Source organism: Tachypleus tridentatus, chromosome 13, assembly GCF_004210375.1.
Source record: "Tachypleus tridentatus isolate NWPU-2018 chromosome 13, ASM421037v1, whole genome shotgun sequence".
Lineage (NCBI taxonomy): Eukaryota > Metazoa > Arthropoda > Merostomata > Xiphosura > Limulidae > Tachypleus > Tachypleus tridentatus.
In genome coordinates this window covers 151,133,284-151,277,462 of record NC_134837.1, presented here as the reverse complement: position 1 = coordinate 151,277,462, position 144,179 = coordinate 151,133,284, and the positions used below count along the sequence as shown (strand labels likewise).

Here is a 144,179-nt window from a genome sequence, read left to right as displayed (position 1 = left end):
CAGGTATGGAAACCCGGTTTCTAGTATTGTAAGTCCAAGACATACCGCTGTGCCACTGGGAGGAGGGTTAATTCACATGAAAGTGGTAAAGGATAAAATTATTCATGCGTTTCATTATTAGGTATGAACTGTCAAATTCTAAAATAAGTGTTACAAATTATAATTTTTAACTGTTGGTTTATAATGATTTTTGCGTCTAATTTGACGAATAAACACTTCTTATGTTTCTCAGGTAAATTTAAGAAACCTGTTATATAAAATAAATATGTTTACACACATTTTCCATAACAAAATTATTCTCGGAATTTCTTAATCTTCTAATTAATTAAAAATTGTAATGCATTTGATTGTTCACCAACATTTTGATAAAATAATTCTGCTGTTACTTAGTATTCTATGTAACTAGTCGTTACTTCTGGCGAGTGCCACAAACATATATCATAATTTTGTATATTATAATGAAAAATGTCTCAGTAAATGTTAATAATTTCTGTTGCTTAGAAAGTTCTCAGCAGCGTATTTTATTCCTCTTGTAAATACAGTAAGGAAAGTAATAATTATGCTTCTCTTACACTCACACATTTTCTATATTGTTGTGTGAAATTACAAATTTGAAAAAAAAAATAATATGTAACATTAAAAATACATCGTGAAATATACTTGTTTTTAATTTTTTTAAGAACTCATCTACTTTAAACGTATTATAAATCGTGTTAGTATTTCAATATGTGAAAAAATATTATTGACAATAACATTGTTAATTGTGCATTACTCAATGATAGAATTAGTTCAGCAGTAGCTTGAAGGCTTTTAACACTGAAATTTAGGATTAGATCCTCATGATGGACAAGAGGCAGATAGTACACTGTGGGTCTTTGCGTTCAAACAAACAAATAAATACAGCATTTAGATAAGTGTGAAAAATGTCTGAAATATATTCCAGCCACATTTAACGTTTTGAGTTTTTTTAATCTTTCGGGATGAAACATAAGGGCTTACGTTATTTAACGAACAAACATCAACATAAGAGTTGGAAAATGGGCTAATGAAGATACAAGATGCATCATCACCCACATGCTTCCAAGGTTTTAGGAGTTCGTGAATAATATTCCCGCTCCACGTGAAAGAGTGTTTAGAAATTAACAAAACACTTCATAATAACACTTCATAATTATAATAAATAATAAAAAAACGACGTTTTATTTTCCTTAAAACTTTATTAAAGTTTCCACTTTATAACAACACTCCACAGGTACTACTTCATCTTTAAAAGTTACTTACAAGACGCTTACAAGCCATACTTCATGATGACAGCTTCAATGCATAAAAACATGTGATGTCTTAAATTGGCGAAGTAGCCAATAACTCGTCTCACGAAACATGATACTATTAGTTAAGATACGGGTTTTGCGATTTAATCGAACATTCCATTTTCTATATCACAAATAAATGAATAGACTAGAATTATTTTACAATTTAGCTTAGAGCGAATAAAAGGATGTTTGAAACAGTCGACTAGTTAAAAGTAGAACATGCAGGATGTTACAGGATTCGTGGACGTGTTAGTCTATACACGGATTATACACTTTAAACTTTGGAATTAGGTTAACCAAGTAAATGTAATGAGACATTGAATAGTTCTTGCTAACTCATTTTGTTTGTTTACTGTGTATTAAAATGAGAAAGAAACCCGGAAAAATTATAATGACTCAATATATTTACTAAAGTAAATGAGATTAGACGAAGTTGTTCAGTAAATAAAATAAGGATTTGTTTGTTTGTAATTAAGCACAAAGCTACACAATGATATATCTGAGGTATCCCCATCAGGGATATCGAATCGCGGTTTCTAGGGTTTGTAAATCCGAAGATATATCGTTGTGCCACTGAGGGGCATAAAATAAGGAAGTGATTATAAACTACGCAGATATCAAACGATTGAAAAAACATTTAAGATTATTCGTAATAATCCAATTATTTATCCGCTTTAATTGCAATTTGAAAAAAGAATTTTCTTCATTAAACTAAAAACTAACGAAGATGTGTGTGTGTGTGTGTTTTCTGGTAGCAAAGTCACATAGGGCTACCTGCCGAGCCCACCGAAGGGAATTGAACCTCTGATTTTAGTGTTGTAAATCCAGAGATGTACCGCTGTACTAGCGGGAAACCCTAGCGAAACTAAACTCAAGTAAAGAAAGTTGTGAAAGGATAAGGTATTTTATATTTTCTACCTGAACAGCATCTAAAATGTATAATAGAAAAACGATTCTAAGCAGCCATCTCTAAGTTAGAAGTGCTGACTAAGGTGAGGGAAACTAGTGAGTACCATCCGCCAACTACGCAGCTGTTATTAATCATATAACAGGAACGACATCAGAAGTATGAAACCTCCACTGTTGAAAATTCTAAGCGTGTTTATTTTCATATCGCACTGAGAACCTCGGACCTTTTATTTTTAATAAAATACATTACATGACATTGAATATACAGTATCTGGCGGGTTCTTGAATTAATAAAGTGAAACCATAAAAATAAGAATAAAGATATTTGTACATTTCCATTGATTTTGATAGTACATAATATTTTCTTGAATATTTTAATAGTAGTTCTTTGAGTAATTCAAGTTCTCACAAAGTATTACATTGTAATTCCACCGTGAAATATTTTAAAGCGTAAAAACAGTGAATTTTAGTAACACCATTCCTAACGTACGTGACTTGATATATTTTATTTGACGAAGAAGTGCTTGAAGAGAGTGAAAAATTTCGTCTGAAATTATAAAGTACACACAAATGAGTGTAATATACACTAATAAAGGTTATAAGTGCTAATTATTGATGTTTGTAAATTGTTTCATTGGTTTTTGTTGTATTGATGAAGTCACCTGTAACATACTGAAATAATCGACTGAATAGTCCCCCTTCCTTTTGGTACAGAGTTTTGTGCAGTATCTTTGAATTACGACATAATATGTTAAAATTCAAATGCCTCTCCTTTCAGTTTTTTTACAATGCATTACACTAAAGGATACATTTTTCCAGAACTTTCACTACAGTTTTTTTAAACAATAATACAGTTTCTATGAAAGCAATCCTCTGGGATGATTTGTTGCAAAATATTGCTTTCACTAACGCTTTTCATGTAACAACTACTGGAAGCTTTTCTTGCAGTATTTTTCTAGTTGGAACAATCGAAACGTTTTGTGAGGTATAGTTCTATGTTATTATATTAAACTAAGCTGATGTCATGTGAAAATATTGAGTGCTATTTATGTTCGAAATGATTTGGACAAATCTAGAAATGTGTGCGTGGTAAAAGGAAAATTTTTAGAGTGTATGAAAGAACACTCAACTCAATCTTGTAGTACTAAAATGATAATTTGCAAATTTTGGTTAACGTATCAGCTTTCTGCTGCCCATGTAGAGTATGATTTATTTGGGTACGAGTTTTAATAAAAATGGAAGAAGAAACAAATGAAGCAGTTGTAATCAGACGTTATATATTTCTAAGAAGCAATATTAATTAATTTGTTCCTTTCAATTTTTTGTTGAACATTTAAAAGCACTTCTCATTAAGCTTCTGTTTCTTAACTATACTACTAAACGCATATTTTTAGCTTTTCAAATGAACCTTATCGTGAAAGCCTAGATGTAAATGTGCAAAACAAAAGAGATCACTTAGGATATTTCAGTGTAATTAAAGTCAGTTCTATAGACGAGCCCCAGTATGGCCAGGTGATTAAGGCACTTGACTCATAATCTGAGGGTCGCGGACTCGAATTCCCGTCACACCAAACATGCTCGCCCTTTCAGCAGTGGGGACGATATAATGTGTGGCCAATCTCACTATTTGTTGGTAAAAGAGTAGCCCAAGGGTTGGCGGTGGGTGGTGATGGCTAGCTGCCTTCCCTCTAGTCTACTAAGTTAAGGATGGCTAGCGCAAATAGCTCTCATGTAGCTATGCGCAAAATTAAAAAACAAACAAACAATTTATAGACGAAATACTCCTGAAATACATTAGTTACGAAAAATGACTTATATGACCTCAATTTTCTTTAAATGAGGTTAGTTTCTATAATTAGGAAGGTTAATCTCACTGATACAGAACGTTGACTTCAAGTTGGGATGACACTGTAATAAACCTTCTGCCTCACCTGGTTCAAACCTTAAATAATAATAGGAGGGAAGGGCGAAACAAACTTATTTTTTGCAATTCATTTTCCAATAACAACACTGAATAGTAGATAGTTGAAGAATAAAATTGGGGCAATGTGGACTATAAAACCTTCTTTAAGAAGTAGTCCCTTAGAGATTCACATTGACTTGAAAAAGAGATGTATACACAGGTAAGTCCTTATTCCCATCGTGTTTTTGTCATTCAGAGTTAGTCAGTTATGTACAACATTACAATATGAATAAATTGTTAGTGAGAGACTAAATATTTGTTTATTTTTAAAACTAAATGAATAAACCATATTCTGGAGTAGTTTTAGATGTTTTTATGATATGTAATAAGAATAGTGTTCTAGATTCTGTGCGACAGTAATACATTTTTTGTTTATCGCCGAGCGTACTCATTCAGATTGATTTGGTCATGTTCAGTTACTCGAAACTACAATTTCTACCACATAAAGATTGTTTGAAAGATAGAGTGGTCAGTCTTAGGCTATACGTTTCGATTAACTCTTCACGAACCTTCAGTGTACAAGAAACTCGGTTTCTAAGTACACGTTTATGCAAGTGAAAGACACAAAAGTCCATTGGTTTGGCTTGTTTTAAACTTCACGCAAAGCTACTTTATGCGTCCCTAAATGAGCAATGAAAGACTAGAGGCAGCTAGTCATCACCACCCATTCTTAACTCTTTGCTATCTTTTACCTACGAATAGTGAGATTGATCGTCGAATTACAACGTCCCCGCGGTGGATACGGCTAGCATGTTTGTTGGGATGAAGACAAAGGCTAATGGAAGTCTACAAAGGGATTTATGGATATCGGTTAAATAGGATAGAAGTTATTCCAGTTTCTTCAGCTATCCTATTCTGATGACAACTATATAGAGGTTAGGTTGGAAGCTTGTGGGTTTCCGGCTTGTGACGATCTTTCGTCAACCTCAAACCTTTGCTAATAACATTTTTAACAACTCCAAGATACGTGATCAGCTTCATTTCTATAGCACTATGGTCGTTTGATCGTTTCTTGCTCATAGTCTTTACGTTCGAAAATTTTGTTCCGGGTCGACTTGAAGTGTGGTTTCGGAACCAGTTGCAGTCTTAAACGTTTTGCTGTGCTATTCTTTCTGCTGCCATGAAGGGCATTAAAAAACTCGAAATGTTTTGCTATTGACTTTACATCTTTTAACAATTCAGTTTTCATTCTATTTTAACTTTCATGCTAACATTACATTGTCGAATGATCGTAAATTCACCGTGGATCAAATACGCGCTAAACATGTCTTGCATCTGCTTGCGACACGTCATTGTGTAAGCATTTTCAATATCTCTTTATAAAGAATGATTAACCTACGCTGAGGAACGTAAGTTTTTTAAAATAAAATCGATTACTGATCAAATATGAGAATTAAAATTTTTTGTGGATAATGTTTTTATCTAACTAAGGAAGTCCCGTGTTCCGTATATAAATATGTATTATTGAATTTTCCTAGATTGTCGTTTTGTCACTCTTAGTCCTTGAGATTGGTGTGAGTTGCGGTCAAGAATATCGTTCTATACAGCCCTTTTATGATGGAGACCGATATTATCCAGGACCTACTTTTCAACCTTTCAAAATTATCCGTGTACCAATCTCAGAAGAAGTGGAAGACGAAAAGGTCCTGCAACCAAATGAGGTGAGTGTACTCTATAATATTGTCAGTAACATTGTAGATGGCATAGTAATATACTTTTTTAAAGATTAAAATATTAACAATAACACTATGTAAAAAAAAAAATTCTTTTTCTCGTTCCTGGGCAGAAAATATTATTTCCCAATTGCTTATGCCTAAAGTAAATGGAAAAGACCTATTTTTCTCTTCAAACTTTGCTTTGTGACCTGGGAGCGTGTAACGAAAACATGATGGGAGACTATATTTGGGGGCTGATACGTGAAAGTGATTTACATTACAGTCGTAAATCTCGAAAAACTACTCACTTCTAAACATTTTTGTTCATTTTTGTACAACTTTAGTATAAATACATGTAAATCGTGATTCAAATGTTCTTTTATTCAGACCTTATGTAAATGAAAATGTGCAAATTTGCCCATTTTTACACAGAAAATAGGTTAATTTCTAAAGTTCATTATTCAGGTCACAAAAGCAAAGTTTGAATGGAATAATGGCCATTTTCTATACTTTTACAACATAAGCAATTAAGAAATAACACATATATTCAGGAACAAAATTTGTGTTACATAGTGTAATTTCCACGAACTTCAAAATCGTTTTAATCATATTTTTGAATCGAATTTTTACCTATTTCTTACACCCATCATTTTGATTTTGTTTTACATTAGTTGCTCTTGTCTATCCCATAGCTTCTTTTCAAACAGCCGACACGTATATGTTTAAACATCTATAATGTTAGAAGCATTTCATTTCAGCGTCTCCAACCTACAACATGTTTCCAATTGGAAAGTTGTATTGCTTTGCTTCAGATTCTAACATTAACTTCATGCCGATCACTTGTAACTAATGAGGAAATTTCAAAAATCTGTATTTATCAGTTTTTAAATAACAAATTAAATTCTTATACTAATGTATAACCAATCGGTTTCCTTCCGATGATAAATAGTGTTTATGCAGATTAAAGAAATTTTATTGAAAAGATAAAGCGACTACTGAAATAACATTAATGTTCTAACTAATAAAATTTATCTTGTATTGTTTTCACAAATACGCTTGTTAAAGAGATTATTAGATAATTTTAATGTATACGAAAACCTTCATAAACTCAGGCGAACGTTTTGATGCAAATATTTAAGCCTAGCCCAGAACATATTAATGTCAGTTTAAAATTCCTGAATTCAGCCCATGACCTCTCTAGGTTCACGTTGCACCTGCACTGTGATGTTATAATGTGAGTAGATTTGTAAAGCACACGTTTTGCCTTTTAAAAAATATGATACTTTTTTTGGTTTTGACTTCGTGATATGTTGCAATATATTCAGTGATTCATTTTTTCAATGCTTCATCTCCATTTAGATCTGTTGAATCAGGTTTCCCGCTAGTACAGCGGTAACTCTACGGATTTACAATGCTAAACTCAGGGGTTTGATTCCCTTCGGTGGGCTCAGCAGATAGCCTGATATGGCTTTGCTATAAAAAAAAAAACACACCTTTGAATCAGAGTCGCACCTATCTTTTTGGTATAAAACTGAATTTAAAAACGAAAATTCTAAAACACTGTATGATTAATAATATTTTATGTTAAACCATAGGAGAGGCATCGGTTTTACGGTTACATACCAAAGAACAACGATGAAGAATATCATGCGAATAGTGGCTATATTAACCAGCCGACAATTCTTCAGAAAAAATACTTTTATGGGTATAAACCAACTACAACCACAACAGAAGCTCCAGAAATGACAGATCCATCCAAAACTCACAGTTATGTTACATACAAACTACATCCAGGTTACATTTCCAATCCATCTACAACTACCACAGAGACTCCAGAAACGGAAGACGAATATACTTTCTATGAGCAACAACAGGTTTATAGGTACAAGCCAACTACGACCACTACAGAAGCTCCAGAAGTGACAGATACACCCATAAACCACGACTACAATTTAAACAAACAATACCCAAGCTTCATTTACAAACCTACTACAATTACTACTCAGGCTCCCAAAATGAAAGTTTCATCAAAAGGCTACGATTATGGTTATTATAAACAGTACCCAGGTTACAATCACCAAACAATTACAACTACTGTTTATGATCCAGAAGTAAGAAACCGATCAGAACGCTACGGTTATGATTTATATAAACAAATCCAAGGTTACGTTTTCAAACCAACTACAACTACTACAGAGGTTCCAGAAGTGAGAGAATCACCCCAAAAAGTTAATTATAGTTCATCTAGACAATATTCAGATTATATTTACAAACAACTACCAACTACTACAGAGGTTCCCAAAGTGAAAGATTTATTAAGAGGTTACAGTTATGGTTACTATAAGCGGTACCCAGATTATATTTACAAACAAACCACAACTACTACAGAGACTCCAGAAGTAAAAGACTCATCAGAAGGCTATGATGTATATAAACAACATCCAGGTTACATTTTTAAACCAACAACTATAGCTACAGAGGCTTCCAAAAAAGATGCCCGAAACAGTTATGGTTACTATAAGCAGTACCAAGGTTATATTTACAAACAAACCACAACTACTACAGAGACTCCAGAAATAACAGACTTATCAGAAGACTACAATCTAAATAAACAACATCCGGATTACATTTTCAAGCAAACTACAACTACAGAGGCTTCAAAAGAAGATCCATCAAAAGGTTTCGGCTACGGTTACTATAAACAGTACCCAGGTTATATTTACAAACCTACTACAAAGGCTCCTAAAGAAGACCCATCAAAAGGTTTCGGTTACGGTTACTATAAACAGTACCCAGGTTATATTTACAAACCAACCACAACTAGTACAGAGGTTCCTAAAGAAGATCCATCAAATGGTTTCGGTTACGGTTACTATAAACAGTACCCAGGTTATTTTTACAAATCAACCGCAACTACTACAGAAGCTCCAAGAATAAAAGAACTATCAAGAAGTTACGGTTATGGTTTCTATAAGCAACGCTAAGGATGCTATAAACAAAAGTTAATTAAGATACCAGGAATTAATAACTCATTCTATTACTTCTGTAAGTAACCTCTGATTTATACTGTAAGTAACCTTTAATTTAGACATGCATATCAGCACGGAAGCACGAAAAATAGAATATTTGGCTTATTATAACTATAAATTATCCTATTTGAAACTAAAAATGTTAACTGCTACCAAATCACAAAAAATTAAGCACTGAGCTCATTACACTCTTTTTCACACCAAGAAAAGCAAACACAACGACTAAAGCAGGAACATAGGCGATCATCATTACAAGAACAATGTCATAGTATTGCTATATATCCATAGAGTTAAAAAAGCTTACACATATAATGTTATAAATAGTATGTAAGTATTTTTTGTTCATATCTTGTTTTTAGATAACTTTAAAAGGTACCAATATTTATGGAAATTCATGAGTTACTAATAACTCGTGAGTTTACAATAAACGTTTCCACATTCACTTGTGGACATCATTTTACACGTTACTTTTTGCTTAGGACAATGTTTTTCACACAAAATTATACGTTTAAGATAATTGTTTCCATGCTAATTGTAATTCTCATAGTTACATAGCATTGTGTATTAGCTAACGATTTTATAAATCCATATGCTTATATTTAAACAGGAATTCTCATTATCAATATGATTAGACTAATCGTATGTCAATTAATCATTGATAAAGTGATTTACAACATACAGCCGATTTTAAAGAAAACCCTTTAAGTTTCCGTTGTTATATATATTGAAAACAATGTATAGTTTACGATTTTCTTTGCTTGCTTTATTTCGAATTTTGCGCAAAGCTACACGAAGGTTATCCGCGCATGGTTTACGAACTTTGAATATTTTTCCTTACTTTTTCACATCAACAATAGAGGTCGCGCTTGACATAAACACACAAGTTCAACATTTTCCCCAAATAAAAGAAAATCTGAAGAAGTTGGGTTGAGTGATATAATGTCCCAACTGGGATAGTGAAATATTAGTAATGTAAGTAAAAACTGCATGCATGTGAGTAAATAAAAATAATTATGCTCGTTTATGAAAATACTTTTAAATAAAAGCACAAAACTATTATTAATTGACTGGAAGTTCATTTATTTCCATAACAATATAATTTCTTGATGAGTGCTATTCTATACAGTCTGCTATGACATCCGTTTTGGATCCTGATTACTTGTAAAAATCTAAAGCAATAGTTCCTTTCAATATATACAAATATATAATATTAATTCTTGACAGTCAAGTAACATAAAACAAAACAAAATCGAAAGGAAGAACTTGTTAAAACAGCAAATCCAAAGCATTGACTAATAGTATATTCTAAAAAGCAAAATAAACCTAAAGAGAAATAAAAAAAAAGCTGCACAAATTACAAGAATCCCAGAGCACAGACTACGATGTGGGATATAAAATGTATCCTATGTTTTGGAAGTGACTGCGGAAGTTGGACCCACAATGCGGTGTGGAAATAATGTATATCAGTCTTAATCGCCGTGCATCAGTCTCTTATGGAGAAATTAATAAAAATTAATCGTAATTAAATAACAAAATAATCAAAATAAATAAAAATTAGGCTAGCGAAATGGGGGTGCTCAATCCTATGACGTTCCACATCTATATCACCCTTCACTGCCTGCTGACTGTAGGAAGGTGACTGCTCTGTAAAGAAAAAAAGTAACAAAAAGAAAGAGAAAAAATTAAAAAAGGAAAAAAGGTGAGTTAAATAACATGAACGTGTAGTACATTATCATTATTATTACATTTTTCTAACCACTTGGTCTTACACTAAATATACTTGTAGTAAAAGAAACAATAAACAAACATAATTAGTCAGCTAAAAGGCTTATGGATTATAATATTGGTTTATATCACACAATTTCAACAAGAGAAAATAAAAAAAGATGAAAGTTAAAACTAAAAGTAAGAATTATTTTCTATATCCCAGGTTTCATGGCAAGCAACAGCTACGAATAGAGAGACATAAACAGGTATTTCACCAACAGAAGTAACAGCGTAGGACTAGATCAAGTGAAATTCACTGACAACATAACTTTGATTACAAAAATTGGCAAATAATAAAGTGTTAAAACTACAGTTGATTATTTAGCTATGCTGCCACGTTATGTATTTTTTAAAAGCAACAACAAAATATGATTGAAATTTAATAAATAGATACAGTAGAAAAAACGTATAGATTGTGGTTTTTAGTTCTATTGCTTGTTGTTATTTTGCTTGAATAAATAAGGGGCAAAGCTGTGATGAAAATGACAAAAGTAGAATGTTGAAAAACAAATACCCCCGTGAAATATAACATAGTAGATGAAAGCTGAAGTCAGTGTTATGAAAAGGAAGAACTAAAAACCATATTTTAGTATGCAGTAGCATCTAATCATTTTAATGAATAATTCACTGGTCAACAAAGTTTTTGTTGCATTTATATCAAACACTTGGTATTACATAATTTCTTGCCCTGATTTCAGATCTGAAGTTAGTTTTTTCCTCAGTGCTCTACTTTTTTTGCAATCAAGGTATTTGAAAATCTCAAAATTTCGTCATCATCACATTGACGTCGTAGTCTATCATGAAAAATGTGTGATAAAATATGTTATAAAACTCTTTAATATAGCTTGGTAATAAAAAAGAAAATGCAAGATAGTATAAATGTATTCAAGTTATTTATATAAATTCAATTTTATATCAAGTTATAATTCAATTTATTTATATAAAACTGATTCGTGGATAAGACATTTGCTACTATGAGGAGGCAAAGCTCAATTGCAGTCTACTCAGGCATGAATTTCCGCTTGTAGCTCTTGCGTTTGTGGACTGTCTCAGGGCATTCTCGTTTAATGCTCCAGCAGTAATCTGTCATCATATGTTTGCCCCATCTCCCTTGGTAACGCTCTTCCATGGTCTTGAGGTCCTGATGGAACCGCTCGCCTTGCTCGTCACTTACAGCTCCTGGGTTCTCAGGGAATCTATCAAGATGACTGTACAGGTAATGGAGTTTGACACTCATGTTACATCCAAGATCGCGAAAAGCTGACAACATATTCCTACAAGGGTTTCATAGTTGTCAGCTTTTTTATTACCGAGAAAGTTTGCCATCACCGCCACAAATGAAAGCCATGCAGTCCTTTCCTTGTCGTTCATCTTTCTGGCAAATTCTTGATCACGCACAAGTGCACGAATCTGTGGTCCATCAAAAACACCTGCCTTGATCTTCTCGAAGGACAAACCAGGGAGCACAGAAAATATGTGTTGGAAGCATTCACCGTCAGTATTCAACGCCTTCATAAACTGTTTCATCAAGCCCAACTTGATATGGAGAGGAGGAAATATGATCTTTCTCGACTGACAATTGGATCGTTGACAATATTTGGCATACCTGCCTTCAGAGTCTCACGTATGAGCCACTCCTTCTGGTTCCAGTGCTTTTCTCGAGCTCGGCTGTCCCACATGCAAAGATAGCAGGGGTACTTTGTAAATCCTCTTTGTTGACCTAGGAGGAAATTAACCATTTTGAGGTCCACACAAATTGTCCAGTTGTGCTCGTGGTATTTTAGTAGGTCAATCACAGTCGTAATGTCATTATATTCCTCTCGTAAATACACAGAGTGTCCAATTGGAACAGCTGCATAGACATTGCCATTATGAAGTAGAACGCACTTCAAACTTTGCTTATAACAATCTAGAAATAATCGCCAGTCATTTGGATGGTATACTGGCATCCCTAATTCTTGGAGAAGACCTGAGATATTATGACAATAAACAAACATATTCTCCTCTCTAAAAAATGGCAGAAAATCCTGCTCCCGATCTCGGAAGTATGACACTTTAGTTGTATGGCTCAGCTGATTCTTTTCTTGCATCCTGGAAGCTAACACTTCAGCTGCATTTTTGGAGAGACCCAAATCACGCACAAGGTCATTCAACTCTGGCTGGCTAAACTGTTGAGGAGTTAATGACTGTGGGGTCTCATACGAAGGATCGCCAGATTCTGAAAGTATTTCTTGAGTTTCATCAGCAGTCTCTTGCTCTTGGTCACTACCCACATCTTCAGATGGAAGAAATCCTTTAAAAACTGGGATTGGGAGCTCATCAGAGTGCAGAGTAGGTCGGATTGCTGAGGGGATACTAGGATATGAGATTTTGTGTCTGCTTTTCTTGCCAATGCCCTTTGTATTGACCAGACTAAAAATAGCAGTCAGTTGTGTAGTCCATCGGTTCTCGCCAGGTCATGGGAATTCCGAAAGGTAAACCCTTACGTTTCCCTTTTGTCCAGTCACGTAGCATTTCCTTGCAGTTATGACACACAATATGTAGGGCCCATTTTTTGTCTTGGTCACCAAGAGCAAGTCCAAAGTACGCTTTATATGCACGCCTCACAAACGATATTATATTACGCCTTTGAAGAATAAGCGTGAAGCATCCACAAATATAACAGAAAGCGTCCGGCTTGTTCTCACATTGACGTCTCATTGTAGCCGTGATCAGATCTGAAACAAAATCAAAACAATTTTAATATCTCTGTTGATAACATAAACGTGTAAGTAATTAATTTGACCACAGAATCTAAACAATTTTAATATCTCTGTTGATAACATAAACGTGTGAGTAATTAACACGTTTCCTGCGATGAGACCCACCGGTGTCTCACTATTGTCTTACCTTTAACTAAGTTGCAGGCTAGAGACAAGTGTAACGACAACCTCACGTTATCATAGCTCATGCAGCACTGAAGCTGTCAGATGTACAAGAACATCGCAGCAGTTGCCGGTTTACCAATATAGGCATCGCAGGAAACGTGTTAATTTGACCACAAACGGCTAGAATGAAAAACTTAAAATTGCATTAAAACTAGAGCATGTAGAGCTGAACCGTATTCATATTTGAATTTAGCAGGTCACAAAGGGTAAGAATGAGTAAAAAAAGCTTATGTAACTGAGATTTCGAAAAAATTTGTTCATTATAATCAACAAATGCATGAAATTTGGTAATTCTAAGAACTCTTGAGTAAAACCAAAGAATAATATATCAATCACTTTATATCTGACATCACTACCGACAAGATCTTTGACACAAAATCAAAGAATAATAAGGTGAACTTGGATATGATAGTACTGCGTATCTGTGAATACATATATATATATATATATATATATATAATAAGGTCAACTGGGATATGATAGCACTATGTATGTGTGTATATATATAATAAGGTGAACTGAGATGTGACAGTACTATGAGTGTGAACGTACATATATATATATGAGCACCCACATTTCGCTCTTCTATTTTGTAATCTAATTGTCTCTTTCTTATGTGAGACTAGTGAATTGGAGGTTAAGACTGATAGGCGGTGTATTCCCACCGCAATGTGGGCCCTTTTCAACAGTCACTACCAAAACCTAGAATACACTTCATAATCCCACTCTAGGACCTTTTCAAAAAGTGCAGAGTATTTTGTTTAGTCTTTAAATGTTAATTTGTTTTGTTTTTGTTTAAAAAATTATGGCTATAATATAAATAATCAGAGGTTGGGATTTGATGTTTCTAACGCAATTCTTACTTATGATTTTCTTTACTTATTTAACTTCATTTAAATGTATTTATTTAATTTCACTAAAATTATACAATAATAAGGTTAAGTGGGATATGATAGTACCATGTATGTATATATTTAATAATAAGGAGAAATGCAATATGATAGTACTACGTATCTGTGTATATATATATATAATTAATTTTTCTGAATAATTACGAGCCAGATTTGGCAGTCAAAGATAATTATTATTAATATTTTGTAAGTAATTTAAGATAATTCTTTATTTGAGTAACTAACTCACGCAGAAGTGTAAAAAATCCCATTTCGATGTACCAGAAATCAATTCAATTAAAAATGAAAGTATCAAACTGGGCTTATAATGATACATGAATACGTTAAAATACAAATGAGTCAAAGAAATAAAATGAATGTTGGTTAACAGTTAACCTTTATAATATTTAACATTTTAAAGCATTAAAATGAAGTAAGAATATGCCAAAACTTCAGTCAACTAAATAACAAACTGGTGATCTTAAATTTATATCTGGATACACGTAACATTGTTAGTTTCAAAACAACGTGTTCCGTATAGGAAAACGATTGAACAAAAACGGGTATTAATATTGTGAATAGTTTTAGAGTGGAATCTCTTCTTTTAAGCAATTAAAACTGGTACGCTTCAACCATTTATACCACTGCCTGAAGATGGTTCCTATGAGCTTAAACGTCACAATTTTAATTGCTTAAATGAAATGTTTCCATGTAAAGTTGTCCATGGTATTAAGTTCAATCACCCAGTAGATACATATCTCTTAACCCTCAAAACGATTTTTTTATATGTGTATATATATATATCGCTGTTCTGGGTTCTCTTTCGCAAATAAACACGACACTGATGCAAATCTCTATTATTAATATTATTTCAAGTTGGCCTGGCATAGTTAAGGGGTTAAGGCGTTCGACTCGTAATCTGACGGTCGCGAGTCCGAATCCCCATTACACCGAACATGTCCGTCCTTTCAGCTGTGGAGGCGTTATAATGAGAATATCAATCCCATTATTGGTTTGTAAAAGAGTAGCCCAAGAGTTGGCGGTGGGTGATGATGACTAGCTGCCTTCTCTCAAGTCTTACAGTACCAAATTAGGGATGGCTAGCGCAGATAGTCCTCGTGTAGCATTGCGCGAAATTCAAAAATAAACAAAAAAATATTTTGAGATTCATCGGCTGAAAAATTTTTTAAAAAATTCCGATTTTCAAAATAAAAGTGCTTTGTATTGGTAAAAATGGAAGTATTTACCAAGGGAAGAACTGGTACTGAAGAGCGAAGAAGGTGGTGGTAACTGAAATTTTCGTCTTCCATTAATAAATGATAGCATTATGTCTTGGTAATATTACGTTTAAAATGAATAAATATTTGAATTTTAACCGCAATAGACACACTTACAAAATAAAATACTTGTACAAAGCGTCTTATCCTTTCAATTTATTCAACATACTTTTAAACAATACACAAAAACATACATTGAATACATACAATTCATAGAACAAAAGCGCGATATTTAATAACTTAAATACACACATTACGTTTATTAAGCGTGCATTTTTCTTTTTGGTTTTAGCTATTTCATAATTTTTCATTTTAATTGTCGAAGTGGCGTTTTATGTCTTCATTATTATATTCAACACTGAGTCTATCTGTACCAATGACGTTTACGAATGAGTTTTAAACCGAATCTTTTAATCTGGGATCGTATGAACGTTTTAAACATTTAAAGAAATGTTACGTATGTTACTCAGATTAGTTTTTGTTTGAAATACCAACAACGAAATTGTTGCTAATTAACGGCTTTAGACAGCTTAACAAATTGTAAAGTGTTTTAATAACCATTAATGGGCGTAAGACAGACCATAGTGGGCGGGAGCAGCGACAACGGCCTTAGCGTAATGGGGAGCAGCGACAACGGCCTTAGCGTAATGGGGAGCAGCAACAACGGCCTTTGCGACGGGATGGGTATAAGCTGGAGCAGGAACAGGATCAGCGGTTATCTGGACATCAGCGGGGTTCTGGTTAGCGGTTCCGGGCTCGTTGGTCTTAATCCATGCGTGGAAGCCAGTTTCGTCAGCAACGTATTCGACGGTACGACTAATACCATAAGCATCAGTGTAGCCATAAGAGCCACGCTTGCTGCCGTACTCATCACCAGATTCTTGTTGCCAGAGGGCGCCATCATAGTCATTCTTAGCTTCGTAGCCAAAGTTGTAAGGTTCAGGTTTAGCCTGCAATGAAAAGTCAAAATGTATTAAATAATAACATAAGTATTAATTTAATTAATCACACTATTTCATTTTTTTATAAATGAGATGTTAAAGCCAAAATTAGCATAGAGTTATTATTATTACTACAATATCAATTTAATGTATGACCATGAATAAAAAAGCGGAAATTTTTCCTCTTGAAATAAAAACAAACAATATGCATTATTCAAATACGATATATTTTCCAGCTTAAAAAAAAAAAAAGCATACGTAGATATCAGTGTAGGCTGGGGCAGGATGGGCATAAGCTACCTTTACAGGATGGTAGACATCTTGGTAAGATGGGTCAGCATTGCCATATCCTGCTGGGAAGACACCAGCTCTAACAACAGCAACCAAGCACAAGAGCGCTACCTAAATAAGTAAAAATAAAATAAAATATTTAAAATAATCTTTCGTTTCCACTTGTGAAAGGAAGTTTATAATAAGTTATATCCTTTATGTGTTTTCTGCCTTAATCAAATATAAAACTGTTATTCATTTTTAAACTTTCTCACACACACACACACATATATATATATCCAAAAGACGTTTTATTTTTCGAATTCTTGATTAACTCTTGAAGAAAATATGCTTTGTTCTCGTTCTTATTCTGTATATCAGCTGATAGTGATGATGAAGTCGTGTCGACGAAAAACTGGTTGATACTAAATATCTAAAAATAAAATAAATTAAAAACTAATCTTTTATTTTTTTTTAGTGTAAAATATCTTAAGGACATTTTGGCACTAATTTATTTAGAACACTTAATAGTGTCAATTCTCCAGTACACAGATGATCAAAACAAAAACAATGAATTAGTTCACACAAGACTGTTGCACAGAACTCCTACCTTAAACAGCATTGCTTTATGTATTGACGGTTCTATCTCGGTTAGATCACGTATTGTTTGATGACGACCATGGAAATACTGAGCTTATATACAATTTTCTGTCCTCAATTGTTGTGTTGAAATAGCCAATAAAATGTGGGCCAGTTCATGTATACAATGCATTGATAATAGCGCACATTGAGCGAAGCTTATTAGTCCTGGTTTTAGTCTGCCCCGAAGGAAAGGCAGCCTCCCTAATTTTGAACACATACCAAACCCACCAGCGTTTTTTGCGGATAGACTTAAACACTATCGTTTTCCAGATCGCTACGTCATTGTCGTCAAGCAGACGAATTGTTATATTTGATTGAATATCCAAAAGAATGTAAAGCCACGTGATCTGACTATGCGTCTCCCCTCACCCTTCCACCCCCGTTTCACCCTATTTCACTTGTTGTTTTTTTGGGTCCCACATATCACCGTTATCGAATTAATCACTAATTCAGATGTTGAGCTAAGGTACTACAGTGATATCAAGATATGTGTTTCACCTAGAGCTTTTAGTCAATTTAACAGTTTTAGGGAGTTCTATTGAACCAGTAAAGTGATTTAGTTAAGTTTATAAGGTTGAATGCTGGTTTATTGGTGGTAATATGAAATAAGAGATTTTCTATTATTTTAATACTCTTGAATGCAGTATTTTCCCTATGTAATAGATAACGCAGACATGAGATGCAACGAAGACTTAGATTTCAAGCTTTACAGTTTGCCAAGGGACATACATTTGTATTTATAGATAATTATAATATAAGTTAAATGCAAAATTGAGAATTAAAAAAAAAATCCTTCCAATAGGGACCATAAATAAAAGTAACGGAATCAGACTGGAAATACTATAGACGTTATTTATTCAAACTACAAGCCCCTATTTTGACTCCATGTTGTTACCAAGAATTACATTTGGTGGAATCAAAATAAGGATTTATAGTTTGAATGAACGCTATCTACAGTATTTCCAGCCTTGTTTCCTCACTTTATGACAATAACTATTTGCAAGTTTTTAAATTTCTAATTTTTTATTTATCTTGTTAGCTGACGTTTTAATGCTCAACTTGGGGAAGGAATTACTTGATATGGTAGGTAACTTTTAATACTGAATGATAATAAGCACATCTAGTAGCAAGTTGATACGGTTCATGATGATTTACTGTAGCTTTTGACTATTTGATCACATTAGTTCAGATGTAAGATGTTAAACTACATCTGGAGAATTTAACGGAGATTTTTTTGCGAACATAGCGATTTCTGTGTAACTAAATTCTTTATATAACATGCATAGTAATGGTAAATAAATACCTAACCTACGACATAACCTCCATTAAGTTTGCTTGTTTGTTTGTTTTGGAATTTCGCACAAAGCTACTCGAGGGCTATCTGTGGTAGCCGTCCCTAATTTAGTAGTGTAAGACTAGAGAGAAGGCAGCTAGTCATCACCACCCACCGCCAACTCTTGGGCTACTCTTTTACTAACGAATAATGGGATTGACCGTCACATTATAACGCCCCCACGGCTGAAAGGGCGAGCATGTTTGGCGCGACCGGGATGCGAACCCGCGACCCTCAGATTACGAGTCGCACGCCCCCATTAAGAGCATATAAAATTTCCCAGTAGAAAGGCAACCTTCTCAAATTAAACACATACATGTGAAAAATCGCTTTAAATAAACCTTCGTGTCTTTTAAAGTAATTATTTTACGAGTGTCTGTAATAAAATTTAATATTAGGTGTATTGATGTTTTACGTCAGAATACATGTTTTCTTATTAGCATCAGGATTCCATCTGCAATAACTTGTTTATTTATAATGTATTCAGTTAAATGGTTATCATTTATATTCTGATTCATCAAGAGAAACTATATTCTCAAAGATCACTGTGAGACTGAGCATCTTACATTATTTTAATTTCAAAATAAATTTCTCTAGGTTGAGCTGTGATAAGAAAACACATAAACTCAAATTAGTTAAGAAAACCCGCAATATTATCAGTTGAGAACTAGAGTTTCGAATATAGTATATTCTCATGAGCATCGCTGGGCCTATAACAGAGATTATCGCTCAATGGAACTTCGTACGACTTAGGCGTGGGAAACAGTTTATTGTAGGTTTTAGATTACTCACACGTTAATTTTGTGGGAGTCTTTGAGAGCATTAAGCTTCGTAGTCAAAATAATCATTGAAGCTTTATTCTCATCTTAGTGTGAAGAACTACGATGCGAAAAAAGTAAAGATTATACAGCTCGGCCTAGCTTAACTTATAATATTGATATTGCTAAAACAAATATCATTGTACAGCTCAGTCTAGCTTAATTGATAATATTGATATTACTAAAACAAATATCATTGTACAGCTCAGTCTAGCTTAATTGATAATATTGATATTACTAAAACAAATACCATTGTACAGCTCAGTTTAGCTTAACTTATGACATTGATATTACTAAGACAAATAACATTGTACAGCTCAGTCCAGCTTAACTGATAATGTTGACATTGTAAAAAAAAAAAAAAAACATCGTATAGCTCGGTCATACTGAAGTGATAAAATTGAAATTACTAAAACAAATAACATCGCAAAGCTCGGCCCTGCTTAAATGATAATATTGATATTAAACACCATACAGCTTGGCCCTGTTTAAGTGATAATATTGATATTACTAAAACAAATAACACCGTACAACTCGGCCCTACTTAAGTGATAATATTGATATTGATAAAACAGATCAGAGAGTTGAATTCAGACTGAATTAGATGATAATGTTGACATTGCTCTAAATTACAGTTTTTCAGTTGCTTTTGCTTTGCTGCTGAGAAATGAGTAACACGAAACTGCAGTTCTTTAAAGATGATATTCACTGACTAAACTAAAAAGATATTTGCTATCCTATGAAGATGTGGTGTGCGCGTTTTAATAATGTTGCATCTGTAGAGTGAAGAATTAAAGTTTATACTTTTCTATAATACATATCTTTGATTTTCCCCACATAAATTAAAAAGCTAGAGTAGTAAGTTTCAGAGACAATTTTTATATTACTACTACACCTGGCCCGGCATGTTCAGTTGGTTTAGGCACTCAACTCGTAATATGAGGTTGCCGGGTTTGAATTCCCGTCACACCAAACATGCTCGCTCTTTCAGACATGTGGGCATTATAATGTGACAGTCAATTCCACTATTCGTTGGTGAAGGAATAGCCCAAGAGTTGGAGGTGGGCGGTGATGACTAGTTGCCTGTCTTATACTGCTAAATTAGGGACGGCTAGCGCAGATATCCCTCGTGTAGCTTTGCGCGAACTTCAAAACAAACCAAACTAGTACACCTATGATCTTACTGATCTTAAAATAGAATATAAAAAAAAAATATTTTGAGAACTAATCATATAAATTAACCTGAACTGGTAACATTAATATTAAGGTCTAAAAAGACACGATAAGTAATATGAAAGGCCTTGTCATCACAAGCAATACAATTATCACATATTTATGAAATATTTTTAGAACGAAAGCATTTTTGTTCTTTCTGAAAGCTATTTGATTCTCATAGTCTATATTTGAAACTACTTCAAGATTTGGTTTAAAATGTTAAGTTTACACTTCGCTTCGTTAACTTGATTAAATGCAAGGAATGCCACATAATGATTTGAAAGCAAGAAGCGCTGCGCGTCGATATTAGTCACTCAGCTAAAAATGTTGAAAAACGCGTTTACGACACGGGTAACCAAGTTGTGGTAACTAGTAAAATTATTGTCGAGTTTTTTTTTTTTTTTTTAGTCTGGGAGAATTTTTATTTTCAGTTCTAGCAAGCGGGTAACGAATGACTTGTGAGAGGATCGTGTTCTGTCACGTATGACTTCATAGTGTTTACCGTATGAGAGACGCACTTAAAGAGGCGTTACGAAAATAATAATAATAATTTTTTTGTTTACAGTGTCACTCAACCGAAAAGGATGAGTTTCGGCAAAGATACTTCCACTGTCTAAAGCTACCCTAAGAAATGCGTAATATATATATTTCTTATACCACCATAAGCCTTAGCATTAGTATAGGTGAAAACAGGTTTTCTAAAAAAAATAACTAAAATTAGACTGACTTAGCACTGATCCCCACAAACGTGACCTAAAACTGTTCTTGGCCTGCACAACACTAATTACCGAAATGATGCTGAAAATCAGTTGTGACTGCTTACAACTGTTATTAATATTATGCTCTAATATTCATTATATTTTATGAGTTTTAGGGAAGTCGCGTGATATTAATCCAAGTTTTTAAACGGCAAAATATATGTAAGTAACATAATAATAACGAGTTAGAAATTTAAGTTAATATTACAAAGAAAAGGAGTAATTAAAGAGCAAAATATAACTTGAATTCTGTAGATAATCTGAAGGTTAAACCGAAACCTCTTTAGGAGCAGTAGGTATATATGCTTGTTTATTTCAAAGTGTCGAAAAGAAACAACAGTTATGTAAGGCGGCTAACATCTTCCTTGTTATCTGTAATCAACCGTAAAAACGTAAAAATAAAAAATTGGTACTGTTTGCTTTCACGCGAATAATAGTGTTAAAAACTACACGAGGGCTATCTGCTCTAGCCGTCCCTAATTTAGTAGTGTAAGACTAGAGGGAAGGCAGCTAGTCATCACCACTTACCGCCAACTCTTGGGCTACTCTTTTACCAACGAATAGTGGTATTGACCATAACATTATAACGCCCCCACGGTTGAAAGGGCGAGCATGTTTGATGCAACGAGGATTCGAGCCTCCGACCCTCAAATTAGAAATCGAGCGGCTTAACCGCCTGGCCATGCTTAGCCGTAGTGTTAAATTAAGATTAGCATTGTTATGTTCAAGTCATAATTATCTACCCAAGGCGCAAACTTAGCTGTGTCTGTTTTCACTTAAAGAACATGACTTCACAATGGGGTATCTGTGTTGTAGCACTGCAGGTTTCGAACTCCCAACTTGAGCGTTATCAGCCCTCAGTTTTACCGTCTTACAGTGTGTATTAATTAGCTTGAAACTATATTACTTTAAAATAGAAACGTTAATATTTATGCTCCGTTAATATCTTGTGTTACAATCAGGGCAACTATAAACATAAGGTGAGGCAGTGGAATGAGTCGCTGCTAAAAATCGTTTCTCGTTGAACTTGAAGAAAAAAAAAAAGACTTCGGCCAAAGTGTAGGTCACACCCAACTAAAAGTTATTTGAAAGCTGAACAGAAAGAAATAGTCCGCTTATAATTTGTAAAGATAAATGGAAAAGTTTTATTTTAATCACAACGCTTCTATTCAAAATTCAGTTTTGTCTCCTACATTTATTTTAACTACTCCTAAATCCTAGTTTTGCGCGAAATTCAAAGTAAACCAAACCAAAACGTAAACTCACATTTTTAAATTACTTTTACAGCCAATCTGATATTTAACACTGTACTTTGAAGCCTAATATTGTTTTTTCCTCACTAATCACACATTTAAGGTTGAAAAATAGAAAACAGCTAACAGAAAGTAAACAAAGAATTCATACGTTACTCACATTATCTGATAAGGACAATAAAAATAATTTACATTTATGAAGTATCGCACATGGAAGGTAATGCAACAGTATATCTGCCATATAATAAGTAACAACAACTTAGAAATTTTATTTATGATCAGGGTTTTATATAGTTTTAAAGTTTCAGGGTACATTAACTTCTAAAGTGGATATTAAGAAAAAAAAATCTTTGTGTGTTTGTATCAATTACGCATTTAACACTGACGTCATTAAAAACACGAGAACTAAATAGTTTTTTGTACGTTAGCAATCAAATTGGAGACGTTGAAGGGACACTTGAAATGTTAAAATATTAGTTTCTATAGCATATTATTATGAAAGGCAGATGCTGGTTCCTTGACCTTTACACGTTGTCTTTTTACATGGCTATCTCGATCATCATCACAGAGTTGTTGGAATATACCATTTTATTTGAAGAACGTTGGAGTGTTTTATCCAGATTTTTAAAAATACTAAGTACTTCTGCAAACAGCGTCAATATATATATCTCGTCCTAAATTAAATTCCACAATACTTTATGTTTTGATACAAGCACATTAAGTAATATACACGGTAGCGTTTTACTTCTTGGTTTAATATACCATCCGAAGACACTAACTTCATAAAATTAATAGCTCATTTAATGTAATAGTTTCTATCATTTGAAAGTGTTCAGTGATTAAGAATATCAACTTGTTGTGTTATGATATATTTTCGTTGCTTTTAGACGAAGAGGAAAAAAATATTAATAAGAATGGCGTGGCGATTGAAAACTGTCAGGTTTTACCATTCTTTAACCAGAAAATAATCTCTTTATTTAAATATATTCATGAATTATTATTCTTTGTCTATGTAGGTTTTCTACATTTAAATAAGTTTCTTCTGACTAGGATCTGTGAGTCATGAACTTGCATTAGTCTGTACTCGAGGTGAAGTTACACATCATGTTGTTCATTTCCGATACAGAGCTTATGGTCGTTTCGTTTCTTCCATGCTCCATAGGTATAGATCAAAAGTAAAAAGGTGGCGAGGAGCTTTGTACGAGTTAATATAAGGTGTGAATTAATCTTCCCTTGAATGTGATTAGTGAGAATTATTATTAAGGTAAAGAATCTAGGAGTGCGAAACACAACACTAGGATTTCAGCTTAACTTGAAAGTGTAACATTTAGACACAATCTTGCAATCTATATCTGATGAAAACTGGTTCTTTCTCACCTACAGCAGATATAGTTAGTTTTATTCATAATTTAAAATCAAGACAAATAAAAGGATAAACCTGTTTAATGTAAGAAATAAAGACTGTTAGTTTGTGCATTTCAAACTTCCTGTTGTATTTTGTTTAGCTTGTTTTTTCGAAAATCTTTACGAACTTCTTTTATTTCGAACCGAGTATTTACCTAGTGGTTTCAATTTTACTTGGAAATGTGGCAAAGATATTGTTTGAATAAACAAGGCGAAGAGTCTTTCAAACAACAACAACAAAGGAGAAATCCAATACTTTGTTTTGCTCACAAAAAAACATCTTATTAAGCTTCATCACATGAGATTTCAGACTCAGGACATCGATTGAAAGACATCAGAAGAATTGGAGATTGGGGTATTACAAGACAAGTTAGATGACTGTGTGGTAAACCACATTTTGGAGAAACAAAAGTTTATATCATAGTAAGCCAAGACTATTGTTTTAGCTCTTGCGGAACTCACCAAAAAACCATGTAAGTAGTATAGAAATACAAACTTGAAGGAGATGCAGACATTTAAATGCAATTAAATACACATTTGTTATTAGATACAGGATAAGTTTAGATTAATTCTACTTACATGGTTCTGGTTATAAATTCTGATAGTATATTGAAGTTTATTGAAACAATGATAGCAACAAAAAGGGTTGCTGTGCTTCTACTCTCTCAAAACAGATAATACGAATGATATATGATTGGATCAACGTACCAGTTTATTTGATACTTGCGTTTTTCAATATTAGGAAAACTCTTCAAATGAGTTAATAATGTAAAATAAGTCTTAAAATGTATCGATTCATAAGAAACAGATTTGAAAGAATAGAAGAAAATATTGTTTAATGCGTACTGAATAAATACTGACTAAATATATATTATTAGAAGAAAACCAGGTGTTTTATTTACATGTTATTTAACAAGAGAAAGTCTGTTTTAAAGGGCAGTGCTCGCATATATATATATTATATGTATCTAATTTTTTAACCTGACGAAGTTGTATAACATAGCGTAATCCGATTCATGTTAACATTTTATTGGTTTACGAAGCTTCATTCCTATTGTTTAGTCCCTTCCTCAATAAGAAAGGAAGAAAATTCTTTGGCGGCCTTCAAGCTTCCTTGACAAGGAACAGTAATTAGGTTATAAATATATTACATCATCGTTAGATTACACCAGTAATTTACTTTTTAGTTACAGCTGTATTTTTGTTGTATTTTTATTAATTACATTTGTCTGTCAAGGCTGAAAGGATCACGGTTTACTCTGATTTTGTTTCTCTACCTTTTTAGGTGTGGCATGGTACGACATTTAGTCACCCCCCGAGGAAAAAGAAATAAGAGGAGGGGCCGTTAGACTTAGCGACCTGATCTAATATATGCAATACGCCTATATAGATTTAGTTTACTAGTTTGTGGAGCCAACATAACCAGGATACATAATTTAATATAAATCAGTAAGATTGAATAAAATACGTAATTGGTGTTTATAAGTATTCAAAATATTTTACTTGGTAACCAAAACTAAATGAGCATGATCTCAGACAAACTCTTTATCTGAACGAGGTTTAAGTAATTATAATAAACTATTTTTGTAGTGTTTGTACATTATTATTCAAAACGTCGTATGCAATTAAGTCTTGTACTAAAAATTCCAATATAATATATAGTATGAAACGTGACACAAAAGAAAAGATAAATATTTCCTCAATAAAATGCATAACACATTCCATATGCTACGAAAATGTAAGGACCTTACTAAATACATATTTTAAGATATCAAATAATACGTAGCTTGTAAAGAAAATAACTGATAATACTTTAAGTGTTCCTAACATTGTTGAATGAGTGAAAGTGAACATTCTTACATGTGGCTTCATTGTTCTGTTACAGAAAATGAGTCAAATTGGGGTTTCATATAAGTAATTACTTTATGAATCTGAAGGCTTGTGGTTCTTGGTTGTTGTTACAGAAAACACGTTCCGCTCTTTTGGATTCTGGATTATTATTGGAATGATCGTCAAACTCCATTATTTGGTCAGACAAGAGTAGACTCAAAGTCGGCGTTTACTGCTGTTGACTAGTTACTTTTTCTATATTTGATTAGTTAAAAATTAGGGACAACAATGAGCAGATAGTATAGTGTACCAAATATTCTAAAACAAATAAACAAATCGTCTGAGTGAAAATATCTCTGCGCGGATTAGTTTGTTAATCCACTTTTTTTACCCTTAAAAACCTTTTCATTTTTAGCTTCTAACTGTTTAGAAGTTTCATGTTTATATACTTGTTATGTAGTCATTCAGTTTGTTTACATTCGTTTTATTTAGACTTTCTCTCAAATAAACACTGTTATGTATTACAGTTTATCCTGGAAGAATCTCGGATTTATTATGTTATGTATTAAGATTTAAAATAGTCAGAAATTGCAATCTGAATTTAGAAATTATTTAAATGTCGATATGTATCCAATTTATGATATTTGCAAGCAAGATTGATATACAGAAGTGTCTTTCTTAACTCGAATATATTTTAATATGCGAACAACAATACATATCATAATAATGGTTATTACAAATAATGATTTACATACAAAAGTTGTACAAACTTACAAACAATATTGAGTCTTCTATCTGGTCTGGAACTGAATATTTTTTCGACGGTTCACGATTAGCGAATTAGTTTCGAGATGATATCAATACAATTCACTTAACAGGTAGAAAGCTAACTCTCTATCTTTGACTGGTCTCATGCCGTTTACAAACTGACTTTTCACCAATGAAAATATTTAATGTCCTCGTAGAAATACTTATGTCCAAAGTTAATTCTCTGAAGTTAAACGGTTTGTAATATTTGAAATTTTTAAACGTTCCCAGTCATGTATGTGTAGTTTCCCGATTAATAGGCGTTAATCACAGTTATAGTTTCCGAGGTTAAAAGTATACTACCTGTAGGAAACAACCAATATAAAACTGTCTTTTGGTGTGTCGATTTATAAATTTTAGGCGAGGTTTTTGAAATTTAAGTCGGCGCTAATACTTGAAGATACGCTAGTGCTTTTGTAAAACATATATTGCTGATTCTTAAGCTCGAGAATCTTCTACAAATTTAGGAAATAGGCAGGAATTTCGCAATAAACTTTACATATTTAACAGTATAGGTTACATGAATTTCTAAATATATATTTAACTAAAACAAACATCGATATTAAAACAAATATATATATCAGTAAATCCGTTACAATACGCAGACTGCTTAAGTAATAAATTTGCTTTAAGTTATATTGGTCATTATTATTTTATCTAAGGCATAAAAATATGAGAGTGATAATACTAGGAACATGTTTTGATGTCGTAGATTAAAGTGCTTTTGGGAAGGACGTAGGTCATTTCATAAATGTGTTTGGAAAATTATATAGCTAAAATGTTTATGGGAAACACTTTAGTATGAAGATAATTGTTGGAATTTATTATTTACTTGTACAGTTTCTTTTTGGGTTTTCCTGAAGTACATTCGAATATTAAAACTAGTTTTAATAGCAGTGCTTTTCAGCAACAGAAATTTGATTTTTAAGAACATTTTCTTTCCAAAACTATTAAACATCAAGGGTTAGATTATCTAACTAGCATATTAACGAAAGCAGTATTTCAGTCACGTATAATGTTTAAAATACATAAAAACATGTAAAAGACAAAGAAATTGATATTTGAATCAAACATTTCGCTTTTTACAGTTAATATTGTGTCAGTTACTGATACTGATCACGAGTGTCTTCTGGCTATTTTTGAACAAAATGAACCTGTTGAAACTGTTTGAACGTTCTTAATTCACATAAGAAAGTCAATTAAATAAGGTATTTGAGTATTTTTTTAAAAGACTGGATTATTAAAACAGAAAGCAACTAATCTCAAGAGAAATTGTTAATACTCGATACATGTATCGTGCAATGAACCACGAATGTACATTGATCTTATCTAGAGGTTTTAGTTATGAAGCTACTAATACAAAATTTCAAAATAAGTTTTTTTTATTTAATCACAAAGAAACAAAATTATAATAATCAACTACACCAGGATTTGAAATCCCAATATACACATCTTTAATCCTCCATACCAGGAATTGGAATCATAGTTTACACATGTTATTGTTTCTCAGCATGCACAATTATCTACTTGAATGTTTTAAAAATGGAAAACTTTTAATTTAGTGATTGAAATACTCTGTTATATTATTATATTTTTGTTACTAAATAAAAAACAACAACATTAACTCACTTACGGATTGATAGTGTCAGCCAATCCGTCCCAAATAATCTTCATTTATTAGTTATAATTATTTCTTAAATTTAATAACATGAACTAATACTAATGTGATGTAGTCCTTTTCATTTTTATTCAAATATTTTTATTGTTTTATGAAAGAACCGGGATTGCTTTTAAAAGTATTAGCTATTTTGTTGTGCTTATCTATATATATTTTTTAGGAAATATATTCTCAAATAAAAATAGTGTCTTCAGTCAAAGCATACTGAAGATTTTTTTTATTTATTTATTTTAGGTTTAGAACTGATGCAACTTCACATGTATGAATCACCGTGTGAGTAATGCTGTGAAGAACAGAAGACATTAAATCAATATAAAAAAGCGTGGTTTTAGTAGGTCAAGTGAGCTCTTGAAAATAAAAACAGAAATGAGATGCTTAAACTTATCTCAGAACACAAAAATATACATATAACTGTGACCATAGGTGTAATAAGTCTTCACAAAAGTCGAATTAGCATTCCAATCATTTTTTGGTATTTTGAAAGAGACATGCATTTTTGATTATAGACGGCCTATTTTGAAAAGGTGGGCTAGGTTAGTGTACTCTGTTCCACTAGGTTAGCAATAATTGAAAGTCATAAAGACCACTGTAAATCTTTAACTGCTTCTCATAACGTCAGGAGATTGGAGCACTTTGGAACTCAAAGTGGTGCTGGGCACATTACTGTTGTTCTAATAATATTACTTAGTAGCGTTTTTTATACACCCAGAAGGAATGTAATGAGTTTGTAGAAGTATAGATAAGCGGACCGTGAGGTTTCTTGTATCAGGGAATAGGCTAATGCCAGTAAACAAAAGACCACTGCATGAATAAGTTACAAGATGTACGTTTCCAGTATTGGTTACCGTTCCATTTATTGAACGATCATCTATTCTCAGATTCAGAAGTATATAACTTTTAGTATCACGTACTACGTACATCAGCTGGTGATTTACTCAAATAAAAACGAAAGTTGAAATTTCTTTTCGACGTTCGTATCTAATAACTAGTTTTGGTAACTATTATCGGATAGTGTGTATTAGGGTTAGTAATCTTTCATAGGCTCTACTAGAGATGTTAATATGCAAAAAGATCTTAAAGCTCTTGAATAAACGTTTTTTGGCTCAAAAAAAGAGTTACCAAAATTCATCCCATTACTTGAAGACATCAGTTTTATTTAGGAAAGGAATGCACATGAATCAACAATAAAATTGTAAATTTGTTAGCATGTATAAGTACAGTCTGGAGGACTGAAATCATAATATTAAAACTGAAAGCATGTTTACAAAAACGGTTTATTCAAGCTCGCTGTTACATGTTGTATGTGCTCTTTTCGGTTGTCAGTTTGTATGTAACCCTTGAAAATGGCATTAGCCAAAACGTTGAATTTGAATAAAATCTTTTTTTTTTTTTGGAATGTAAGTAGTCGTTTTAAATAAAACATACTTTGTTTGTGTTATTTTGTGTATGTGTAGTGAACTGTATAGTGATCACAATAGATCAAATCATTCCTACTCTTACTGTTGTTTTGTTGTCGAATATCTTTGTACTTGGTACAACATACATAATTTGGTATGAGCTTCCCTAATCGTTAACTATTCTCTTAGTTAACTCTAACAAACATACGTAATTAGAAAGTTAATAGTCTTTCACTTGCAGACAAACCACACGTCGAGAAATTAAAAGACTTACAGACACAATCAAATACAATTAATTAAACAATCGTTTAGCTGACAAAAACAAATGTGTGTGAAAAAGTAAACAAGGTTTTTGTTTGTTGTGTAATTATGAGCAGAGAAGCCATGTAATGTTTCATTTAGTACATGTGCCCAGGACCACAGCTAAACAACTTGAGGGTGGGGATTACTAGTCCAGTTGTTTTCCACCTCTCCCACGTTTGATGGTATCCGTACCTGTAACATTGTCTTTAAAATTTAAGTAAAAAAAACGATATTTTTTATATATAACACTTTAGACTTTAGGTCTACCTGCCGAAAATACTAGTGTTTTATTTTTTATGTGTAAAACTGACCTCTATCATTCCCACGTGTGTTCTACTACATATCATGGTTGAATAGTTCATGGCTTAAGCTGCAACCATACTTACTTTAAGAAATTAAATTATTTTTAACTGATGTATGCAACCATTTATGGAAGAAACAATCTGTTCTATTTATTACTGAAAATAAGAGCGAAGCCCAGTGTTTTAGTTCTATTTTACAAGTGTGGGTAAACAAACTGTATTTGAGGTTACAGATACAATAGCAAGTTATGAATTTACACAATAATTTCGCACATTCAATCATACGTGTATAAGTTATAAAGCCTTTTAGAGTATACACGCGAATAAGTCAAAGATTTGTTTAGTTACAGATACAAATGTTCTTGAGCAACTAAAACAGAAGTTTGTAGTATAAATACATTCACCTGTTTAGATATATCAAAGAGTTACACAATAACTTGTTTAATAAATTCAATCGTATGTTAAAAAAAGGTTAAATGGAATTTAATTTTAGATATACGTTTATATGTCAAATCGCTGTTTGTCAAGTTTATTGCGTTGATCTAAGAACCTAATCCTGATAAGAGTCTTTGTTCTAAATCTTTAACCGTAATTCACTCAGCCTCAATAATATTAACAATAAAACTTGGTTTCTAGGACTGCACTTTATTTAAAGTAGTTTCACTGTCATCGGTTGCTATTACATATTGCTGTTAGATACGGAACTAGTTCTGACACACATTTCCAGCCTTTCACTATGTATTACAAGGTAGATGTACCTTAAATGAGATGTTTGGTAGTTCAGGGTGGACTTTCAAGGGGCAGTTCTCACCAAACCGGTTTGAATTTTATTTCTTGCTTTTTTTCAACATTAAACTTTCTCTGCTACTTCAGATGAATGGTAAATAAGTGCAAAAAATAGTCGTACAAATTATATGCGATAACCAACAAAAGAAGAGAGAGAAAGGAATAGCGGGGTATTCAGATAATTTTAGGATTTGTATTGGTTTTCATGTGTTCCAATTGAAGCAAACATGAATTTCACATAATTTTTAGTTACTGTTGTTTTTATGGTGGGCAGCATCCAGGCTAAGTATAGAGTACTGAAGATGCAGACTATTTCGATCCTCTTTAATACAATTATACGACACTAGTGTACAAAACGTACACTGACGCAGAATGAATTTCAGCAGGGAAGATGAATTTATACTACACTTCGGTTGTTGTTTGTTTGTAACATTATGACAACGTAAAGCTATTTACGATTTCCTTATTAAGAATAACAAAGGACTAACTCAAAAATTATACCAGGATGTTTAACTCACATTTTTTGTAGAATGATTTCGAGTTATAAAAAATTAATGATTAAACTTTAGTTCAGTAAACGTTTAATAAAGAGGTTCTTGTTCTCTGCTGTGATATCGGTAAGTCTAAGGATTTACAATACAAAAATCAGGGGTTCGATTCCTTTTAGTGAACACAGCAGATAATTCAATGTGGCTTTGCTGTAAGGAAAATAAGTGAAGAAACTGAAGTCGTTTTTACCAGTTTGGTAGACAGACCAAATCTTTAAATATCGATAAGATTGACGTTTGATCGACTGGTATCATGCCCAGAAAAGATAGTTTTTATTACCTTAATTTGTTAATCTTGCTTGAAGCCTTACAGATCATTTAGGCACGTAAACGCCGATAGAAATTACAGAATAATTTAACTTCAAAAGCAATAATATAAAACTAATGTAATAAAAGAATAACCTACCTTTCAAGTTTAGGTTAATGATGTAAGCGATAAGCGTTATAATAGTGTAAACTGAAAAACAAAACAAAAGTATCATAGTAATATATCTACCTATATAAGCTAATAAAAGTAAGAAAAATTGTAATTTTAAGCTAATGATATACGTTATAGAATTTTTGATACTGTAGTTTATTATCTCTCGCAAAATGTGAAATTTTGTACTTTGGACACACTGACTCTAAGTTATATTATACTTCAAGATCTCGTCTGCCTATATTAGGCCTAATGGTGAAAATACTTTAGTGTGAACAGCGTTAAATGCTAATTTACAAAAATGAATGAATAAAGACCTATTTATTGGAGAATAATTTTATTAGTCATGCGTGTGTTTGTGTTTTCTTATAGCAACGCCACATCGAGCTATCTGCTGAGTCCATTGAGGGGAATCAAACCCCTGATTTATTAGTCATGAAGTGTGTTATAGAAAAATTAACAATATTAATCATTGAATTGGATGAGTGGACAACAAAAACTGAATTTCACAAAAGGCTTAGAATTGGGCGTAAAGGCTTGAATAAGGAGTATGTGCTTTTAATCAATGTTTATTTATCTATACTAAACTAACAAACAACAACTTTAGTAAAATGTTTAGAAGGTTCATTGGTTAATTAAATCTAAAAAAAAAAATATCTCCTGATACTTGTTTATTATAGATTCACTGAAATAGAATTTTTATTAAATTGCATAATTCTAGTCTGAATATGGTCAGCTGGTAAAAGAAAAACTTGAGTTTAAGACACTACTTTAATATATATATTTTCGTCAACCACATGTATTAAGCTTTTATATTCACGTACTAATAATCACTAGTAGCTTGTGTTGTTGTAAACCTATTTGCACTGTATATCACGGGTAAAGAAATTCTGCAAATCCTGAAATAAAGTTGTAAAGTTATAGTGCATCATAAAACAGTAGTTTTATTTTACAAAAATAACTAATTTTAAATTACTTTTATTCAAAGTTCACTTTAAATATTTTGCAATTTTCTCATTGTATTTACATCTTTGTTTTCTAGCAATAGGCGTATATCGTTCTATATGATCTACATTATAAAGGAGGGTGGGATACAACATGCGCTCATTAGGCCTAAAAAGTTGTGTTTTACTTTCACGGTTCTACTCCTATCAAGGTACCTAATATATAGTGGTCAGGTTAATTGTGCCACACCTGTTAAGTTTTTTCTAACGCATGAGACGCAACGTCACGCTCTCACCTTTTTGGTTCTCATAATTTTTTATAAGGTAAGAAACCTCGAAAGCAACAACGTACGGAATTGTGATATGATTTTCATTATGTTTCATCTTAACATATCGCATACTAATAATAAAGAAGAATTAAGTAGACGACAAAGATGTTTGTGGACCTCCTTCCTGCCTTCCCTCAAGGCAGCTCATTTGTTCTATATTTGAGTATTTTAACCAACATAACGCACATTCACAGTATGGTAGTGAACATCACATATTGGAGGGATGATTATTCCGAATATCAGAAACTTTATTCATTTATGTGTGGCAAATATCAGACACCTTTTTCATTTTTCTGTGACGAATGTCAGACATCATAACATTGTGTGTGAGGGTTATCAGATTTTAAATAGTCCATTGTCGAAATTAGAGGTACTTATTACCAGCTGTCTGTGCTATGACCCACAATGGTATCGAAATCTTTTTGCTAACGTTGTAAGTTCATAAACATACAGCTGGGCCACTGGTGGACAAGATAGGTTGTAATTAGAGCTCTCATTACTGTAGGTTTTCCAAAAATGTCTGAGCTCAAAAAACATTTTGAAATTCGTATATAGCATAAATTATATATACTGGCTTGTGTTGAAATATAAAGACACGATGTTAACTGAATATTTATGTTGAGATGGGTGAATGTTCATTACATTGTTACACTGATAGCTGTATGTTTATTATACTGTTAAATGAATGTTTATTATACAGATGGGTAAGGGTTTATTATACTGTCAGGTGAATATTTATTATTTTGTTAGTTGAATCAACATTATGTTGTAAAATGGATGTTCAATGCTGAATGCGCTGTCGGTTCATAGAGAACAGTCTTATGCTCCTCTACGTAAAAACGTTTCTCTCACCCATACGAGCCATTTTTACATATATAATCTTATGTTGTATGTAGGCCTAGCTGTAACAACGACTCTTGAATTTCAAGGAAATTCCCAGTAAACTGTAGAACACAAAAAGTTAATGTTGTAGTACTTAATTATTTACAAGTACCATTTCAAATAACCCAGTAAAGTAATTTTGGATATTTGCCTTTATTGTTGTTCTTTCTCGTTTGTAAAAATGATTGATGAAATTAGTTTAGATTTCGTTTGAGTTTCTGATACTTCCGTACTTGGTGTATTTTTAAGCCAAAAGAAAACGTATGACGCAAAGGAAATAGCTGTTCTTTTTCATTTGCTAAAGCGTATTATAAAGAATGAGAATTATCGTGTCTTATTCATCTTAATTTATTGATGTTTTTATGAAACGTGTAAAATAAAGATTACAACTGTGATATTGCTTAAATTTTGTGTGAAGGTACATTACCACCTGCCGTCGTTGTTTCAGTCTTTTGTATCTTAAAAAAAATATTTAATTCTTCAAAGGTGTGTAAAGTCTCCTGAAACGTTTCTGACACTTTTGAAGTCATGTTGATGATTATAGTAATTGTATCGTAAGGTCAAAAGGTAGAAGTATAGTTCAAATTAGATGAGAATATTCTAAAGATCTACACAATCTAATTAGATATTGCATTACGTATGAGCAAATTAAATCACTCCTATTGTTTAAACACCATCATAATTAAGTAACTTGAGAGAAAAATACTTAGTGATCCAGGAAAGATTTTTATCATATTGACGTAAGTTGATTAAAATTGACTGCGTTCACCAGACTAGTTTAAGATAAAAAAAATAAATTTATAAAAAAAGGCCTTTATAATAGCAATTTAAATAACTAATTTAGTACATTCCATTTATGATGAGAAAACAGCGAATTATAATTCTATAAGTTCAGTATCTACCACGCAACAATGTACTATGTACTATGATGTGTGGGACCACATTAAAATCCATTCCGGTTCACCTTAAATACAATAAAATATGAATTCATATTTCAGTACTGTTATAGCTCCATTGTGATATGACGATATGTTAGTCATGTTTTTGTTTGTTTGTTTTAGTAAATAATATGCATTATTGTGATATGACGATATGTTAATCATGTTTTTGTTTGTTTGTTTTAGTAAATTCTATGCATTATTGGCGCTAATTAATAAAATAATGTCACCCACAAGTTTAAGTAAACAGCTTTTTCTAATGTTTGAAATTTTCGAAATTTAATCTACACAATCATATTAGCTTTACATGTTTGAAGTGATGTTCCATTTCCTGAGGAAGTGCTCATTAGTTATGTTTCATAAAGCACAAGCTTGGAGATATGTTCTAATCTCCTATGAAATTGTAACAACATTTAGTAACATTTGTATTTTTCTTCGGCTAAAGTAAGTTTTCAAACGATAATTACTGAAGATGTAACACCTACTTGTCACGAATAAATAAACAGTTAAAAGAAATACATAGTGTTAGGACCTATGACGAAAGAAATGAGTTCTATATATAATGGTATATTCGTCATTTATTACGAATGTATATGGTTTATGTCAACATGGATTGCACTCCGGCGCTGCAAAACAATTCTGTGGATAAGTTAGTAACCATGCAGTACGATAAAAGCCACTATTCAATGTGACTTAAGTGTGAGAATAAAACGCAGAATATAGTTGTTGACTTAAATAAAGTTATTTGCCATATTTTAAGATCTCTAGTTGAAAATTATTCGAATAAATATTTCCTATAAAACTTCCAAGAAACGAAATGAGGCAGAGGTTTTGGTACTGCGTTTATCACTAGGCACTACCTACATTATCCTATTATGAAGTTTATAATGCAATATTTTGGTTAACACAAGATAGAGTTTAGCTTTCCGTCAACCCTTGTACGGAAAGGTGTACATTCTGTAAATAATAAGTTTCCGTTCATCATATCCAAGCAATTAAAAATAATCTGACAAAGCCTTAGCTGTCATTTAAATGACAAATAATTAAGAGTGATATATCAGAACAGGGAATTTTCATATACATTTATATTATTCAATAGAAAAAAACGGGTGAGTTGAATTTTATTAACTGTGGAATTTGTGATCTAAATTTAAGAGCCAATTTTATTAAATTGTTAATTACGTTTAAGAAAGTTAAAGTTGCGTAAGCACAGGAACTATTTAACTTTCTTTAAATTGTAAATTTAAAGTGGCCATTTATGGCCAGGTGGTTAAGGTGCTCGACTCGTAATTCGAGTGTTATGGGTTCGAATCCTTGTCACACCAAACACGCTCGTCCTTTCAGCCGTTGGGGTGTTATAAAGTTATGGTCAATCCCACTATTTGTTGGTAAAAGATTAACCCAAGAGTTGGTGGCCAGTGGTGATGACTAGATGCCGTCCTTACGCTGCTAAATTAGGGACGGCTAACGCAGATAGCCTTCGTGTTGCTTTGCGAAATTCAAAAACAAACATTTAAATTGTTTATATGTAAAAATACAAGTCTATTATTTTTATCCATGACCTCATTTATGCATATACTTTATCTTAGTTAAACAAACTAGCCTACTTTTTTTCTCTCCACACTTTTTCTTCTGGCGAATAATTTTACTCAAAGAATCTAACACACATGCAACATTGTTTGTAATCAAATTATTTGTTTGTTTGTTTTTGGAATTTTGTGCAAAGCTACATAAGAGGCTATTGGCGCTAGCCATCCCAAATTTAGCAGTGTAAGACTAGAGAAAAGGCAGCTAGTTATCAACACCCGCCACCAACGTTTGGGATACTCTTTTACCAACGAATAATGTGATATACCATAAAATTGTGTAACACTCTCACGGCTGAAAGGGCGACCCGCATATTACGATTAGAGCATCCTAACCACTTAGCTATGCCAGCTCTGCTTGTAATGAAATTAATGTTATGTTAATGTCAGTGTAATCTAAATGAAGTTTTAGATGTATATGTTTTATGTAATGTAAAAGAGCAATAGGTTAAATAAACCATTTGAAACTAAAATACTCATATGAAATTTTTAGTTCTTTTGTACAGTGCTTCTTTGTTTAAGGCTAGGTTTGTGTAGGTTGGAATAACACATTTGTTTTAATGTGTATCATCATTTTAATTTCAAATAAATACTTACATGACACTACATTAGAAAATAAATGAGAAAAATATATAGACTGAGTAATAGCAGGATTGGCCTGGCATGGCCAACGCGTAAGGCGTGCGAATCGTAATCCGCGGGTTCGCGTCCGCGTCGCGCCAAACATACTCGCTCTCCCAGTCGTGGGGGCGTTATAATGTGACAATCAATCCCACTATTCGTTGGTACAAGAGTAGCCCAAGAGTTGGCGGTGGGTGGTGATGACTAGCTGCCTTCCCTCTAGTCTTACACTGCTAAATTAGGGACGGCTCGGTGCAGTGGGCTAACAACCTACTCACTTAAATACTTTTTGAAGAATCCGCAAGCGATTGCGGCCCTATGTTCCTCGATGGAATCTAATGGTGTTAACTAACTAATAGCAGGATTATTTACAAAAAATAAAGTGTTATTTGTGTATGTTTCAGTGTTCATTTCTAAACAAAATGAGTATTTTTGAAATAAATTTACCATAGAAAAGCGCGTATTTTATGATTTCACTTTGATCATCAATAGCCTTGAAACGACATCTGAGAATTCTATAATTTTGAGAAACATGGGGCTAAAATGGGAGTGGTTTATAATGTGAGAAGTTTGTTGAATATAGATGTTGAGTTGAAATATTAGGTTGTTACTCACTTTACTGGTTCGATTCCCCTCGGTGGGCTGAGCAGATAGCCCGATGTGGCTTTGTTATAAGAAAAACACACACACACACTTTACTGACGCTTAAAACACTAACTCACGTGTGCTAAAACTGTACAAATGCTAGTGTGAATGTTTTAAATTTAAAATAGTCGGTTGTTGTGTTAAGGTAAATAGATATTAAAAACAGACGTGTTACTTTGTGTATACAACGAAGCAACTTTATATAGTGATGAATACTTTTACTTTGAAAACATGGACAATTATTAAATTTTTACGTTAATAGTTGCTTCTGGCAAACATTTCTTTTCAATACGAAAACGTGTATAGCTTATTAATACATTAATCAAAATTGCCTGCTGTAGAAACCCAGTACTTACTATTGTGATGGTAATAAAGTAATATCACTCACGTTTGTGTGCGAGTCAGAATGTATTTTTATCATTGAATACAGCAGTTTATTAATCTAGAAGAACAGAAATTTCGTACTTTGATGACTAAAACAAAGTTGATTCTCACGTCAAGAAGAAAGTTGGTTTGTTTATTTTTTTATTTTTGCGTAAAGCTACACGAGGGCTATCTGCTCTAACCAACCTTAATTTAGAAGTGTAAGAGTAGAGGGAAGGCCGCTTATCATCACCACTCACTGCCAACTCTTGGGCTACTCTTTTACCAACGAATAATGGGACTGATCGTAACATTATAACGCCCCCACGCCTAAAAGTATTACGATTCAAACGCTCTAATCAGAATATTAAGTGAATGTGTACGTTATTACTTAAATGAGCATTTTTTCAACCACATAACCATAAGATCTGATATTTATTTTAAATTTAATTTAAAGCGCTTTAGGAATTTATCTAATATGTCTAAACACTAAAAAAACAGTTAAAATAACCACATACTTAAGTCAAAACATGAGGTTAAATTATTTTTTTATTGTATGAATGTCTTCTGGTTGGATAATGGCAAGTTTACGGACCTACAACGCTAAAATATGTGATTATATTCCCAGTTGTGCACAAGGAAAGTAGCTCAATATGGCTTTGCTTTAAAGAACAGAAAAGCAATTGTTTGATAATACCGTATTGGGAGCAATAGTTCGTAAGTTCATATGATAAGCCCTCTGCTGGGACAACGGTGAGTCTTCGGATTTACAATACTAAAATCAGGAGTTCGATTTCCCTCGGTGGACGCAGAAGATAGCCAGATGTGGCTTTGCTATAAGAAAACACACACACACATATAATAAACCACATTATAACTATCAACTTTTCGTGACTCTTTACATCACACGACATTGATGCAAAACAATTATTTAGATACAGAACACCACAAAATAAACTCAAATTATTTATTTACAACAGGACTGCGACATGAATGATTAAATTCAAAAGTGTAGAGATTGAAATTTCCATTGAAACACTTTGTTTTGCTTCCAGCAACTCTAACAGGCTCGAAATTCTCTCAGTTGTAATTTACACTTATTGGTTCACCGCGTGACATATTTCACCATATTATAGTTATATAACTATATAGTTATAGTTCTTATTTTTTTGCCACCTGCTGTTAAAAACTATAGCAAATTCTCATGCAAATGAAGACATGATTTCAAAATGTATTGTTAATATCATCTTCACTATGTTAATAAGTAGTAAATATGTTATCACTAAAAATTATTTATCAAAATCAGATTGTTTGCCGTTTATTCTAAAAAAATCAGAATGGTTAAGTTGAAAACATAAGGTTTTGAACGATGTGAAACCTGCTGGTGTACCGTTTGTCCAGCTGATTTTTAACACCCAGTCTGCAAATCGATAAAACAGAATTCGCTTTTGAGAATAGGCGGGAATTTTGTAACGCATATCTAACATCATAAGTTATATGGATTTCTAAATACATATTAAACCGGAACAAACATAGGTATTGAAATAAATATACAATAGTAAATATCTTAGAAGTTTTGGTTACTTTTTGTTTTAACGCAAAAGTTACACTATTGGTTATTTACGCTCTGTTCATCACGAGAAATCGAACCGGAATTTCATCGTTGTATGTCCATCAACTTACCGATGACTCGCTGTATAATAACGTATAAAGTAGAAGAATTGATATTTATTTTACATTCACAGTTTGTAGCTAATAAGTTTCTTGTAAGTCCGTAAATAAATTAGAGATTCTTGTAAACGCTGTAAATATTAAGATCAGATCATCCCTACTGGGAAAGTTGATTATTGTATCTTTAAATTCACATGTGCTTACCTATATGAAATCTCTAAATGTGTTGTCTAAACTCCTTTACTGTTTTGTTAATAAATAACTAGAATTATAATTATTATTTTTAGATTCTCACTTTCTGTAGAGACTAATTTTAGGCTGATGTACGGAAGGTCTAATGTTCATGTCTGCAATATTCCATTTACACGCCCCCCATTTTTAGCTGTGAGTTCGTTATAGAAGTGACATTCAAGCTCACTACTTGGTTATGAGAAGCCGCGTAAGCTATAGGTGCTGCTGACTGGCTGCTCTCCATCTGCTCAGCAGATCAAAATTAAGGACAGTCATACTTGAACTTCGGAGCTTATGGTTATTCAAGTTGAATATTTTTTGTAAAGTGTTGTTTGAATTATTGGTATTTTCTCATTTATTCCTCAATTTTGATACGTAATGGAATAGCACCTGCGTCCTCGAATTAGAACAAAGCTCAAAGTTTTCAGGAATTGTTCATTCATATATTCTTGGAAATTTTAAGAGTTTTTGTGCCAGAATTCAATCTTGCAGCTCCTTCAAGTGCCTCCCGCTAGTACAGCGGTATGTCTCCGGATTGACAACGGCAAAAGCAGGGGTTCGATCCCCTCGGTGGGCTCAGCAGATAGCCTGATGTGGCTTTGCTCTAAGAAAATACACACAGCTCCTTCAAGCTCTTACCTTGTACTTAATCTCCATAGAATGATAGTTATCTTAGGGTACGATTACAAATGAAATATTTATGTTTGTTTCTTCAAATGCAAGGCTGCTAGAAGAGCTATTTCCGCTTTTCCCACTCTAGGAATCGGACTTGGAAATTTAGCATTATAAGTTCTGAAATTTCCTTTTTGGTCTGGTATAGCGTAGTGATTATGGCGTTTTACTCGCAGTCTCCAAATTGCAAGATCGAATCCACGTCACTAATTATGCTCATTCTTTAAGCCTTGGGGTGTTATAATGTACATTCAATCTCACTGTTTGTTAGTAAAAGCGTAAGTTAAGCGCTGGTAGTACTAGTGTTGACTAACTGCCTTGCCTCTAGTCTAGAACTGTTGAATTAGAGAGAGCCTCCTAATAGCCTTACAAGAAATTCAAAACAATCCAAACCGAGCTTACTGCTGAGCCGTTATTGTAGTATATACTGTGTATTATAAGGGTATTTGTGGAATTACATATAATATGGGCTACATAATCGAAATATATTGGAATATATGGGACTATAAATAGCGAAACCTGAGTCAATGTGAATAATGAACGTAGCACATAAATGGACATGATCCTAATAGGGGTATTGAGTCGATACCTTGACTTTATGTGAAATCAACGCCCTGTTTTATGTAACGTTCAACATTTAAACAGTGAAACCTAAGTATCAATGCAGGAGGGAGAAAGAGATCAAAGTTGCACTTGACTTTCCTAGATCCACACGGATCTAAATCCCGACGCAGAATACGACGCTGAGTCACTAGGGGCCCCAAGACGAAGATTCACATAGAAATAACAATTAAAAGATGTTTAAATACCTTTCAAGCCAAAACATTAACAAATAGAAATTTAGTTTTCTGAAAATCTCATAAAACAAAACTAATTTACAGGTTGAAGATCAGCTTTGCATGACTTATTCTACCTCTAAAAGACAATGTAAACTATTTAGAAATTCATTGGGTAATTATTTATTTAAACTCTTACACACTTTCATTCTGTAATTGACACATAACTCCTTGGATCTAAACGATATATACAGCTGGGTGTGGTCTAGTGGTTTGCATGATGACAGGGCTAGGGTGTGACAGATGATGCGCCCGCTTAACACCCTTCAGAATTTAAGATTTGTGCTCGTTATTCTAGTGACAGAAAGTTCATATTTTCGGTTCGAAGATCTAAACAAATCTGTTGTGGTAGTGGATGCTGGTCGGTAATTCCAGATTAGGAATAACTATATTTGAACCTTACATTTTTCAGAATAATTAGTGAATTAATTTTAATAAGTTTCTTAATTTTCGGATATTCTTAAAGCTATATGAAGGCTATCTTCGTTAACAGTTCCTAATTTGAAACTTTTGGGATTTGACCTTTAATTTCATAACGCACCCATTATTCCAAAATGAAAAGCGCAATTTCACGACGACAGAACACGAACCACTGAGGCTTGGATTCTGAAATTGGTACGCTAACCAATAAGTCACGCCCGGACCGTTTAATAACTATATACATCGAAATCCTATGTCTACGAAGTATAATATAGCAATTCTATACTTTGTTGAACCTGTGTTATTCTATATTTCCGAATCAATTCAGTTTAATAAATGGGGTTGATAATGATGAAACGCCAGTGCTGCTATCTTATGAATATAAGTCTTAAGTTAATAATATATATGTATATATATTTTCTAACTTTTCTTTTATCATACACGCAATCTTGTTTTTTTCATTTATTCAGTATTTAGCAACATAAATAAATTTCGTTATGCCAGTAAAATTATTGTTTGGCTGATGATACCGTTAGCCATGATGATTTTCTTAACCTAGAAATACTCCATTTAACATAACACAAAACAATTTGAAATGTATCATGTTTTAAAGGTTTTCTTCTTACAGTAGTTTGTTAAGTGCTCGATGACACCCAAAACAAAAAACAAAAAGTACGAAGCAGTATTATAAATATATTTGCATAATTTATGTACCTTTTACAAAATTCTAATCCAGATTTATCACATTTGTTATTCATAAACTTGAAAATATCAATGTTAATAATTATAAAAGTTATAAATTTTAAATGAGTCAGAAAGAAACGTTTTTGGAGATAAAAAAATTGTTTTATCGAAAGGTGATTATACTGGTTTCAACTTTAGTAGTAATATACTACTAAAGCGCTTGTGTAAAACATTGACTGATCTTATTGACAGACTGTAAACCATCATAAGAGAAGCTGGTTAACGATATTAGTCCAAATATTTTTTACTTAAAGACTCCGCATATCAGTTATTATTTTGTTAATGGAAAAGCAATATTATATATATGTATCTTCGAATGATAAAATAGGTTTTTAAGGACAATTACTTGATCCGTTCAACAATCAGGTTCTTTCGTGGTACATGATGTGCAAGTTCTAATGCAACAGCCGTCTGCTAATACAGCGGTGTGTCTCCGGATTTACAAGGCTAAAATCAGGAGTTCGATTCCCCTCGACGGGCTCAGCAGATAGCCCAATGTGGCTTTGCTATAAAAAAACACACACACTCTAATACAGCTACTTTATAAATTTTGTGTGGTCACACCTTATTCTATTATATTATTTCATTACATTGGATGTAAGTCAATTATTTTAGATGATGGAAATTCGGATTATTTTGCTGTGTAGAACTTTCTGTCTTTCATTCTTATTTATTTCTGGATCCTGCCATTCAAAGAGAACTACAGACTTTGTAGATTTAGTATTATACTTCATATGACGTAATAGTCCACAATAACTTTTGCGTTTTTAATGCGAGAATTCGGGGTCTGATACTTGCGGTAAACGCATAACCCTTCTTGTAGGTTTGCACTAAAACCGGAAAAGTTATTTTAAATAGTAATAGAAAATTTTGACAAACAGTCTAACAAGATAAATATAAAGAACAAACTCTTTCATGTGTATAAACTGTCATTAGGTATTTATGCTAATCGCTATAGCATTTCAGCCAGGCATGGTCAGATGGTTAGGGCGCTCGACATGTAATCTGAAGGTCGCCGGTTCGAATCTCCATCACTTCAAACATGTTAGCCCTTCAGGCCGTGAGGGCGTTATAAGTTAACGGTAAACCCCACTATTCGTTAGCAAAAGAGTAGCCCCATAGTTGGCGGTGGGTGGCGATGACTAGCTGCCTTCCCTGTAGTCTTACATACTAAATTAGGGACGGCTACTGCAGATAGCTCTCGTGTAGCTTTGCGCAAAAATTAAAAACTGTACAATTTCAAACTTTGTAAAATAACTAATTAAAATATATTTATTAATATGTTGAAATACATTGACATTATAATAACTTGAATCAAAATTTTCTGAAGTTATTTTTTTTTAGTATCGTTAGAATTCGTATTTTATTTATCTTAATATTATGTTTCCAATTGAACTGCATCTCTGTTTCTTGATGAAAGATAGTCAGATTTAAGCAGTTTGACATTTTCTATCTTTCCTCAGTAAATTGGTAAACTATTTAAAAAATGAAACTTTCAAATAATGACTGCATAAAGGACAGCTATTACTGTAATATAAATATTAAATTTCCAATTCATAAAACTAAATGCATACAAAAGTATCTTGAAATTCACAAGGCGCACATGAACTATTCGGATTTCTGCACGTGCGTAATAAAGAGGAAAATAACGCACGTGCTCCTCACATTTAAATATTACAGAAGAAACCATAGGGATTGTGATAAATATCTAGCCAACATATATACCTTAATAAAACAAGATTTTATACCTGATAGCATAACTTATCGTATTCATCTTTCATTTGGTTTGATTTGAACTTCGTGCAAAGCAACACGAGAGCTATCTACGCTATCCGTCCCTAATTTGTCAGTGTAAGACTGTAGGAAAGGCAGCTAGTCATCACCATTCACCGCCAACTTTAGGGATACTCTTTTATCAACGAATAGTGGGATGGACCATCACATTATAATGTCCCCATGGCTGAAAAAGCGAGCATGTTTGGTGTGACGGGGATTCAATCCCGATATCCTTGGATTACGAATCGAGTGTCTTAACCACTTGGCCACGACAGGCCTCCAGCTTTTGAGTGTCCATGTGATCCAGAAGACCCAATTTCAAATAAGTAAATCTTTTTTATAATTCACAAAAATTTTTAAATCTGAATACTCCATTACGTACTTACCTAATAGCTGTATTCTAGCCCTTGCCTACAAAGTTTCAAGCTTTAAGTTATACTTTGACTGATAAATAATATTTAGTGATGTGCTCTAGTATTATTGAGAGTAATAAGTATGGTGACCTTCGCTTTTTTTTCAGTTGATTTTAAGAGATGAAAAGCAACATTTACTGCAACATAGTAATAACAGTATACAATATTCTATTGTACTAACATTTTAGATGATAATTATTTATATTTGCACACAAAATTTCTGAATTAGTGAAACTGTAATCTATATACGTCTCAGGATGAAATAAAACTTTTTAGCGTATTAAAGAAAGTCTTCAAACCACATTATATTTGTCCCTCATAATTAATTAATATTATTAAAAATATGTTTTAGTGTAATAAAGAAAAGTTTCAGACAAATTATATTTGTCCTACACAGGTTATTAATATTATTTAAATACGTTTTGAGTGTAACAGAGAAAGTTTTCAGATAAATTTGTATTTTTTCTTCACAGTTTTATTAATATTATTGTTTTTTTATGTTTTTAAAGGTCTTAAATTATACAAAAGCGGAACAAGCACCTGGTTTCTTTTAGTAGTCTTTTTGTGGATAAAAAAATTCTGTCCCCTTTTTTTTCTGTTGGTCTCCTAGAATAAGTACCCTGTGGTCAAATGCAGCTCTAAATAGTTTGTTCACATACACTACAGTAGCGACAAGCTGCTGTTTATACTTAGTTTTTAGCTCCAACAATCTAAAGTAATTTTTTTTCTTTGCTGATGTATGCTTCAAAAGACTACGCTGATATAGCCCTACACGGAATTATTTCTGGACAAGTAATATATATGATTTTATTAAGAATTTTTCACAATATCTTTCTGATAAACAACACCACATAATTTCAAATTAATCTGATGAAATTAATGAAAGAAGAGTTTTGATTTTAAAATCAAGAACGAACTAGGTTAAAGCATTATTTAAATAAATGAAGTATTTATATCACTCTGCATTTAATCAATCACGCCCAGAGATAATGTTTAACTACTGTTTTTTAATGTCTTAAATTTGTGGAGAAACAGTCGCAGTTGTGTATTAACAAGATGCATAAAATGTTGTTTGTGGTAGCTCTCAGTTGTCCATAATAATCTGATAAGGCATAAAAAAAACTATTTGAACCTTACATTACCTGTAATAATTTATATATATATATATACTTAATGTTATAGTGTTTGTGTTTTACAATTAAAATGTCTTGGTTTGGTTTGTTTTGAATTTCGCGCAAAGCTACACAAGGGCTAACTGTGCTAGTCGTCCCTAATTTAGCAGCGTAAGGCTAGAGAGAAGGCAGCTAGTCATCACCACCCACCGCCAACTCTTGGGCTACTCTTTTACCAACGAATAATGGGATTGATCTTAACATTATAACGCCCCTCACGGCCGAAAGAGCGAACATGTTTAGTGCGATGGGAATTCGAACCCCGACCCTCGGATAACGAGTCGAGTTCCTTATCCACTTGGCCATGCCGGGCCTTTAAACATGTCTACCATGCATTATTGTAAGAAAGCTACTCCGGTGTATCTATTTATTGTTTATATGAACTGAAGACATAAAATGATTTCACATACGAAAAAATATTAAATTAGCTTCTAGTTTTTGTCTGACATCAAGAAATTCTGTAGTCGACATGTGTTTTGATGCCTTTCTTTCTCGTAAGTGAAACACGTACAGGATACTTTTAACAAAATGATATCTAGTCTAGGAATACGCGAAATGTACAATGAATAAATATTTCTTTTTTCAGAAAATGTTTTTAGTCCCCAGTTTTAGTCCTTAATCAATCAAAACTTGCCTAATAGAACTAAAACACAGCAGAAATGATTGTTGATTAATATAAGAAGCTAATACCATACTACACTTATTTTTAGTGACAAAACCAAACAAATTAAGGTTTGAAATTTCCGATATTATCAAGAAAGTAGCCTCCCGCTAGTACAGTGGTAAGTCTAGGATTTACAACGCTAAAATCAGGGATTCGATTTCCTTTGGTGCGCTCAGCAGACAGCCCGTTGTGGCTTTGCTGTAAGGAAACACACACACACACATACGCATTAAGAGAAAAGTGATAAGGAATAAACACAGAAGATTTAGAGTTTCCTCACGCTATATCAAGTGACAACCAATACATATTAAAAGTAAATGTGTACGTCAAAGAGAATTACGTTTGTTAGAAGTGCGCCTACCGGACAAAACAGGTAAAAACTAGGAGAACCTAAGGCATGCTCACCCAGAACATTTTTAGAACTAGAGTGACGATTTCATTCCATTTTAACGCATAGGCGTTTTGTTGTAAATTAGAGGTAAAAAATCCCCAAGCAAAATGATTGCGCAAAAAAGTAGACGAATGATTGATTTACATATATTATTTTTTAGCCGCGGCAAATCATCTCTAACTATTTTTTAAAACATTCTTCCATCTTTTGACCGATTTGAGATTTAATTACAGTCGCGGCTATTTGAAATTCTGTCTTATTTACTTCAATCTCCTTATCTTATGTATGGGATTCTGTATTTCTACTTATTAAGCATATTTTAGAACCTTTATCTGTTTATAATGAGCCATTACTTTGTACCAAAGGCTTGGTTCAAACTAGCCATAGAATTCGAAATAGTAGGTTTGTTCTGATGACCATGATGAAAGGACGTTGAAGTTCCTTTGCCTCAAAGATTGTTTAGGGTTCCATGAACTATCTATTACGGTGGCAGCACCTATATCAAGTTCGCATACGTAGCAGAGGTTTGTTTGTTTGTTTTTGAATTTCGCGGAAAGTTACTCCAGGGCTATCTGCGCTAGCCGTCTCTAATTTAGCAGTGTACGACTAGAGGGAAGACAGCAAGTCATCACCACCCACCGCCACATTATAACGCTCCCACGGCTGAAAGGGTGAGCATGTTTAGTGCGACGGGAATGCGAACCCGAGACCCTCAGATTACGAGTCGCACGCCTTAACTCACCTGGCCATGCCGGGCCACGTAGCAGAAGACTAGTGTTGTCAGATTGTTGGGTCTGGTTTGCGCTTAATCTAAAAATTATGGTGCCGTACATTTGTATATATTAGTTTATATATATTTTAATGAAAATGAATACCTTTTAATGAAGTTAATTAAGCAAAATCACAAGGAAGGACTTGTCACAAACAGACTTATTGAAGGTTTTCACAGGAGAAAAACCAATGACTACGAATTCAAGCATAATGATTAATGCCCATTTTTATTTCAACTTCGCTTATGAGAGTTAAACGAACGTTATCTTCCATTCTTCAGGTCTAAGAAGTATACCTGTTGCTGGTGAGACTTTTGGTGTCATACTGTAATTGTTCTGAATAATATTTCACTGGGTGGTCGAATGAAGAATAACCAGCGTATGATGGTTACTTATTAAACACTTGGATTTCGGGCTAGAAATTATGTGATATTCATCGATATTATAATTTTACCCAAATCTTTTAAATCAGTAGTTGTCTGTTATTTTTAACTACCCTCGTATGGCTTTAGAAATAATTTATTGGATCACATTTTCCTAATTATTTTATGTTAATGATCGTTCCTGCTATGATGAACTTAACCACGTCCCGTGTCTTGATGGTTTCAGCTTATAATATAGTTTAGTATTAAAAATATTCGTTTTGATGCTATATTGTTATGGCAGTCCTATTCTTTCTAAATTATTTGAGTAATTTAAGTAGAATCTGTATTAAACCGATAGTAAATGTTAAATCCCTCTGCTTGGGTTGTCAACATATCCACTCTTTGTGAAAATGAACCACATTCAAAATGGGAAACTATTTATAATTATATAGAGACATACAAACTCTACATTGGCACACACACACACACACACACATAGATATATATATATACATACATATGATTTAAATTGTTACTTTTTTTTCAAAATCTACACGTTTATCTCACAAAAAAGTTTTTTATCATCAAATCAAATTTTTAAATATTTCTATTATACCTCTCTAGGTATAATATAGGAGCTAGTGTTATTTGCAGGTATATTTTAGCAATCGAATTAAACATTTTTCAAGGAATATAAAAAATTCCCAGTAATCGTCCAGCTTTAACTTCATATAAATCTTCATTAGTATAACATAGTATGATACAGTCGTATTGTTCCCCATAAGAAACATTAACAGTTAAGTATTTTACAAAAGAAAAGGATGTAATGCAGCTTATTATTTATATTATTACCATTTTACTATGACATTTTGTACTTAGTATTCTGTAATGAATTAAGTGTTGATTACTTACGTTTTATATTTTACGTATTTACAGTGGTGCATTGCAGTTATCTTGATTTTTTTTTCTAACTCGCTTGCTTACAGCAATGATGACAAAATGATCCGACAAGCGTTAAAATTAAAATTAAATTTTAGTTTCTTATCCGGCCTCGAGATATTTTGTGTCTTCTGTTAAGAGTTCCTCTGTAAAAATGACATTGGTAGCATAATAGTCTAAGTGTAAAATGTATGATAGTTCATTTATCATTCTCATTTTCGTGATGACGTATCTCATTATACTCTTTCCTCATCAAGTATGAATTAGTACAAACGTGAGTTTCAATTCAGTAAAGAGTTTTTTTAATTTTTTATTTTTTATCTTCTGTTTAATTGTAGCTATAAATACACTACAGCAATGAAAGTTTCAAAGATACAGTTTGGTAAGTTACTTTTAATAACACATGATTATCGAATCAATCCGACATGAATTGTCAGAATTATTATAAGTGTTTTATGCGGTACTAGTTGTCCATGTTACAGGCTGATATCGTTAGCAAAACATTCTCCACCCCCCAGTGGCACAGAGGTTTATCTGCGACTTACAACTCTAGAAACCTGGTTTCGGTACCTGTGGTGAAAAGACCACAGATAATCCATTGTGTGGCCTTGTGTTTAATTATAAACAAACGAAAAATAGCACTGAATTTTAAGTACTAAACGAATAAATAACATGTATCTATCAGCATTCCTTACATAAAAATACATGAAACAAAATAACATATTTTTCTTCTGTTTTACACACACTCGGAAAAATAAATTATATTCTTTTCTTTATTAATTCGTGTAGATATAACTATAGTGTAACGCTATACAATATGCTATCTGTTCTCTGTCCAACTTGGATAACTGAACCCTCTATTCTAGTATTGTAAATACGTAAACTTTCCGCTGACTCACTGGTGGGGGGAGTATTTTAATTATGGAAACATATCAAGTAATATTCGCTTATAAACAAATGTTAATTATTAACAGCTCTCTTTGAAAATTTTAAACTGAAGAAAAAGCTAGAAGAAAACGAAAAAAAATCATCATAGAAGAAACGTATTGTTAATAAAAGCGCTTCTTTATAAGATGTTCTCGTTTAAAAGGACGGAAAAACTATTGTAACTTGGTAAAGCTATGTATCGAATTACACGATTATATTTTCCTATTTTTTTTGCGAACAATTCTTTGAGTTTTTCAGCTGATTTTACGACTAAGTTTTCAGAGTAACATTTCAAATACACACATACACATATACAAATGTGACAAAAACCTATTGGATCTCGAAACTAAAAGCTTGCATATTTATTATGAGCACTAGGTATAATATTTGTATGACAAGAAAATGTACACGAACAACAAATAAAAATTTGGCTTTCTTGGAACTTTTATCTTCTCTCTCGTAAAATCGCCTCCCGCTAGTACACCGGTATGTCTCCGGATTTATAACGCTAAAACCAGGGGTTCGATTCCCCTCGGTGAGCTGAGCAGATAGCCCGATGTGGCTTTGCTATAAGAAAAACACACACTCTCGTAAAATCTCTCAACAACATCAGTTTGTTTTTGGAAATTCGCGCAAAGCTACACGAGGAATATTTGCACTAATTGTCTCTAATTTAGCAATGCAAGAGTAGAAGGAAAGCACCGCGAACTCTTGGGTTACTCTTTTATCAGCGAATAGTGGAATTGACAGTAGCTTATAATACATCCACGGCTGAAAGAGCGAGCAAGTTTGTTGTGACGGAGATCCAAAATCCCGACCCTCAGATTGCGAGTTGAAGGTCTCAACCACCTGGCAATGTCGGGAACATCTGAGGGAAGTATCATAATCAATAGCTACCGGTAGGGGTATTTTCGGGTTCTCTTGGTAGCGGCCAGAGATTAACAGAGTTTTATTACGGTATACATATACTATGTTGTTTTCCAGATATTTTGAAATATATATATAAGACTACATACATGATTTTGTTATGTACATGTATCGGCTTTCAATTCCTATATATTTACTGTCAATAATTGTACTCCAGATCTTGTTTAGTACTTTTAACTCACTTAATCATTAAACGTATGTATTAAAAATTTCATAATTATCAAGTTTGTTTTATAAATATATGTATATATATATGTATCTTATTCATTTTTTCTGTCTACAATGATACAGAACCAACTATTTAATTAATCACAAAAACAGAAACGTTCGGTTTATTTCTGCAACCGTAATGAGGTTAACAAGGTCCATTCATTTCTGTTACATATCTTGGTTGATCCAAGAGCGTTATTGACAATACTGCTAATGAATAACGGGAGCACAATGGTCCATCATTATGTTTTATAAAACATTTGAAACGAAAATAATGGTGAGTTAAAACAAATGCGACTCGAACCTGCCGACATTGTTGCGAAATGGAAATAAAGAACTAGCGAGGAAGAACTGGGAATTGAACTATAGTATAATTAACTTGAGGTGTAGTCAGGACAAAAACAAGTTTTTGGTTTAATAATTTTACGGTAAGTTATAGGAAATTTCGTCAACTGTAATTTTGCTCTGGAAAAGTTATATTATTCTTATTTTTTAAATAAATCAGAATTATATATATATTTAAACTTTCCGTACTTAATAAATTAAAAACAACTTTCTAGTGTTAAACTATAAGTTTGTGCGGAAGTTGGCTATTGAATAAACCCTTCCCTTAAAGCTTTGACGACATTAAACACTTGAGTGTCGAAAGAATAGAATTTTTTTATTCACTCTAGAATTATGATAAGTCGTGAAACTTTGGCAAAGGAGAATATACTAGAATTGAACATCGATTTTCCAATACTATGGTTGTCATTAACAGTAGATTTACTTCTTATACGTCCAATTTTAATATTACATGTCAAAAACAACATATTCTCCTAGCAGTCGTTCGTTAATCATTACACTAGAAAGCAGAACAAGATACTGGATTGTGTAGATAAAGAAGAAACTATACCCTTGGATAAGGCTAACAATATTTACCGGACGCTTTACTCATGCAGAAAATTGAATATGAGTTAAATCTCTATCTTTTCTCTTAGAAATGTTCTAAGAGGCTTGCTCCTAATAATTTAAGGCATTATACTGGAAGTTATTTTTGTAACATTGATGTTTTGGCCTCTTACGTAGGCACCATAAAAAGGAGTATGTTGGATACTTCTCCAGCAGAGCTAATAATCTGAATTCGGAACTGGTAATAAGGTTTTAAGTCATAAAATCAAAACCCAAATTCATAAATCAAAATATAGATTATCAATATTCCTTTTTTCTGTTGGGTTTTTCGCTTTCCGAAATACAAACCAGTTTGTTTATAGAACCTCACTTTTAATTTGTGACAAATTAATTATACTCTTCAGGTTATGCCATCAAAACTAAGTTCATTATGCTTTAGGTTAAGTTTTTCTTTTCACCACATAAAATGTAACTCCAAAAACAGTTTTGGTAAAACACAGTAGATAAAACATAATTTCTCTCATTTAAATTTGAGGAGGGATTTGTTTGTTTGTTTGTTTTGGAATTTCGCACAAAGCTACTCGAGGGCTATCTGTGCTAGCCGTCCCTAATTTAGCAGTGTAAGACTAGAGGGAAGGCAGCTAGTCATCACCACCCACCGCCAACTCTTGGGCTACTCTTTTACCAACGAAAAGTGGGATTGACCGTTACATTATAACGCCCCCACGGCTGGGAGGGCGAGCATGTTTGGCGCGACTCGGGCGCGAACCCGCGACCCTCAGATTACGAAGCGCACGCCTTAACGCGCTAGGCCATGCCAGGCCCTTGAGGAGGGGAGAAGCGTAACAAAGAATCTTCCGTGAGTAATGTGACACATGTAAGTCATTGCGTGTAAGAGATTTCCACCTTTCTTCTATGTTATGAATGTTTGTAGCTTTATTATTCACTGAAAAATTATAAGCATTCACAGCCATGCATGAATGAATACTGCAGCGCTAGCCTCTATTAAAAGCTCGTTGATGAAAAATATTTTTCACTTTCAAAACTTTTGAGTTCCAAAATTTCTAGTCAGTTTTCTGGTCTTGAGTTACGTTCGTTAACTACGAAGGGTTTTCTCTAATTCTTTATGAAAAAATTTCCAACCGTTCCTAATAATCGTAACCACAGTGATTGATTTATTTTGAATTTCGCGCAAAGCTATACGATAGCTATCTGCACTAGCCGTCTCTAATTTAGCAATGTAAGACTAGAGGGAAGACAGGTAGTCATCAACACCCACCGTCAACTCTTTGGCTACTCTTTTACCAATGAATAGTAAGATTGACCGTCACATTACAAATCCCTCACGGCTGAAAGAATGAACATGTTTTGTGTGACGGGAATTTGATGCCGCGACCCTCGGATTCGAGATCGAGTGCCTTAACCACCTGGCCATGCCAGGCCAGCTACAATGGAAACACTTTTATATGGAAAACATCAGTATAAGTTACTTTTTATAAAAGAGGACAAATTTTTAACAAAAATAGTTCAAAGCAGCATGAGTTGTAAATTATTTTGTTATTATGTTTCAAAACCGTCACTTCAAACGACATTTGTAAATAATATATACTTATTGTTTAACCACTATCAATTGTTCTGTCTCTCTTTTAATGTTCAGTAACATTTAGTTTATAAACAATTTTTCTTTCATGGCTGTCACACAGGTTTGTGGTTTGATTTTAATGCGTAGCTACATGATGGGCTACCTGCGCCGAATCGGCCATGAGTATAAAACCCCGAAATTTAGCGTTTTAAATTATTATGGTTACTGCTTCTTATGAAATAAAATTTACATAATTGGGAAACAATTCAATATTTTTTCGGATATCTGAAATTTGAATAGTATTTATTGGAAAAAAGCCCGATTTATTTCCGTGCTAATAATTAAAAAAAACTTCTTCTTAACTCTTTCTAGAGATATTTATAATTCCAATAATTTTTTTATCCACAGTGTGTGAGAAAACAGGAATCAGTTATTCAAATGTACAGTTTGCCATTGTTCTCTTTGTTAAATTGAGTTTTCAACTAATCGCTTTTACAACACATCATTACAACAACAGGGAATAAAAGGTACTTTACAATCTAGATGTTTACCGAATGAACACAGCTTGTCAGATAGTGTCTTTCTGTCAGTTATAGCATTTACGATTCACGCAAGTTTTGTTTAAGTTCACGCATTAGTGTTTTAAATGCAAGTGCTTTGCAAATTCGGCCACATTCTGAGTAACTACAGAGTTTATGTAGTCCTACCTAACAAAATATTTAATTAAAATAAATATTTTACTGTAGGTGTACCATGTCGTTTAGGTTACAGCTATAATTCAAATAAATAGAAATTTTGAACACACAAACATATATATATATATATATATATACCCACTTCTTTGTGACCACCGAACATCTATAAATAAAAAAGATCGTTTTATATAAAATTTCAAATGCGAAACTTAGTCAACAAGCAGTAAAATAATATAAAACCAACTTTCCACTGGGTCTTTACATTTCTGAGTTACGTTGCTTTATACATTACAACAAATAACAAAGTCATGATGATTCGAGCAATTAGCAAACCGGGTCTCTAAGTCACAAAGGAAATTACAAGGACCACCTGAACCAAATAACATCCAGTGCTTTATCACCATGGTAATTTTCAATTACAAACAAGATATCTAAATAGAACATTATTAGCTGTTAATGATACACGAGCTGAGCTTGGAGTTCTGACGTGTTTGAAAATGGACGTATTTTTCATCTAGATGTTGAAAGGTAACAGCATCTACAGTCTCATATGTGAACCGATTATTACAGCCTCGAAACTTGAGAAAAGCATCAGTATTCCACCCATGGGACAGATATTTGATTGCTACAGGTTCTAACTCCAGTGTAGAGAAGTTAATGGCTTTGTCGCTTATTCCATGAGGGACAGTCATCGATATCTTTCGAATTCTTGTGGGAAACTTTATAATAGTGGTCTTCTGTTGACCTCTCCCAAGTTAGCACTTTGGCTATTGAGATATCTTCGTCTATAAATCAGGCTTTTTTCTGGCTGGTTTTTTCATCAACTCTATCACATGATAGAGCCAGTCTCATGATAAAAACTTATAATCCGAAAGTCTTCTGTCGACTTGTTTTTTTTTTTTTTTCAGTTCTACCTACTTATAAAAAGCTAAATTTTGATCGGACTACAAAGGAACAGAATCACCAGTATTTACTAAAAATCTGAAACATCACTAAATGTGATGAATTTTGAACACTACAGTCACCAGGTTTTTAAATTATTTCGAGTATATTATGTAGTACTACTGCATAAAAATTGTACGTTTGTATCTACACGTATAGCCACAAATTGTTGAAACTAATCTACAGAGCCCTTTCAGTTTAGTAGTTAAAGTATGAATTTAATTCAGTGAAATCAATTGAAAAATATTTCGCCAAAAATACTTAACATAAAATGTGTCCTGAAATAAATGCTGACCTGAAGATAGATTTGGTTGGTTTGGAATTTCACGCAAAACTACCACCCACCGCCAACTATTTTACCAACAAATAGTGAAATTGACCGTCACATTATAACGCCCCCACGGTTGAAAGGGCGAGTAGGTTTGTTGGTACAGGGATATGAAATCAATGCTACAAATATCCCGAGGTGTAACCGTTGAGATATCATTGGTCTGGTAGATGGTTTCATAAGATATCTTTTACTTTTTTGCCTGATAAGTTGATCGTTCCATATGTACATGTTCTTTTACGACATTTTACTAAGATAACATTCACTATTGTAAATAAATCATTTTCTCTGCACAACATTAAATTGAGTTATTGAAGATATTAAATCATTACAAGGGAAGTAACAATTCTACTTCAAGTCACGAAATACTTCTACTATAGCATGAGTCATTTCAGACATTATGAACATCGTTTGTGTTATAATTGTTTTCAGGACCCAATGCTATTTCACATCGTGTGTTTTGTAAATTAGTTCATTTGTTAACTCATTCCAAATAGGTCCGGCATGGCCAAGCATGTTAAGGCGTGCGATTCGTAATCTGAGGGTCGCGGATTCGTATCCCGGTCGCGCCAAACATGTTCGCCCTTTCAGCCGTGGGGGCGTTATATTGTGATGGTCAATTTCACTATTTGTTGGCAAAAGAGTTGGCAGTGGGTGGTAATTTTGCGTGAAATTCCAAACAAACCAAACCTGACTTCTTACGTGAAAACTGACAGTCTCTTAGGAGGTAACAGAGATGTTACCGACAGTCTTCTGACTACATGCTATTTTCTTTCGAATCAACACCACAAGTTGCTTTGTTTTCCAACAGTCTTCTCTCTGAATGAGGATAAAGACCTTCCATAGTTGTTGCTTTCGCGTTATGAGTGTAAGAAAGTCAACATTCCACCAGTGTAGTTCTGCAGAATTTCATAAAAGTACTTTTTTTCGAACTCGTCAATTTCCTTGTTTCGTTTAGCTTTACCCCTGGGCCCGGCATGGCCAAGCACGTTAAGGCGTGCGACTCGTAATCTGAGGGCCGCGGGTTCGCATCCCTATCGCGCCAAACATGCTCACCCTTTCAGCCGTGGGGGCATTATAATTGTACGGTCAATCCCACTATTCGTTGGGAAAAGAGTAGCCCAAGAGTTCGCGGTGGGTGGTGATGACTAGCTGCCTTTCCTCTAGTCTTACACTGCTAAATTAGGGACGGCTAGCACAGATAGCTCTCGAGTAGCTTTGTGCGAAATTCCAAAACAAACAAACCTTCCAAATATTTGTAGCTATAAAAACAAACTTTGGCAAGCAAACTTGAGATGGCGAAGAAGGTTCTTAGTTATACGGTTTAATTCCCTCTCAAAAAACTTACAAAGTCCCCTAAAAATCACACAGGAATGAGAGAGGAAATGGTTCTGTTTCGCTAAGCCTGAATCTGGTATCGGAATTTCTGTTCCTAGCACCTATCGGAATCCGGAGGGCGTTATATTTGAATCTTTATTCAATTCACACTCATTTTATTCATTTATCTTATTTTAATCTAAATTATTTCAAATTATATTGTAAACATTAATTATTTTCTTAGAAACTGGAAATTTAAATGCGATAGAAACTTAATATTAGAAGACAATATAATGTTGTCTTTCAATATTTTACTTTTATTATAATCGAATTCTAAAATACTTCAATATTACTAGTGTTTAATTTGTTTGTTTTTTGAATTTCGCACAAAGCTACTAGAGGGCTATCTGTGCTAGCCGTCCCTAATTTAGTAGTGTAAGACTAGCTATAAATCACCACTCACCGCCAACTCTTGCGCTACTCTTTTACCAACGAATAGTGGGATTGACCGTCACATTATAACACCCCCACGGCTGAAAGGGCGAGCATGTTTGGCGCGAAGGGAATGCGAACCCGCGACCCTCAGATTACGATTCGCACGCCTTAGCACGCTTGGCCATGCCGGGCCGAGTGTTTAATTCATAATAAAACATACGAGCTTCAGTTTATGACACTTTCTCACTAACATAAATTTCAATTTATTTATAAGTTGTGGTATTTTTTTTTTTCATATTTTGCACAATTAATTAGGCTCGGCATGGCACTCGACTCGTAATTCGAGGTTATCGGGTTCGAATCCCCGTCACGCCAAACATGCTTGCCCTCTCAGCCGTGGGAGCGTTATAATGTGAAGATCATTCCCACTATTCGTTGGTAAAAGAATAGTCCAAGAATTAGCATTTGGTTGTGATGACCAGCTGCCTTCCCTCTAGTCTTACACTGCTGAATTAGGGACAGTTAGTCAGATAGCCCTCGTGTAGTGGCCTGGCATGGCCAAGCGCGTAAGGCGTGCGATTCGTAATCCGAGGGTCGCGAGTTCGCGCCCGCGTCATGCTAAACATGCTCGCCCTCCCAGCCGTGGGGGTGTATAATGTGACGGTCAATCCCACTATTCGTTGGTAAAAGAGTAGCCCAAGAGTTGGCGGTGGGTGGTGATGACTAGCTGCCTTCCCTCTAGTCTTACACTGCTAAATTAGGGACGGCTAGCACAGATAGCCCTCGAGTAGCTTTGTGCGAAATTCCAAAAACAAACCCTCGTGTAGCTTTGCGCGAAATTCAAAACAAATCTAATTAATTATTAGTGCATTAAAATTTCGATTTGACCGATAATATAAATACATTGTTATCAATAAATATATATATCAAATGCTTGGACCGACAATTCGAAGAATATATCTGCTTGTATTTCGTAGTCTGTCGTGGTCTAGTGATTGGTGTAGCTTCCAAGTTTTTACCGTGATATTGCTCTGATTTCCAACTGCGGACGCGTTGTAAAACTTATAGTAAATCCTACCATTTGAGTTGAAGAACCAGACAATATTTTTGTGGCAGCGGGTGCTGCTGTCCTACCGCTTTTCCTTTACTCACTATATCCAAATTACTGACGACTATACTAGAATTATAAAGGTGTTAAGATGGCTGTTTAGCTCACGTTCGTTTTAGGTAATTTTCAGCGTTAAATTTTCAATTCCTAGTGGTATTTTCAAATTTTCTTGGTGTTATTCCCAGTTGTTAAAAGAGAGAGATTAAGCATTTAAACTCTTATAAAATAGTACACGCCGTTTTTGAAAGTAATTTACATAAAACAACACAACTAAAATTTAAATATATTATTTTTATTTCACAAACAGAAATTCCGAAAAAAGAAAAGCGAATGACTATTGTCATGAATGGCTATTGTTGTTTGAAGATAGAAAGTCTTTGGTAGAGGGTTATTTAATTTCCGTCATGTTGACTTGAAACTTATTTACGTAGACAAGTCAAAGTCATCTTCGCTATAATACTCTCGACTGTTTTCATAGGTATGTGTCTTATTGATGAATATACTATATTCTAAATAATGTTTTAAAACTAACAAGCTACTGCCAACTAAGTGAATCTCAGTTTAATTATTATACTCTAAGATCAACAGGGGGCTTTTCTATATGACGTAAAATTAATGTTCTACCTTTCTTTTTACGTGCTCATTTTGCCATGTATTTTTATAAATGCTCTAAAGATTCTACTACTAGCTATGCAGTTAGATTTAATAATTATAATACTTTATTTGTTAAGAGTAAACAACACTGGAAGTTTCTTTCAATTTACTGTTAAATGGATTAAGTCACAATCGTTTATACGGTATATTTCTTTGCTCATACAGCATTGTTATATATTTTCCTTTCTATAAAATTAGGTACATATTTGAAATTAATACTGTCCTTCGATAAATAAAATTCTAAACATGAAATATTTTTAATGTTCGATTTTTATTGTTTTAAACAATAGCCAATTTATGAAAAAGCATCATAAAACAATTTATTGAAAAATAGCTTAATTAAATCTAGCCTATATCACTGTATCATCATAGTACAAGTTTTCCTGGGATCATTACTTATCGAATTAATTCCTGTATAACTACTTGGAAGGGGGACTAGGCTACCCAGTTTACAATGTAGTGTTAAAGTAAGTAACGCTTAAAAGTTTATTACCCCTTTATTACTAGAAGTACTTCAAAGTAATAAAAAGACGTACATTAACAAAGGCATACATGAAAACAGGCAAAATTAAAGTCAGACTAAATTATTATAATAATTTTCATGAAAAATAATTTAATGAGCTATACCAAATGCATACAAACTCACAACAGTTTACTAATATTTCTGTTAAACAGAGAAAGAGTACGGAAGGAATAATTTTTCGTCCTCGTGTAACATTTTTCTTTCACAATGTATTACATGGATATCGTATAAAAAAACCACAACCGGTACAACTGTAATGAAAAAAAAACACCATACATATTGCAAAGAACATGGAAATGTCTAAATATTTTTTTAAAATCACTTTGAGAGAATAGGTATTAAGTTGATGAGGAAAATTCTTAATAACAAAGACTTCCTTGTGGTTCCTGTCAGTTTGTATATTTAGCTGTGAGTGAAGAATCGTGTTTTGAAATCGGTTCTCGCTTCCAGCTTCTGATGTATGAAATAAGTCATAACCGTTTTTTTCCTTACCTAAGAAGGGTTTACATGAGAGAGAGCCTATCAATGTATCTAGATATCATAAACTTCAAACCAGCAAAACAAAATATTTCAAAAGCGTTGGAGATATAAGGGTGTACAACAGCTAAAGATCGTGAACTGAAGCTGATAGCGTTTTAAAACGAACTTAAGCGGTAGCTCTTGCTTTTTAGACTAGCGAATATCTTTCCAAGTCCCATAGTAATTCGATGAAATAAAGATGGGTTTGGATCTCTACGTTTTTTTAAGATTTGTGTTACTCTGAAGTAGCGTCAAGCCCAATATCAGGTTGCCATGATGACATGTTCAACCATGTTCTCATTGAAAAAACAACAACAAACAAGGGCAAGTTATATTTACCAGGTATATGTCTTAAAGCTGAAAAAGGAAGCTGCAGTACAGATCATAGATAGGCCTAATGTTAAAGTCCAAGACGTCACATAAGCTTTCTCTTCTCCATTAGTTGGATCTAATGAAATAAATCAATAGATTCAATTACAAAGTAAACCAACTTCAAAGGATATGAGTAAATTGTAAAAAACAGTATAAAAAGTTTTTGGTTTTAAAATTCGGTAAGTAATAACGAAAAAAGACAAATAAACGTAAAATATCAGAATATTTATTAGTTAAAGTTCTTATTAGCTTTCTGTGGTAGAAATATACTACACATCAAATGGGAAATGTTCTAAAGATTTCCTTTGACGATAAATATATTATTAAATTTTTGACTTGGCTCCAAATATATGAATGATATAAGCTCAAGCAAAAATCACAATGTAAAAAATTCGATTAGATCATCTCACGTTTTGCTTTAATTTGAAACGAACTGTGAAATACAAATTTGTAAATGGGCGTGTTTGTGTTTTTTTATTTGAGTGTGTGTTTTTCTTATAGCAAAGCCACATTGGACTATCTGCTGAGACCACCAAGGGGAATCGAACCCCTGATTTTAACGTTGTAAATCCGTAGACTTACATTTTTATTTGAAGTAAAAATCGGAACTTTACTGAGCTTTTTATCAGTAAAATCATATTTCTACTTTGTAAATCTTTTGCGGTTTTCATTTGTCAGTTGATAATTTCTTCCTTGGTATACATTGTATATTATATACTAATTGCTGACAGTTAACAATGGAATTGGGAATGAAAAGTAATTTAAATAATGTATTAATGCGTTTTCACATTTATTGATTTAGTCACTATACGTTGCTACTATTACTAGTTAGTGATGCTTTTTCTAGTATACATTTAATGTCACATAAATACGTACAAAAATCATTTGAAAAACGTTTTATAAAACCATGTCGTGATGCAGGGTTGATCTAAAATAGGAAAACAAACCTTAATGCACTACAATGATATTCAATCAAACTAGCTATATCCCACCAAACATGATGAATCCTGAAACAACAGTTAAATTTTTGGATAAACTTTAAGAGATATAATGTTTTCCTAGTTTTTGTTGTTTTTAGCAAAGTTACGACAGAAAGTGTTCGTACCCCTGGGTCCCAAGTGGTTTTCCGTTCATAACTTAAAAAGCATCACGATTAGGCTAATAGAAGTGTGATATCTTATAAATATTATACTAACACACATCTACATAAATTTTTGTGTAATCTAAACGACAAATAAACTGTTTATAAGCAAATAACCAAAAATAGGAGGAGCAGAAAGTGTTCGTACATTTCAGAACGTGTGAAAAACTAATATTCCCGTAAAAGTATTGTTTAGTTTGGTGAATAAACTACATTATACTATTCTAGAACTAGACACTGGGTTCATAATTATTGGAATTTAGCCAGCAAAAAATGTACTTCTGGCAATTTAGCGCTGTCTCCATCATTATCTGCTTGGTCATCATGGCAAACAGGAAACAACTGTCCAGTGATTTTAGAAAAACCGAATTATTGTAAAATACAAGTCTCGTGTGTCTTTTTCCGGTATTGCTACACAACCTAATATGCCGAAATCTACTGTTTAAAGCATAATTGCCAAGTTTAAGCTTACAGGATCAACTGCTAACCTCTCTCGTTCCGGACGCCTCACCAAAATTCCAGAGAGAACCAAGAGAAAGGTTCTCAGAGAAGTTAGTAGGAACCTTCGTTTAACATGTAATGATATACAAAAACTGGTAAGGAAAACTGGGGTTGAAGTAAGCACATCTACAGTTACGAACATATCACGCTCTTCTTGGTTCAAAGCATGCCGTCCTTGTAAAATTCCATATTTAAAGCCTGTTCATTTAGAAGCATGGTTGAGATATGCAAAAAAGCATGTAGATAAACCCTTCACCTATTGGACGATTCTAAAATCAAGCTTTTCGGCCACTATGATGTTCGCAATATTTTTCGTAAGAAGAGGGAATGAAATCTTTCAAAGAACACCCTCCCTACAGTTAAACAAGAAAGTTACTCGATCATGCTATGGGGTTCCTTCAGCTCTTCTGGTGTAGGCAGCCTTCACCGCGTCAACAAAATCATGAATAAAGAAGAGTACGTTGATATATTAAGCACATATATCAAGAATGATGCTCGGAACTTGCGGCTTGGGCGTCATTGAATCTTCCAGCACGACAATGACCCTAAACACACATCGAAATATGTGCAATCCTGGTTGCAGAGGAACCATATAAGCGTTCTGGTGTGGTCATCGCAGTCACCCGATCTCAACCCAATTGAAAACCTTTGGCATGAATTGAAGACCAGGGTTCATCAGCGTCATCCGAAAAACTTGCAAGAGTCGGACGCCTTATGTAAAGAAAAATGGAAGAAAATACCAATCGAGTACTGTCAAATGATCATGGAGAGCTATGAAAAGAGATTGCGCCAAGTAATTCACCTGAAAAGCTACACAACTGACCATTAAAGTAGACGCACGAACACTTTCTGCCCCTACTATGTTTGATTATTTGTTTATAAACAGTTTATTTGTCGTTGAATTTAAATAAAAAATTATGTAGATGTGTGTTAGTATAATATTTATAATATACTTTACTTTCATTATCTTAATAGTGATACTTTTTAAGCTATGAGGAAAAAACTACTCACGACGCAGGGGTACGAACACTTTCTGTCGTAACTGTACATTTTCTGGCATGGCGTTTGGCAAGAATTACTTTGTGATCTGTGTGTCCAAACTTGATATTGCATGTATATCTAATTTCTAGAGCAAGAAATGCACAGATCCCCATGATTTTAGCAAAACTGTAACACTCTACTAAAAAATAGGCTACTTAATGTTTATCAAAATTTTAAATTGATATAATAAAGAATCTACCAAGTGATCAAGTACTTGTTTAATGTTTTTTAAACATGCGGTAATAACTATTATAACCTTTTTATTTTGTTAACTCTGTATTTTGAAACGATCATAAGTTTAATAACGTTTATAATAAACGTCATGTACTTAATGTTGATAAAAAATACTTAACCGCTAATGAGATTTAATAGTTTTTATTCTTAGCAAAGTGATATGCCAGTTTCTTTGGGGCACTGTAACGTCTATTGGTTATTAATAAATCTCAGAAAGAAGAGTCTCCTAACATTACTTAAAATTATGGGCAATTTCCTGTGCATTGTGATGAAGTACGATCTCATAAAATATTATTTTAAACTACTTTTCATGGTAAGCCTTAGAAAAAGTAGAAGGAAATTGAATCATTTGACAAATACACTTATTCAAATTCAGTGTAATGATATTAGCTTTGCTCAGAATGAAACAAGTCGAAATTTCATAACGTTCACGCCAATGAATAGTAAAGACCAAATTGATCCAGTGAATCAGTTTAACCGTTTCATTAAGACACCAGTGCTGCCATTAGAATAATTACCATCCTAAAGTATAATACGTCTGTAAAAATGCTAAATTTAATAAAGTACTCCACAATGTTTTAAGGAGTATTAAATAAGCGATTCGCTAAACCGAAATATGCTACAAAACAACTATGCGTACAAAGTTTAAAATAAAACATCACAGACTGAAAAAAAAATTAACAGGTTTGGTATTGTAATGAACTAAGGCTTAATAAAATATTATTCATCATAAATCTTTTATCAGATTACTACAGAAATACAAAAAAGTTGTTAAAATTATTTATAGAAACAATTTTGTAAAATTTCATTGAACTTAAAATGCCATTCATAAGTATTTATACGTTATTGACTAAAGGGTTAGAGATCACCAAGATATGGCCCAAAATGTGGGAAAAGCAAAATTAGATTCCTGTTTGAACTAAGGTTAAGAAATTTATCTATTTCTATAAATAGTAAAATGTTTTACGAGATGGTTTATCATGTTTGTTATCCACTTTAGACATAATATCATATGAAAGCTGCTTACAACATAGCACTTCGTTTTCATGTATTATTGAAGAATAATCAAAAACAAATACACACTGGATTATAATTTCAAATCACTGATAAACATTTCCGACAAATATACAAATAGTTTATCACAAATAAATTTGGAGAATTAGCTACAAATTTCTAAACAAAACTATTTTTATCCATACTATAAGTTTTAATTAATCTACATTAATATTATTTTAAAAATCAACTAATATTATTAAATCACTTTAAGTAAACATATCGATTTCTATAAAATTTCTTCAGAATTATCAGAAAGTCATCAATTTATTTTTAAATTACTACTTGAAGATGTTAATGGATGTACAATGATCTCTTGATGACGAGAAACCCACTTGAAATAAAAATGTACCTCAAAACGGCTGGTATGGGTATTAACACTTTTATTGATAAGGAGAGAGCAACGTTTCGACATTCCTAAAGATGACGTAGGAAGGTCGAAACGTTGTTCTCTCCTTATCAATAAAAGTGTCAATTCCCATACCAGCCGTTCCGAGATACATTTGTACAATGATCTATATTTAACTTATTTCACACCAGAGTATACTTGTGGTCATATGAACATCTTTCAAAATGCTTTTATCTCCTATGTGTTGCTTATATTAAGTTCAACTAAGCTGGAAAGTTCTCAGCTCGTTACCCTCTCACGTGTATGAATAAATATTTTGACGTCACAATAATAAGTTAATTTTGAATGAGTTGCTAAACATGAAAGACAGCATCAGTTTACTGTTTATAGCATTTATTATCCAAAGGTAGATATTTTATTGATTACTGTTAGATAATACCTGCTTCTAAGTTCCCAACGTCATGAAGACCAGATGTTTGTTGATACCCTCCAATAAATATTTCCTTACTGCTCGTGTCAATCACCTTAGCAACGGTACCAGTGCACCTGAGTTTAAGGCCATCACCATGTAAATGTTTCTGTGTGAGTAAAAACCTCAGGCCTAATTGAGAAAACACACTGTTATCTTCCTGAAGAACATTTGGGTATTTGACGAGGTAGGAAATGTTGGCCTTTTAAGAAAAATAAAAATATTAAATCAATGATCCCCCAATATAGCTACTTATAAAGTATAAATACATTAATAAGGTTCGAATTCCGATTCTCAAAGAATTCACCTTCGCTGATAAATTGTCAGTTTCGATGAACCTTCTACTTTATTATCGTAATTCACAAAATTCTATAAATTTTATGAAAACTCGCAAAATAATTTAAAAAAATATTGCAAAATCAAGTATTACGTGTATAATAATTCGAGATTAAACATTTTTTATTAATATTTGAATGATATAAAATAAAAGAAACATATATGGGCAATGTAGATCTTTATACAGCAGGATTTTTTAATGTTATAGTAAATGTCGAATTTTTAAAACGCGAGTTCTACAAAGCCCAAATTATGCAAGACAGAAAATAACCAAATGTTCTGAAAGAAGAGCTTTTCAAAAAATATGAACGTAGAAAGAAAAAGAAAATAAACAAGTAACATAGCTATAAACAGACATTTATAGATAAGCAAAAAAACCTGAAATTATGTAGATAAGCATCAACGATTTCCGGAAAGAGAATAAAAAAACACAAAAAATATATAAATATCGTTTGTTTTTTAATTTCGTGCAAAGCTACTCGAGGGCTATCTGCGCTAGCCGTCCCTAATTTAGCAGTGTAAGACTAGAGGGATGACAGTTGGTCATCACAACCCATCGTCAACTCTTGAGCTACTCTTTTACCAACGAATGGTGGGATTGACCGTCACATTAGAACGCCCCATCTGCTGAAAGGGCAAGCATGTTTGGTATGTGTGGGATTCGAACCAGCGACCCTGGGATTACGACTCGAACGCCTTAACACGCTTGGCCATGCCGGCCCTATAAATATAGAGGACAGATAGCAGAATATTTCAAAATACAATAACTTTCTAAATAAAGATAAACTGAGAAAAATAAAAGTTGAAAGAATAGTAGCCATACTTTAGCCATAAATGGCAATCAGTTTAACTTGTTTGCATTCTATTAGGAAATATATTCTGAAAATGAGATTTGGTGTGGCTTTAGCACATTTATATTTTCCTTAAAAATCGCATCATAAAGTAGTAATAATTCAGGTTTTAATCCGTATAATTGCATGAATTAAATTTGTAAAACTAAAAAAATAAAGTTTAAAGCAGCTTATTACAGATTTTACGGCATTGTCTTTATAATGGAGGTTACATATCGGTGTATGCAACTATAAAAGAGAAATCTTTTGATGATCGATCATCTTATCATTTCTAGGATCTATTAATGGACACACCTTGACATAAATATTGCAATTATTAACTAACACTTTATTCAATATTTGAATAGTTTGGGGAAATACCATGATTAATGTTTATATTGTACGGAAAACAAAGTTGGTTCTACCATATTCTAGTAAAATATTTACACCTAGAGAGAAATTAAAATATTATTTGTATTTTTGCGTTAATGTAGCCGGAATACAGTCTTAAATGTAACTCCTCAAAATATTCCTGCGTTATACTTTTTAACGCATAATCTCAAGTAAAAAATAAGGATATTTCCTAGGAAAAATATTCATGTCAAAATTATGAAGTTTTACTGGATGAATTAGTAACGTTGGGTGACAAGGTTTTTTTTTGGGAAATATAGAGGTTGTGTACGTTATGTTAAAACGACTTTGGAGCCTCGTTACGTTCAATTATGTTCTGTCTGACGGCTGTGCATCTTGAAAATAGTCTTAAAAGACAATATCTTTTACATAAGAGTGTCATGCTTTATGCAGCATCCTTCATCCCAGTTTGCTCTCCATAAGTGATCTAGCATTCGAGGATGAAAAAATACCAACAACCGTTTTAATAGTCCAATCGCACAGATATCTGCAGACGAGTTGGTTGATATTAGTTCATGGTTGATTAAATATGTTGTGGTAGCAACTTGTCTACACACATTTTGCATCGATTTTTCTATACGGAGATCCTGTTATGTACTGTTGCTTCGGGTAATTACACAGCCTTTACTCATCTTACTGTTCGTGAGATTTCACTTTTATAAGATGCCAATTTTTTTTTACCCTAGTACGAATATAACTTGTTGTGGGTCTCTTTCTGGATGGTTCTGATACCTCAAAATGATCATATTCCTTTAGTTTCAAAGCTATTATGTATAATAATTATGTCTGTCTTGGAAATCTGAAACTCCCGATCTGAACACATTTAAATGGTCTGAGTATACGAATATTTTGCGTCGAAAAGGGCTGTTACATACCTTTAGAAAAGTGGTCAAATTTCGGTGGCATTATACTACCTACGTAATGTCAAGCGATGTCAAAATGAAGTTATGACACATTTTGTTTCATTGCGACTATATATCAGCAGTGCTTGTCACGTGAAATATTGATTTTTAAAATGAAAATCGTTTTAATATAAGGTTCTCGACTTCTGTAGTCTATTCTACTGAAAGTAACTTACGCAGTATGACTGTTATAAATAATTTCCACATGTGAGTCTGTTTTTCCTGTTTAGTTGAAGCAGCAAGAATTATAGGAACCTTATTGTGAATGTATTTTTCATACCTCGGATGAACTGACATAGTTTCTTTGCAAACATCAAACCATAAAAAAGGGAAAGTTCAAAATTCCCAATATTATCTGAATAAAGTGGATTTATGAGTTTCTAATATATTTTATACGGACTCAGGTTCATGTGAGCTTATGATATTCTATCCTTTTCTACGTTTCAATTCATTATACTGGGGTTTAACATAATTTGCGAAACTAGCACCTTTAATAAAATCCAAATAAGTAGGATAAATAATATCTTTTACCTCTTTTCCATTGATAGACCATGAAAGTCTGAGAGACTTCGTAAACCGCGAAGAAGAACAATTCAAATCTACAACGTTCCCTACAGCGTAGTTCTCTTTATCTCCAGTAATTTGCGGTGCAATATCTTGGACAACGACGTTTGATGCTAAAGATAAAGGAAAAAATTATATTTGCTGAGAAAAAACAACTACTTTAGGAAATAGGTGTAGGAGTCAAACCTGGACTGCAACTACTAACCAATAAACTAAAACTTTTACATAATATGTTTCATGGAATCGCATTGCAATAACCAAAGAAGCATTACTGTTATTATGCTATTAAACATAAAGCTGCACGATGATCTATCTTTGACGTATCCATTACAGGATTCAAACTTTTTAATTGTAGCGTTACAAGCCCTTATTTTATCGTTGAGCTGCAGAGAACCAAGGGAACTTTATAAGCAAGTGTAGCAGCTATAGATAAGATACATAGTTAAAAGTCAAAGTTATATATATATATATATGTATTTGTGTAGCTATATTTCATTTCTTGGTGAAGAAAAAAAGATCTCAGCCATAAAACAAAAGTTTAACACCGGAGCACAAACTATAAGGTGAGGAGGCATTACGTAATGTGCCCTGTTTGTTTGATACCTCAAACAAATTTTGAACGAAATACCCTCAACCCGATTTAACCTCAATTTCATGTGACTCGCATGCTTCATTGAAAACAGCAATAGGGAAAGGAGCAGATGTGGGTGTTCAAGTCCACAAAGATCCTCATCTTTACTACCTTTTGCTGTCTGAAACCAGAAGTGGGAAGGTTTTCGCTCACTTGTTACAGCAAGAAAAAAAAGAAATATAATAACTAAATATTATACAACAATAGAAGAGACAGCAAAACCACACTATAGCAAGGTCTTATATAGTCCATCTATATAAGATATAAAAATGTCCAAGTAAGTAACATTGATTATTTCCATTCCCATCAATAGGTTTTAGAAAATAATTTTTAATGTTCACAATATAATTCTAATTATGTCAGTATTTTAATATATAAGCAAATACTTTTTAAAATTTAAATAGAGATCTATACATAACTGATGGCACACTGACTGCTGACAACCACAGGAAGATTTTGACCTGTAACGACATTTCGTCAAGAGCATGACTCATCGAGCGGGGTTTTCTTACAGCAGGACAGTAATTTTAAGCACACTGCAAATGTTGTAAAACGATATATTGACGGTGATGTAACATACAGGACACCATGGCTTGAATTACGAAAGGCCCTGATATGAAATGTTTTTAGAATGTATAGGCTTACGTAAGAATCAATAAGTTCAACAGGTGATCAACATCTCTGAATTGTAGGAAGCAGTAAAAGACATATGGACATTATTTCGTATTATACATTAAGAAACTGTACAACAGTACAAAAACAAGGTATAACGTTTTGTGTAAAGCAAAAGATGTACAAAATACTAGTGTATTTACAACTTATTTCTTTTCTTGTATGTACTTCTTGTCTTTTCTTGTACTTCTGAATATATATTATGTGCTTATTTTCATAATTATATCCAGTACTTTATATTACACAATACCATTTTCAAATATTTGTGTACTAATGTGTTTTAGAGATTTTTAACAAACTGCTACTTTATAACTTAACATTTAAAAGTAGAAATGCACTTCAAGTTCTATTTGCTCGTTTAAAAAGAAAACGAATTCTTATGGAAGCAAAAATGAAACAACCCTTGAACCATTTCGATTCATATGTGACTACACTTTACCTAGTTGATTAGAAAGCTTGAAATATATAGGTTAATAGTCTTAGAACTAAACTATAAGACAACATATGAAAAACACTGAAGTAAATAATATAAAGTTTCATACATACACTGCTGGCCAAAATATTAAGGCGTATTAACAAACAAAAAATATGCATTTTTAGTTGTTAAACTCAATCTTATTTGAGTAGAACTTTGAAAAATGAAAACAAGAAAAGGGAAAAATAAAAAAAAAAATTTAGCATTTAATAGGGAAAATTTGAACACTATGAAATTAGCCTAAATACTAGCTGGTCAAAAGTTTAAGACCATACTAAAACGAAGCATTAATCGGTAAACACGTAACAAAATTTAGTCATTTGTGTTCAAGCATTAGCGTTGTCAACATCACCCACTGACATCTCCTGTGTTACATTGGGTAAACACATGATAAATGCTAAAAAATTCACAGTGTTTGAACGTGGCAGAATTGTCGAGCTGCAAAAGCAAGATCTCTCTCCACGTTCCATCACTTTGACGTAGTAAAACTGCTGTTGCAAATATCTTAAAATTCCTTGAGGGATACGGGAACAAGAAGTTCAAGTGACAAGCTCAAGAAAATTTCGCCGGCGTTAAGCAGGAGGATTCGACGGGTTGTCCGGCAAGACACCAGCCAATCAGGTTAAGGCATATACGGACGAAGAATACAGCTCAAGAACAATAAGAGAAAGGCTTTAAAAACCGTAATTGTCTTCAAAGGCCACGCCTTCCTCCACACCACGAAACAGCTCGGTTAAACTTTTCTGAGAAGCAGCAAACATGGGACGTAGAAAAGTGGAAAAAGGTTCTATTCTCTGATGAGAAAAAATTTAACTTGGATAGTCCAGATGGCTACCAACGTTACTGGCATGATAAGGAGATCCCACCAGAGACATTTTCTACACGACACAGTGGAGGAGGTTCCATCATGATCTGGGGTGCTTTCTCCTTCCATGGAACAATGGAGCTTCAGGTTATACAGGGGCGTCAAACAGCAGCTGGCTACATTAGCATGTTGGAGAGAGCATCCTTATTGACTGAAGGCCCTCGCTTGTGTGGAAATGACTGGATCTTTCAGCAGGACAACGCTGCAATCCACAATGCCCGCAGGACAAAGGACTTTTTCATGGCAAATAACGCGATTGTTTTGGACCAGTGGTTCTTAACCTGAGTTCAGTCGAACCCCAGGGGTTTGGTGAGTCAGTCTCAGGAGTTCGACGGAGGTCAAGACATGTGTGTGTGTGTCCGTTCCACTTGGCCATCATTGGCTGCGGCTAATCACGTCACATCACTTGGCTTTAATATCTGTGCGCAGGGAACTTCGTGTGCTTAGCAGTCGACTTGTGACTGTTGTAATCATGCGTAATTTAAGATTTTTTTTCTAATCTTTCAATCCCTTCATACTAACTATGTCGAGCAAAAACAGAAAGTGATCGGACGAATACGTTCAATATGGATTCATGTGTATAACGTAACATGATGGGAGTCAGCGTCCTCAATGCATGATTTGCAATGCCAAGTTGAGCAATTCTAGTCTAGTACCGGCAAAACTAAGAAAACACTCCCTAAAGCTGCATGGAGATGGGAAATACAAGAATACAACGCTTGCTGAATTCAAAGTAAAGAGAGCCAGGTTCGATGAAAAGGTTACTTTGCTTATTCTCGGCTTTGTACCCATCGACAAACCGATCCTCACAGCATCGTACGAAGTTGTGTACTTGATTGCAAAGCAGAGCAAACCACACAACATTGGTGAAGCACTCGTAAAACCAGCTGCGTTGAAGATGACGAATATAATTTTGGGAAAAGCTGCTGAAAGTAAGTTATCTCAAATTTCTCTTTCAAATGATACCATCAATAGATGACATGAGCAATGACATCTTGGCTCAAGTAGTTGCAGATCTGATTTCAAGTGCAGCAAAATTCAGCCTTCAACTCGACGAGACCACCGACGTTTCCAATCTAAGCCAGCTTGTTGTATTCGTGCGCTATGTGAAGAACGACGAGATAAAAGAAGATTTTTTTATTTTCTAAGCCTCTTACAACAACAACTAAGGTAGCGGACGTGAAGAAACGTGTATATGACTTCTTCAGAGACAACAATCTTTCGTGGGATATGGTTTCTGCAGTTTGTTCGGACGAAGCTCCAGTCATGCTGGGACGAAACTCTGGTTTTGGTGCGCTGGTGAAAGCCGATGCACCACACATCATTGTAACGCACTGTGTTCTGCACAGGCATGTGTTGGCAATAAAAACTTTGTCTTCTAAACTGGCAGAAGTATTAAAAATTGTAGTGGAATGTGTAAACTTTGTGCAAAATAGTGCCCTGAAGCACCACATCTTCAAAGAGCTGTGTAATGAAATGGGCTATTAATTCGAGGTACTTCTATACCATTCTAACGTTTGGTGGTTATCCCGGGAAAGGTGCTGAATCGTGTTTTTGCCATACGTGTAGAATTAGTTTTGTTTTTGCGAGAGCAGCAACATTGTCATACAGATTGCTTTGAAAAATCTGAGTTCATTCTCATTTTGGCGTGCATGGCCGATATCTTCAATGCTCTGAATTATCTCAACCAACAGATGCAGGACGGTAGAGTCAACATCATCGAAGCGGAAGAAAACCTGAAGCTTTTTTAAAAAAGCTACCGTTATGGAAACGACGAACAGAGAATAATAACTTCGCAAACTTTCCCCTGCTGCACGACTGTGTAAGTAAGATCGAAGATGTGTCTGAAATCGGAGACATTTCTGTACACGGGGAACTAAAGCAAGCAATTGCCATGCGCTTAGATGAGCTCGCAAAGTCTCTTGACGGATACTTTTCCACCAGAGAGTCATATCCAGCATGGGTGACACAGCCATTGAACTTCAGCAGAGCCAGGTTAAACAGCAACTTTTCAGAACAACAACGCTCTCAACGTTTTGATGTCACCAAATCATAGCGTACGCTCTTATTGCTAAGAAAGCCCTTGAGATACTCATACCGTTTGTTACAACGTATCTTTGCGAGTAATCCTTTTCGAGGATGGTAGACATAAAAACGAGGATGAGGAACATACTTTTTTACGAAAATGATGCTATAGTGGCAATTGCCAAGGTGAAGCCGCGCATTTCTGAACTTGTCTCTGAAAGGCAACAGCAAAAGTTACATTGCTTTGCAGTAAATATTCATTGAGTTATGTTTTTGTTTTTGTGTGAAATTCATGTTTTATTGGTTTTGTTCTTTGAGTACAGTGATATTGTGTGCAACTGATGCATGGTTCATTTTGTGCACTAATAAAATATCTACTTATGTTTTGAATTTGAAAAAAATCATATTTTATTTTTCCAATTACGAAGGGTTCAGTGAATGCAAGTACGAAACTTCAGGGGGTCAATACCTCCAACAAGGTTAAGAACCACTGTTTTGGACCATCCAGCGTGTTCGCCCGAACTGAACCCCATTGAAAATGTTTGGGGGTCGATGGAAAGGGAGGCTATAAAATGGACGTCAATTTCAAACAGTGCATGATCTTCGTGAAGCCTTCTTCACCACTTGGAATAACATTCCAGCCAGCCTTCTGCAAACGCTTATATCAACCACGCCAAAGCGAATGTATGAAGTTATTTGCAATGACGGCCGTGCAAATCACTACTGAGACCTCTTGTTGGGTCTCAACAAGAGACCTATTCTCTCTTGTTTAGGACTTCTTTTTGGTATCGTTTTAAACTTTTGATCAGCTAGTATTTAGGCTAATTTCATAGTGTTCACATTTTCCCTATTAAATGCTAAAAAAGTTTTTATTTTTATTTTCCCTTTTCTTATTTTCATCTTTCAAAGCTCTATTCAAATAAGTGGTTGAGTTTAAGAACGCAAAATGCATATTTTTTCTTTACGTTCATTGGCCTTAAGATTTTGGCTAGCAGTGTATAAATATTTATTTTATTTGATATATCTTTGCTGTATCAAAATCATATATAAAAATCAACAAGACAAAATAATGGTTATCTTTTAATATTTGTGTGCTACGTGCATAGTTATATAAAGATATTTTGTGTAGACTTTATCACCGTTACTTTTAGTTTCATTTGAAACTGTTGATCGCATTACTCTAACTTCTATACAAATAATATTTTTTTTCCTACGTTGTTCCATTAGTGGTAAAAATATCTTAGCTAAAGGACTAGTCATAAACTGCTTTATATAAACTAAGAGCTGATTCGTCACTCAAGTCTTGTCAGCTGCATGTTTTTGCGACAGGTGATTCCTCGCGTTCTCGAACATTTTAAGATGTGAGTCACGCAAGCACTTATTTGGAAGAATGTAGAAAGGTTCTTGATAAAATGACTTACACTGAAAGTTGTCTGTTTTTATACTTTCTCCTATAATTAGTTCTTTGCTGTGAGTAGAGTACTCTTGCGTCACGGAAGCTGTGCAGCGCAGCCCCATAACACCATAACTGAAGTGGTTGTAGGTAACAATAAATGTTAGGCCTAGGGCAGTTGTTTTTAACCCATTAAGATATTCTTGAACAGGATAAGGAGTTATGTATGATGGCTTTGCCTGAAAACAACAACAAAAAACAAACAATTGCAAACATTTCAAGATCTGTAACTGTTTACTTTGTCCCATGCACTTTAAAATATTTAATTTACTTGAGTTTAAGTTCACAATCACAAAATAAATATTTCTTAGTGATATAATAATAACAATATAACAATAGGGGCTGAAACTGTCGAATTTAGTTTTCTTACAATCATTTCTGCTTGCACTGTTTGTCATTTTATGTGCATAATTAGTTGTAACATAAACCTAAACAGATTTTAACAGACAAAATAAGTACCCCTTGATAAACGTTTGAACGTTACACTTTTAAAGAAAGCTGACAAAAAAAACTTAATTAAAAGAAAAATAGTATGCTTAACTGTTTGTTTGTTTTTGTATTTCGCGCCAAGCAGCACGAGGGATATCTGCGCTAGCCGTCCACTAAAAAAATTCTGAGCTTCTTCTGTACTTATTTTAATTAATGATGTTCATATTTAAATCTTAGAATAATTAAAGCACCATATTGCGATCAAAGAATATTTACTGATTTCAAATGAACTGTTAACCCTGAATAACGACTCCAGTTCTTTTAAACAGTCCTTATTTTAATCGTGATATTTTGCTATTTACATGAGCGCCAGATGAGATTTAACTGCATTTTGTTGATCGCAGAGAATTAAGTCCAGAACTGTAAAAAACAACAATAAAAAATTTGCCGAAAGTGCTGTTATATCCTTACATACTTAAGTTCACTTTTTTATTGTATCCAATCTTATATTAAAACCTGTCTACGGACCATGAATGTTACAGCCATTATCCCACGTCTTGCTGAGGCCTACAATTGTTACTTACATCAAAAACAAACTTCCTTCATAAAGGCCCGGCATGACCAGGTGGTTCAGGCACTCGACTCGTAATCTGAGGGTTGCGGATTCGAATCCCCGTGACACCAAACATGCTCGCCCTTTCAGCCGTGGGAGTGTTATAATGTGACGGTCAATTCCACTATTCGTTGTTAAAAGAGTAGCCCAAGAGTTGACGATTGGTGGTGATGAACAGCTGCCTTCCCTCTAGTCTTACACTGCTAAATTAGGGACGGCTAGTGCAGACAGCCCTCGAGTAGGTTTTCGCGAAATTCAAAACAAACAAAACCAAACCTTTGAAAAAAATTCTCGAAGAAGTTCATAAAATAACAAAATATCTTAATTATTTTCCCCAGTTTTCTCTCTATATATATATATGATTTATTCACTTGATTCATTGATTCATTCTGTCGGAGTACAATATATTTTATTCAATATTCTTGCCAATATTTCTGGAACTTAGTGTTGATGAAACTTATAAATTCCAAAATGTCTGAAGTTTATCTTTCGTCATAGTGTTTCTTCTAACTTTTCAATTAGGTCCTATTTCCCCTGAAACGTCTGTTGCAACAGTCCTGGTTTATTCTCATTTTAATATTTTATATTGTTTCTAATTTAACGACATTTTTATTTTATTATTTTTACTAAAAAGTTAAAATAGTTTAGAAAGTCAAGATAAATCTTTATTTTTCCCTACAAATTTTTCTCAAACCCTACCTCTTTCCCGTTGATATACCACGTTAGATTAGAGACTGGTTTCGAAGGTTTTGAAAAACATGTGACATTCACAACTTCGCCAATCTGATAAACTGGTTGATTGCCTTCAATATCAGGAGGTTCTTGGGGCAAAGCTATGATGAGGAAGAAAACGTATTTCAGATTACTTTATATTCTTCTTAAATATATTTAAATACATATATACGTCTTTAATTTCAAATTATATTGAATAAATTAAAATCACTATATATTTAAAATATTTAGAAAATAATCAATTCCAAGTAATCAAAATTTATAAAGAACATTTGTTTTTAAAATAAAAGCAAGAAAATTAGTTTAAATCGTTATTGATGTTGCAGAATGGTTACAACAAAAACTTACAAGCCACAAATGGAAGTTATTTCAACTTGTTTTAGTGGTTAATCCCTCTTATGGATAGATATGTTGATTTGAGTCAAGTGTACTATATTTATCACTTAAGATATATCACACTTACTAGGCAGTTAAATGAACCTTACCATACATTTTCAATGTTTTATCCACCTGCACTGTTCTGTAAGATGGCGCTTCTGTAGACACTTCACATTCGTACAGACCTTCTGTACTGAGATCCGTATTGGTAAGAAAGACATGAGTTTGATTGGATCTTTCTAACTAAATTAAATAAAACACAAGACAATTAGGAGATCAAAAGAGAACAAAACGATAATTTTTAATTGACTAATTATATTTTTATTAAGACACCAAGATAAATATACAAAAACATGAAAGGAAAATCTAAAGTATATTCAACTATAAAACAAAAACAGCTGTACTGCATGAGTCATTAGCATTATTAATAATAACATGTAAAGATAGCTTACTGAATGAAAAAAATAATAGTAGTTTCTTTTTTTGAATTTCGCGCAAAGCTACACGAGGGCTATCTGCGCTAGCCGTCCCTAATTTAGCAGAGTAAGACTAGAGGGAAGGCAGCTAGTCATCACCACCCACCGCCAAATTTTGGGCTACTCTTTTAACAACGAATAGTAAGATTGACCGTAACATTACAACGCCCCACGGCTGAAAGAGCAAGCATGTTTGGTGCGACGGGGATTCGAATCCGCGACCTTCAGATTACGAGTCGAACGCCTTAACCCACCAGGCCATGCCGGGCCCTAATAACAGCAGTATAAAATGTGTTATCGTTTCTTATTAATCTGGAGTGAGTGAGATTCTGGAAACATTAAACAAAATATAGCCCTTATAATTAAAGAAAACTATACAAAATTTTATTCCTCTAAGAGGTGAAATATTAAATATCTGATAAGTTTTCAATTTATTTTTTATAGGAACAGGGTATTCTATTAAGAACTTTAATTTATTCTTTAGTAAAAACCTTTTATGTACTAGTTAAACTACGAATATATTTCTTGAGGGATAAAAAAAACCTTCAGATCTTCTGCCTCATCCTTTCTGTACAAGTCGTAGCCGAGTAGGTAGAACGCTCCAGTCGCAATCTGAGGGTTGCGGGTACGAATCTCCGTCACATCAAACATGCTCCCCATTTCAGTAGTGGGGCGTTAATATGTGAAGGTCAATCCCACTATTCGTTGGTAAAAAAGCAGCCCAAGAGTTGGCGGTGAGTGTTGATGACTAGCTGCCTTTCCTCTAGTTTTACACTGCTTAATTAGGAAGAGTTAGCGCAGATAGCCCTCGTATAGCTTTGCGCGAAATTAAAAAAATAAACAAATAATAAATAAATCATCAATGATACAACTATTACACCACCTAATACTCATACCTTAGGTAAATGTTATTTACATTAAGTACACAAAACATATTTGTCAGTAATGCATTTAAAATCAAATCAAATACACAAATAAATTATATGTTAAAGGATAACCAGAACTGATAGTATTATAACCATAATAAGGCAAAGATTTTTTGTTTGTCAAGTGATAAGAAATAAAATAAAAGGTTTAGCCTTTTAGTCTATTTTATACATAGTAAACTCACAGTTTTGTCTCAGTTATTAATTTGAAGTAACTCGAAGGATTTAAATGCTCCAAAAATATTTCTGAACAATGGTTACAATTGTTACAAACGACGACATTTTGACTCAAGTTGCAAACATTTTCAGAGAGCTGTTTATTGCATATTAGTTACAAATATATTACAGTGTTGTTAGAAGAATTGATAACCGTTTGTAAGTTAAAAACAGGTGCTTGGCAACTTGAAAGTAACCCAGGCAGACAAAAATCTTCTGTTCATTCTGATTCGAGTACCTGTTTGAAGACTGTATCAAATGTTCGCAACAACAACTGAGCGTCACATAAATGTATAGACGAATAGGAACAGATTTCACAAGGTCAGTTTTTATTTTAGTTGTTCAATAAGGTGAATTTTTCTTATAACAATGTACAAACCATCTTCTCTGTAATGATGTATCGTGCTTGAATCTGTAACCAAATACCATAAGAAATACGTACTTATTTGAAAAGACTCTCGTAAATACATCCAATTCCATTTTCATTGAAGAATGTGACACATGACTGACAGAGACAAGTATTGATCAACATACCAGTTTCTATATCCTATCGAATGGTACCATTAATTCAATACATTATAATTACCATATTCTGGCACAGTGCAAGATAATTTATTTCTCTCTAGATTTTCTTGCAGGAAAGAAATGTATTTGTTCATTTGTTATTTCAAGCTAGAAACACGCTTGTTGAACATTCCTGATGGTTGTTTTTCACGATTTTTTTTCAGATTGCTTTTTTAATCATCATAATGGTTCTTCCTTCTGTTGTGGTTTCTATTGGTTTAATCTTTTCCCTATTGATAAAAAAGTCACAAAGCTTATTCTTATACTAAATCTCTTCTTTGTGCCTATCTCTACCGGGCATTTTTGTAAAATTCATATTATTATTTATCCTGCTACTCTTTCAATTGTAACGTTAACCTGTTTCAGGAAGCTCTCCTCTGTTATTGCTGCTGGACTACACTTTATTTTTCATTGTCACTTCAAGTTCTTTTGTTCTATTTGCCACCACTTTTCTTTTCTTCTAGTTCTATGGGAAGGAATCTTACTTCATGCAGTCTTCGTTTTCGGTTCTTTAAGTGATATGATTTATTTTAAGGCGAAACTTACATAGCTGAGAAACATAATATAACCAACGTTTCTTCAACCTGAACCTGTTCTGGTATTTAATCCCATCTGGAGTTTTGTCACAGTTTTTCCCCTTTGTTGTTGTCCTTTATTACGGCTCCTTCAGTTCATTTCTACCTGCTCTACTATTTCATTTTTCTTTAAGTTTTAATCTATATTTAGCTTTTGTGCTAAAAGTGCAAAATGTATTTGATAACACTACATCTTGAGCTAGAAACCATCGGATCCCCAGTCTCTACATTAAACACCAGACCAAACTCGGATCAAAATACGGGTCACTTACAGTATTCGAGTAAAATTAACCGGAAATGAAGAATGATCAGATTGCAAGCAGAGTGACAATTATATATTTGAAAAATGTATTATCATTTCAGGCATGAAAAAGACTCATATAAAACCACAATGAATTAAGTTTAAAAGTAGTTTGAAGTTGACGTACTTTTCGTGTTTTTTCCGTGAAATAATTATTTTAAGTGGAAAGAGTTTTATTGTTTTAGGATAGAGATAAGACTTAATTTGTAAGAATAGAATCATTATATGTGATATATATTGGTACCAGGTAGTTCAAAACTCTTACAATGCTTCACTTAGTGAAGCTAAGGCTTAAACTTCTGCATTAACAAGTAAATAAATGTTTGACGAACCGCTCAGAGTTGAAGATAACCTAGGTTCCAAATAATTTTTGTTTAGTCTGCTAATAATTAAACTTGCAGTAATAAACAACTATATTTAAAAAAAATCTTTACTGTGACATAATGTTATTTCATTACATATATAGTTAGGTTGAATTGTATTTTATTAGGACCAGACGGTTTTCTTTTAAGTTGATTTATGATGGAAAGTTTCCAGTAGATCAAAATTAGATAATCTCTATTTCAGTTGTAATAAATCTATATTCACTGTTAAATAATGGTTTAAGCCATAATAGAATTTAAAGTTATTTTCAAAATTAGGGATATTTGCGACAGAAACAACAGCATATTAAATGAATTCTGCGATGTAAAACTCATATATAAATGTAAGCGTGTTCCACGGACAGGTAAAATCGATAGCGGACTATCTGTGCGCTTCCCACCACGCGTATCGAAACCTGGTTTCTAGCATTGTAAGTCCATAGACATACCGCTATGTCGCTATGAAATGTTTTTTTTTTGTGTAGAAATATTTGTTATCGAGGGGCCAGTTAGTTTTCCAGAAAACACACCTCTTGACGTTTGAGTTATTTAATTAACTTAAAAACATTCATCAAGATCGTATTGAGTGGTAAATAATTTTTAAGATATACCTTAACCTTTGATAACAAAAAGGCTTTCATAGTTTTTATGTTTTCATTCGGGGCAAACTGTGTGATAAATCATTTAAACGCTATATTTTGTATGTTGATATGTCAAATTCTTTGTCTCTGTAATACTCCTCGCTAGTACAGCGGTATGTCTCCGGATTTACAACGCTAAAATCAGGGGGTCGATTCCCCTCGGTGGGCTGAGTAGATAGCCCGATGTGGATTTGCTATAAGAAAAAACACCCGTCTCTGTAATTCCGTATACATTTCTTTTTTCGTTTGTTTTTTGAATTTCGCGCAAAGCTATACGAGAGCTATCTGCGCTAGCCGTCCCTAATTTAGCGATGTAAGACATCACCACCCACCGCCAACTCTTGAGCTACTCTTTTACCAACCAATAGTGGGATTGATCGTAATATTATAACGCCCCCACGGCTGAAAGGGCGAGCATCTTTGGTGTGACTGGGATTCGAACCCGCAACCCTCAGATTACGAGACGAGTGCCTTAGCCATCTGACCATGCGGGGCCGTACATTTCTTAGTAAGTTACTTAATTCTTGTAAATACGTGTCACAGATGAAATTCAGACATTTTCATTTAGTGAACAATGAGGCATAGTTTGCCGTATGGGTAAAATATGCATGTATTTCATGAATAATTCTGATGCTCATTTGTTGTTAAACAATATAGAGGCACAATTGCTTAGTTACTAACTTTTCAGATGTTATTCACTGTAATAAAGTACATAAACATAATTGTCCTCTTTAATACAAATTAGTACAGTGAAAACATGAAGATAATTGAAACTCATAATACTAAGTATAATGCAAGTAATTTGATAATCTGATTTTGCACTTAGTGATTACATGTCGTATATATATCAATTTATTTTTTGTACAATTTTCTTAGTTCTCCGATTAAGGGTATTCAGCTAGAAAATTTTAACTGTCTAGGAAAGATCGGATGTTTCTTTGTAATGTGTTTATCACCATAAACTTAAAACAGATGTGCTGTTTGTTTTTTTAATTTCGCGCAAAGCTATACGAGGGCTATCTGCGCTAGCTATCCTTAATTGACCAGTGTAAGACTAGAGGGAAGGCACCGCCGACTCTTGGGCTACTCTTTTACCAACGAATAGTGGGATGGACCGTCACTTTATAACGCTCCCACGGCTGAAAGGGCGAGCATGTTTGGTGCGACGGGGATTCAAACCCACGACCCTCAGATTAAGAGTCGAACGCCTTAACCCACCTGGCCATGTCTGGCCATAGATGTGTTGAAAACTTATGAACATTGCTTTTTTTGCACATACACATATCTTTTTATTTCAGTGTGTTAATATATACATAAGCTGTTTCTTTATATACTTGAAATAGCTTATGTTTCATTTCAGGTTTATAATCTAAGTAAATCCAAGTTGTAGAAACAAGAAAAAGAAGATAAGTTATCAAATATCCCAAAGTTATAAAACTTGTAAATTAGTTGAGAGATGTAAAATTCATATGGAATTTGTTATGCAAAATCACCGCTCAAAGCATTATATGTTCATGACTAGAACAACTGGGTGCAGACAAATTAAGTTTAGTAGCATAATTATTTGACAGGTTTCTATGTACATGGACATTTCCAGCTTTAAAATATTCTAGCTACAAATGGAGCCACTTTGAAAGTTTTGCTGTGTATGGTGTTAATTAATCATTAGTAACTCACAACTTTGTTATACATAATTGTTCCTTACTGAAATTCATTATAAAAATGTAGAGATTAGCTTAAATGTAACAATATATTATGCACCATTTATGCGTCAATTTCAAACAGAGACCATTAGTTGGTCTACTTAACATGTGATGCGAATGTCGATTTTTTCTGGCTATTGATGTCTTAAGACAGAACTGAATTTGATGTGTGCAGAAAAAAAGTCGGACTTAAGACGAAGTACACTTTAGTATCATTAACACTATACACATGTCTTCGTATATTCGTAGGGCTGTCATATAACTTGATGTTGTACTGCATTTTTCGAAATAATACATTATTGCCTTAAAATGTTTAGATGTTATACAGTAACTTCTGTTTGCCTGAATACGAAAATGAAATCCATTTTTCTCTATTAAGTACAGATTTTTGGCAAAACGTCATTTATACTTTAAGATAGGTGAATAATTTTCATTGAAATCGGGTTACGTTTTGTAACCACTGACTATGGATTTCCCTAGATCAATAGTGACGTGAGAGTGTTGTCAATTGTTTTAGATTTGTTTGTTTGTTTGGGAATTTCGCACAAAGCTACTCGAGGGCTATCTGTGCTAGCCGTCCCTAATTTAGCAGTGTAAGACTAGAGGGAAGGCAGCTAGTCATCACCACCCACCACCAACTCCTGGGCTACTCTTTTACCAACGAATAGTGGGATTGACCGTCACATTATACACCCCCACGGCTGGGAGGGCGAGCATGTTTAGCGCGACGCGGGCGCGTACCTGCGACCCTAGGATTACGAGTCGCACGCCTTACGCGCTAGGCCTATTGTTTTAGAATTCATGAGAAGCTCATGTATTACTAAAAAAATTTTCGTTGTTGTAAACGAAATAATAATTTGATCTAAGTAAGAGTTTTTTTTGTTCCCGATTTGTGATAGAAAAGAAATGAATATTACACTATGTAACACAAATTTTGTTCCTGGATAGTATGTGTTATTTCTTAATTGCTTATGTTGTGAAAGTACAGAAAATGGCTGTTATTCCCTCAAACTTTGCTTTTGTGACTCGGATAATGAAATTTAGAAATTAACTTATTTTCTATGGAAAAACGGGCAAATTTGCACATTTTCATTTACATAAGGTCTGAATAAAAGAACATGTGAATCAAGATTTACATGTATTTATACTAAAGTTATACAAAAGTGTTTAGAAGTGAGTAGTTTTTCGAGATTTACGACTGTAATGTAAATAACTTTCACGTATCAGCCCCCAAATATAGTCTCCCATCATGTTTTTGTTACACGCTCCCAGGTCACAAAGCAAAGTTTGACGAGAAAAATAGGTCTTTTGCATTTACTTTAGGCATAAGCAATTGGGAAATAACCCTTTCTGCCCAGGAACAAGAAAAAGTAAAAGTTTTGTTACATAATGTTAGTTTCAAAATATGAGGAGCGGAGTTACAGGAAATCCGTTATTAAAACCCAAGTAAGTTTTTATGAAGTTTAAATTCGGGGGCCTGTGTAATATAAAAAAAAACTTGCTCATTCTAAACTAAAACGTGCTTAATTGTAGTGATACAGAAATACTTTGGACAAGTTGCTAAAGTAGGAAGGTAGAGCATTTGTATCTTCTATCTTTTCTGTGTGTACTTTTATTTATATATTTCACAACTGTAAACCTGAAAACAAAAGTACAAGAATGATGTAGTAGTTTCAATTGGTTTGTTATTATTAAGTGGTGGTTCATTTAATGATTTTCCAAAAACTTTACATATAATTTTTCCCTCGCAAGTGACAGTAGCAATAAGTTTTATTTACTAGAAGCCACAAAGTTCGATACCGTTAAAAAATCATATAACATAGTTAATTACAACTATGCTAATAATACATTGTAGTAACAAAATAGGTAATTTTTTCTATTCTGTTTTACCGCTATTTTAAGGGAAGTATTTGTAAGTACTGTTTCTTTCTCGCTTTTCTATTAGTTGCTTATCATACGCATACCAGTAGCAACACATTGAAATGCAGCATTTTCGTTTTTGATTTCATTGTGACCGAAATGTCTAATTTCAAATTAACGTAAGTAATCAAGTATTCAAAAGCATGCTGCACATTTACATTACAATAAGTCTTACCCTAAAGCGAACTGATTCTGAAAAATAAAGCTGAAAATACCACGTACATGTGTAAGATAAATACACATGTGTGTAGAGGCGCACGTGTCTCTGATCATTTGTCACGCGATTTTAGTATTAGTGAAGCACTAATTTCAACTTCAGTGGTTTGTATACGAGTCTAGTAGGCCTGCGTAGCATACTATAAAATACTGTTCACAAACACGTGTCAAAGGAAACGAACTTTCTATGAAAATGGAAAGATGCACAGTAAATTTCAAAATAAGCTTACAATTGATAGTTCATTTTGGTACAAGTTAAGATGGAAATGTATATCATTTACTCAATTACAGAAACGCTACAGAGAAATGACAACACCTTTATATTTTTTCTAAGACAGTTCAGCCAGTTTTACTAAGTCGTAACAATATTATAAATGTTCCTAAAATTAAGCGTATTGTAGTTTGTGTTTCATATCTCGTATCGTAAACCTCTGCAAAATGAATGTGTAATACCTTTTGTACGTACAAACGAAAGATAAGAAACATCGCCAAGCACTCAATTTTCGTCAGTACAATTGCAGTTTGCTTTCCTGACCTTCCCCTCCCAGTGGCTCAGCGGTATGTCTGTGGACTTACAACAGTAAAAATCGGATTTCGATACCCGTGATGGGCAGAGCACAGATAGCCCATTGTGTAGCTTTGTGCTTAATTCAAAACAACAACAACTTTCCTGACCTTATATTACTTTATTAAACAAACGTTTTTAAATAGACTGTCATTATCGCCTTTTATTAAAACAGTTTTAAAAGAGTAAGAAATAAATTCTATAAATTAAATTTAGCATAAAGTATAAGAGTCAACGGAATTCCCCTTTAAAATAAATTATCTATTATTATCTGACTTCCTACACTACACGTAACAGGTCAGTTTTAGAATCTAGAGATTCAAGGAAAATACGTATAAATTTGTAACAGTGTAGACAGATTTCGGTAAATATTGAAATATTTGATTTTCAAAACTGAAATATGAATTACCCGCTGATATCGTTGAAATACGTCGGTTTGATAATTAATTTTCTTATTTGTTGCTAAGTGCAAAAACCTTTTGCGTTGTGCTTGCTGCGGGTATTGAGCCTCGATCTTTAGCGTTATGAACACTCAAGCTTATTGCTGAGCCACCGGTGAACTAATTAAAATTAATAAAAACTAAAAGCAAGGCCAAACAAATAATGATTAATTTTAGAGATTCTGAGAATGAAAGATATTAATTCAGTATTTAATATTTTCGTCTGGAAACTTTTTGTTCGTTTTGTTTAAAAAGATGTTTTTAAATTGACATATCCTTACTTTACTTTATTAATTTCAAATGTTAAGATAAATTAAGTATTATTTAATAACCGAAGAAAGAGAAATAACAACAACAACAAAAGATAAACAAAATAACAACTATTGTTATTTTACCGTCAAATCAGCAGTGCATATCCGGATAACTCTGTTTTAATTGATTAATGGCAGTTTAAATCCTTTCCTACAGAAAGTCATTTTTAAATAATAGAATCTTCTGGTGACTAACAGTAAAAGCATTCCTAGAGACGGTTGTGTAGTGTTTATGAAAAACAACAGTAGGGTTAAATTTATAATTTTTTTATGTATTTAATACCTTAAGCATATGATGAAATAAGATAATTAGAAAATTGTATTTCTTCGTTGCTAAGTTTTCGGATTTACTACGCTAAAATCAGTGGTTCGATTTCCCTCGGTGGACACAACAGATATCCCAATGTGACCTTGCTACAAGAAAACACAAACACCTTCACACTCGTTTCTAAGCCTAAAGGGCTATTTGTGCTGTGTACAAGTCTGACAATCATACATTGTTTAACTGAGGTAGCTGGGGGGTAAACTGTCTTATATGTAACTACAGCTGTAAGCTCAGTTTGAAAATGTTTTATGTATGGTCTGTTACTGTATATATATATATAAACAAATTATTAGTCGTTCTTACTGTTATTAACCTATACTATGACCTAAGTTTAATTATTAATAATTTTAAATAATTAATGTTTAGTCGTTGTTTTAACGAATTAACAAATAAAGCATCAGTTTCACTAATAATTAAATTCACTACTCTACTTGTTTCCAAAAACATACTGATTAATTTAGGAAGAAATCAAATTACTATCAACCTACATGTGTACAATTAATTTTAAGTATATAGAACCAGTTTCAGTGTTATCAATAAGGTTTTCTATCTGTGCTTAGCAGCTGATGCAAGCCATTTAAGGAGTGATTAAAAAAAGTAAAAGTGATCGATTTTTCACTGTTATTGATAATAAATATTGGAAAGAATTACTTTGCAAACTCGATTTATTAAATATGTGTTCTTCTCGAGTATTACATAGTTGAAAGAACCTGTTCAATCTGTATGTTATTGATATTTCTCCTTAAAGAGATGGTTTCAACATTGTCATTTTTTTCCGAAATTGTTTTGAAATGTTGAAGATTTTTTTCATTCACGCTACCATTTGTTAAAGTTTGATGTTAAGTAGGAAAAAAAAAGAACAAATAGAAAAAATTAAAAGTAAAAACAGATTTCAAGAAAAAATCATAAATATTCCACAAAAAAAATGACAGTTGACTGTACTTGTCTCTTGTAGCCATACCAACTAAAGAAGTAAAAACATTATGGTGAGAAACCATGCTTAATTTACTAGAGCGTTAACTTTGTGGCCTGGCATAACCAGGTGGCTAGGACATTCGACTCGCAATCTGAGAGTTATATGTTCGAATCTCCGTCCCACCAAATATGCTTGTCCATTCAGTAATGTGTTTCTGCGTGGGGTGCGATAGCATTATGGTCAATGCCCTATTCGTTGCTAAAAAGAGTATTTAAAGAGCTGGAGGTGGGTGGTGCGGACTAACTGCTTTCCCTTTAGTCTTTAAATTTCAACTTAGAGACGCCTAGCGTATCTAACTCCCGTGTAGCTTTGCGCGACATTCAAACTAAATAAACCTTAACTTACTTATTTTAATAATTATCTTTATTATCTGTATAAACTCATATGTGATAAGAAACCATGGCTAGTGTCAGTGAGTTTGATATCATCAAAAACATAAATGTGTCTCATTTCTTATATTGGGAATAAAAACAAATGTAATTTTTTAAAGGAAGCAAGACAACAACAACAAATCTATTCTAGGTTTTAAAATACTATAGTTTTAGATAATCATGGACATTAGAATAAAGATGTATAAGCTATAAATAATTTTCACTTACCCATACGACACTGACATTGTTTAGTTTAACCTGTGTTAATAAGAACTGATACAAACATTCGTTTACAGGACAATTATTAATATTCATAATATTGTTTTACACAAACTCAACTCCTGCCAGAAAAAAAACCAAAACTTTCACCTAGTTTTAGTTTCTCGTTAATGTGTTATTACACTCTGATGCTTGTAATGTCCATAATATAATGTCGTTAAACAGTAATGTCGTAAAATATAACATTCTTCATTTTTCTTTTAGCATTAATTTGCATTTAGACCTTAAAATCTTCTCTACGTTCTTTGTTGTATTACATGTCAGGTTTGATTTAAATAATGTTATTATTATTATGTGTTACATACAGGATCTGACCACTTCACGAGGACGTATTTATTCTTTCATACTTGAGCCTATAGCCTATCCTGAGCTACGGAAACAAATTAGATTGACCAAATGATGTTCGGGTAACCTCTGCTCAATCATAATGAGTGTAGTAAGCACATTTGTAGTTGATCTTACTTTGTTATAGTTGTCACGCCCTTCCAAGCCTTCCCTGTCAAGAGCTACTTCCCCGAATACAACCACTTTACGGCCGACAACTCTCACTGGAAACCTTCCACCTTTTTACACACACCATCCTCCGTAGCCAACCAGCATCTGTCGCCTATCATACAGAAAAGAAAGACAAGAAACACAAACAATTCCCATACCGGAAATGGAACAACAGGAGCAGTCTATTCAAACTACTACAACAAGAAGAAAAAAAGCCACAGAAATTCAACTACCATTCCAACCCACAACCATAGATGTCGCACAACAAAGCTGCAGGAATCTACTCCATTTCCCTTCCCGTCCGCTAAAGTCAACAAACCGTTCACCCACCCAGTATCGAACTCAACAAGTTTATTCTGGAAAGACCCTGCCATTGATCACACAGTATCCTTCAAACCTCTATTCATGTCAGAAACCTCGATTCCATGATCTTTTCACCCGGAAAGATTAAAAAAACATTAACCTGAATGATGACTACATTTTTTAAATTCCTTTCTTCGTCACAATTCGATGTCTCGAGGCAGTAATATTAGAAACAGGTAGTGAAATTGGGTTTTCTCGGGGTTCTCCCTTTCCTTGTGATAGACTCCAGTACCTGTCGTCGGTTTCTCCGCTGTTGCTTGATTATTAATTCAAAAAATCATGAATCAAACAAATTTCGTGCGAAGACCAATTGACACCCAAATCATTAGTAGGACGAAGAGAATTTCTTAGCGCTCCTTGTTATTTCTGCCCCTGAACTCCGGCTTGGGGTCAGATAATTTTAAACCGAAATACCTGCCACGTTCTATGATCTTTGCAGTCAGTATAGCAGATGTGGGGAAAGAACAGTGTATATTACATCATTAAAAAATAACATGACAGTGCGTGCACATCCATAAGTGTTATGGTGGTCAAAATAGTTTCATGGGAAGGCTGCTCAAAAACCCAGTCGTTTGAGTTTATCAGAAAAATAATGACTTCTCCGAGGAGAAAATGCTGTTGCAAACGAATAACGATAGTGTCATGTTAAAAAAAAGGCACTTAGATATGATTATAAAATCCAACTGTCATCAAACAATATACCAATTGACGGACACTTAGTACAGGGAATTCAAACCTAGACCTAACGTCACCTTGCAAAGAATGTTGCAACGCTTTAACTGTGGTAGTAGGAAACCATTGCATAAGCTGCTGGACTTAGTTATTAACAAAACAAGATGCTTTGAATGGTGTAAAAAACTTAGACATTTAACTCCCAAGGATTGACGAAAAGTAATGTGGTTCAAAGAGTCACGCTAGCTCCATTTTTATTGGTGAAGAAGTCAGAAAAATAGCTCATCCATCTCATTTTGTTCCAGCTGTCTAGGTTTCTGGAGTGATGGCTCAGACAAGTTTTTCTTATATTCAATGAACACACCGTTCCCTTTAGAAAACACAATGTGTGCTACAGCTTAACTCAGCATAATTTCTGATCAAATAAATTCAACGATGATTCATGTGTGCCCTGATGAGATAGTTACTTCAAAAACGGTGATGTTTCTATCTAGTGTTCCCAAGTTATGCATGCCTGGTTTGAAGAACATGAGATGGCTCTCATGGCTACCAAAATATCTGTACCTGTATTCAATTCAACAGATGTGACATAGAGTTGAAAAATTCATCTGTCATCAATGACCTTGCTTTGTTTATTGGTTATAATACTAATGCTGAAAGAGAAAACCCCTCCAGATCTCTCGAAACCTTATATATTATATGCAAGTAAAAGGCATACTTCCTGAGAAAGTGGCCAGACTCTGGAGATCTCTATTCTATACTTTTAACTACCATTGAAACTCTACACCTGTTTTTGATTTTTTAAAATTTTTACTTCTAGATTATGCTTTACTGACCACAACTTTCAATATATACATATATTTCCATACAATAAAATATTTTAAAAAATAGTTCTATAATATTTCAATAAAACCTTTGAAGCGTTCAAATCACTACTGAGCTAACAATGTTTACCACAAGTTTAATTGTCTGAATGTAATGACGAAGAAAAGTGCTCAGAGGTATGAGAAACTTGTAGAATCTGGTCTATCCAAAGTAATCAATTGTCTTCATTAAGACCCTCTAACAAAAGTATAATCAATATTACTACAACTGCCTCAAGCACTAAACAGCATCCGTTTAGATCAATTTTGCATATTTCAAATCATGTAGCCACCACACAAACTTCTTCAAAGCTTATTTTCCACAAGAAGAATGAATGTTTTAATGCTTAAAGACAAAATATCATTTCTTGTAAATTTGCGCATTCTACATAAGACTAATAACATTTTAGGTCATTTACTGTGACAAAACGTATATGCTTCTAATCGGGTAAATAATGAATAACTTTGATTTTTCTCAATAATCAACACTCGACTCGTAATCGAAGGGTAGCGGGTTCGAATCCCCGTCACACGAAACAGCCGTGGGAAGTTATAATGTGACGGTCAATCCCTCTATTCGTTGGTAAAAGAGTAGTTCGAGAGTTGGCGGTGGGTGGTGATGAATAGCTGCCTTCTCTCTAGTCTTACACTAATAAATTAGGAATGGCTAACGCAGATAGTCCTCGTGTAGCTTTGCGCGAAATTCAAACCAAACCAAACCAAACTTAAAAATCATAAAGACATTTCTATATGAAACTATCTAATAAGATTACTACTGTTAATAGTCTTCATTGACATTTATTCTTAAACGATTCGAGATAACAATATATTTATTATTACATTCTGTACTTGCACAAGTGACTAATAAGAACCTGAACGAGGTGTCAAATTGGGGTGCCAAGGTTCGAGATGTGGTGCTAGCTGACACACTTAGTCCGTTCAGCTGGAGGTGCATTAAGAGTATCGGTTAATTCCACTATTCCATCAAGAGTAACCACTTCAGGTGGCGGATGCTGTCGATACCGTTCCTTCTCATAATGCTTCGTAGCTTAAAATTATAGATAACTACGCTTGAACCACAGGCGTCTCAAACATCATTGTTTAGCCTATCGTATGCATATTGTTCTAGTGAATAAATAGAAAATATATTACAGTTTACGAGTTGTACGAAGTTGCTAGTTGCTTCAGGTACGTTTTGTCGTGCAACTGGAAATTTTAAACCTAACATAAAATAAATATTTTGCAATATTTCCGTACCACTCACATTTATTATTTTCATTTAGTAAACTAATACATTTAGCATATGGATTTATAATGTTGAGGTTTAATATAATTCTCATTACATTTAACGTCTAGATATTTTCACTGATTCTACGTTTTCTGTAACTGTTATCTGCTTCCTTATCCCTAAATGTTGACTTTAACTTAGATTGTTTTCAGAAAATACTACCATAATCTGACTTCCACGTCTTTGGAAGCATTCTTCTCACAAGTTTCGAGGAATGAATATTTGAGTTGTTACTACGTGGATATGCCTTGAAGAGAAATAAATAGATAAATATTATAAAATGAAAGGAACACTAGTTGTTCCATTTTTCTGGTGAAAATGTCTCATACTATTGTTGAATAAGGCTTACCAACAACTTACAGAGAAGTTGTAGTTATTTTATTGGCATTAATAACGTTGAAAATCTCACATTTTGAATATAACATGCATTAAACATACTGAACAAGTCTGCGCATGTCTTTTTATCTATTCTTGTAAGGAACTTTTCATTCTTACCCATGTTTAACGTAAGCCTTACAGCGTAATGAAGAAGAATAGTCACATATAGTTAGTAAGGTTTATTTAACTTATTCTTATAAGCCATGCACATTCTGTAATAAACCTATTTTAAAAAAACAACAACTAAATAACACTCTAAAATATCCATAACTAATTATAGGCAGCTAAAAATAAACAGGTGCAATTTGAAATTATATTTTTAATCATATACCAATATTTATAAGTCCACTTAAGTCAAGGCTGTTCAAATAAGAACAATCCTAAAACTGGTATTGAATAATATTACGGTATTACAATACCAAATTAAAAGGTTCCGCTTTGAAGTATAGTTTAGGTAAAATTATGGCTACAAATATTTTGGTGAACAATGGAAATAATCTCTAACCATAATTACCTATCTAACATAAATATTACATTCGATTTGCACAAATTACTGCCATAATACATTTAAGATAATTAATAACATTAAACATTTCATTTCTACACTTTCCAACAGTTAATAATGAACCACATTTAAGACAGTCATCAAGGAAAAAGCTGAATGGTGTTTTTCTGAAATGTTAAATCTTTTTTCGAAGATTTGTTTTAAAGATAGAGCTTTTTCCTCAAAATTCATCTTTGTTATAAGGAAGTATTTTCAAAAACAGATCAGTAATCACTACAGCGATTCAGTGCTTAACTACTTACTGAATGTAAAGTTAATTACACAGGTTTTTTCTGGTTAAAAATTATACTTGCAGCACAATGCAAATGTGAGTGTTGTGAGATACAGTGCTGATTTAGTTCCTTGACTTATTTTTGCTACTTACAGGTTTGTGAATCTAATTGTAAAAGCAAACTTTCTCAATAACTAATTTTGGCATTTCTAATGTAGCTAGCATTATTCTATATAAGGAATAAAATTTAAAGGAAAGATTATAATTTAATTGAAGATATGTTGATGCAGATATAACTCATTGAACGACAACACATAATGATTAATATGGCCCAATTAATTAGTCACACACAAAACATAATCCGTAAAAGAGTACACAAAAACAAACATGAAAAAGATATTTCTTGTGTGGTTATATAAAGTTTATCTTTCGCACTTATTATTCATAAATACACTAACTGCTAATATTAGAAGAAATATAAAGTAAAATGTATCGCCCGCGCAAGCGTTAACTTTTTATACTGGCTTTATTAAAAATGATGTTTTGATATAATTTGATCATATAATAACGTTTCTTCTTATGTGATAACTATGAAAAGGGAAACGTAAATACATAAAAGGCAATTGAAGCAATATTTTATTATTCAAGCATTATTAATGAAGTATCACGTAATTCATACAAATTAAATATATTTACATGAAGACTGCAGTTTGACATGACAGTGTACTAAATTTTTAAACAGGTTATGCGAAGTGAAGTTGTATACAAACAAATAAGATTATGATTTAACAATCCTTTATAAGTCTGTGTCAGTACTAGTTAATTTTTATTTGTTAGGTTTGGAATTTCAACTAATTTAAAACCATAGAGTTAATTTCTCCCACTTTAAGGTGGTGCCGTGATCAAAATTATCTTACATGGTGAAGCTCGTTGATAGAAATGTTTACTAGTAACGTAAGTTTTTGAAAGTGAATTTGAAAATAATAAATTTTGGGCTCTACAAGACATTTGGTTTATCTCGAGAGCTCAGTCTGAAAATTCTGTTCTGACTAACAACGCAATAGCAAGCGGCATTCTATAGATTCGTTAGTTTTATTCTCTAAAATTGTTTAAGAAGAGTCCTAAATTTGAAGAGAACGGAATAACATTTGTATTTAATTAGTAAACATTTTATAAATGCAAGGATATATATTTAAAATAAAGTTTGACTTTCTATTGTAAAGAAGGATTATGAATAGCAGTCTAAAAAAACCACATCTATTTTATTTCAATTGAATAAATTTTGCAATAGACATCGATGTTTTCAAGCAGAAATTCTGTGAGTTTCTAGCCCAAAGTGCCCCAAAACTTGCCACATAATTTATTCAATACTTGTAAGGATTTTGTAGAAGGTCACGTATTAAACAACAGCGACAGCATTTATAATTTCTTGTTTTTTGAGTCGAAACGGAATTCTGTGAATTACTAGGTTCTGCTTTCTACAAAAGTAGATTTTCTGTTTAAGCTTCGATTTTTTTAACGTTTACAAAAAGAAGAAGGAAAAAGGCTTAATGAAAAATATTCTCAAAAGTTTTAGACTAATTACGTGAAGTGGCATTAGCAAATAATATAGTACGGACCGGATTTTTTAAATTTGCTGCTTGTTAAATGAAATCTAACTCACTGTTTGCTAAATGATAGCTTACAATTAGAATCGCCTGTTCTCAAGTTCTAGGGGGAAATTTCTTGTTGTTGTTGTAATATTGTTGCTCTAACTAAACTTCCAATGTATCGCACTAGACATTTTGTCACGAATATAAAACAAGGCTTATACGCAAGATTTTCTAGTCTGTAAAATTATTTGGTGTTAAGGGTGTTACATTCCTTCGCTCGTAAAATATTACTTATTATTAACTTATTTTCCTTATAAAAACGATCAAATGCATAAAATATCGCAAAATTCAATCTTTACCTTTTTTTTATGTGTTCAACATGACTTTAAATCGAGTCCTGTAAGTTATTAGTTTGAACGACTGTTGTAATGGTTTTGTTTAGTGCTAATAAAGTTTTTTGTAAATCATAAATATGATTCTTATATTTAGTATTTGCCTATAAATTGTTCTTTGTTCATAAAGAAAATGTTGAAGAGTTGCAAAGGTTCGTAATAATTTACACAAAAGATGGAAAAATATTTTTTTCGTTCACAAAATCATGCTACTAAGCCATGTATATAATTTCTTCAGACACATGAGAAACGAGATTTAGTGATAAATGTTTGTCCAAGCTGGATGAATTACACAATAACGTTATCCAATATTCCTAATATATTATATCTATATATGTCTATGGTATTGGATTGTTTAAGAAAGTAAAGCCTTACGTCAACATGAACTCCTTGCAGGTCATACTTCTGTCCGGGAGGATGGTCACTAGGCAGATAACGATAGAACTCTACATGGTCTTTGTACCATTTGACTGAGTAAAGCTCATCTCCTTCTAAGTCATAGCCGCAGTACAACCAGAAGGAGGCACCACGTGCAACTCCAGCAGGGACGTTTAGTTCCATCAATTTTAAACTGGAAACAGCTGCGAAAGAAATTGATACTAAATAAAAAAATAGATTAATTTACGTTAATTAATTAACATTGAGAAGGTTCTTTTGGGTGGATAGAGCGCTCGACTCGCAATCTAAGGGTCGTCACACCAACTATGCTCACCCTATTAACTATAGGAACGTTATGAAGTGTTGGTTAAGCCCACTATTCGTTGATAAGAAAGTGGCCCAAGAGGTGGTGGTAGATGGTGTTTTAACTAGATGCCTTTCTTCTAGTCTTACACTGCTAAATTGCGGACGGATAACGCAAATAGCCCTCGTGTAGCTTTGCGCGAAATTCAAAACAAACAAACAAGCTTTCAGAAGTTGCTGCTCTCGGGTTTCGATATCCGTCGTGGGCAGATCAAAGATAGCCAAATGTATAGCTTTGTGCTTAACTTCAAACCTCTTTTATTTTCTTCCAAACCTTTCAAAGTTAAGAACTAATGATATAAGGAGTAAAACCACTTCATGAAACGTTTGGAACACATGATTGTATTTCATATAAAGGAATAACTAAGCTAATACAAATAATTATATAATAGAGTATATTCACGTAAAACTAGAATATTTAATGCTATGATTATTTCTACAATATATTCATATACTATAGGTGTTTGAGCAGGGGGAGCCAGGACCACTCTCTGTAAGGTAGAGAGTCCTGTAACTGCTTCAGTCTAACCATAAATTCCAATAGGCTTACGATTTTTCCATTTTCATTTGAATTTTTGACACAAAATAACGATTCACTGTCAATTCGGTAGCTAAGAAATAGTTACTTGCATTGTATCCGGTCAAAGACACAAAGCCCAAATTTTAGGGTTATGAGGCCTGGAATTTACTGCTGGATCAATGAGAGGCAGGAGATAAAATAATTAATAATAAGATAAAGAGAACAATGCAAATAAAATATAACACAATTTGAATAGATTATTACGCTGTTTATTCACACATTAATTTTACTTGTTTCTTTTTTTCATTTTCACTGATATCATGATCGTCATTATTGTTGCTTGTGAACACTTTTAGTTTCGTCTTCTGTAGACAAATTTCTGAAACATGTCTTCACTTTCAATTTTAATCTATCTAATTCTGCTTATGATTTCTATGAATTATAAATTAAATCAAGTATTATAATAGAAATAAATTCATTGGAACATGTAGTTATATTCATCTAATCCTCAAAAGTGTCAGACTGAAAAATAAGTATCTCACTTCGCTTTAGTAAACATGTATATGAAGGGATGATATGTTAATAGTGGCGTGGCGCTAAAGGTTAGAGGTATGAGATACCGAGTGGCATTTATATCATGTGATTCTTGGAAATTTCCTGACTATTCGACAGCGCAATGCCGCCAAGCCAATTTAAGGCCAAAGTTTTTATATTACAGCTCTTTCCAAGAAGTAACATTTTGAAGCGAGTTTATCATAGATACGAGATTCCAATAAGGGAGCCTTTAACGTTATTCATAAAAGGGGAATAGATCGCACAATAGTGCATTTACAAAAACATGGAAAAATTCATAATGACGAGAAACCTCCTTGGAATAATTATAATGTAGAGACGGTTGATATGGGTGTTGAAAACTTTAACTTACTAAACAAATAACATTTCGACTTCCTTAGGTAATCATTAGGTTGTTAATCAGATGACGACTTAAGGAAATCCAAACACGGTCCCTTGTTTAGTAAATTAAATAAAAGCTTTTATCAGCTGACTTTATAAAGCACAGACTCAGAATCTACAGTCTAAACTAATTCAGAGAAAAATACTCCTCTGTATAGAATGTTGGCTATGGTTAGTGAAGAGAATCCTACAGTCTAAAAAGGCTTTGTTGTGAAGCCAGACATGTATTCTGGCATTTTTAACAAAATAGCAAAAGGAGAACTGAAGAATAGGAAAGTTTTCAAGACAAATGTTCGTAAACTTCCAGTCACACATGGAAATCAATGACTATTTTCATGAGAAGAACGAATGAAGAAACAGAATCATAGCAATGTGTTTCAACCACGTACTTATGTTTGTTTGTTTTTTGAATTTCGCACAAAGCTACTCAAGGACTATCTGTGCTAGCCGTCCCTAATTTAGCAGTGTAATACTAGAGGGAAGGCAGCTAGTCATCACCACCCACCGCCAACTCTTGGGCTACTCTTTTACCACCGAATAGTGGGATTGACCGTAACATTATAACGCCCCAATGGCTAAAAGGGCGATCATGTTTGGCGCGACGGGAATGCGAACCCGCGACTCTCAGATTACGAGACGCACGCCTTAACACGCTTGGCCATGCCGGGCCACGTACTTATGAAATCCCTAATATTACTTCTTTAATCTTTATTTCTTTAGATTTTTATTGTAATACTTATACAACTTTATGTTCGTGCTTTTTCAATCTATTGATATTAAAGGAAAATATGTTCTGATTTTTAAAAAATTTGTTCATTTATTAATTCCAGTTTTTTATTCATAATTTGACTTTAAATGTACAACAATAACGATGTTATAATAAATTCAGCTATTCTGGTTATTTTCTTTTTACCGCTTTTTTCGTGCTTACCTCTTATTCCATGACCCTCCAGTGGCACAACTGTATGTCTGCGAACTTACAACGCTATAAACTGGGTTTTGATACATGTAGAGGGTAGAGTAATGATAGCCCGTTATGTAGCTATGTGCTTAAGTGCAACCATATTAATTTCATGTTCTTTTATTATTTGTTTTCTCTTTACCTCTCTCTCAGTATATAAATTAAACATGCTTGTGTTTATTGGTTTGTAATTAAAATAAATTTAGATTGCCTTGTTATTTTGCAATTACTTGTAATCCAGTTTAGTTTAGTATATTCCATTCTTCCGTTAATGTTGGTTTCATTAATAGTATTTATTAAAATGTTCAACACGTGTAATATGGGAGTTTTTTTTTTTCTTTTGCTATGCCTCCAGAAATGGACTATGCAGAAAACAACTAGCGAATGTGTAACTTTGAGTTTAGCATTAAATCAAAAAACACGTTTTTACTATGCATGATATGTGTTTATATATTTTTTGTTTTGTTTGTAGTTAAGCACAAAGTCACACACTTGGCTATCTGTGCTCTGCCAATCAGGGATATCGAAACCCGGTATCTAGCATTGTAAGTCCACAGTCATTCTGCTGTGCCACTTTGGGAGTGTGCATATACCATGATAATGCTTTTGCATTGTTAGCTTATTAGATGCTCCATAGTGAGTTGACGGTAAATCAGAAGACGTTTCAACGTTAAAAACCGAGTTTTTATGTTCCTAATGGGTACAGGTGAGATATTACATTGTGTGATTTTGCGCTTTACAGAAAACAAACAATAGTTAGGTATAAGCATATATATATTACCAAAACATCGGTGAGTGCTTCAACGCTACTTTTCAGCTATTTTACTTAGGGATAATAAAGAATTCATGAAAAATATGTTATCTTTAACAAAATGAAAATGTAAGCGTATATATACATAGACCTACACATACATAAATACATGTATATGTATGTATAACACGTACATCCCAGTAAAAATAACTTAAATTTAGTAATAAGTAATGATCATATATTACATAGAATCCATAAATAAATAAAACCTCAGTATAAAAAAATAAAATAAAACCTTAAAATGTCTAAAAAATATTAATTTTTTAAATTAGTTTCAATGCGTTTGTAAATGTATTTATAAAGTAATTCAGATAAAACAATAATTTTTATTGATTATAACGAAACCAAATGGAAAACAAAACAAAAAGAGAAAGATTGTTGTATGAGCCCATAGATACAGTGGAGCATGGCTAAGTGGATTAAGGCGTTCGACTCGTAATCCGAGGATTGCGGGTTCGATTCCCCGTCACACCTCGCCCTTTCAGCCGTTGAGGCGTTATAATGTGACGGTCAATCCTACTATTTGTTGGTAAAAAAGTAGCTCAAGACTTGATGGCGGGTGGTGATGACTAGCTACCTTCCCTATAGTTTTACACTGCTAAAATATGGACGGCTAGAGCAGATAGCCCTTGAGTAGCTTTGCCCGAAATTCAAAAACAAAACAAACAGTTGAGAAAAATCTCAGTATCTTAATGGATTCTGACTTGGATTTTATTGTGAATCTTATGCTGATTTATTCTAAATCTTAAATATTTAGTTTCGGCCATGGTAATTTTCGTCACAGATTTTTACATTTCACATATACATACAAATTTTATAACTGCAAAAGAAAAAGCTTTTGATAGTAGACGTAATATTCCCAGTTTAGTTTCGAATAATATCAGTAACGATAATATAATCTAAATTTATATTTTCTCAGGAAATTTATGTGATGATTCAACTGTTGCGTATATTTACTTATTCTTTTACCTAGAATAAAAAATGTATTGAACACACACTTAGTTTGGTGTTTATTTCCTTTTTTTATCGTAGAAAGTGATACATTTACACAATTTTGTTCTGCAAAATTTGCCATGATTTCCTGCATATCCGTTTTAATAAATGTGTTCAAAGCACCACCAGGATAGGATTATATTCTATATTTATAAATAACGCTGTTCATAGTTTTAGAGGCCTGGCATGGCCAAGCGCGTAAGGCGTGCGACTCGTAATCCGAGGGTCGCGGGTTCGGGCCCGCGTCGCGCTAAACATGCTCGCCCTTCCCTTCCAGCCGTGGGGGCGTATAATGTTACGGTCAATCCCACTATTCGTTGGTAAAAGAGTAGCCCAAGAGTTGGCGGTGGGTGGTGATGACTAGCTGCCTTCCCTCTAGTCTCACACTGCTAAATTAGGGACGGCTAGCACAGATAGCCCTCGAGTAGCTTTGTGCGAAATTCCAAAAAACAAACAAACATAGTTTCAGGAACATATTACACATGTGCAGTTGGTTTAAGTGGGTGTTTTTGTTGCAGAAACAGACATTCTCGTACCATTAAGCTACTTATCAATGCACATCTGAAAACTTTATGTTAGCTGTTATGTCGGAGTTAAATTACAGTTTTAGGATAGGTAGTAGATATATGGATGTTTATTACATATAATTGCTGTTTGGAATGAAAAAAATATACATTTTTTCTATTATTTATTTAAAAAGTTTCAATTTAATGTTAGAAGTATTGACGTATATGTCAGCTGCAAAGCTAAAAAGCCTATAAAGTGATGTTTTAGATTATGAGAAAACATATATTGTATCAGTAACAATGATAATTTTACTCTATAACTATACTGAATACAGTGCACTACAAATGAGAAATGTTTTGTAGGGTGTCAATGCTAAGGTAGAAGTAATTACCAAAGAAGCCAAGAAGTCAAAGTGTTAGTAACTTTCATGCAATTAGTAAGTATGAATTTATATTCTGTTCGAATTTCAAACTAGAACACGTGGTTGGTATCGCTAAAATAGTTTCGAATTCCTTTCCTTTGATCAGTTTTATTGAAACACAATAAAATGGTAATTATATACAGGGGTGGACAAACGTGTCCTCCCCCTGAAAATGTTGTTAATTTGTTACGTCTTATATTCGATAACATAAAAAATATGTAAAACTATAAGTTTTTAAAACGCACTCGACGAGTTCTGTCCAAATATGATCTCAAATCCCAATTTTAACACTGGTTTTTGTAAATACCTGAACTTTTCATGATTTTAGTTACATTTTCTCATAAAAACTATTGTGCATCTGTTGTAGTTTCTTATATCATCTTATTCTAACTAGCCTACAAAATTATCAAACAAGTTTCTCTGCAGTTGTGGAGTCGTTAAAAGATATCTTAAAAATAAGATAATTGATGTTATTGAATAGCCAGATCAATCACCTGATATCAATCAGATTGAACATTTATGGGCTGAGTTACACCGATTAACGGCCAGATGAATTTTTTGAAGAACTCAAAGAAGAATGACAGTTAATCACTCAGAAATATCTTCACAAACTCACTGAAAGCATGTCATGTCTATATGAAGCAGTACTGAAATACAAGGGAATGTCAACTAAATATTAACTTGTGAAACTGTGTTATTTGAGCTTCATTTTTACGTTCGTCACTTAAACATGAGCCCAACGACGGTCATTTGTAAGCTCTCGAAACATGAAGATAACCTAAGAAGGTCGAAACGTTGTTCTGTATTTAATTTTAATTAAAGTTTTAATTCCCATACCAGCTATTTTTAGAATACAGTTACGAATTTGTTTATTCCTCGTTCACGACCAATGAAATCCATATACTCTTTGCATTTCTGTCTAATGAGACACCAAGTGTAAAGAACTGACTAATTTTGAAATTTTCATTTTTCTAAGCAAAATACACGAGACATGAGTGACTTCACTTAGTTGGGTGAATTGCCGCGTTGATGGCATTGTTGTTAAAGTTATTGTGTGGTTGTGACTCTTACGTTATTAGAGGTCATGCAAACAACAAGGTTATAGATACACAAACAGTTCAATACACAGGTAATTTAAAAATATATGTTTAAGAAACCGATGAGATCTGTATGCCATGGATCTCAATCAGCAATTATAGGGTTAACAATAAAAAGACATTCAATCAGAGAGAGAGACGAAAGATGAGGACTTGTAAAATAATAAATTATTAGTTAATGCGCAAGGTTATAATAAAGGTTTCGTTATTTGTTTTGCACCACGCGTATCAAAACTCTACTTTTATTGTCGCGAGCCCTCAGCCTAATCGCTTAGCACTGAAGGACAATAAAGGAAAAAAAAGGCCAATAGATAAAACAAAAGCTAATACAGATGACATATGGAATATAAAAAAAATAAAATAATTTATTACGGCAGGAGAACAAAACAAGAAAGTAGAAAGAAAATTGAAAATAGCAGATAAAGATATTACAAGGATACCAAGGCAGAAGGTAGAAACAGTAGTTTCCTGTAATTGAGGGTATTAAGTGAATCATTATGAAATAATATAATATCGACGTTACGATAATAACAACGACAGGTATGAAAACGGACGAAAGGTCGTAAAAAGTGAAATAAGGTTAAAAAGAAGAAAAAGTCAGTTTATAAATGCTTAAAATGAAAAAAAATAATACAAAAGTTGTTAGAAAACTGAGGCGAACAGATTAAACAAGAGAAATAGTGAAACATAACACGAAGAAAGGATAGTGGATTTGGATATGTGTAATTCTAGATGATTCATCAATGTGAGAAGAGTAAAGATAAAAGACAGAAAGTGTGCTTAGAATAAAGAAAGAAAGTGAGAAACAGGTATGTAAAAGATCGAATAATGGATGAGAAACGCAAAAAGAGCAAAGTATAATAAATTATGTCAACAAACAATAATGTAGAAAGAATATTGAGAACAGATACGAAGAGAGGAACAATCCGTATAAAAGGGAAAAAACGATTTATAGGAAGGAAAGGCATGATATTATAATAAAAAATACCAACATTTGTGTGCAGAGAAAAAGAATGGACAAAAATGTAAACATGGTACTTGTGATTGTAAGAAGAAAACACAGTTATATTAGTTAAAAGGGAAGTGATAGAATTGGAAAGATAAAATGTAATTGTGACAGTATATAGTTAGTGAAATGAGACATTTAGTGAGAAAAATAAAACAAAAGTAGAGAGAAAAGAACAGAGATGAAAAGAAGGGACACTGGTGGAAAGAGAGACGTAAGAATTTACTAAAAACAGATAAGAAGTGTATATTGAAAATAAATAATACAAATAAGGATATTCCAGAAAACGTAAAATGGACACAACCAGAAAGGAAAGACTGAAATTTTTAATGGATAAACATATACAGTTAAAAATAAGAAGAATTATCTGTATACAAAAAAAGGTAAGAGGTAAGAAGAATAGGATGATACAAAGAAGGAAAGATGCAAACAAAAATTACTTATGAGGATAAAGAAAGGAAGAGATAGAAAGAGTAGAATGCTGATAATACACAACTAAAAGTAAAAAGAAAGTCAATCACACAGAATAGAAGGGACAAATATGGAGATAAAAATAATGACAAAAAGAGGGGGAGAAGATAATATCCAGAAAACGTGGAATGTTAAGATGGTTAAAACTCAAACGAAAACAACGATCACGATAGAACAAGGAAAAAGCTCAAAGGAAAGCAGGTAGACAACTATGGCAATAATAATAACGCAAGGCATAAGAGACGGAAATGGGAGAGATAAATGGATTAAATAAGAAATATGAAGAAGAAAAAGTCTGAGATGAAATAAAAAAAGAAATAATCAGTAAGGCAGAGTAAAACTGAACATCTATACTTTAATGTAGTAATCTAACTTGAGGCAAAGCAAACTAATCAGATAGACTTGACTTTTGGGGATTTGTGTGAAAGAACGTGATGATGACATCACTACCAAACACAAACACACACACATTTATCCCCAAAGATTAGCATAAAGCTTTGCGTTTCTCTTCTGGAGATATCCCCAAGATAATTTGCAAATTTCCTGCTTTGGGCACAGATGTTTAAGTAGCTGAGTCTATTTGTATTTCTCCATTGTAATTAACTAAGGTTACTTATTTAGAGCAAACCTACGAATTGCAAAAAAAGTGTAACCAGTAAGAAGAGTTTAATGGTGATTCTTATAAGTTGTGGTTCTTTATTTTACTGGAGACTGAAATTTAAAGAAAGTGGCAGTAACAGACACAGAAAGAAAATCAAACCCATGCTAAAAAATTCAAGTATATAATATGCTGTTGTACTAATTTATATCCTTAGTGTGTATATTCAATAAAATAAATGGTTTTAGCACTTATAACACAAATACTATAAATCTATAATTCAAACGATTTCGGATAATGAACTCTAAAGTATAAAAGTTAGTTAATTTATCCTCAATGACATCATAGATATTCGCAGTAAGTAGACCATCCTAGCAACGCGAATGAGTTTAGGTTGAAGTTGCAAGGGCATGTTGCAGGTGGTATGTATCGTTAAATTGGGATAATAATTGGGTCTCTTTTCTTCTTAATATTTAAACCACTGCTTGTGTATATTATTATTCGTACATCATGAACAACTAAATTAAATTATATATTTCATTGTAAATTGGACAAGCAGCTTTTGCTACCACAACCAAATGAAAAAGGAACAGAAGACTAGCATAATATATTAAACTTAGCGCCTTTTGTTGTTGTAACTGTAAAGTACAAAGCCTAAGTTTTTTGAAAGAGTTTGGCAATAGCCTACTGTTAAATATGTCGGGCCGCGGATTGTTGGCATAAAGATTCAAAACGTAATAATACTTCTTAAAATACTTGTCACTTTCAGCTGTGAAATCGCTATAAAAGTGATAATTTTTCTGTTATTCGGTTTAGAAAGCCAGACAAAGCCCTTGTAGCAGTGGGCGCTGGTTGTCTGCCTTCTCTTTAGCTCATTTTTCAATATTGGTGGCGGTTATACTTTCAATCCTAGATGTTTCTGACCTAATCGTTTATTCACGCGTTATGCTCTCACGGTTGAAAGGGCAAGCATTCAGGGGTGTAATTCGAACCTGCGATCCTCACCTTGCAAGTCAAGCCCTAACCACCAGATAATATCTTACGTAAAGGCATACTTTAGAGTTTTAAAACGCTAGAATCTGGGGTTCAATTCCTATCGGTAGACTGAGCGCGAATATCCCACTGTGTAGCTTTGGACTAAGTTAAAACAAGGAAAATGGCAGAAAAAACAGTCTACGAATAATTGTAGAGAAAAGTGGTTGAAATTACAGATAGTAGTATTTGATAATTATTTGTTTTTGAGTATAATTCACCTTTGTACTCTTGGTTTTTTACCTAATGTGTGCTGTAATGTTTTCACATCATAACGAATTTACTATTATCGTATTTATTTTTTATTGCACAAAACTAAATTAATATAATAAAATATTTACTATGCTGAAACTTTTAATCTTTAAAATATTCTCGCGGGCTTGAAAAAAAAAAGATAAAAATATAATCCGAATCTTAAAGATATCACGAGCTTTATTTTGTAAGCTTAGATGTTATTGTTAGAATTTTCTATTCTAGATTTTATAATAAGAATTTCTATGATGTTTACTGCTTCAAGTAGTAGAGAGTATATTGACTTTCTATTTTGTTTATCTGTTTTGCATATACAAATACATTGAAACGTACAATACAATACAAATATTGACATTGAGAATAAGAGAGACATATCAAATACAATACCAATATTGACATTTAGAACAATAAGGGTATATCAGCTATAATACCAGTGTTTAAATGGGGAATAAAAGGAACATATCAGCTACAGTAGTAATGTTTTTCTTTATTGTTTATGATACAACCCATAACGCTTTTCTGTGCCAAACACGAAAGTCTAAGTCAGAATTTTCGTGTTATAAGCTCTAAGACTTACTGTTGAGCCAATTTAACTCAAAGTTTTATATAAAACAAGCTGATGTATTCGTCTTTTGTTCGGGTTGTGAACTTAAAAAAACTGTGGGATGGATACTGTGATAAATAACAAAATCCTAACTTTCACATAACGTAACACAACATATTATTATAGTATTTATGATTACCTAGTCAAACCTTTTTGAATAAGACCTAAGAACTCAATATGTACATACTTTACATTTTCAAGATACAACTATCTTTCTACAGTATTTCATGCGATTAATTAATTGACGGTCATTGGCCGCAAACGTGTCTTACGGGCTGAAGGTGAAATGTCACAAGTTAAAGCAAATAATAGTTATAACACAAGAAACGGTTCTTCATATCAGCTTTATGATGGCTATAGTAGTAAAAACGTCAAGTGAGTTTATGCATTATTACGATAGTGGCGGACATTCTTTTTTCCTTCCATTCATTTATAAACAGTTCTAATGCACTCTCTGAGGTATACATAAAATGTTTAAGTGCCTTCATCTCCACACTTTCTGCATGTTGTTACAGAAAATTTAATAACAGTTTGTGTAAGGAAGTGGTGCCATCTATTTATATAGTTAACGTTAACTTACATTAAAAATAAATGCTCGATAATGAGGTGAAAGGATTTTCAACCCATATTAGTATGCCCCTTGTTCCAATCTACCTTCTACAAAGTTTAGTTGAGATTGGTCTAGCGACCTACGAATAATTAGATAACGGACAAACAGACAGACACAGAATTTTGTGGTTTTTTATATACAATTTATAAAATGATTCAGGCTTACTCCCTCATGTATCTTTGTGTACCTCATTTCTTATATTTAGTAAAAATATAAAATAATGTTTCACTTTATAGAAAAGTTCTCTTTAGTGTACAGTAATCTTGTTCCAATCAACTCTAAAAATAATAAGGAAGTTAAATATTAAAAAAATAGGATTCTACATAGACAAATATTCTCTAGTGCAGATAAATATTTAGCAATGAACAAATACACTAGCACTGTTGTAACTCAGTTATCTTGATTGTTTCTTATCTCTAGCCTTTACAGTTTCATATTATACGAAATGGAGAAAATCATTGACGTGTGTGATATAAATAACTGAACAGAATATTGCTTTCTTTGTTTACAGAGCAAATTCAATAACGATATTTTAGAAGTAAAAAGAAGTCTTGGGGCACTTATCAAAAAATCATATGATGTGAAAAGCTGTGGCATTCGGTAAAACGCATGGTAAACATTGAATATAGTAGGTTTAGCGTGGTTAACACATTGTTATGCATTTTTTTTCTTTATTGTACTTACCAATAGTTAAAGAAATAAAACCATCACTTAAGTCTGGAATTTCGTATAAAAAATAATAGTCCTGATAAAATATAAAAAAGTAGCTTCGAAAATTACTTCGTACTAATTTTAACAGACTGCCTTTATAAGCTTAAAAAAATGAGTGGCGAACGTGACTATTTACTCACGGAATATCTGTGATAGAAGGATACAGTCAATAACAGATAGGAAAAAAGACACGCTAATAACGAACTAGAGGAAAGATAATTTTCAAACACATATACATACGTTATAATGGAATAATTCTTGGTTCTGCTGGAAAGACAGAAAGGAACGGGAATATTAAATTATAAGAAAAATTTTTGTTTTTTACACTTAAACAGGTCATAAACGTTTTGTAAAGAACCCACGTAATTAATTAATTAACTGAAAAATACAATACATCGACATAAATACCATAATCACACTAAAGTCGGCTATTTAAATGAAAAACAATCACTCTATTGAAAATAAAGACAATGGAGTCATCTACACAATCAAATACAAGTGTAAACATCTTTATATCGGAGTAACCAAAAGAGCAATGAATATTAGCCTTAAGGAACGTCTTAAAGGGCCTTGACACATTTTTAAACATATTATCTGTGAAAATAGTGTTAAAATCACCCAAAGAGAAACAGACATCAACAGAAGAAAAAAAAAACTGAAACAAAAATAATAAATTCATGAAAGCCACTGCTAAATATACATTAACGAACCTTCTTTTATCTATATTAATATTTTATTATCTTCATTTCAATAAAAAAGCTAACTCAATGCAACGCCACCTACAAATTTATTCTCACCTTTACCAGGCTATGAAGTTTTCTGGAATTAAACTGCCTTTTCAAAGTAATTCTTACTTGATAAGGGTTCGATATTATGGATATAAACGTTGTAATTAGTAAAATCAGCATTTTCCTGCTGAAAAAAGACGCTGTTATGATGAAATTGTATTATATTAAAGGTATAAATGTTATGATGTAATTATATTATATTAAAGGTATAAATGTTATGATGTAATTATATTATATTAAAGGTATAAATGTTATGATGTAATTATATTATATTAACACTCCTACGAAAAGTGGGGCCTAATAGGCCCCAGAGCAACTTGAAAGGTTATTAATATTAGGCTAATAATTTTGTATTTAAATCCATTAATGAATGGATTAACGAGATTCCCACTGTCCCTATCTACTATCTAGCGAAACCACAGCCAGGGGAACGGGCTTGAAGAAATCAGGACTAGAAACGTCTTTTCGTAGGAGTGTTAAAGGTATAAATGTTGTGATGTAATTATGTTATATTAAAGGTATAAATGTTATGATGTAATTATGTTATATTAAAGGTATAAATGTTATGATGTAATTATGTTATATTAAAGGTATAAATGCAGTATGAAAAATACGAAACAAGAACATTAATAATGCTGAAAGCGAGTTTATGTCGTTACTACTTCAAAGACGATATACATATTCATTGATATGCAGGTGTAAAGGCATAAATTATATGTATAATACTTAATATGCTATTTTGTTACTAAACTAAGCAATTGCAAAGTGTATGTTGACGTGAATGTGAAAGAACATAGTCACCATTAAACACATATCTCTTTTTAGATAGCATGGCCAAGCGCGTAAGGCGTGCGACTCGTAATCCGAGGGTCGCGGGTTCGCGCCCGCGTCGCGCTAAACATGCTCGCCCTTCCCTTCCAGCCGTGGGGGCGTATAATGTTACGGTAAATCCCAATATTCGTTGGTAAAAGAGTAGTCCAAGAGTTGGCGGTGGGTGGTGATGACTAGCTGCCTTCCCTCTAGTCTTACACTGCTAAATTAGGGACGGCTAGCACAGATAGCCCTCGAGTAGCTTTGTGTGAAATTCCAAAACAAACAAACTTTTTAGATAAAGTCTGAAAATATTTTTTAATTTTTTATATTTTATTTGTTCTTATTATCTGTAATAAATCTAGTACTGCTTGTTATTAAGCATTAATTTGCTGTCGTTTAAAGTAGCTAATTAAAGGTAATGCAGAGTGAGCTATATCTTCATGGTGAACTATATATACTACGTTTTAGAAATGTCGCAGTAAATATTCCTAACAATGACATTTACTTTAACAAAAGTTAAAGTGATATTTGGTAACAGGTAAACGCGTATCCGTAGGTCTTTTTCATTGCAATGCATTTTGAATCAATAATATCTTGTGTTATTATACCGAGACAATTAAATCGTACCCATATACTCCTGGCACCTTCCCAGGTGTAATTATTTAATGGGTTCGACCTAATTAGTTTGCTTGTTCCAGTCTTTATTGCTGTTTCCGTTTTAGTTTCCAATGGAGTAATGAAACAGTTGTGGGATAAAGTGACTGGTTACCATGCAGTTTCCACATGAAAGAGCAGAGCTCAAACTTCCCAATATAGATCAAACCATGTTCGCACATAAAGCAGCGTTTTTGATTCACCGTGTACTGATTTAAGCTGCACCTTAGGAAATCACATGATGAAATATTCATTTACTTCCTAACGTGATTGCTATTCGGATCAACCCAAGCCATATATATAATCTAATCGGAAAGAATTTATATATATGGGTTATAATGTTCATGCCATAAATTCGAGTTGGCAATAACTCATGAAATAAGTGTCTTGACTTAATGGATGACCCACCAAACAGCAGCCACGGAAGAGCTATGGTTCAGAACAGGAAATTAGAGTCCTAGTGCTTCGTGAACGACCAAAGAAAATATTTCCTTTAATCGGTTTACTCCAAGACACTCCAGATGGCCTTTTTTATATGTATAAGGTACATAGAGAAACATGGGGTTAACCAGTTTCTCGTTTTATATTCTTTTTGTCATCTTTTTGTTTTTACTTGGTTTTGGAGTATCTGTCACCGGTCCTGATGTATCGAAATTGTCTTATCCGTAAGATATTTTGATATTCGTTTCGCTCTTTGTTTGTTATCATACTAGAAATCATACTAACGCATTTGAGTTGCACGCACAGTAACACTTTTCGTACTAAAATAGACAGTTTAGTTCAATAACATACAGTTCCGGAAAAGACAAAAATACGCGAATTTGCATTTGATTTGGACATATCTATGCATCACACCTTGAAAATAAAATATTATTACGATTTCTCAAATTGAGCAGAACATATTTCAATATTAATTTTTATCGCTACTGGATAATATAAAGAAACGAATATAAGAAATATTAATGTACATTTCAATAACTTCAAAAGTCGTATATTTCGTTCATATTACCTGAAACATTGCTAATTTGGCCTTTAACAGTGAGACTATCCAGTTATACAGAGGTTGACAAAGTTACGTTAAAATGAATTGAGAGCCTCATCACGTCCGATAATGCTTAATATGATAACTGTTCGTTCAAAAGGCCTGGCATAGGCTGGTGGTTAAGGTCCTTGACTTGCAACTTTCTGGTAGAAGGTTCAAATTCCCATCATATAACGTACTCGTTCTTTCAGTCATGGAGACGTTATAGTGTCACGACCAATTTCACTATTCATTAGTAAAAAAGAGTGGCCCAAGAGCTAGCAGTTGGTGGTATTGACTATCTACCTTCCTTGTAATATATCACTGTTAAATTAGGGACGGCTTGCGCAGGTACCTGTAGCCTTTGCAGAATAAAAAATCAACTGTTTTAACAATAGCCCTGCGGTCCAGTTTCTGTTGCAAAGAGCTTCGTCGTAAGGATGCCATGTTCATAGCATATCAAATATTCTTGCATGCTTTCCATAATATATTTATCTAGTGTACAAGTACAAAAACAACAGGTTTCCGGAGATTATTTCAAAATCAGAGTACAAAGAAATCTGTATGCACTACATATGATTTTAAATGGAATTGGATGAACACCTGTTTCATCCTCCATTTGCTTGAAGTATGCAACGATTGAACAGGAGGTATAGCTGGAAGCCTTATCTTGATGAAACCCCAACTTGTTGGTCTCGTTTTCAGACAAATATCGTTCTTGATTATACTGCATGCTGTTGCCTGGGTCAGGTGAATATCTCTTGCCACTCATCTTTCAGTTCGTGGATTGTAACTTCTTACAAGGCATCACACTTTGCTAGGGTTCAGCTTATTGCAGGTCTCTTTCTTTATGTTACATTGGCTTCAAGTTGGCCTTCGTCCTTTCTCTTCCATTAAGAGAAATTAAATGCAAAGGATATTCTCGTCTTGGATATTTTAAATCCCCGAAATAAACGGTCTCGGTGATCTGAGCGTATATTTACAAATTTTGATTCGGAAAGGACTGTTATATATTTTTTCCAAAAAGCTACCGATTTTCGATCACATCAACTCACATACAAATGCCAAGAAACATCAAAGTGTAGTTTTTATACATTTTGTACTACTGATGTGATATCGGTGGAGATTGCCATATGACTTATTCATCAAAATCGTTTTAATACACCGGACTTGCTTGAACTTACTATGACATACTGAGTTGTTTTTTTAATTTTTAGCTAGCTATATATGTGGGTGTTTGTGTTTATGAACTTAATTTATATTGTCAATACCGAGGTAATTGTGTTCAGCATTTAAAAACATGGCCTCATTTATTCATTTATCTTAACCGTATAGATGCACATGATTATAAGTAAAATATTTATTCAATCTACACCTAATAATTACCTTTTTTAAAAAAACTTATCCTCCCAAAATATACGCAGATAAAAAACACATAAATATCATTTATATAAACGTCATATGTTCGTATCCTGTTACATTCCCACCAGAAGACTTAAGCATGTGCTCTTCGAAAGGATATCACCTCTTTCATCGTATTGTTACTTTGTAGATTAGCACGTAATTTGTTTTAATTGTTTAGGTTGTTATAACAAATATAAATGAATACACACAGAAGTAAATTAAATAACTTGATAATCTTGACTTAGAATGCAGTTTTTAAAACTAGTAAGACGTTTGAACACTTAATTAAAAACGACAAATAACACATTTCTAATAGGCAGTCGCTATTGTTTTCTATTGTTGTTGTTTTTTTTGTATATGCAATGACACCCAATTATGGGAACACAGTCTCGTTTTAAAGGTATATTTTTCTGGCCTCTGCCAAAGTCTGAGATCTCGTTTTTTTTGTTTTTTTTTACAGAATGTCAAACAGCAGAAATGAAAAACACTGTAACAACATTAATACAGTTCAAATGAGTTATAGACGGTTATAAAGAGGAGGGGCGTACTCTTATGAGTGTATACAGTTGAAACAACTGGTGTTAAACTCCGAACACGTTTTATAATTTTATTCTTTAAAAATCACAAATGTTCTACATTTTCTACGCTCATAAACCTTGGTTGTGCGTGTCGCCATCATTCTGCCTCTAGCATGATTTATCCGCTTTTCAGAATTTTCGTGGAAAAACTATCTAGGGACTGTCTTAGCATGTTTGTATCAATTTTCAACAAATGAACTAGAGGAGAAAAACCTCCGATCGATAAGTGGGATTTAATTGTCTCTTTTACAGCATACAAGTAGCCCTAAATTTTGGATTTACAGTCTAGAAACACTAAAGACTAGGAAATGTCCGTTTCCTCTAGCACGAACGTATCGATAGAGTGATGCCGTAAAGTTTGTTGGTTTCAAATGTTGCGCAGAGCTGTACGAGGGCTGTTTGCGAGAGCGTCCCTAATTTAGCAGTGTGAGACTAGAGGGAAGGCAGCTAGTCATCACTACCCACAACCAACTCCTGGATTACTCTTTTTACCAACGAATAGTGGAATTGATCGTGACTTTATAACGCCTATACGGATGAAAGCGCGAATATGCTTGGTATGACTGGTATTCGAACCCGCGATTCTCAGATTGCGAGTCGAGCGCTCTAATCATCTGGCCATGCTGGGCTTAATCCCGTAGAGATAGAGAACAAAATAACGTGTCGCAGGTCCCCCCATGAAAACAGAAATAACTTTACTTTTGAGACATTCAAATTCTGTTCCTGATGGTAATTTATTAGGAAGAGAATTTATGATAATTTGTATTCATAACTCATTCTTATTTTATTTATGACAAACATATTTTATCCTTAAAAAGGCAGAAAACTTACTAAGATGAAATAAGATTTTCTTACCAACGCTATCAGTTGGATAACTGAATAGACGAGGTGGTGTAATAGAGGAATGAAAATCTGAAACCTCCTTGTTAAAAGGAATTATCAAAAGATAATTCCTGTCATAAGTTCGAAACTACGGTATTTACTTTCTGAGGAAAGTTCTGAAAACATTCCTTTAGAGACGCTCGTGTGTTAATATTACGAGTTCAAAATCACATCAAAACTATTTTAGGATAAGATGTGGAAAGTTTAAAACACGTCTCGCAGACGGATAATGAACGCGTTTGAATGGGCTCTTATATGAACTCGTAATATTAACACACGTTTTGTAAACGGATAATGAACGTGTTTGAATAGGCTCTTATATGAACTCGTAATATTAACACACGTTTTGTAAACGGATAATGAACGTGTTTGAATGGGCTCTTATATGAACTCGTAATATTAACACACGTTTTGTAAACGGATAATGAACGTGTTTGAATGGGCTCTTATATGAACTCGTAATATTAACACACGTTTTGTAAACGGATAATGAACGTGTTTGAATAGGCTCATATCTTTCTGTCGCAGTTTGTTATCATTATTTTATTCCTAGAACATAAAGTAGTTTCCTATCGTTGAAGCGCATTTTTTATCTTTTTGTTTCCTACCAGGAGAAAAGCAAATACATGAGTTGAAAACACCTAAACTTGTTAACAACATAGTAAGTTTTCAAACTAATAATCCCGAACAAAGTGGGAAGTTATGAAATGTTCTAAGTGTGTATGTCAAGTGATACACTAAATAGATTGACAATACGCATCGTGACAACTGTACCTTTTAAGAATTAGCATTTATTTTACAATTCTAGTGTTCTCGCTACCTTATGAAATTATGTTTTGTGTTCTTTGCCTATTTTAGTGTAAATCTACAAAACTAGCTATCTTGTTTTCGTTCACCACGAGAAATCGTATCCCGAATTTTAGCGTTGTAAGTGGTGTTATAAGTATTATATTATTCATTTTCTATGCAGAAAGAACACACTCGCATATATATTTTTTCACATATCTGTTCATGTTTTACAATTTGTTAAGATATACTTTTTACGGTTTTTTTTTAAATATCTGATTTTTTTTTACTTAAAACTTCTGGATGCTTTTTTTGGGCAGTTTTAAACTTATGAAATCCATATTATCTAAGCATAAGTGATTACTGTAAAAGGACTGTAATACAGCTACGTATTGTTTGTATGTAATACATGACACTAAATAAATTATGTGATTATCTACGTTTATCCAAAACCCTGACGTGATTTTTCAAGTCCAGAAGATATTTAGATAATTCACAGTTTCGAGACCACACGAAATTACTGGTTGCATTAAACTTATGTTTATGGCCAAGCTACTCAATATTGAACTACTAACTAGAAGAAAGGAACCAGTTAGTTGCATCCTCCCATACACTCTCCACATTGAGAGACTGAGTCTCATTCTTATATTGAACCCATAACTAAGGAACGGAGAAATTCTGTGATAGCTCACGTATTCTAATTCGGTTCACCAGTTGCTAAATGAAGAGCTGCATCAACAGCTTCTATGAACTCAAAATGCAGTATTTGAGCACCAACAGTTAAATGTGTTAATAAAGGGATCCTTAATGATCCTTCTGTCACAAAGAAAGTTATTAATACAAGCTAAACGATTTGTTAGTGTTTTATGGATTTCTCTCAAACCTAAACACACAGTCGAACAAAATTTTAAAGTGACAGACTAGAGGGGAGACAGGCAGTCAACAGCAACTACTACTAAATTGGTAAGGTCTAGCATGAACCGATGGTTAGACAATTCGATTCCTCACCGAACATGTTCACCCTTTCAGCTGTGGTGTTGTTATGATATAACGATCAATTCCACTATTCATTTCTAACGAGTAGCCCAAGATTTGGCGGTATATGCTGTTAACTAGATGTATTTTCTTTAGGTTATCATTTCAGAATTAGGGACAACTAATGCAGATAGCCCTCGAGTGGCTTTGTTTGAAACTCTACACGAAAGATCAAACAAACAAACCATCAGATAGTAGGATTTGGTCATCACCATTTCAGTGCATCCTCTCCTCTACAGTGCGGAACGTTTTGTTGTTTTTTCGGCAGCGGGAAGCAAGTCCTTGAAACTTTGTATTTACAGTTTGAGGATACTGAAATCGTTGAGTCTCGCACGTTCGTATTAAAATTTAGTATTAACACTGTTAAAGGTAGTATGATTCAGCAAACTAAAATTATGAACTGTTGGAAAACATTATTCAAGCTTTATTTTTCGGAAACAATTCGAGAGTTTTTTACTCAAATCTCCTAAAAATGAATTAATTTCATTTCATCTCAGGCAGACTTAATTTATTTCTTGCAGAAGAAACATAATTATCTCGCTCTGTGCTCTATTCATCTTGACTTGAATGAACATTAAATGAAAGTTAACCGAATTAAGAAAACATTACTTAGCTAAATTAAAAACCCGATTACCTGCTTTATCGTTTCTGTTAATATCAGTGACACAGCGGTATGTCTGTGGACTCACATCACTAGAAACTAGGTTTCCATACCCATGGTGAGCAGAGCACAGACAACCCATTGTGTAACTTTGTGATTAATTCCAAAGAAACAAAACTGTTAATATAATTTTAAAAGTATAAAATTAAGTTTCTGTGTAAATATTTGTACGTGTTCTTTGATCGACTCTGCTAATAGGATGTATCCAAGGATAACAACTTAGTAGATTTAATACTTAGTAGGCTCTCAAACTGTAATAATTATCCATAGCCTTGGGTAAACCTGATAAGTAGTGTATAATTGATTACGCTAAAACCGTATAATATTAAATATCAAAACAAATATAATTTTTCTTTTAGTGAAGTATGCTTTATTTTAATGAATAACGTTATTCCATGCATTAATTTTAAGTGAAAGATAATTAAAGACTGCTAAGTTTTCCTACTAACAGATCCTGTGTAGTGTTTAATTATTATCACAACTTTTCAGCGTTAGTGCAATTAATACCAGGCATAACACCTATCCATTATGAAGTCAAACACATGATTGTTCTAAATATTATTTCTGATGAGTTTGAATTCGAGTCAAGAAAAAAAGGCTTAGACGATTTTTTTTCATTATATAGAAATTATCATGATGTTCAATATTAATCGCAAAGAACATTTCGTCCTGAACTAAACGAAGCTAGGATAATTTTTCTTATCTATGAATATAAGGTGACTGTGCAAATAACAACGTTTTAATTACAAAAACAATTGAGAATTAAATAATTAATATGTTATAAATGGAGTTGTTGTTTTTTTATAAATACGTATAGTTACATATTACCTGGTTTCTTGGAAAGTATTGTAACCTAAATTACTTTTTTTCACGGAAAATACAAATCATGTTTCCAAGAGATTCATTTAACAAACTAGATCACAAAATCTACTTCTATTGATTTGTAGTAAAACATAGCTTTCGTGTGTAGAAATAAATAAACTATATGTTTGTTCATTACTTCTTTGACTTTTTGTGTGACCGATTCGTTATATTATGGAATATTAGGCAATTGAAAAGTTGTAAACGTAACTTAATAAAACTATTTTAAATTTCGCTTTACAATATCAGTGTTTATGGAAAGATAGCACTATATGCAAGGTCTTTTGAAATATTCAACAGAAATCTACCTAGCGGTTCCAAGTAGTAAATTAAATTTGATTCTAACGGCTGCTGCACAATATTTTATAAATATTATTATTTTTTTAATATAAGGGGAGAAAAATATTAACTGTATTTTATTATGATTAAAAAGTTAAGCAATAAGCGAAGAAAATGCTAAACTTCTTATAGGTGTAACTGAATGCAAAAAATTTTCATCCAACAAATTAAACTTTTAATCCAATTGTGAGACCTTTATGTGAAAGGCATTTCTACAAACGTCACGTCTGAGAGGAAATTAAAACGTCAATGAAAATAAAACACGTCAAGTATATAGTGAACAGTATAAATTACTAAACGGAAATTAAAGTTAACAAACAGCATTTTATGAAGGACTTTTTAAAAGAATTTCTTCAATGATCAGATTTGTATTTGATACTCTATAGAACGAATGTGTCAAAACGACAGTAGAAGATAATGGAAGGAATGAAGAGAATATCATATGTGAAAATCGATTAGTAAAAAACCAAACTTATTAAATTGTCTACGAAACACTTTGTCCATTCCCATTTCAACGAACATTATTAATCGCTTATGGGTTATGTATGTTAAGACACATTTTTCGTTATTTTAGTATCGTATGTATTAAGTATTCTTTTTCTTTTGTGATAATAAACACTAATTTGATGGTCAAAGAAAAGAAAAGATTGAATACTTGATAAAATGATGAATTTTTGTTTTCAAATCACTGACGTTCTGCGATTAGCGAAAATATGTCGACAAGTTACGTGATCAAATATTCGGACAAACCATGTCTTTTTAAGATTGTTCTAGAAATTGCATGAGCTATAACCTGTCTTAGTTCAAACCTTGACCTTTAATATCCTCTAAAATATCTAGATTCTAGATCATCAAAAGAGTTTACTTGCTAGTCGACAAACAATTTTATTTTCCCAAAAGATGCTCCCTTCACACACACATTTTCACGTATATAAGGGATTAAACTAAGCTTAAGTTAAATATATTATAATTGACTGGATTTGAAGTGTCATTTGTCTCTTAAAATATATTTTCCTTGCGCGAATAAAACCGTATGAGAACAATGATCCTTGTGAAAAGGGAAAGCAGAGTGAGATACTCAATTAATTACAGTTTATCCAATAATGGAGGAAATATGCTCTGTACTCAATTAGAGTTTAGAATTTCGCAATTTTAAATATAGAAAGTGAAAAAGCTGAGAAACCACTAGTTCGTCATAAGAGTGAAAAACGAATTTATTCAACAGTTTACTTGTTATTACAAAATGTAATCAATGATTCACTTCTATCGTGTATTTGATTCCGTTACTCTTGACATTTCGTAAGACATCTCCGAAATGTATGATAGTTTATTTTAAAACTCATAAAGATAAATGTATGAGGTTGGTTTTAGCTTAAATGTCACATCAGTGATTGGTTACTCTAGTTTACCAATCAAGTTTAATGAACTGAAAAAAAGGTGAAATATATTCAACATCTCTTATTACTACATCTTAGAAATCCAAGCATACCTATGGAGTCTTTTATATTTTGTTACACAGATTTCATTCTCAGTCGAATGATTATTTCACATCTTGATTTAATAAGTATTACACTGAAGAATATAGGTATAGCATTGTATGTATGGCTGCGATGTTACTTAAACAAACCCACGAAAATTAATATTAGCTCTTTTAACATTGGAAACAATACGGATTAGAATATGCAGTGTCGATGAGAAAACTTTTGTTTTTATAAACAAATATTAAAAGATTACTGAAGAATATTATAAGAAAAATTCATAGGTAATGTAGATAATTTAGTTTTTTTAATGGCTTACGGTACTTAAAGATACGAAAGCATCATCTCAATTGTTTGGTATAACAAGACACTATAAATTTTTGTTTATTAGAAGTTTCAAACTTATAGACGTAACAAATAACGAACGTGGTTATTTTATTTACTTCCAAGGCGTATACTACTCAGTTTAGTCTAAATAACCTGAGATTTATGAGGAAACATTTCTTTATTGTATGTATGATTACCTGAATGTCTTAAGAATTCAAAAATAAAAACAAACGTAGTTTCAAAATTAACAGGAATATTTTTTCAGACATAATTCTTATTTTTAGTAGTATTTGTTAAATATTGCTATGATTTATTTGCTTAACCAAAGCAAACCTTTGACTTCACCAAACTATAATTAAGATCTTATGGACTGATACTGAATAAAATACTTTGTGAGTTGGCATGCTATAAATTCCTGGTTAAGAAGCAAATGGTTAGAAGTTAAAACTATATATTTTATAAAACACACGTAAAAACACAAATCTGAAATATTTAACACATATGCTGGGTATGAAAGATATTCAAAAACAAAGTAAGAGGATTGTACGTACTGATAATCTTAACAAAAACAATCAATTCATCAGCATGAGGTCCATGAAACCTTTACATGTCTTTCTATATTTCTGTACTCGCTTGATTTTTGTTCATGCCTTCACTTATCGTTATTAGAAAAAAAAGAAAATATAATCAATTTGGAATCCACTGAAGCAGTTATTATAAGGTTGGTCTATGACAGAAACCAGAACACTTTAGTAATGCAGGTCGTTAAGGGTTTTTCGCAGGTACACTGTTATTAAGTTGTAATGACTTTGTGATAAATTACTTCAATTTTTAAAAGTTTTTTTTATACCAATAATTTATGGAAAGGAAGGTTTCTTCATGACATCGAGAACCTTCCGCTTGCTTCAATAGCTTTAATAAAGAGTTTAGAAATGAGCTTTTTTACGAAACATATAAACCATACTGCTGTTACTGGAAATTGTAGAAATTCCATTTGTTACAATATCTTAAAAACGGTTATTGTGTTGAAATCAAAAGCTATGTCCATTCACCCATTAACTATGAATCTCCTTTCATGTATTTAATAGATGAAGGTATAAAAATAAAACCATAATGGGTGAAGGTACCCGTGAAGAAAGCAGACAACGTATGTGTGAGAAAATGTTCCTCTTTCTTCAGTATTTTATTATTAAATTACTAATGGCTTTATTAGATGTTAATTGCTTACCTTACTTTATGAAAGGTAGAAATTGAGTCGCTTAAAAGATTAATTACTTGTAGTTTTAAATCCAAACATTGTGCTTCTCAGTGACCCAGTGGTATGTATGTGGACTTACAATGCTAAAAACCGGGTTTCGATAACCGTGGTGGACAGAGAAGAGATAACCCACTGTGTAGCTTTGTTCTTAATTACAAACAAACAAACAAATCAAATCCAACAAACAATAGATATTGGAAATGTGATTTAATTTAAATGTTTTTATCTCGTGCAAAATTCTTAGCAAACAATCATGTATGCCAACCAACAGTTTCCAATTACCATATAAACAAAAATTTATCGTAATTAAATCAGATATCTCTGGGTGATGCATTGTTTGTTTGTTATTATGTACGAAGCTACATAAATATTTATCTGTGCTCTGCCAACCATGGGTATCGAAACCCGATTTCTTGCAGTATAACTCCGCAGACATACTGGTGTGCCACTGGAAGGCCTGGGGATGCAAGCCAAAGGTTTATAAAAAGAGTAAAATTGTACCTTACTTTAGAAGTCTTTTTTATACCCCCTCTTCCGGCAAAACTCCTGAAACAGTCGAACAGTTTTCCGTTACTGTATTAAAAATTATAATAATCGACCCAGCCAATCCTGTATGTTAACACACACACACAAGCATAATGGGTTATGTTTATAGTACGGTACCTTAAAAAAGTCCAACGTAACACGTACAGTCATAGACGTTTTCAAGCTCTGAAATATTAAAAATAGTTTTACCTTATACGTTTAAGTCATCTTGAGATACTAACAAGATTGGCCAATTTTTTGTGTATAGCAATTTTCGTAATGACGCAAATAAGTAACTGAATAATATTTGTTGTTAAGAACAAAGCTGCACAATGAACTATATTTGCTGTGCTCACTACGTGCGTCGAAATGGAATTTTTAGACTTATAAACCTTCAGACTTATCGCTGAGCTACTGGAGGGCAAGCAATTGAAAGGCTATATTAATTAGGTATTTCATATCCAAACGTCCATCTCCTTTACAAAATTAGTACAGTAAGACAAAATTGCTTTAGTACATAATGACGCATGTAAGGAAAACATATGCCTTTACTTCCTTGTTATTGGGACATACGCATATGCATGTTTGTATGTGAATTGTACTTCAGCTATGACCGCCTAGCTGTTATGAAAAGACTTTTAAAATCATATTGTTATAGGTTTTCACGCTTGACATTAATGTTTAAATGTTAAAGGTATTTTTCATGGTAGATCGTCTACGTGATCAACTTTATACTTCGTGTTGTTTAAACTCGTCTTTTCTGTTGGAATCTATTAGTGCATTATTATATACGGCTTTGTCATAATGGTAACCATTGACATATTTCTATCCCCACAAGTAAGTTAGCTTACTGATATTTCGACTCGTTTGCTTGTATACAAGAAATGATTCAGTTGAGGACTTAACTCTTTAGTAACTCAGTGCCAGTGAATAACCAAGATATAAGTAAAGCTGGTTAGTTGCTGACCTGACATCGTTACCTATCGAAGTTGTGTAGCGTCTTCCCTAACATCTTTTGGAATAGCGTGGTTGATTAGTCATTAAACGAAGATAACAACAAAAGTTCAGTTAACAATTGCTAGAGGAAGTCAATGAACAAAATCAGTGATGGATTCACATTTATGAAACTATTGTCAATTAGAAGACATGATAATTGAAAATAATCCCAGTAAGTTCACTGCTAGTTGTAGCATTCCCATTTACAAAATATAACACTTACAGTGCGGCCCGGTATGGCCAGGTGGGTCAAGGCGTTCGACTCGTAATCTGAGAATCGCGGGTTCGTATCCCCGTCGCACTAAACATGCTCTCCCCTTCAGGTGTTTGGGCTTTATAATAAAGTTTTTAATGAACTTGTTTTTATTCAAACCTCAAATCATCAAAACTAACATTGTTATGCGTGAAGAAGGTTCAATGTCAGCAAAACCTGGAATGAAAATATATACATTGAAATTTTCTGATTGCATAAATATTCAGCCCCGAAGTCAGTACTTGGTGGAAGCTCCTTTGCCAGCAATTACTGCTTTTTCCTTTTAAAATCAAGCCAGTGTGGCTTTGGCTTTGGTTTTGGGTCATTGTTCTAGTGAAATGTGAATTTTCGACCAACTTTTACAATCTTCGCGAGGTCAAGCAGGTTTTTCTCATAAATTTTCTTGTACTTTGTACCATTCATCTTCCCCTCAATCTTGACAAGCTTCAAAATTCCTGTTGATAAGAAACACCTTAATATGATGGTACCAGAACCATGTTTGACAGTTAGTTGATGCGTTGTGTTGGGTTTGCGTCAGACGTAATGCTTTAAATTTAAACCAACAAACTCAATTTCTGTCTCCTCTGACTTATAAAATCTTCTGCCACATGTCAGCAGTATCACTTATGCTTTGTCGTAAACTACAAACGAGATTTAAAATGATCCTTTTTCAGTACTGACTTCTCTCTTGCCAGTCACCTATACAGGCCAGTTTTGTGTTGGGAAAGGGATATTGTCGTTGTATGAACACTAACTCCCATCCCAGACATAAAACTTTGTAAGTCTTTCGAAGTCACTATTGGCTTCACAGTGGCATTACTAACAAAATTCCTGCTTGCCCAGCTGCTTACTTTAGAAGGACGAGCTAATCTGGGTAATGACTAGATGGTATGAAGTACATTCCTGTTCTTCATTGGATTCACTATTATGTTAGATTTTTACAGAAACCCCTCAAAATATGAAATTTAAGTCTATAATAAGCACTGGAATCTTAAATTTTAAAATAAATTCATGGGGTTATTTGTCATTAATTGCTAGGTTATCTTCTTTTTGTGATAGAAAACAAAACCTATAAAGCGTATTTATATGCCTAAGCCAAGATCTAACATGTTTATAGCTCATTAAAGTTTACGAATGACACTTTTCGTTATACTCAGATGTCAATAGATGTCGCAGTGTAGTCTAAGAGTCCAGTTAACTGACGTAAAATAATACATTGGTTTCATGTTACAACAAGTATTATATACAACATAGCGAACAGGAAATCCTAGAACACAGTTCTTTATTAAAAGTTGGAGCTCAACATTTTTACACTATACTAATGAATGGCGATAAAGAAAATCTCTATTATTTGAACATAAGAACTTATACTTTATTATATAAAATATGGTTATGTATCAACAAAACATATAATGTACAATATTGTGCAATACATACAAAACATTTAAAGTGTATTTTGTTTTTTTATTGCAAAATTACACATGTATCTGTACTCTGTTCACCACGGGAAACGATTTTGTTTGTTTGTTTTAGAATTTCGCGCAAAGCGGGATTGACCGTTACATTATAACGCCTTCATGGCTGAAAGAGCGAGCATGTGTGGTGCGACCGGGATTCAAACCCGCGATCCCTCAGATTATGAGTCGAACGCCTTAACTTACCTGGTCATGCTGACCCGCTGGGGTAACAAATTAGTGATGAATTAAGCTATTCTTTTTCAATTAATTACATTTAAAATATTTACGTGTTTACCCCTTTTACGTTAAAGGCTTGTTTTTACCCTTCTTACCGTTAGGGTTTCTACAGCAGGAGTTGTTAATGTATTGTTCTTCGTTTCGTTAGGGACTGCAAATCTGTGCAAAACAGCCCAAGGAATGTGGCAGGAACGAAAAAGGAAGTCTAAAAAGTTTATCTCACGAAAGGTCGTAATTAAAACACGAAGTACCACTGAGGTTTTTATTTGTAAAGCAATAAGAAGAATGAGATAACGATAAAAAGTTGTAATTTTAACCACATTCTAGGTGTTTCACTTTACTGTTGAAAAATGGAAGTTTGCTTTTCTATTGCAGTATAATGAGAATTATTGTCATCATAAACGAACTCAGAATAGCATTTGCTACTTCTAAATGAGAGTACATGAGCTTATTGCTATATGCGATGTTTTAACTTCAAATTTATTTGCAACTATTGCAAAAACGTTTATCTTGTATTATGAACCAACTTTTTAAAACACATGCTCCGAGGTTTTGCATATCACAATCTTTCTTTGTAAACAATTGTATTTAACATGATAAAACTTAATTGAACAGTATTTCCTTGTAAACAATTGTATTTAACATGATAAAATCTTAGTGAACAGTATTTCCTGGTAAATAATTGTATTTAACATGATAAAACTTAATTGAACAGTGTTTCCTTGTAAACAATTGTATTTAACATAATAAAATCTTAGTAAACAGTGTTTCCTTGTAAACAATTGTATTTAACATGATAAAATCTCAGTAAACAGTGTTTCCTTGTAAACAATTGTATTTAACGTAATAAAATCTTAGTGAACAGTCTTTTGTTGTAAACAGTTGTTCATGCTCTTTATAGATTCTTTTATCCTTAGAAACACGTGTTTAAGAACATTGTTTCATCAGGAATTATGTCTATTGCATCGATGATACTAAATCGTTACATTTTTCAGGTAATCTTTTTTTCCCCAATTAACCAAGTTAATAAACTGACATCAACTTAATACATTTTTCTGTCAGTTTTCATTTATTTTCACCATGATCGCTAATAATAATTAGCTTTACAAGAAAAAATGTGTCCTAAGTTAAACTCTATTTCTGCGTTAATCGTACTTGAGACTTTGCCCTCACGTAAAATGCTTAACATGATACGTTGTTTATGTAAAATATATTTTTATAAATGCATAAAATTTATAATTGTTTACCTTATAAAAGCAAGTAAGATAACTAATACCGACAGCAGTTAGTAATCCGTTAACCTCAATGAAAAACTTCGAACAATCGGTACACATATTCTTAATATTATACAGACTTTTTTCTATACAACACTGAAATACCAATATAATTTTTCTGCAAATTTCCTTTATTCAGTATTTCACACCATCGCTTTCGCTTTCATCACCTTGGCTATAACACTGTTTCTTACACGACAAGCCACTAGTGGCGCAGCCGTATGTCTTTGGACTTATAACGCTAGAAAATGGATTTTGATAACCATGGTGGGCAGAACTCAGATAGCCCATTGTGTAGCTTTGTGTTTAATTATAAAGAAACTCACACAACAACGACTTAAATGGATTATGTTTTGTAATTTTTTATTTGCAGTTGTTATCTGAACAGACTTTACAGTTGAGTAACTAACAACTACAACTTTCTGAAGTTCTTAAACGCCACCAATAATCCTCAACTCACATTAATGTACCTCAACGTTTGTTAACATTATTTCATTGAGTGGCTTTCTCAGTTGTAGGGAGAGCCTGTTTTCCAACGAAAACAAGATTGTTGAGGTTGAGGGTTGATTGTTTTGTTTGTTTTGAATTTTGCGCAAAGCTACTCGATGGCTATCTGCGTTGTTGAGTGTTGAGATTATTACTTAAGACACTTTTTGGATGCAAACGGTTTGTACTGCTTCTTGTTTGTATTGTTTCTAACAGTCTTGATGTGGCATAGGAAATCTGCCAAAATCCAGTGCAAACAGATTTGTATTGGATGTTTTAGAGATTTCGCCTCTAAGATCTTAAAATGCTAGTAACACATTCCGCAAGGTGATTACCAGGTAAAATATTTCTTTACACTGATCTCAGAGAAGTAAAATAATTTCTTCTTGTGTGTTGACCACCCAGTAACAACTGCAGTTATGAGTTTGCGAATTATGCAGCAATTGTAAGGGAAATGATAAGTGTCAGAATCAATATTCCTTCTAGTGATTCAGTGGTAACTTTGAGGTATTATAACGATAAAATCCTAAGTTACCCGTATTGGGCACAATATAGATAGCTCATTGTGTAGCATTGATGTTAATAACATGCAAACAAACAAATAGAATGTAAACCCACAATACACTGATGATGAGAACGATGGAGAGTTTGAAAGTTTAAAAGATTAAGATATTTTATAAAATTTACGTTAAGATCCAAGTATTGTTTATCACATCAAAATAACTTCATAATAAACCTGAGTGAACAAATTTATTACATTTTACATTTTAGATCACTAAATGTTGTTGGTATGGGCCATACTGTATATACGATTTGGATAACAAACCTAAATAGTTATAATTACTTACACTTACATGATACACATAAATTAGTCGTGTCTCTATAACCAATGTTTGTTATTTTGATGAGGTATTTGATTAAGTTTCCGTTATTTTAGAATAGACAATTATCGCAAAAATAATTGATTTTCTTTGAAATTATGGTTTCTTCAAAAACTACATGAGGACCATCTTACACAAACCATCTTAAACTAGAGGAAAAACAACTAGTCAACACCACTCACCGTTAATTCTTTGCTAACGAAAAATGTGATTGGTCGTAACACTTTATAACGTCCTCACAACTGAAAGGGCAAGCACGTTTGGTAAAGAGATTGCGAGTCAAGCTTCCTAACCATAATGCCATGCCACATCCGAGATAAGAATTATTGGGAAATATATAATAGTCTAGAAAATTGTTAACTATGATATATTTACCTTAATAGAAAAAAAACAAACATTGGATAGCAACGTTAACTAGTTATTTCACAATTATATGCATATCCATTATATAACATTCAAACATTCTAGTTAAACATCCAGAGAGCGAAACTCTCAATTCTGTCAAACAACTGTATATTTTATGAAGGAAACGGCGATTCTAAAAATGCTATTATTTTCTTAGCATAGCACTACAGTTTTGCAAAAGAGTAAGCTTCAAAGGCGTTTCCTGAAACGTCTGAGTTTTGTGAAACAAAGAAACATTTGTTTTAGTGATGGAGCTACTACCATTGGTTAGGTCAGGTACCATTATGGTACATCTTGTGGCGCTATTTTCTAATCTTATAAATGCGTAATCTTGTAATAGCTTAAAACTATTGAAATATAAAGTTGTAAAATCTGTGCTATGTAGTTATCTTTCACTTCTTTGTGTTTCCAATTACATTATTAGGAATGTCATAACTGAATATCTAAATCTGTTTAATCAAGCTTATCCTTAAGAAATAAAAGAACTTCAGTGCAATATATACTTTTATATTTTGTTAAGAAAAATTAGATAAGAAGGAAAATGATATTCAGATGGGTTCTTTGTTTCGTAAATTATTTACGTAAATATATCCAATTAAAAAATATCAGTCTTTAATTATATTTGTTTAATCAAATATTTTAATTTAGTGAAAATATACTCACCGTGGAAATATAATACCCAGAGAACACAATGTAGCATGGTAGTTGTCACGAAGTGGCCACTGTTCAACACGTGAGTAACCTACACTACTTCCACGGTGTGAGTGTCACTACTAGGAAGAGTTAGTCAATTTCATCCCTCGTCACATTTGCAGACAAGAGCGCTCTCTAGTGACAGGAATAGATCGTTCGCTAGTTTCTCAATTAAACTTGTAATAAATATTTATTTGGTGTAATTATCTTCCTAATTAAAACAGGTCGAGAGATACACAATTAATATTTAGAAAGACAACAAAACAGGTGGATTAAAAGACTAATAAAATATAAATTTTAATCCAAATCACAATAAACTTTACAAAGTGGCTCCATAAGCTGAAACTAACATTTTAGCTAATCGAATAAATTAATATCAGTAAGTTTTACAAATTCTCTGAGCTAGGCATACTTATTTATTGTGGTCTGGGAATCAGTGGTTCAAATAGTTAATCTCCATATTAAAGGATTTGGCAAGAAGAAAAAAATAAACAGGTATTAATCTAAATGCCATAGTTTTAATCCTTGTAGTAAAGACCGTTCAGAGCCATGTGGAAAAAAGTATATTGGGAATCGCTTAAATAAACGATGAGATTCATGTACAAAAATCACACATCATATATTAAATGCATATATAAATAATGGCTTCCTACAAATATTAGTATTCAGGGAAATGGCAAAAAACAACAACTGATAAGAATGTTCCCTGTGCTTAAATCATCATTCCAAAGTAAGTCTCTCATCCCATCATTTTTAGCGTGGCAATTCGATTGTAATAAGTACCTCCAATGAAAACATCCTAATCTTTTGGCTCCACCTTTTCGCGTGCAGGTATCAGGGCGTGTTCTTCCGTCCACTTGAACGTTGCGGATTGATAATCCAGCTTATCTAGAGACTCTGAACACCTGCCAGTATAGTCATGTGTACTTATACATGCAAGGCTGTAGTCCCACTAGAATAACGATTTCAGATGTTGGAGCTCTGTGATTAAGACCATAAAGGAGGAAAAGCTGAAAAAGCAAAACATTTTGACTCTAAATAATATTTCAAGTTTGTCGAAATGAAAACGAGAGAGGGTTTAAATTAAGCTTGACATAAGCTTTTGATGATATTTTGTTATATCTATCCAACATAAATTATAAGTAATAGATTAAATTTACAACCATGTGGAAGACTCAAGCAGCACAAATCGATAATGTACAGATTAGGAACATGGCTGTTTAGCTTGAGTGAAATTTATAGCTATATTATAAATCAATTAAGAAATTAAATTAAGCAGTCTGCACCTACCCGTATTTGCAATGCATGCTCAGACATAATAGCGGTGCGCGTAATAGTACACAAAATTATAATCACACGTGAAGTGTTACATCACTGACATAACCGGCTCGTAGTTAGGCCTACATTGTGTCATTCCTATCACGGGAACTTATATATATATTTATATATATAAATTTGAAATATGGAAGTATGCAGCATATTATGTTATATTTTTGTCACAGTTACAGCATAAGAGCATTGTAGCTATGTCTATACATGCAAAATAAAAGAACCTTGGTTTGATTTTAATGTTATGTCGCACAGAAGTGTGTTGCAATGCTTTGGAATTTATACGTTAACATAAACCTACATAGCTTGGCATTCTATGCTAGATTTAAAAAATAAAGATATCTTAATCAGGCCTGTAGTCTTAGGTTCGTACGACATAAGTTCCTGAGCTAGGACAAGAATGCTAAGTTGTTGTGTTAGATAAAGTAAGTATACAAAATCGCATTTGTAGCATATAAATATTGTATATATTTAATCTTACATTGTTAAATATGCGACATATATAAAACTGATGACTTTTACTAACTTTAACCGTAATAATTAATAAGCATATTAATTTTAAAGTAGTTACGTTAGATTTGAAACGTTAGAATGTTGCAGGTTTACTTTTTCTGGTTTGTTTTGAATTTCGCGCAAAGCTACACTAGAGCTATTTGTCCTAGCCGTCGCTAATTTAGTAGTATAAGACTAGAGAGAAAGCAGCTAATCATCACTACCCACCTCCAACTCTTGGGCTATTCTCTTACCAACGAATAGTAGGATTGACGGTCACATTATAACGCCCCTCGGCTGAAAGAGCGAACATTTTTGGTGTGACAGGAATTCGAACTCGAGACCCTCAGATTACGAGTCGAGTGCCTTAACCACCTGGCCATGCCGGCCAGGATATTCTCTTGTGAGTAAAAAAGCAATTTTTTAGGTTAATGAACTCAATTACAAGTGTGCTTTAACTAAGTAATTATAATTAACGAGTTACACTTATAACATAGATAATTATAATTACGAGCTTACATTTTCAACATTCTATTCTATTAATATAGAATCATTGAAATGCAGCAAGGCCTATTCTTCTAGTTCTATACAATGGAGGGTCATAGCTTTACTTAATTTGTTATACTTATGGTACAAAACTGTAATAATTATATTTCTTTGGTATAAGTTATGTATAATTCATATCATTTGCTTAAGTAGTCGAGTGACATATGCGCCGAAAAATAATATTTAGTAGACAAAAGCTACATAAAGCTATAGTTTAACTCCTCTAAGTGTGATATTTCTGTTCTTCCTAATGGTACCTGTTAAAAAGATGTCTTTGTGAAATCAGTGCTAAACATTGAGTTAAAGATATCTCTTCTTTAAGAAAATATACAAGCGTTTTCTGTAAATCATTGTATTGCACTAAAGGTTTTTAATGTATTACAAACCTATCATACTTGTTATATACAGGTCAATACATTTTCAATAACTTTCAGAAGTCATCATGTTTTGATAATCATTTCGTCTGTTCTTGTTCAAAACGACCAAACACGCTTTTTTCGCAGTCTCATAACTTGTAAAATAATCTTCAAAGTTGTAAAATGGCCAAATGAAATTTAAAGACTATCACAAACTCATTCAAACTTTATTTTATTCTAGCATTTGTTAGCTTAACTAGTATTTTAATATCACATTTGTATCTAAATGTTAATATGTGCTATTGACGACCTAAGTTCGAAAGGACTTCATGAGACTTCAATGTCATGTAAGGCAACAAGAATGAGCTTCACGCAGACTACAGTGTTATGTTAGTCAGCTGGAATGAGCTTCACTCAGACTACAGTGTTATGTTAGTCAGCTGGAATGAGCTTCACTCAGACTACAATGCTGTAAAATAAGCATAAATGAGGTTCACCCAATGTAAATTTAAAAGTGTTAAAATTATTACTATAGGATATTATAAAAATGAAGGTACCATTTACACATATATCATTTAAATAATACTTGGACTCTGCTTTGTGCCATAAAACACTAAATCAACCAACCAGCTATCATTTATATTATAACATAATTAAAATAAGCGATTTTTCCGAAAGCTTCTTTTGAGTAAATTATAATGAGATCATATGATTGAACAACCTGTGAATTTTAAAAATAATTCAATTACAATTGAGTGTGCTCTCACAAAATAGATAACTTCAATTAACTAGATTTCAAAACGGTAGACAAAATACATAGAGCACAATATGTCGTATTTGAATTAATGATTCAGATCTTTAGAGTACATCTCTACGCTAAGATTATTTCCGTTTTATTTGTCTTCTATTAGTTATTGTGTATTGTTGTTGTCTCGTTCTTTTTCAGTGCAAAGCTTTATACATGGCAGACCAATCTGTTTCTTTGTTTTGAATTTCGTGCAAAGCTACACAAGAGACTAGAGGGAAAGCAGATAGTCATTACCATCCACCTCAACTCTTGGACTACTCTTTTACCAACGAATAATTGGATTGACCAACACGTTATAACGCCCCTAGCAACGGCTGAAAGAACCTATGAGTACCCTAACCACTTGGTTTGTTTGTTTGTTTTTGAATTTCGCACAAAGCTACTCGAGGGCTATCTGTGCTAGCCGTCCCTAATTTAGCAGTGCAAGACTAGAGGGAAGGCAGCTAGTCATCACCACCCATCGCCAACTCTTGGGCTACTCTTTTACCAACGAATAGTGGGATTGACCGTTACTTTATAACGCCCCCATGGCTGAAATGGCAAGCATGTTTGGTGCGATGGGGATGCGAACCCGCGACCCTCAGATTACGAGTCGCACGCCTTAACACGCTTGGCCATGCCGGGCCTTAACCACTTGGTCATGCCGGTCAAAACCAGTGCACCCTACATTGCACGTATACCTAGCACAACAGGAACATGTCAGAAACTGAACAATCTCAAATTCACAAAGATTTTTATATCATAGCAGCACGATCTAGTAATCGCTTTTGTAATTACAACCACGTTCATGAAGACTACAAAATTAGGTTGAGTTGTGTGAGAAGATTTCCACACATTTGGTTGTCACGCTGCACTTTCATCTGTTGTATTGAGGTCTCCTCTGATGTGGACTTCTTTGTGAAAAGGTTTATTTCATTGTAAGTATTTCAGTTCACAGGATATTGCTGCTCACCTGAAAACAACAACAGCATGCATTTCTGATTTCATTCAATTTTTTATTTTTTGTGTATAAATATTACAGATACATAAAAAAATATAAATATTGAAACACTGAAAGTTCGTAGAAAGTTTGACCATTTCGGAGTTATTCGTGAAAAAATCATTTTCACCTTTTTATTTGAGTTCTGTTTGCTTATCGAAGTGGGGCTTGTATTAAAGGTCCTCTTGAATAACAAAATTTTCAGCACACACTAGAGCATAAATAATGTATGTTAATGGTTGTCTGGTTTGCCAGTGAACCAAAACCTGCGGAAAAAGAATCAAATCGATTGACATACTGACGTACGTCTTATAAAGACTAAAACCACCTGGTTTCTAAGGTAAATCCTTCTATGCAGTTTTCTGAAACAATGTAGTAAAATCGATACAACGATTAACTGGGCAAAAATAACGTTCTCATACGTTTTAGGCATTAGATGTACAGAATATCCTATAGTTAACTAATGTTTGTAAACATTTTTAAATAGTTGAGTAATTATCAAGTGGTCGTTTAAAGAGTATACAAATAAAATTGTTTATTTCGTGAGTTCGATGCCAGTGCTGAACACGAAAAAAATGAAAGAACGATTATCATAAGGTCTGGCATGGTTTGGCACTTAACTCACAATCTTTACACCGCACATGTTCGCCCTTTCAGCAGGGGGTGCGTTATAAAGTGACGTCGATTCCACTATTGTTTGGTAATAGTTGGCTGGAGGTAGAGTTGACTAGCTTTTCTGTACTCTATTACTACAAAATCACTATCACAGATTGTCCTCATATAGCTTTGCACTAAATTCAAACTGAAGGACTATCATATGTAAAAGCAGACAAAATACATTTGCATTTTTACTTTTCACGATATCTTTCCAAATATCATAAAAAGAATATATTATTACATACCATGGAATATTGCTTCTGTAATTAAAGTGAAAAGTATTTAGTACAAATAGTTTCAGAAATATTTTAAGAACACAAAAAGTGGCTACGTTCCATCAATCACTACACAAATTGGTAAAAACTGGTGTTTTAAATTTTTGAGTTATCATGAATATTTTGTAAATTTCAGATCAATCTAGATACATTATATATTAAATTAACATTATTAAGCTTAAAATGTATAACATTCATAAAATGTTACATTGGCAGCTATTTCATTTTTCAATAGTTTAAATATTACAAAATTGTAACATTTTTTCTGTTCATTTGAAAGATAAGCACAAAATAGACTAAACGGTCAAGTCATGTATAGACTAAACGGTCAAGTCATGTATAGACTAAACGGTCAAGTCATGTATAGACTAAACGGTCAAGTCATGTACAGACTAAACGGTCAAGTCATGTATAGACTAAACGGTCAAGTCATGTATAGACTAAACGGTCAAGTCATGTACAGACTAAACGGTCAAGTCATGTATAGACTAAACGGTCAAGTCATGTATAGACTAAACGGTCAAGTCATGTACAGACTAAACGGTCAAGTCATGTATAGACTAAACGGTCAAGTCATGTATAGACTAAACGGTCAAGTCATGTATAGACTAAACGGTCAAGTCATGTATAGACTAAACGGTCAAGTCATGTCCTCTGTGACCTATGCATGACCGTCTCTTGTTAAAAATCGTAGAAAATGCGATTTATTGCCATCACTCGCCGCCTAAAGTAACTACTCTTAACCAATTGGCAGAATTAGCTGACACTCTTATAACGCACCTTCAGCTGAAAGTGCGAAACCTACTTGGTAGCACTTTGTATCGAATGAAAATTTTTCGAATCCTAGTCTCATTCGCTAACCATTATGTCTGGCTTTGAAAAATGCTAAATATATTAGTGGATCTAAGTCAGTCGACTTGTTTCATTATCGTCTTGGAAAACATAAATGCACTAAGTTTTTGTAAATCAAAAGATTATTTCTATACAGTATTGAAGTAGGAGCTTTTACTTTTAATTTGTTGTCTTTCTTAGTCTTCTAATTATCTTCGCCTTTTTCTCTGGTTTTTTAAAGAGATTTAAAAACATTGCATTGAATAAAATCTAACGAGTTTCAATATACTAAGAAGTTTGAAGTTAGACTATACAAAATCATAAACTTTTATTTAAAATAAATATTTAAAATACAAATATAATACCTGCAACAGATTTCTAAAAACGAAAGACTTGAGTTAATCAAATTAAGAAAAACGTTTAAATATTTCTTTAAGACATGTAAAAATCAATTGTTAACTGTAAACTATTTCGACATTTTTCTGTTGAATTGTTTCTGATAATTTAATGTGCTTATAAATTTGGAACATGAATGGTTTCTAATTATTTCAAACACAAGTCTAAAAAATAGTTTCGAGGTTCTGTGTATAGAAAACTCTTAGCGTTGAATAATGAAAGAAATGTTTAATTTCCAGAATATTTATGTGTGTGTGTGTGTATATATATATAGTCTGTCACGTACCTTTTGCATTCGATTCTTCTGTGCTCGTGGTCTACTGAATAAACATACAAAAACAATTATTTATTCATTTTTGCATACGTAAAACACAAAATAATAACAAACTTCCTTAATACTTTCTTTATCAAATTTTTTGGATTAAATTGTATGACAAAATTATTTGTTCAAAATACTTATAAAAATGGCGCTTCAGTACTTTTTGGTAACATAGTAATAAATACATTTTTTTATATAATGATAAGTTTATTTTGATTCAGACAATGGTAAAAAAAAGATAATCAGTTACTTTGTAAACGTTGAATATTATCTATAATATGTAATATTATATAAATTTTGAAACATACTAAGTGTTCCTGGAAGTAACTGCGGTACGTTAGATACAAACCCAAGAAAATACAAATTTGTTGACAGTGAGTTCCGAAGTTTGAAGTAAAATTTGAATTTTTTACTTCATTAAACAATATTAAGTAATATCAACATGTGTAAAGAGACAGAGGTATGCGGGTGTCATTGTATACTTCGCTGCAGAATAATTTATCCACCAGATGGTTAATTTAGCCTTTTTCATGTTTTAAGGTGAACTTTGAATATTAATATACAAATTACTGTAAAAGAAACTTATGTTCCCATTTCATCGTATTTTATCAAAAAATATTGGCTATTTTTTATATAAACGGTAAAGTAAAATAGCAGTAAATTAAGTTTTTTTTCTAACATTAAAGTAAGTTTTTTTAAACATATATGTGGGACGCATGACATTTATGATCAAAACATATGACACGGTGAAAATCTTTTTTCACTGTCCTTGAAGAAAACGAATTCATCCACCTAAAGCGATGTGATGTCATCTTTATAGATTTCTTATGTCAGCAATGTTAAGTTTATTAGAGGTTACTTATCGTGTAAGTAATCGTATAATGATAGGACTTGTTTCAATAATTTGTGGTTGTTAAATGAAATATTAAATTATAATAACATGGTATAAAGGCCACATCTTGAGCCATTGTTCTTAGGTAATACGCTCCACCCACCTCTCCCCTCCCACCCAGAAATGTCCTCTTTCTAACCAAAATCTAATTATAAAAGAAGCTTAACTGATATTGATTTTTACTATTTCGGTTACATGCATATGATAACGTTATAACCGTCAGAGGGTGCATGAAAATCAAATCCTTGTGATCGACAAGGAAACATAAATCACTTTTTCGGAAAATGTGAAACTACTCTGTATGCATGAGAAAAGTACAATGTTAATTTTAGTATTCTAACTAATGGATTCTATCCCTGTTAAGTACTTAGTGATGTAAGTCATTCTACACTTTTTAAGTGTTTTGTCTAGACGCTAAATTACTCGATTCTTGAGAAAAATGTAGATTTTTAAAAATAAATAACCCTTTAAATGTCAAAATCTGCACCTGTAGTAATTGGATAATTTTTCAAAGAAAAAACAATTACTACCTTATGATACTTGGAAATACCTTTAAATACGTATACAACTTACAAAAGTCACTTACTTTGCAATAATGAGAGTCTGTCCTCAAAGGAAACAGAGGGAAATGTCAGACCGAGTTATAACTGTTAAATAACACGATTAACTTCTACGACGAAGAACTGGAGCAAACCATTGCTCATTACATTGTATCAATAAAGGTTTTCGTTTCGCTGTAATATTACACATATAAGTATATTTTTTAATATTTGGATTACTAAATCACACTTGACACAATACAACTGTGTTTTGGTGTGTTTTTGACATCCTAGTTACTTTTTATGTACTTCTCTATAGCCGAACTAAACTATCTATTTCTATACGTGTATTTCATAACTTATTATCCTCTACCGTGTAATAATTAAGTATCATTAGTGCGGTTAAAGTAGGCTTCTTCTTGTAAATAATTTTTGAGGAAATTCAGTTCCAACAGATGTCTCTGAACTGGAGTAATTTATTTATGCTTGCTTTTATTTGAACAATTGTTCTCAAATTAGACATGACCAGATGGTTAGGGCGCGTGAGTTGCAATCTGGTGGTTGCGGGTTTGAATTTCCGTCACATCAAACATCTTCGCTCCTTCAGCTACAAGGGTTTTATGAAATGATGAACAAACCCAATAATTTGATGAAAGAGTAGTCCAAGAGTTGACGATAGGCGGTGATGACTAAGTATCTTTTCTCTAGTCTTTCGATTCTAAATTATGGACCGCTATCACAGATAGCCATCGTGTATTTTGTGTGTGTGTGTGTGTGTGTGTGCAAAATTTCAAATAAATCAAAACCTGTTCTTAGTTTAGACGCAGCAAGATTATTGATCTATTACTTAAAGATTCTTCTATGTTTGTTTATCACATGGTTCTGTAAATTATTAGTTATTGTGGTGATTGATTGACAATATTTCATTATAAGTAAGTTTTCAAACCTGAGTGCTTATATTTGTATTTAGTACTCTATTTGACCTATCACCTCGTTTTATTAGGTTCTTTAAATTAATGCATAAGCTTTCGACTGAATTATTTAAACCTTCTACAGGTGTGAGTCGTTTAAATTAAAACTAATTTTTTAAAGTAAAAAATTTGTTGGTGGTCCAAATAAGTTACTTAATTCAATATTTCTTTTTATTTATTTTACTTTGACCTTTAAGATAGATATTTCGATGGAACTGTGTTTTGTAGCTTAGATGAACAGAGAGACCAGAAAAAATGACAAATATTACCTTGATTCGTATAATAAAGAAGTACTTTTTATTTGTTAATTTCAGAACATGAAATAGCATGTGAAATAAGGGTTTAAGAAATATCATAGAATTAAAATTATTGATTATGCGTCTTTCCATCGTCTTATTACTAAATCATCCACAACTTTGTTCATCATTTAAAATATAATAATAGTATTATTAATTTAACATTTTAGAAAATCTTGAAGTTATTTTATATAAATATATAAATTATAATGAAATTCTAAAAAACATCTAAGAGTCATTGGTTAAAACGAATATCTTCAGATCTGAAAGAAAAACCTAACCAATCGAAGTGTTAGTGTTTAATTCTTTACCTATTTATATTCTTCATCCGGTTGATACACTACATAATTAGGTGCTACGTAAATTTGATATAATGTGTTTAGAAACGTTTTAGGAAATCTATGTCCGTTAGCTGTTCACAATAGTATTACATTATTGTTAATAATATTGTAGTTAGCGGCGGGCTATTTATGCTCGACTTACCGCGAGTATCGAAACCTGTTTTCAAAGTTATAAGTCTAAAGATTTGTCGCTAAATCACCAGAAGACTTTCTTTCTTCAGAAGGTACCTTGGTACAAACCTTTCGAATTATTTTTATGGTGTTAATGTTTCACATTTATTTTAAAAGAAATTTACAATATTGAAGCTCCCAGTGGGTTAGCGGTACGTTTGCAATCTTACGATGTTAAAAATTGGGTTTCGATACCTGTGGTAAGCGAGGCACAGATAGTCCTTTGTGATTCACAACAACCAAACTAATATTGAAACAAAAATTTTTTTTCAGAAGTCAGCTGTGTAGAAAATGATTTGGTTTGTTTGGAATTTCGCGCAAAGCTACAGGAGCACTATCCGTCACTAATTTAGTAGTGTAAGACTAGAGGGAAAGCAGCTAGTCATCAACACTAATTCTTTGGCTACTCTTATACCAACGAATAGTGGGGTTGGCCGTCACATTATAATGCTCCAACAGCTGAAAGTGCGAGTATGTTTGGTGTGATGGGAATTCGAACCCGCAACCCTCAGATGAGGAGTCGAACGCCTTAACCAATTAACCTTGCCTTAACCAAGCCTATTAAAAACGAATCTTTGGTAGTGGATTTCTAAACAGGCATTTACATTTGTAAAGTATTCTTTAACAGGAATAATTTGCTTGGATAAAAGCATTGCTACATTTCCTCACAGAAGCTTATATATATATACCCGTAAAAATGTACATATGTTTAATTTAAATATGTAGATGTAGATAACCAGATACCAACAGTATATTTTATAGTACAACGTGAAGGCTAGCAACCTTCCTTTTCACAAAACTATAAAAGAACCATTCTTTGAACTTCTACTAATCGATATAAAACTGTCTGGAATGATTGAGTAATTCTATAAAAATACACAACTTGTTATATATATATATAAGCCGTAAGTCTACATGCTTACAACACTAAACCTCGAAGTAAGGTACCCGTGGTGGGAAGAGCACAAACAGTCCCATTGTGTAGTTCAGCGAAATAACAAAGAAGCTGTATTCTTGAAGTCTGGAATATATACAAATAACAAGACAAGAATTTGAAAGGTCATCAACAAGACACAATTATAAAGTATAAAATTTCATACGTAAATTTTGGGAAGAAAGCAGATGATTTTTAATACTTCTTTAAAGTGTAAGTACGTTTGGCGTATAGATCAAGCTCTATACAAAAACATCGTAAGTTTTCGTAACATTTCAATATTGATTACAGATAATGCCATTGAGGTCTTGTGTTTAAATCCGTAGTGTTAGGTCAACAATTCGCCCATCTCACGAAGTAATCTATATAATAATTACATCTCAGGCTTTTAGGCACTAGTTTCTTAAGCATTACAACTTTATTTGCATAATAAGTTTAAATAATCGGTTCCATATCGTACAATAATATCATTATAGGTTTGGTTTTGAAATAACGTTTATCCATCTGTTTTTCGAACAATAAATGATGAAAACGAGGTTTAGAAGCAGGAACCATTTGTCTCACACTGCTATTACTGAACAACTATTGTATTTTTAAACCTCCCACTTTTGTGAGGGCCTAAGATATCTTTCCGGTTCGTTTCCCCCTGAAAAACGGATCAAAGATAGACCGTTGGGTGGCATTGTGCTAGAAAAACAAACGATTTGCATTTTTAAACATTCAAAGCACAGCGATAGAGGAAAAAATCCCTATTAAAACTGTTATATTAGATGTGTCCGAAAAAGTATAATAACAGAAGTGTTCTTTCATATTTTTTCAGAAAGAGGCTATATTCTCTTCTGTTAACAGCACTTTAAATATTAACAAGAAACCGTTAAACCGAAACATCTTGGAAATGGTTTTCAGCCAATCGTCATAGAAAATTGTTGCTCATTCGTTATTAAATTTCAATCTATTAAGCATGTTTTGTCTACTTTCAATTCCTTAACGTTGTTTATTTTCGATAGTCTCTTGTTTCTTTGACCCCTGTTGCAATATTAAAACTTAATATATCTGCCAAACGAGATAAACATTTTATGAAAAATATGAAACAAACAAATAAAAACCCTTTAAGAAAAGCGCACTTTATAATAAAAATCTCTGTGTTCTTTTAGCCATCGTCGTTTTGTAAAAATCTGAATTTTTTCTAGTCAACATTAAGGTTCTATTCATTTGGGTTTGTTTGTTTTCTTAATTTCGCGCCAAGCTACACAAGGGATGTCTGCGCTAGCCATCCATAATTTAACAGTGTAAAACAAAAAGAAAATAGTTAGTCATCACCATTCACCATCAACACTCAAGCTACTATCTTACCAATGAATAAAGGGATTGATCGTGACATAATAACGCCCCCACGGCTGAAAGGGCGAGCATGTTTAGTGTGTCGAGGATTCGAGCACCTTACTTACCTGGCCATTGTAAGAGAAGTTAAGGCACTATGTGCTTGGTGGTATGAATGTTGTTCTGGTTCAGGACTTGCACAAATAATTACAATTATTTTGTTTGGAAAACACTCGTATCCCTTTTACTTATTTTTACGAGATATGATATTTGCATTACATATTTTTTTATCTTCTTTCGTTTAATCATAGGAATTTCTTAGCTTTGACTTCTCAAATTTCACAAGAATAAAATTCATGTTAGACTACAAAAAACAACAACAAAAAGGCTTATGTACATAAAAAGTTTAATTAATTACCATCGTACCGACAACAGAAAAATAAACATGCAGACGTGTTACATCACTCAAACTCATATTTCGTAGTCTAGATAGTCGACCATACTGTGTACCTTATGACGTAAAGCTTTATTAGCATTAAAAAAACGGTACTCAAAGCGCAAGTATAGCTCGAAAACACGTGAGATATACTTTGGAACCTATGTATGTGTACGTAGAGAATCAATTCCAAGGACTTTCGTCGTTAAGCGACGTTGGTTGTGATATTCACACCTGTCTACTCTCATGCATGGTTGTAGTTATTCCATTGTGTTCACCTTCCTCAACACATCTACCTTAATTCTCATACCACAATAACCAACTAACAAATATCAGAAGAGTGAGCAAAGTTTGTGTGGGGCGGATGTATAATGTCGGTGGGTAATTTTTGGTTTTCCAAAAAGTTGAACAATGGTTGTACAATAATATTGCTGTATGAACAATCCTAGAGGTAAACTTGTCTTTAAAATTGTTGGAATCGACTAACTATGTGGTGAATATCGTAGATAAGTTCAATTATTTTCATAGTTAAAAAAATTAAATTGTGCCTCAAGACAAGTTCTTGTTTCTGTTTATTTTTAACCTCATTACGATATCTTAATTTTCACCGTTATAATAGTCATAATAAAACATAGTTGTAATGAGACAAACGTTTTTGTAACGCAGAGACAGATATTATGTTACTCATGACGTTTTACTTCAAGGCGTTAAAAAGTCATTTTATCTTGTGTCAGACAAACGGACATGAGAGATTTACCCCTACCAACAATATACATTATATCATTAGAAAATATATACACAGTTCATAAAATTACAACCCTATTATACTTTTATATGTATGAATGGAAGAAAGAATAGGTTCTTTGATGAATTTTCAAACAAAATACCTTCTATTATGAAAACGTAACACGTATTAAATCGTATTATAATGGAGCTTATGATGTGAAAGTCCAAAACTCGGAAACAACTGTAGCTATCAGTAGGTCCGCTTACAGGGCAGCGGTAAGTTTTCTGATTTACAACGCTGAAATCAGAGATTTTTTTCGGTGGACACAACAGACAGCCCGATGTGGTTTTGCGATAAGACAAACACACACACACGAACTAATCGTCATAACTGTGTAATATCTTTATAACTGGGTAGTAATTTTTATTGTCTGAGCAATAAATAAAATAATTGAAATTTTTACAACAATGTTATGTTAAAAGTTAATAAAAATTACAAACAGAAAGGAGTAAGTTTCAGATTTAACCAATATAAATAACAAAAAAGTAAGTTTCAAATACAAAAACAAACTTAAAAAATATTTGTTTCCCTTTAGTAAAAATCTTGTGAGTGTTGCAATAGAAAAGCAAGGCATCTTTATTGAAAACTGTCTACAAAGACATACTTCAATCAAATCTACTTTGTGACGTAATAATGTGATGATAGCTCATTGTTAAACTTAAATTTCAATAAAATATTTTTTTCGATGGATAGTAAACATTGTTGAATGTAGAACTGTCAAATAATTCTAGAAAAGGCCACATGCCCAATATCCTTCTGCAGGAACTAGCAGTTATATGTGGCCGGAGACAGTATTTCTGTTCGAATTATTAAAAATCTCTTTTGAATTCAATAGCCATCCATCAAATAGAAATATCAATGCTTCATGTGTTGATATTGAGCACCTCTTCAAACCCTTGGTTGAAATAACTAGACATCCATGTGAAAACCTGTATTATTGGATTGAGCGTTAATAACAATATTGTTAATGTGTTTCGTTGTTAAAACAATATACAAACTAAAAAAAATGTCAGAATCAAGGTTTGAAAATTAATATTATTACATAAATTGACAGAATCATGAAATATGTTTTGTTTCGATATATACCTAGTTATAAAGTTCTGTAAAAGAGAATGAAGTAGGTGCTTCAGTACGTTTCTGCCGATAGTTCCAGTGATTTCGAACGTAGTACAAAACAGTCTACGAGACTGAATTTCTTCTTTCATTTCACTCCTAAGCCAGTCTAATGATGTATCCATCTTTCTGTTTGGTGCTCTCATTATCACATTAGCAGCTGCTGTTCTTAATTCATTATGTGTCCATGGAAAGTAAACTGGCGATTTGTAGCGTGCGTTTTGTATAGATATCAGACATTAAGTACTACGACTGACCTTTCATGACCTTTTCCAGGTTGTCTAGTGCACAGACTAGACATGCAATGGAGTATCCGCAACTTTTCTGCTACAAAATTAGATGCAAAAAAATACGTTGCTGCTTGGATACGTGTTTGTTTCATTTCCCCTATTTGAACAACTCTGATATTTTGTATTTACATGTAAATATCTGTTTGCTGCTAGCTTATTACGCTAACACGCAACTTATCAACAAACACTCATGCAGGTAACACAAACAAAATGAAAAAAAAATCATCTATAAGTTATCGCAGCAAGACACGTGAAATCGTGCTCAAATGTAATTTTTAAAGGAATAAAGAGTCAGGCTCTTCTCTTTCATTTGCTATATATATAAACTATAAGCACACACATACATGGCAAATTAAAATATTTGGTAGCGCTGACGACTGGGGTACATTCTTTGCTATGTTAACGACTATTTCTGATAATTATAATAAATTTCTATTTTTCTTTCAAAGGTACACTTCACCTTTACCTTTCTTTATTTTACCAAACTGTATATTTTGAGCATAATTTGTTACTACTCTTTTGTAAAAGTGAATAAAATATTACACTTATTCAGAGTCGCATTAATATAAACTCAATATTACAAAGAATATCGAAACTGTTTTGCCTTTTTAATGCTCGATTTTTTTTTACTTCGAGTTTTGCATAAGTAGTTCGATTACGTTTTTCTTCATCAAGACCAAACTTTAAGCATCTTGCGAAAGTACATTGAACGTTACTCGTAATGTAGGTAGTCACGACATGTTAATTTTAGATTTAGCCTCTTATTCTCTATAATGAGATGTTTATGGACATAAACATGATTCGGTGGTTTAAACGAGCTTAATTTTTCTTAATGTAATTTCTGCTCCAATTTTCAAATATTTAAGGGGATCATGTTACCATTAGGAATGAGCATTTATGTGTTTGTTAAGCATAAAGCTACACAATGGGCTATCTGTGTTGTGCCCACCACTGGTATCGAAAACCGGTGTTTATCATTATAACCTGTTAGACTCATCGATGAGTCACTGGGAGCTAGACGGGAAATTAGAATTAAAAGCAGTTTGATTGAAGATACCAAATGAATAAAACTCAATTCTTTTTATTTTTTGCTTTACTTTTACTGTACTTTACAATAAAAGAAAAACTGTACTTAAGATAAACAACATCGTTTATTTATACGTTAACCGTAAGATTCGTGATTTAGGTACGTCAATATATATATATAAAAAAAAAAGATGTTCACTGGACTCCTGGCACAATTTGATAACTTTATCACACTCGCGCACAAACTAAATCTTGTAACAGGTTTATTGAACAAAGCTTATAACCTCTCTTCCACACACCCTAATTATTTACACTCAGAAATGTCTTTCGTTCAGGATACTCTAAAACGTAAAGGATACCCACAACGCT

At 33.0% G+C, this 144,179-nt stretch overlaps 2 protein-coding genes across 8 annotated transcripts; both read right to left on the bottom strand.

Annotated features, from left to right (window-relative positions):
* Positions 1–15,871: 15,871 nt before the first annotated feature.
* On the bottom strand, positions 15,872–17,685 carry LOC143239040 (cuticle protein 16.8-like). 3 transcript variants are annotated; one of them, XM_076479816.1, is made up of 4 exons: positions 17,552–17,685; positions 16,930–17,073; positions 16,369–16,680; positions 15,872–16,338 (listed from the first exon to the last, which is right to left on the bottom strand). In XM_076479816.1, exons 1-4 carry the CDS (start codon positions 17,561–17,563, stop codon positions 16,291–16,293), a joined length of 516 nt encoding a protein of 171 aa, XP_076335931.1. In that variant the 5' UTR covers positions 17,564–17,685; the 3' UTR covers positions 15,872–16,290. The 3 variants fall into 3 exon arrangements, with proteins under 3 accessions (XP_076335931.1, XP_076335929.1, XP_076335928.1); XM_076479814.1 differs by having other exon boundaries at positions 15,872–16,368; positions 16,399–16,680; XM_076479813.1 differs by having other exon boundaries at positions 15,872–16,680.
* A 20,223-nt stretch (positions 17,686–37,908) lies between these two features.
* On the bottom strand, positions 37,909–127,836 carry LOC143238933 (uncharacterized). 5 transcript variants are annotated; one of them, XM_076479585.1, is made up of 9 exons: positions 127,677–127,829; positions 95,701–95,906; positions 77,447–77,582; positions 76,929–77,062; positions 75,156–75,366; positions 69,034–69,179; positions 65,994–66,225; positions 61,203–61,311; positions 37,911–39,575 (listed from the first exon to the last, which is right to left on the bottom strand). In XM_076479585.1, exons 1-9 carry the CDS (start codon positions 127,711–127,713, stop codon positions 39,509–39,511), a joined length of 1,278 nt encoding a protein of 425 aa, XP_076335700.1. In that variant the 5' UTR covers positions 127,714–127,829; the 3' UTR covers positions 37,911–39,508. The 5 variants fall into 5 exon arrangements, with proteins under 5 accessions (XP_076335704.1, XP_076335700.1, XP_076335702.1 ...); XM_076479587.1 differs by lacking the exon at positions 37,911–39,575 and adding an exon at positions 50,199–50,375 and having other exon boundaries at positions 127,677–127,835; XM_076479586.1 differs by lacking the exon at positions 37,911–39,575 and adding an exon at positions 59,521–60,595 and having other exon boundaries at positions 127,677–127,836.
* Positions 127,837–144,179: the final 16,343 nt, after the last annotated feature.

Excerpts from the sequence above, each read along its gene's own strand:
- LOC143238933 (XM_076479585.1), bottom strand. The coding sequence starts at position 127,713 with ATGCTACATTGTGTTCTCTGGGTATTATATTTCCACG. Across the intron at positions 77,063-77,446 it reads TAAAACATTGAAAATGTATG|CTTTGCCCCAAGAACCTCCT; the intron begins GTAAGGTTCATT and ends TCCTCATCATAG. Across the intron at positions 61,312-65,993 it reads CGTTGGGAACTTAGAAGCAG|ATCCAACTAATGGAGAAGAG; the intron begins GTATTATCTAAC and ends TTATTTCATTAG.
- LOC143239040 (XM_076479813.1), bottom strand. Across the intron at positions 16,681-16,929 it reads CAGCCTACACTGATATCTAC|GCTAAACCTGAACCTTACAA; the intron begins GTATGCTTTTTT and ends TTTTCATTGCAG.